We start from the raw sequence: 133,775 nt of genomic DNA, 5'->3' as shown, positions 1-133,775 counted from the left end.
CAGTTGTCCTCTAACCTCCACATGCATGTCAGTGGCATGTGTGACACACGCACAAATAGATCTGGCATCCACATGCATGTTGGCAGCACATGTGTGATGCATATACAGTAAGTGGATGTAAACACATGTGTGTCGGTGCACATGTGTGATGCATACACAGTAAGTGGATGTAAACACATGTGTGTCGGTGCACACGTGTGATGCATACACAGTAAGTGGATGTAAAACTGTTTTAGCGGCACGGCTGTTCTGCCCTTAACTTTCAGAGTTAGCGGACAGCACACAGGCTAAAGGCTCCTTCGCAAATAGCTGTTCCCGCCTCAGAGGTCATACTTAACCAGGGCAGGCAAGAGACTCACTTCTCTCTGTGCTGGTGTTCCTGTCAGCTTGACACAAATATATACACATCTGGAAAGAGAATATCTTACTAAGAAAATGCTTCCAGCAACCAGGCAGTGGTGGCACACACCTTTAATCCCAGCACTCTGGAAGCAGAGGCAGGTGGATCTCTGCGAGTTCAGGGCAGTCTAGTCTACAAAACGAGTTCCAGAACAGCCACGGCTGTTACACAGAGAAAAATAAAATAAGGAAAATGCCTCCAAAAGACTTGTCCTGTGGGCAAGTCTGTGGGACAGTGTCTTGAGTACTGATTGATGTGAGAGGACTCAGCTTACTGTGGGCAGAGCCACCACTGGCAGGTGGTGCTGGGGTGTATAAGAAGGCAAGGTGAGCCGGGCAGTGGTGTATTTCATCCCATCAATCGGGAGGCAGAGGCGGGTGGATCTCTGTGTGTTTGAGGGCAGCCTGGTCTACAAGAGCTAGTTCCAAGACAGGCTCCAAAGCTACAGGGAAACCCTGTCTCGAAAAGAAGAAGAAGAAGAAGAAGAAGAAGAAGAAGAAGAAGAAGAAGAAGAAGAAGAAGAAGAAGAAGAAGAAGAAGAAGAAGAAGAAGAAGAAAAGAGAGAGAAGGAGAAGGAGGAGAAGGAGAAGGAGGGGAAGGGGGAGAAGGAGGAGGAGGAAGAGGAAGAAGAAGAGACAAGGTGAGCAAGCTAAGAGGACAAAGCCAGTAAGCAGCGTTCCTCCATGGTCTTTATTTTAGTTTCTTCCTTTCAGATTATGATCAGGGCATGAAAACTAAAACAAACCCTTTCTTCTCCAAGTTTCTTTTGGTCACAGTGTTAGAAATCCTAACTGAGACACAAGGTGACTACAAATTTAGGGATTCCTGCAACCCCTGACCAGATTAGAGCATATGGCAGTAGACCTGCCCTCCCTACTGGCTCATTAAGAAGGAAACCGCTCAGAGACAACCAAACAGCAGAGCCACGCAGGGCAAGGCAAGGTGTGTGCGAGGGACAGAGCCACGCAGGACAAAGCAAGGTGTGTGCGAGGAGTCACGCAGGGCAAGGCAAGGTGTGTGCGAGGAGCCACACAGGGCAAAGTGTGTGCGAGGGACACAGCCACGCAGGGCAAGGCAAGGTGTGTGCGAGGGACAGAGCCACGCAGGGCAAGGTGTGTGTGAGGGACAGAACTGTGGTGATACTTTGTGCTCTAACAAATAAAGCTTGCCTGAAGATCAGAGGGCAGAGCTAGTCACTACTTAACCACAGAGCTCTAGAGGTCTATACAGACAGACAGGAAGTGATGTGACTGGACAGAGACATCTCCTCCAGGCAGGAGGAGCTGAGTCCTTTTCTGGTGAAGGAGATAGCAAGGTAATCATGGGCTGTGGCTTGCTCCTTTCTCTGTTCTCTCAGCATTTACCCCAATATATGGCTCTGGGCTTTTATTATGAAGGCCACGTAGAACTCATGCAGAAACTGGCATCCAACTTTATAGCACAAATTCACGAAAAAGTCGCTCTCCTGTGGCTTTGCAGCCACTGGCACTCGCTGGAGCGGCTTGCAGAGGCTCCCACTGGAGTCACCACCCCGCCAACTAGGTTTTCTTTTCTCCCCAACCCTTTGAGGGAGTTTGGGACTTTCCCTTTGTAGCCTCTCTACAACAGTCTCCAGCTGCCACCCTAACTCCAGAAGCACCTGGGCTCCAAACGCCACAGGACTCTCTGGCCCTAGACTGGCTGGCTCTGCCTATATATGTATTCAGATATATACATGCATACATACATACATATAAAACTGTATTTTCAGTCCCTGAGTGTTTCTCATGTATGTGTGATATGCATGTTTGCAAGCATATACATGTGTGTAAGTGTGTGTATATATATGTGTGTGTATGTATATGTGTGTGCATGTGTAGGCCAGAGATTGATATAAAGAATCATTCTCAATCTTCCATCTTGCCCACTGAGGCAACACCTCTCCATCAAGCCCAGAACTCACCAAGTGGTTGGATAGTCTTGCTAGGCAACTCACTTTGGGGATCCCACCCCTTGTTCCAAAGCTGGACTTACAAGCAAGCCAGCCTGCCTACTCACCATTTATATGGATTTTTGAAAACTTAAACTCTGGTCCTCACAATTTCTGGGCAACTGTGCATTAACTGCTGAGCTGTCTCTCCAGTTCCAGGTGGGTCTTTCTAATGAGGAGCCCTGACCCTGTCACCTTATTAGCATGAATTCCACATGCTTGCTTCCTTAATAATCCAAGGGCTTCTGTGAAGGACAAATTACATTACACAGCACATGTGTGAGTTTGAGGAGAACTGTGTGTGCAGATTTGAGCCTGAGGCCAATAGACTGCTGCGGGAATCCTCTGAACACTGTAAAGAGTTGTCCCTCATGCTGGTTGGATAAAATGCTGATTAGCCAGTAGTCAGGCAGGACGTATAGGTGGCAACCAGACCAAGGATAATGGAGAAGGGCAGAGTCAGGAGACGCCAGCCAGATGCCGTGGAAACTGGAAATGAACATGCCATGCTTGTAAAGGTACTGCCGTGTGGCAGAGTATAAATAAGGAATATGGGTTAACTCAAAATGTAAGAGCTAGTTAGTAATAAGCCTGAACTACTGGTTGAGCCTTTGTAATTACTATAAGACTCTGTGTGGTAATTTGGAAAGTAGCTGCTGGGTATTTGGGGCCAAGTGACTCCAAGACAGGAAGCTTCCACCTATATATGGCACTTCAATATGGGGTCGGAATTTCCACATAAGACCCACAAAACTTAAAAAAGGATTCTAAACACACAAAACCAGAGTCAAACTGGGCTCCTTGGCAACCACTTTTTCTCTAGTGGGCTCTATTTGCTGGCAGTGAGCAGAGGTGCGGCTCCTTTAAGAGATGGCTTCCTGACTCAGCATTACAACGCTTTTAAGAGGCTCTGCTACCAGATGGTGGCGTATGCCTTTAATCCCAGCACTCAGGAGGCAGAGGCAGATGGATCTCCATGAGTTTGAGGCCAACCTGGTCTATAAAGTGAGTTCCAGGACAGCCAGAGCTGTTCCACAGAGAAACCCTGTCTGGGGAGATAAGGAGGCTCTGCTGCCAACACTTTATGAGCAGCTGGTTGTATACTGCTCAGTGGTGGCATGAATCCAGAAACTTCACAGAGTTGGAGCTATAAACGTTGTTCCTAGAACTGGAAGTAAACTTACCTCTACCATAAGACAAGCCTCTCAAGGAACCAAGTAATGGAGCAGAGCCAGTCGCCAAAACTTGCTTTGGTCATAGCCACGCTGCTTAACAGTTTAAAGACTCAGTGGTTAGCAAAAGATAGAGGTGCAGTAAAGATAGATTTAGACAAAAAAATTAAAAAAAATAAAGCAAAAACTAAAAAAGAAAAAACCCACAACCTGAGGACCAGAGAGAACGATTTTACACACTTAGCATAGGCCAGTCAGGTGGCTCAGGTTTATGTCCCACAAGCCTGATGTTCACAGGACCTATAGGGTGGGAAGAGAGAAGCAACTCCTCGAAGATGGCCTCTGACCTTCACCCTTGCACTTTGGCAAATCCTTGCTCTGACTGCAATAAATAAATGGTATGTAATATTTAGTTCTTCACCTCCATGCCCTTGTGAGGCTGGGAATGGAATCCAGAGTCTTGTACTTGGTAAGTTAGTACTCTACCAATGAGGTACATCCCAAACCCCAAATACTTGGATTTAGAGCAAGCCAAGGGGCTTCCCCAGACATGCAAGCTGCTTTGCTAAGCCCTGCCCCATCCTCCGAGGGATGCACAGCCTAACCTCCTAATCACACAGATTGCCTAACCTCCTTCATCTCTGGAGCTTACTAGATAGATCCTTAACCTTCCCCTCTGGGGCCCAGGCTAGCACTTTTACATAGCCCTAGTGTGGCTCCACCTGCCTTTAGACCAATCAGGACCCTTCCAGAGGAAGGTGCAGGGGTGGGGGTGGGTGGGGATGGGGTTGAGGGAGAAGGCTTAACTGATATGCCTGATAACTTTGCCCCCTTACTAGGAGCCCAGTCACCTTCCTGTCTTACAGCTGACTAGGCAGGAGCTTCTCAAAACTTCCTGTTCCCTCCACTTACTTGAGATGGTCTTAGAAAAAGGACAACCAGCTGAGCATGGTGGCACACTTTTAATCCTAACACTTGGGAAGCAGAGGCAGGCAAATCCCTGAGTTCCAGGTCAGCCTGGTCTAATAATGAGTTCCAGGACAGGCAAGGCTATGTAGGGAGGTCCTGTCTTGAAAAAAAAACTTAATTAGTTAATTAATTATAATCATAAAAGCCTTCCAGGCTCATAAGAGAGGCTGAAGGCAGGCCAACCAGGGGAGTCCTTGAGCCTGAAATGCCTTTGGATTTGCAGGGGGCTGAGACCCCTTTTCTGGTGCAGTATTGAAACTGAGTTTCCTCATGAGGCCTGGCTTTGGCTGGTGGGTGTGTTTGGTTTACCAAGATGCCTTGGAACAGTCTTGAGCTCACTGGATCTTTGGGTTCCTCTGTCTCTGTGTCTGCACAGATTCTTCTGAGCTTCTGGGCCACCATGGGCCTTCCTGAATCTCTTGCTCCTGGTGCAATGAAGAAGCCTGAGTTGACTGCAGAGCCTCGGATAGCGTGCTAGGTAAATCGCTCTCTCACCCAGTCCTCTGTTTTAGTATTATTATTTTTATTTTACGTATATGAGTGTTTTGTACCATGTGTATGCTGTGCCTAGAAAAGGTGATGTCTGAGTTGCTGGCAGTGAAATTACAGATGATTGTGTGGGTCCTAGGAATCAAACTTGGGCCCCTGGAAGAGCAGCCAGTGCTTGCCCCACCCCCACCCCGTCCCTTTTTATACATTTTGAGTCAGGGTCCCAGTGTCCCAGACTGGCCTTGAACTCACTCAAGGCTTGTGCCCTGAGTGACAGAGCTCCCAGGCCTATGCTACACACTTGACATCTCAGAATTGACGGCTCAGGACCCTGGGTCTCTACCTTTCATGGCTTTCTCCTCTCGAGTCTTTAGGTGTCCCCGGGCCTTGGTGTCCGTGGTCCTCTTAGGTCCCTGAGGGGTATATGATGTCTTCTGCCTGTGCAACCCCAACTCCCTGTGCCACAAGGCCTTCCTCGACCAAGCGTTTTCTCAGTCATGGTTGATGATCCTCCCCTGCAGGCTTGCTGTCAGTCATCTCCAGAAAGGAAGCCCTGAGTCCCCGGCTCACGGTCTAAGCATCTAAGGGTGCTGGCTGAGGAAACCCCACAGAGTGGGCAATGTTGAACAGCCTCCTTTTACAAGAGAAAAAAACACCACTGAAAGAGAATTAGTTTTTTTCCCAATGTTTTCTTTATTCATTCACAATTACTTACACATATATCGCACCTTAATCATATCCTCCATTACCTGTCCCCACCCCCTGCTCTATCCCACAAGCCCCCTTGTTCACAGCAACCCCTGTTCCATCTTTCATGTCTTTAGTGTGTGGCCCATTTTACTTACCCCAGGTTGCTTGCATGAGGGTGGATGAGAAGTTATTTGCTGCACCACGGAGGCTTGTGGTCCCTTCCCCAGCAGTCACTAATTGTTGCTAACCATTGACAGTTTCACGGAGAGGAGTGGAGGCCTCACGAAACTCTCCCCCGTCCATGATGAAACTAAAATCTTTTTTTTTTTTTGCAGCTTTTCTTTTGTGTGTCTGAGTGTTTTTGTGCATGTGTGTGCACCACGTGCTAGCCTGGTGCCTGCGGGGGTCAGGAGGGAGAGGTTGGATCCCACAGAACTCGAGCTATGGATGTTTGTGAGCCCCATGTGGATGTTGAGAATTGATTCTGGATCTTCTGAAAGAGCAGCAAGTGCTTCTAACTGCTGAGCTGTCTCTTCAGGCCCCATGATGAAACATTAATGGGTCCAGTCTTGCACAAGCAACCACTGCTGCCTTGGGTTCCTGTGTAACAGTCATGCCATGTCCTGAACAGCGTTTCACCACACTCCCGTCCTTTGGATCCTGACATTCTTTCAATTCTCTCCTCCTCCACGTTCCCTTAGAAGGGGTTATATAGATGTCTCATTTAGGGCTGACCACTTAAGACTCACCTGTTCTCAATAGTATATATATCTATTAACCATAGAAGTTAAGTAACTTTCTGCTAACCACATAGCCAGTAAGCGGATAAGCGGAGAACCAACTGTCTATCTGGCTGGCAGGCCGAGCCTCTACAGAGGGGATCAACTGGTGATCCTGGCTGCGGTCTGGATGTTTCTAGACAAAGTTTTGTTGGTTGTGCTTTTACTCTTTTGGCTCTTTGAGGGCCTGCCACCTGGCTCCTAAATAAATACACACACGGAGGCTCATTCTTATTTAAGAATGTCCAGTCTTAGCTTGGCTTGTTTCTTGCCAGTTTTTCTTAGCTTGAATTATCTCATCTACCTTTTGCCCTTGGGTTTTTATCTTTCTCTCTTTCTGTATACCTTTTCTTTACTTCTTACTGTGTGACTTGCTGTGTAGCTGGGTGGCTGGTCCCTGATGTCCCCCTCTCCCCCTTTTCTCGCTCCCCGATTCTCTCTTCCCAGATTTCTCCTCCTATTTATTCTCTCTGCCTGCCAACCGCGTCTATCTTTTCTCCTGTATAACTATTGGTCAGTCAGCTCTTTATTAGACCTTTATTAGCTCTTTATTAGGTGTTTTAGGCAGGTAAACTAACATAGCTTAAGGAGTTAAACAAATGCAACATAAAAGAATGCAACACAACTTTGCAACATTAAACAAATGTTCCACAGCATAAACAAATGTAACACATCTTAAACTAATATTCCACAACAAAACTTGGTATAGGACCAACAGCTTTGGTTTCAGCAGGTAAAGGCACTTTCTGTCAAGTCTGACAACCTGAGTTCAATCCCCAGGACCCACACGGTAGGAGGAGAGAAGTGATTCCTGCAAGTTACCTTCTGACCTCCACATACATGCCATGGGTCATATGTGTTAGTGCACACACACACACGCGTGCACGCACGCACACACACACACACACACACACACACACACACACACACATTTAATAGAAGAGCCTGGCACAGAGAAGGTGCTGAGTCAAACTGAGTGAGCCCCCATCGTCTGTGTTCACCTGTGTCTTGTTCACCATAAATATGGAGGAATCAGCAAGCCTCTCCACAAGCCTAGCAGGCCACAGCACACACAACAACCTCGTTCTGTTGGTACAGGCCAATACCAAATCACTGTTAAATTACACATTTAAATTTGTCTAGCGGGGGTTGCTTCTCCCCACTATGTGGGCCCTGGGGATTGAACTCAGGTGGTCAGGCTCGACAGCAAGCCTTACCTGCTAAGCATGTTGGAAAGAATTTAGACTCAGACAACTGTTAACTTAAAAATGTAAAGAACAAGCTGGGCAGTGGTGGCATACACCTTTAATCCCAGCACTCGGGAGGCAGAGGAAGGTGGATCTCCGTGAGTTCAAGGCCAGTCTGGTCTACAGAATAAGTTCCAGGACAGGCTTCAAAGCTAAACAGAGAAACTGTCTAGAAAAAGACAATAAATAAATAAATAAAATGTAAAGAACATCTCCATATCCCTGTCTCCCAGCTTTCTCTGAGGTGACTTCTTCTATAACCACAGGACGCTAATGTGCACCATGGAGCCTGGGACATAGCTCAGACTCTGAGGTATTGTATACGCCCACTTCCATTTTGTCTTTGTGTATGATATGTATATTCTATAATTCTTTGTGGGTTTTAATGTATTTTTTATTCTATATCTACAAGTGTGTATGTGAGCGTGTGTGTGGTATCCTGCTCTCACTCTGTGTTTTATTCCCATGAGACAAGGTCCCTCACTGACGCTGGAGCTAGGCCATCGAAGCCATGGAAGTCCTCAGGATCCTCCCTCCACAGTGCTGGGCTTACAGGAGACAATATGGCCATGACAGTTTTGTACACGTGTGCTAGGGATTTCAGCTCAGGTTCTCATCACCTGTTGTGCCATCTGCCCTGACTTTTTGTTTAATACAGGGTCAGCTGGCATAGTGGTGCAGCCTTTGATGCACTCAGGAGCAGAGGAAGGTCTGTAACTAAGATCTGCCTGCCTCTGCATCCCAAGATCTGGGATAAAGGTGTGTGCCGTCCCTCCCAACTGGTTTTTCTGGGTTTTTTTTTCCTTCCCTGTGACAGAGTTTCTCTGTAGCTTTGGAGCCTGTCCTGGAACTAGCTCTTGTAGACCAGGCTAGCCTCAAACTCACAGAGATCCACCTGCCTCTGCTCCCAAGTGCTGGGATTAAAGGCATGTGCCACCACTGCCCGGCATCCAACTTGTTTTTGTTTTTGAGTAGGGTCTCACCATGTAGCTCAGGCTAGCCTCCAACTCTCAGTCCTCCTGCATCTTTCTCTCTAGCGCTGTGATTACAGGTATATGTCACCATGCCAGGCCTACTTCTGTGAGTTGCTTTATTGTTGTATAGATCCCTGTGACCAGCATTTCAATCAAGACAATCATCACCCCCAGAGAAGCTCCTGTAGAGACACATGGGCATCCACTCCTGCCTCAAACCATTCGTCTTCCCAGTCTTGTCATTTCAAGAAACTTAGCGGTAAATCAGGCAGTGGTGGTGTACGTCTTTGATCCCAGCACTTGGGAGGCAGAGGCAGGTAGATCTCTGAGAGTTTGAGACCAGCCTGGTATACAGAGAGAGGTCCAGGACAGCCAGGACTACACAGAGAAACCTTGTCTTGAAAAACAAAATGAACAAGCAAAAAAGAATCTTAGTGTTGAAAATTGAGGTAATGCCTGTAATCCTAGCACTTGGGAAACTGAGGCAGGAGAATTCTGATTTGAAGGTCAGCCTGAGCTACACAGTAAGATCTTGCCTAAACAAGCAAACAAAATAAATAAATAGGATAAGTTTACAGGTGCTGGGAATTGAACCCCTGCTCCCTGAAAGAGCAGCCAATGTTTTTCTTTTTTTCTTTCCTTTTCTTTCTTTCTTTCTTTCTTTCTTTCTTTCTTTCTTTCTTTCTTTTTTTTTTTTGTTTGTTTGTTTTTGGTTTTTCGAGATAGGGTTTCCCTGTAGCTTTGGAGCCTGTCCTAGAACTAGCTTTTAACCTGAGTCATCTCTCTATCCTCCTGGCTAATTATTTTTAAATCAAAGTAAAGAGCTTGGTTTTGATCATTGTCCTGCGTATATAAGATACAGCATTAGAAGACTTTGGAGAGGGGCTGGAGAGATGGCTCAGTGACTAAGAGCGCTGGCTGCCCCTACAGAGGATTCCCAGCACCTCATGGTGTCTCACAGCTCTGATTCAGTCCCAGGGGACCAAGATGCTGGATCTGCTCGGACAGGAATTACAGTTGTGAGCTCCCATGCAGGTGTTGGGAATCAAACCTGGGTTCTCTGGAAGAGCAGGCAGTGCTTGACTATTGATCCATCTTTCTACCCCCAAACAGATATGTTTATTAAAAAGAAAAAAAAATGCTCAGCAGGTAAGGGCGCCTGATACCAACCTGGCAACCTAAGTTTGTTACCTGGATCCCACTTGGGGGAAGAAGAGAACTGGCTCTTAGAAGCTGTCTGGAGGTGGACTTTCCTGTCCTGCCTGCCAGCTCCCAAATGACCATAAGAGACTTATTATAAACTACAAATGCCGGCCAATAGCTTAGGTTTGTTCCTAAATGGCTGTTACAACTTAAATTAGCCCATAATTTTTTATCTATGTAGTACCTCATGGCTGGGTACCTTTCGTCAGCATGGTAAATTAATCTTGTTTCTCCCTATGTCTCCCCACAACTCCGCCCTCCCTCATCCCACAGAGCTCCCTCCCTGTCCGCAAGTCCTGCCTAACCCCTTTCTGCCTAGCTATATGTCATTTAGCTCTCTATTAAGCAGATGAGAGAAACACATCTTCACAGTGCACGAAATGATTATTCTGCAAGAGTTGTCCTTTGACCCCTGAGCACCCCATACATACACATTACACAGTCTTTCAGCTTAACCAGGACTATTTATGTGATCAGTGGGTTGTAACTGCTCTTCCTCTGGGCCTGGTGTTTGTTTTGTTTTATATGTTGCTCAGATTAGCCTCAAACTTGCTATGTAGCCAAGGATGTCTCCTGAGTCTCCTGTGTCCATCTCCTAAGTGCATGTACCGCCACACCCAAATTGTGTAATGCTGAGGATTAACTCCTGGCTCCGTGCATGTCCCAAATGGGCTACATTCCCAACCCGGTACTCCTGCTTTCTGGGGTGAATGATCCCCAGTTCTCCTGCTCATCAAGCATCTCACCGGCTTTTCCCTGCCCCTGTGTTTACACACTATCTTCTGTCTTCCCTGCCGCTGAGATGGAAGTGCTTCCCTTCATTTGTTGGTTTGGTTTCTGAGACAGGATTTCCTGTCTGTCCTGGAACTCACTATGTAGACCAGGCTGGCCCAACTCACCGAGACCTCCCAAATGCTGGCACTGAGGGCCCACACCACTTTACCCAGCCCTGCTTTCCTTTCCTTGCTTCTGGTCCCTTCCAGCCTGGCCCAGCTTCTCTGCCCTTAGCATTTAGTCATTGCTTTTCTGTGTATTTCCCGGCTGATTTCTTTGTTTATCTTTTATAGACCATGAATTCCATGGAGGCCAGGTTTATGGTTATTACTTGATTTTATGTGTATGAGCTGGTCCGCTCATACACCTTTATATCACATGTGTGCAGTGCCTGCAGAGGTCAGAAGAGGGGTCAGCTCCCCTGGAACTGGAGTTATAACAGATGGATATGAGCCACCATATGGGTGCTGGGAGCCACACCTGGGTCCTCTGGAAGGGGAAGGAGTAAGTGCTTTGAACCTCCAAGCCACCTCTCCTGCTCTGAGGCAGATTTTTTGTTTGTTTTGTTTTTCTACTTACTAGCAAAGTCCAGGGTACTATGGGAACTTTGTGAATGACTGTTAGGTGAATGAACCAGAGAATGAATGAGAGGAGAGAAACTGCCCATCCAAAAAGAAGGAAGAATGAGAAGGCTGGGTCAGATGTATGAGGTCCTAGCTTTGGAGCCTGTCCTGGAACTCGCTCTGTAGACCAGGCTGGCCTCGAACTCACAGAGATCTGTCTGCCTCTGCTGCCCGAGTGCTAGGATTAAAGGCGTGCATCACTACAGCCCAGCAAGGTTCAAATATCGTATACAGGTAAGAATGTGCCATAAGAGGCCAACCTGGTCTAAAAATCGAATTCCAGTTCACTAGGAGCTACACAAAGAAACCCTGTCTTGAAAAACTAACCAAACAAACAAACAACCCCCCCCAAAAAAAAGTCTCATGTATGAGGCAGAAGGTATCTTCTTGCTCGGCCTTGTGTCATGCTCTTACTCCCCCCGCCCCCCCCCCCCCCCCCCCGCCATCTTCTGTGCCTTGTCTGGCACACCACAAGCCCTGTTACTGTGCATCCACTGTATTCTGCTTCCTGTCACAGAGGCCAGACCTGCTTGGCTAGCTGGGCTAATTGTCTGCTACACAGGGGAAACACATGAGCTTCCTGTCCCTGTCCTGCTGCCCAAGGGAACTCAGACCCGACAACCTCTAGCACAGGCAAACTGCTGGGTGCCTGAAAGGGCTGTCTCCTAGCTCTGCCCAGAAACTTCTGGGGATGGTTTAGCCCCAAGATTCTCCACAGGTCTGAAAGGAACTTGCAGGGGCCCTGACCGAGGTTCCTGAGGCACCAGAAACTAGACAGTCTCCAGCTCCACCGCTCTCCAGCACAAGCGAGAATGAGCTAAGCTTTTTAGTGTCTCTGAGTATCTGTTTTCTCATCAATAAAATGGCAGACTGTCTTTGGATGGAGAAAGCAGACACGTGGCTAAAGGCAGAGGTGAGAACGGGGCCACCCTGCTTGGATTTACTTATGTATGTGGTGCTGGAGGTTGAGCCCAGATTCTGTTGTACGCTAGGCAAGTCATCTCCCACCGAACTACACATAACCTATCTTTTTATTCTTTTTTACTGTCTTTTTTTCTTTTTCTGGCAGGAAGACAGGTTTTATGTAGCTAAGACTGTCCTCAAAATCATGGCTACGGATGACATAGAACTGACCCTCCCGCCTCTGCTGCCTGAGTGCTCAAACTACAGGGGTGTGACACCACACCCAGCTTATTATATTTTTATTTGCTTTGTTTTTATTACATTTTATCTATTTGTGTTTGCGTATATATATATATATATATATATATATATATATATATATATATATATATGCATGACTGGTGGGCCTGGGTGGGTGGACCGTGGAGTGGGTTTTCTCCTCCCACCACGAGTCGGCCTGGACAGCAAGCACCTACCCTGCTGAGCCATCTCAGTGGTACTACATTTTTATCTTCGTTATGTCTTTATCTTTTTGTTTATTTATAAAACTTATTACATTTATTTATTTAGTACGTGTGTCTCATGTGGAGGTCCGAGGATAACTTGTGGGAATTAGTTCTCTCCTTCTACCATGTGGGTCCCAAGAATCAAAAAGCCTGTAAGCCTTGGTGGCAAATGCCCTTTATTTGCTAAGCTATTTTTTAAATAGTTTTTAAAATTTATTTATTAATTATGTATATAGTGTTCTGTCTGCCTGTGTGCAGCAGGCCAGAAAGAGTGTACCATATCTCATTACAGATGGTTGTGAGCAACCATGTGTTTGCTGGGAATTGAACTCAGGACCTCTGAAAGATCAGTCAGTGTTTTTAACCTCTGAGTCATCTCTCCAGTCCCCTTTAAATAGTTTTTATTTGTATTTTATGTACAATGGTGTTCCACCATACATGCAATATGTTTGTGTGAGGGTGTCAGATCCTCTGGAACAGGAATTATAGACAGTTGTGAGCTCCCATGTGGGTGCTGGGACTTGAACCTGGGTCCTCTAGAACAACCAGTGGTTTTTTTTTTTTTTGGTTTTTTTTGTTTGTTTGTTTTTTGTTTTTGTTTTTGTTTTTGATTTTTCGAGACAGGTTTCTCTGCGGGACAGTCCTGACTTCCCTGGAACGCACTGTGCAGACCAGGTTGGCCTCAAATTCACAAAGATTCACCTGCTCCCGAGTCCTGGGATTGAAGGTGTGTGCCGCCGCCATGGCCTGGTCTATTTTTTTCAGGATCTCGATGAATACAGACTGGCATTGCCCTTTCTTTTTCTCTGAGGATGACTTTGAACTCTGACCCTCTTGGCTCCACTTCCTAAGTGCTGGCATTACTAGCATGTACTCTCACATTACAGCTGGTTTACGCTACACTGGAAATTAAACCCAGGCCTTTATGTATGCTAGGCAGGCACTCCATCAATTCAGCTATATCCACAACCTTATATTTTGAGGCTCTAAAATTTTTTAAATTCATTTATCTTGCTTGGGTATCAATGTTTTGCCCATCTATATGTCTGTGCACCATGGACGTGCCTGGTACCTTTGAAGGTCAGAAGTGGGCAGTTCTAGAACTGGAGTTATGGATGGTTGTGAGCCATTCTATGTGTGCAGGGAGTCAGGTCCTCTGGAAGAGCAGCTAAGTGCCCTTAGTGGAGGAGCCGTCTCTGCAGTCTCCACTCCCAGATTTATTGTCCCTATTGCCTTTGTGGTGCCGGGAATGGACCCAGGCTCTTGCACATGCTAGGCCAGTGCTGTGCCACTGAGTCTCACCCCTCCCTCTGTTAGCTGGGCAAACCTGGGCAAACTGCTTCATTTCCATGGCTTAGTTTCCTCACCTGTGAAACAGGCCTGAAAACAGCACCTGGCGCATGAGAGTGGCATGAGGAGTAACACTGTGCCTGGCCCGCAGTCTGACCACAACAGGCAGTCTGCAGTCCTCCTGTGCACAACAGGCAGTCTGCGGTCCTCCTGTGCACAACAGGCAGTCTGCGGTCCTCCTGTGCACAACAGGCAGTCTGCGGTCCTCCTGTGCACAACAGGCAGTCTGCGGTCCTCCTGTGCACAACAGGCAGTCTGCGGTCCTCCTGTGCACAACAGGCAGTCTGCAGTCCTGTGCACAACAGGCAGTCTGCGGTCCTCCTGTGCACAACAGGCAGTCTGCAGTCCTCCTGTGCACAACAGGCAGTCTGCGGTCCTCCTGTGCACAACAGGCAGTCTGCAGTCCTGTGCACAGCAGGCAGAAGTGTTTTTTTATTGTTCTGAGCTCTGCCCCTGGGAGGCCACACACAGAAGTGATTTTTCTGCTCATACAGGCCTGTATTTGCACTGGGTCAAATGCCAAGCGCATGGACTCACTCCGTTGCTGGAAATGCCCCAAGCTGTACAGGAAGGGTTTGCTGGGCCAGTGGAAGAAGGCAGGCAAGTTACTGTACTTTGGGTAGGGAGGAGCTAAGAAAAGACAACCAAACTGAAGGGGAAGTGAGGTTTGGGGATGTGGACAAGCTAGAGTTTGATACAGAGAGCATGCCTGCGGACAGGGGAAGCTGGGAGCAGGCCACGCAAGACGACTCCTCCTGGCCTGTCACAGAGGCCTCTGTTAGGGCAGCATGTGTCCCAGCCCCTCCCAGCTTCTGTCCTGAACCAGCTGGAGGAGTTAAAACCCTGATTCTACATCTTAGCCAGCCTCAGTTAGGTGAGACTCACACCTTCCACTGCTGTGGGCGGGGTTCTGGTGGCGCCAGCGTGGCTCTCTCTGGCAGCTCTGTACTGCCATGGAGGCTCCAGATTCTTGTACTGCCGAGAATGTTTGAGTGTGTGATTTTGCTCTGTAGCCCAGGCCAGCCTCAGACTCTGTTTCTTTCTGTCTCGGCCCCCTGAGTGTTGAGGTTACACCACACCCAGCTTAGTTCTTGTTTTCTCTAGGACAACGGGTGTGAGCAACCCCGAGCAACTCTAGCAGATCTGGTGAGACCTCTGCCCAGGAAACTCTAACAATCCTAGCAGACAGTCTCCTCATCCTCCAGAAAGATACTGACCTCTGCTTCCTGATTGTGTCAGACTCCAGGCAATTCATTACCCACTCTCTACCAAGTCAAATATCCACTCGCTCCACCCATCTGCCCACCCCCCAAACCAGGGAGAAAAGTCAGAGGATTGCCTGCCATAAGTCAAACTATCTTAAGCATGGTGGCTTATGTCAATAACAATATTTTCTTTTTTCTTTTTTTTTTCTTCCCAAGACAGGGTTTTTCTGTGTCGCTTTGACTGTCCTGAAATTTGCTTTGTAGATCAGGCTGGTCTCAAACTCACAAAGATTCACCTGCCTTTGCTTTCTGTGTGCTGGGATTAAAGGCATGCCCCACTATGGCCTGGCTAACAATCCTTTCTTTTTAAAACTTAAACATTTTCCCCTTTTTATTGTGCTGGAGAGATGGCTCTTCAGTTAAGAGCTCATACGGCTTTTCCAGAGGACCGGAGTTCCCAGCACCCACATCAGATGGCTCACAGCTGCCTGTAACTCCAGCTCCATGGGATCTAACGCCTCTGTTCTCCGAGGATGCGGCAACATATATGAATATCCGCACAGGCACACACATATGAATATCCGCACAGGCACACACATATGAATATCCGCACAGGCACACATATATGAATATCCGCACAGGCACACACATGAATATCCGCACAGGCACACACATATGAATATCCGCACAGGCACACATATATGAATATCCGCACAGGCACACACATATGAATATTCGCACAGGCACACACATATGAATATCCGCACAGGCACACACATATGAATATCCGCACAGGCACACACACAGGTGCTCTTGGGCCACAACAAACATGGATAACCTTGGAGAGTCAGGTTCCTCTTTCCACCTTATTAAATAGGTCTCTCTTGCTATTTCTGCCATGGTAAGTATTCTGATTAGCTGGCCCACAAACTTCGAGGCGATTTTCCCATCTCTGCCTCCCAGCTCACTGTAGGTTGGCTGGGATTACAGACAGATGCCACTGCATTCCCCGCCCCCAATTTAGCTAAACAGTATCCTGTTTCTGCAGGGCATGACTTCCCCTGCTATGGGGTTCTGATCATATTTACATAACAGGCATAGGCTGTCTCCTGTAGAGTGAACTTCAAATCCAATCAGAATGTGACTGGATGGGCTACCCCGTACCAGTAATGCCACTATTATACAACTGTGCACATCCTGCTTGGTTGATTGGTCCTGGAGTTCACAAGTTTACAGCCAGGTGATGCCTTTTCTCCCCAAGCAACATGCATCACGTTCTGAGACCGAGAGCCGGCCAGTGCGGAAGAAACTTCCAGCTCAGATGCAGCTTGATTTCTCCACGTCATGCAACCAAGGGACTCAGTATCTTTAGCAGTGCAGTCTTATTTAATTTGGTGGGCAATTTTTGTGGTGGTTAGATTTTTGTCAAAGGTCATTTGAGAAGAGGGAGCCTCAATTGAGAAAACGACTTCAAAGTCAACAAGAAGCTCAGCCAGTGAAGGAGCTCACAGCCAAGTCTGAAGACCTGAGCCAGATCCTACGACCTGAGCGACAGGAGACAGCTGACGTCTAATGGTTGTCTGTTGTTCTCTATCACACACACACACACACACACACACACACAATAACATAATGTGGGAAAATGGCCTCCATCATCTGAGCTGGGGAACATTTTCTTTCTCTTTTGCCTTTTATTTTGAGACAGGGTCTCACCATATGACTATCCTGGAACTCACTCTGCAGACCAGGTTGACCTTGAACCCAGAGAGATCCACCTTCCTTGGCCTCCCAAGTGCTGGATTTAAGATGCTCCCAGCTAGGGCGTTTTCATGGGTGATTATTGATTAGAGAGCCCACTATAAGCAGCGCCACCTTTGGGCCTGTGGCTCCGGAAGTTAGAAAAGTAGCTGAGCAGAAAGAAGCCTGGAGGAGTCTAAAGAACAGCATCCCTCTACGGTCACTGCCTCAGTTCTTGCTCTGACTTCCCTACGTTAAGGACTGTGATATAGACAGGTAAGTCAAATAAATTCTTTTGCTTTTGGTCATAGTATTTAATCACAATAAAAATTAAATGTAGCAGGCTTTTTTGGACCGCCAGCCCCCAAATCATAACACAGAGATTTATTAATTATGAAAGCTCAGCCTTTGCGTAGGCTTGTTTCTCACTAGCTCTTATAACTTAAACTAGCCCATTATTATTAATCCATGTGCTGTCATGTGGCTCATGACTTTCACCTCTTCTCTTGTATGTACTTCTCCCTCCATGTTTGGCTGACAGCTCTGACTTTCTTCTTCCTGGAGGTCTCTCTGTCCCCAGAAGTCCTGCCTAACCTCTTCCTGCCTAGCTATTGGCCCTTCAGCTCTTTATTAAACCAAACACAGTGACACATCTTCATACAGTGTAAAGGAATATTCCTCAATAATTAAACTAAAAAAGCAAGTAAGAGTAGGCCTGGCCGTGGCGGTGCACTCGGGAGGCAGAGGCAGGCAGATCTCTTGGAGTTCAAGGCCAGCCTGGTCTACAAAGTGAGGTAAAAGTAACTAAGAGAGAAGGTCTCATGTATCACAAGGCTGAGCACGGCCCTGAAGGTCTGATTCTCCGTGCCCGCCCCATGAAGGGACTACTAGTGTGCACCACCACACCTGATCTATGAAGTGCTAAGGATTGGACTCAGGGCCGCATGCTTGGTGAGCTCTCTACTGAGCCACAGCCATCACCAGCCTTTGTTTTGTTATTCGAGGCAGCATTTCAGGTAGCCCAGGCTGGCCCTAAACTCCTAGTCTTCCTACTCTTCCTACCCAGAGCTGTGATTACAGGCATACAGTTTCTTATGTACGAACTGGAGATCTGAACTCATACTGAACGATTGTGCCAAGTGCTTTCCTCACAGAGCTACCCTCCACCCTCTAGAATATTTTTTGAATAGCATAAAGGTTTATCAATTTTTATGGGTTTTTTGTGGGGGAGGGGAAGAAGGCAGTTAAAACAGGACTTCACACTGTATTTCAGGCTTACCAGAAGCTCACTATGTAGCCCAGGCTGGACTCGAACTCAGAAATTCTTCTGTCTCTGCCTTCCTAGTGCAGGAATTACATTGTCTTAATCTGATGCCTATTTGATGCTGGGCTACATATTAGTTACAGGTCAACCTTGGCTGTAAAATAAACACCTAGGCCGGTGTTTAATGCCTTTAATCCCAACACTCAGGAAGGCAGAGGCGACAGATCTTTGTGAGTTCAAGGTCAGCCTAGTCTACAAGAGCTAGTTCTAGGACAGGCTCCAAAGCTACAGAGAAACCCTGTCTCAAAAAACCAGCCAAACAAAATCATGTCTGCTGTTGGGTGGAGCATGGTATAAATGTCAGTTGTGCCTACCAGGTTGATCATGTTCCAGGGACCTAATAAAGCCTTGCTGATGTTCTATTTGCTTTCTCCATCATTGGGAAAGGACTATGGAGACATTTGACTATTGGAGTTTGGTTTGTTTTACCTGAAATTTCAGTCACATTTTGCTTTTGTGGAGTTTGAAGCTGTTTTTCAGTGAATATTTTGGATTGTTGTGTTAGTGATTACCTGACATTCTCACTTTTTAAATTTTGTTTTGTTTTTGTTTTTTCCAGACAGGGTTTCTCTATATAGCCCTGGGTGTCCTGGAACTAGCTCTGTAGATCAGACTGGCCTTAAACACACAGAGATCCACCTGCCTCTGCTTCCACCACCCAGCACATTTTTACCTTTTAAAAAAATATACTTCTGGGCTGGAGAGATGGCTCAGTGGTTAAGAGCATTGCCTGCTCTTCCAAAGGTCCTGAGTTCAATTCCCAGCAACCACATAGTGGCTCACAACCACCTGTAATGAGGTCTGGTGCCCTCTTCTGGCCTGCAGACATACACACAGACAGAATGTTGTATACATAATAAATAAATAAATCTATATATATATACTTCCACACACACACAAAAAAATAGCCAGGTGGTGGTGGCGCACGCCTTTAATCCCAGCACTTGGGAGGCAGAGGCAGGTGGATCTCAGTGAGCTGGAGGCCAGCCTGGTCTGCAGAGTGCGTTCCAGGACAGCCAGGGCTGTTACACAAAGAAACCCTGTCTAAAAACACCAAGAATAGATATATATATAGAGAGAGATAAAAATAAAAAATACACTTATTTTTTGCCAAGCAAGCTTTAGTCTCAGCATCTGAGAAGGAGAGGCAGGCAGATCTCTGAGTTTGAGGCCAGCTTGGTCTATAGATCAAGTTCTATGACAGTCAGAGCTACATAGTGAGACCTTGTCTTGGAAAAAAACAAACAAATACACACATATACATTCCCATTTTACCAGTATACATCCAGCTGCCCGTGTGAGCACAAGGAGGTCAGAAGAGAACACCGGGTATCTTGCTCTATGGCTCTCAACTCATTCTCTTGGGACCTGGCTTGAACCTGCAGCAAGGCTGGTAGCCAGTAAGCCCAGAGATCTCCTGTCTCTGTCTTCCCACAGTACAGGATTATAGGCTGAGGCCACGCCCCGCAGTTTACATCAGGTCTAAGGATCTGAACTCAGGTCCTCATGTGCATGGCAGGCACATTTACCTGCTGCGTCTTCTTCCCAGCTCTCCAGAAGCCTTTCTTTCGTTTTCTCTTCTTCCTTCCTTTTTTCTTTTTCTTTTTTTTTTTTAAACAGGGTTTCTCCGTGTAGCCCTGTCCTGGCACTACTTACTCAAGGCTGGCCTTGAACTCAGAGATGTGCCTGCCTCTGCCTCCCAAATGCTAGGTAACAGTATTTGCTGCCACTGCCCAGATGGTAGTATTTCTTACTTCCCAATGTTTAGGTAATTCACTAACGTTATGTTGCTCAGGCAGGTGTGGAACATTTGACTGTCCTGCTTCTGCTTCTAAGGGGAGCTGGAATTACAGGCTGGATGACTTGCCTGGCTCTGTTCTAGAATTACTTGTACGCGTATGTGTACGTGAGTTTGCTTATACACATGGAAAGAGCACCCCCTAGCGGAAAAACTTGAGTAGCAGCTGGTTTAAAAGGCTGTAGAGGTCAGAGAACAACGTCGGAAGTCCATTCTTTTATCATTATGGGTCCTGGGGATTGGGCTCCAGTTATTAGATTGAAATTTTAAAATTTATGCCCTGGCAATGCTGAAACATGCAGGAAACATGGGTGGCCCATATCCGGTGGTTCTGCTGAACCTGTCCATATTGGGTTCCATGGTCTAAGCTGATGAGGACAACTTGAAGTCCCTTCCTCAAGTCAGCGCAGCAAGTGCTTTAACCCTCCAGCCGTCTCGATGGCCTCATTTATTTCTGAGATAGGCTCTCACTCTATAGTTCCAGGCTGGCCTCAAACTTAGTGATCTTCCCACCTTAGCCCCAGCTTCTGGGATTACAAGAGTTGGCCACGATGCTGGAAATGATATAAGAAAAGAGGCCAACATGGACACAGCATTTAAATAAAAAGATGGGCAGAGGAAGTGAGATACATACATATATATATATATATATATATATATATATATATATATGGGGTAGTCAGGAGTAGGGGAGATAGATGCTGGGTGGTGGTGGGGCACGCCTTTAATCCCAGCACTCAGGAGGCAGAAGCAGATCTCTATGAATTTGAGACCAGCCTGGTCTACACAGTTAGTTCCAGGACAGTCAGAGCTACACAGAGGAACCTTGTCTCGAAAAACAAAACAAACAAACAAAACAAAAAAGAAAATTAAAAAGAATAGGGAAGGCTGAGTCTGTAGGATTGGAGGTAGCCAATAGAAGGTAATAGATAGGCTTAGAAGGGGTGAGCTAATTTAAGAATAGTTACAAATGGAATCGGTAAGCAAGAGGTTCTCAACCTGTTGCTCGAGACCTTAATGGGGCGTCACATATCAGATATTTACAATACGATTCATAATTATAGCAAAATTATAGCTATGAAGTAGTATCGAAATTTTATGGTTGGGGTCACCACAACATGAGGAGCTGTATTACAGGGCCATAGCATTAGGAAGGTTGAGAACACTGCGGTAAGACCAGCGGGTGGATAAGACCAAGAGGACAGGGACTCAGGGGCAGTCAGACCCTAAAGACTCCTAGAATCGGCTTTGTTAGGCCTCTGAGTCTAACAATGAGTACGCCTTAAAAACGGGAGGTACACACACACACACACACACACACACACACACACACACACACACACACACGATGATAAACTTGGGTGACGAGCGATTTTATGAGCTGGCAAAGAAAAAATTCAGAATACATGGTAGACACTTTAGGTCTCCATTCTGTTCGCGACTACAGTGATTGTCTGAGCCCTAAGTTGAGACTGAAACAGCGGACTGCTCAGAACCGAGGGTCGTGGCGTGTGCCCAGGAAGGAACACGCGTGCTGATTGAGCGCTTGGGGTGCTGAAGTCAACTTCTCCGCACAGAACTCTTCACCCAAGCCTCGGAAGAGCTGGAGCTCCGCTTCGTGTCAGTCCGGACACACCCGAGCTCTGCTCCCTTTGTGGGCGCGGCAAGCGTTCCCCCAGACAGGATAGGGATCCCCCTACCAACGAACAGGGCTTTCTCCGTCGGTAGCTGGCTGCAGTGGGACCGAGCCCAGAGCAAACCAGTCTACGGACCCTAGCAACCACTCACCTGCTGTTCTCTTTCTATAGGCCAGAATTTTTTCATTCTTATTCTCATTGGTCCGCGTAACTTTATCAAACCCAATCAGCGGTAGCCACGGGACCCAACTCCTACCCAAACTGCACTGGGGAGGTGACCTAGGAAGACACGTCTGTTTTCTGCACCCAGTTTTCCCAGGAAGCACTTTACTGTTCACCGTGTCGTACCTGTCCCTGGAGTGAGACGCTGACACATTTTATTTCTTTTATGCCTGACGTAAAGCCTGGCTCTTGCTCGCTCTCCTCCCCCCTCCAAATGACTCGGCCCGCAGAATGCCCAGCTTCCAGACACTTTGACAGCTGGAGTCTTGCCGGGGTTTAGGGTGGTGATCCTACTACCGTGACTAACAAGAGTGTGGGGGGCAGCCCATTCCCGCAGCGCTCTTGGTCGCGACCACGCGCCACATCTCTTGCTCGTCCCGGCTGCGTGCGCGCGGGCCCGGAAGCACCGGCGAGATCGCTACGCGCAAAGCGCACTTGGTACGGTCCACTCCGCCGCGCCCCGCGCCGCCGGAAGTGAGGTGTCTTACCCCCGAAGTTCCGGTTCGCAGGGGGTGGGGAGTGTTGTTAACCGGAGCGGCTGCCGCAGTCGCGGTGATTGAGCGGGCTCGCGGCGCTGAGCTCCTGGTGAGTGGGCCGAAGTCTGGTACAGGCTGTGGTTGGGGTGGGGGGTCGGGGACCAGGACCTTGCCCTTTGGGGTCACCGAGATCAGCCCGTCCCCCAGCGTTCCGCCGCTAGTTTTCGGCCTGTCAGATGGCTGTAGACCTCAGGCGGCGGCGCGGCCACCGTTCCGGAGGCCGGGCCCCGCCTGAGTCGTTTGCAACTCCTAGCGCTCACAGGTGCGCAGCTTCGAGGCGACCGGGTGGCTCTCGGTCCCGCCGCTGCACCCTGCTGGTCGGCCGTTTCTCCGGTGCTCGGAGTGGACACTGCTCGGGGGGCTGGGAGGAGGGGTGCCAGGGTTCCAGACTGACGTACCCCGCTGGGCGCGCGTCTACGCTGACCACCCTGACACAGCTGTCACCGGCGGTTCCGCCTCCCAGGCTGTGCCGTCTGCGTCTTGCCTTCTCCCAGCCAGGCCCAGCGTTCCCGCCTCTAAAGCTTATCATCCCAGCTCCCACAGAGGGTCAGCTGTAGGAGCCCCCCTCCTCCCAACATTACTGCTTTGCCTCTTTGACTCCCTAGAGGAGGCGGCTTGGCAGGCAGCGTGGAAAGAGCCCTAGATTTGAAACGAGACTGACCCAAGTTCCAGGCCTTGCATCAGTGCGAGCCTTTAACCCTTATGAGTCCCGATTTCTTGTTTGTGAAATGGGGAGTATATGCTGTTCTGAATCTAATGGTTGTCAGGGTGAAGTGAGAGTTTACCCCTACTTCTGACACTCGGCCAGGGACTGTGCTACGTTTGCACAGCATGGACATCACAAATGTCATTTTCCTTGTGCAGGTCTCTGGGCCAGGGCAATGTTCCGCACCGCAGTGATGATGGCGGCCAGCCTGGCGCTGACTGGGGCAGTGGTGGCTCATGCCTACTACCTCAAACACCAGTTCTACCCCACTGTGGTGTATTTGACCAAGTCCAGCCCCAGCATGGCAGTGAGTTCAGGGCTCAGTGAGGGAGGGTTGCCCAGGGTGGGAAGGCAATGTCTGTATGGGTCAGAGACAGGGCTATATGTCATAGTAGGGGAGACATAGCCATTGGCTGCCTAACTTGGAATAATCTATGACAAGCTTGGGAGCATATCAGAATGATGAGCCCCAGGCCGAAGAAAGCAGAAAATAACCTCAAACTATGGCTTTCCCCCACTCCTAGGTCCTGTACATCCAGGCCTTTGTCCTTGTCTTCCTCTTGGGCAAAGTGATGGGCAAGGTGTTCTTTGGGCAGCTGAGGGCAGCCGAGATGGAGGTAATATGTTGGTGGCCCCAAAGGACAGGGTCCAGAGCTGGGCAAAGAATGACTGGGTTCCATATCATCCCATGCTCAACCCACAGCACCTTTTGGAGCGGTCCTGGTACGCTGTCACTGAAACCTGTTTGGCCTTCACTGTTTTTCGGGATGACTTCAGTCCTCGTTTCGTGGCGCTCTTTACTCTCCTCCTCTTCCTCAAGTGTTTCCATTGGTTGGCTGAGGACCGTGTGGACTTTGTGAGTTGGGAGTGGCTGATGGCCATGCTGGTGGACTGGGGCATAGGGTGACCCCAAGCATCTTGATGGTGCCCCTCTCTGCTCTGCCACAGATGGAGCGCAGCCCCAACATCTCCTGGCTCTTCCACTGCCGCATTGTCTGTAAGTGAGACTCGTGAAGAGGAGGGGGCTGCTGGAGGGAATGGCACCACTGAGGAGTCCAAACCAGCACCCCAGAACCCTGGCGCCCTTTGGGACAGCTGGACAGGAAAGATAATTTAAGAAGTTAATTTGCATAGTCTCTACCCTGTTCCACTCCAGGGCTTCTAAACTGCTTGGGCCCTCAGCTCTCTGCCTTCTCCCCTGGGCCTGGGTTGCCCCAACACCCTGCCTGGGCAAAAGTAGCTCCCAGAGGGCTGATTCCACTTGGGTGTACACATCTCAGTAGATGGCTGGGTCTGTGGCCATGGTGGACATGAGGGTGGGGCTGTCCTAGAGCAGGAAGTACTAACCTCACTTCCCTCCATCTGGGGGTCTCCACAGCTCTTATGTTCCTCCTGGGTATCCTGGACTTCCTCTTCGTCAGCCACGCTTATCATAGCATCCTCACCCGGGGGGCTTCTGTGCAGCTGGTGTTTGGCTTTGAGGTAAAACTTGTTTGAGAGGTTGGGGTGGGGGTGACAAAGTTGAGGTGGGACCGCATGTGCTGTGAGCAGTCCTTCAAGGGCTTCCTGAGCGCCTGCGGTGTCCCCACCCCATACCGGCCACCAGAGAGCAGCCATCTTTTTCCTCCTGCCCTCATACACTCCTAAAATGATTGTAGAAGAGCACAAAAAAGGCTGTTATAGAGGTTTCCTGACCTGGGCACCTTAGCAAGCCTGCCCAGAGGCTGGTGCCACAGCTGGCTTTGGGTAGATAGATCACCCAGGAGATGCGTCCCAGCTCACATTTGCTGGGGATTTACCACATGCCAGACCTTGAACTATATGCATGAGTTCCGTCTCATAATCAACAGAACTGTGTTGTAGGTGACAGTTGATGTTTTGTTTTACAAATGAGCAAACAGAGGTTGAGCCAGTTGCTTTAGTCATAGGCTGGGAGGACCTCACCCGTGTCCAGAGCCTGTGTTGGCACCACTGGTACCTGCTGTACGCCTGGCTAGAGCAAAGGGATGCTGGTGCTTACATGCGCCTCGTGTCCCCCCTCCAGTATGCCATTCTGATGACCATGGTGCTCACCATCTTCATCAAGTATGTGCTGCATTCCGTGGACCTCCAGAGCGAGAACCCCTGGGACAATAAGGCTGTATACATGCTCTACACGGAGCTGTTCACAGGTGACAGGAGCCGGGGCCTCTTCCGATCCATGCCAGCATCCTGCATGCCTGCCAGCTCTGTGGCCAGCTGTGCTCTCCCTTTCCTCCCCAGGCTTCATCAAAGTCCTGCTGTACATGGCCTTCATGACCATCATGATCAAGGTGCACACCTTCCCACTCTTCGCCATTCGGCCCATGTATCTGGCTATGAGGTGGGTCCAGCCTGTCCCTTCCTTGTCCCTTCCCTGTCGCAGACTGCTCTCCCCACCCTCCTGCCTGCACTCACAGACTTGTCTCTGCAGGCAGTTCAAGAAAGCCGTGACCGATGCCATCATGTCTCGCCGAGCCATCCGCAACATGAACACACTGTAAGTGGGCTCATCCGGGCCACTCTCCCAAGCTCTGTCCTGATCACTTTGCAGCAGGTTCTGGTCCTGACATGTGCTCTGACATGTTGTCCAGGTACCCAGATGCCACCCCCGAGGAGCTGCAGGCAATGGACAATGTCTGCATCATCTGTCGAGAGGAAATGGTGACAGGCGCTAAGAGACTGCCCTGCAACCACATCTTCCATACCAGGTGGGACAGGGGCCAGGGCCTGCATATTGGGCACAGGCTCATGGGAACCTGCTCACCACTGCCTGATCTTGCTCCCAGCTGCCTGCGCTCCTGGTTCCAGCGGCAGCAGACCTGCCCGACCTGCCGTATGGATGTCCTGCGGGCATCTTTGCCTGCCCAGTCACCGCCACCCCCTGAGCCTGCTGATCAAGGAGCACCCCCTGCTCCTCATCCTCCGCCACTGCTGCCACAGCCTCCCAACTGTAAGTGGTCCTTCATTTGCTCTCAGATGACCTTCCTTGCCTTCAGGTACTTGCCTTGGGCTGGGTATTGACAAAGCTGGGGAATCCCAAATGTCTGCCCTCCAGAAGCCCATCCTGGGCAGGAAGGGGTAAGATGAGAAATAGATAAATGGCCAGTGGTAAGCTCGGGGGCCTGTAGGCGTGGAGGTCAGCTCCTAGCCACACATCATGCTTGGGAGGAGGAACTTCCACTTACCCCTCTTCTCACTGCCGTTTTCTCCGCAGTCCCCCAGGGCCTCCTGCCTCCTTTCCCTCCAGGCATGTTCCCACTGTGGCCCCCAATGGGTCCCTTTCCACCAGTCCCACCTCCCCCAAGCTCAGGAGAGGCTGCAGCTCCTCCGTCCACCAGTGCAGGTGAGTCTTTTGCATGCTAAGGTAGCTGGGAGTGGCAGAGTCACATCTGGAGACTGATTTTTGTTCTGTGCTTTGCCAGCTGTTTCTCGGCCCAGTGGAGCAGCCACCACCACAGCTGCTGGCACCAGTACTTCTGCCCCAGCATCTGGTGCTGTCCCTGGCCCAGAAGCTGCCGCTGCCCCTGGCTTCCCCTTCCCTCCTCCTTGGATGGGTATGCCCCTGCCCCCACCTTTTGGTAAGTTGGCTACTCTCTGGGATGTTCAGGGTAATGAGGTCAGGCCCAGGTAGCTCAGACTGACCTCTGCCTCCCGCCAGCCTTCCCCCCAATGCCTGTGCCCCCTGCGGGCTTTGCTGGCCTGACCCCAGAAGAGCTGCGGGCGCTGGAGGGCCATGAGCGGCAGCACCTGGAGGCCCGGCTGCAGAGTCTGCGCAACATACACACGCTACTGGATGCTGCCATGCTGCAAATCAACCAGTACCTCACTGTGCTGGCCTCCTTGGGGTATGCATGCCAGATTCTAGTAGAGCTCAAAAAAGGTCCCTTGTAGTTTGTGACATTTGTCTTCCCTGTACTGTGTAATGCATTCTGCTGCCTCAGACCACCTATCTACAGGCACGTCCGGGAGCTCTTGGTCATGCCTAGCTTTTAGCCTTCAACGTGCATCCACAGCTGTGTAGAGCCAGTGTTTATTAGTGAGCTGACTTTGGGATTTATTCCCATTTTTCTAAACTCCAGTTAATCCTGACATTGGCTACTACAGCTCATCATCACCTTATACATTCCTGACACTCAGGGAGCAGATAGTAGAAAATCACTTCAGGCTAGCCTCTTCCATGTTCAAGTGCTAATCTCATTGCTTCCTTGCTTTACATTGGAATAGGGATGGAAGAGAAACCGAATTCCCAGTCACAGGTGACATGTGCAAAGGGCTGGTCAGTAGCTGTAGTAGTCCAAGGCTTGAGCATTCAGACTTCCCTCTAAACTAACCTCACCTCTAAGGTGCCCAGCTCCCTAGGTGGAGACTGAGGAGAACATGACATGGGTCAGCTGTCTCTGCCTGCAAGTGATTTACAACCCATGGGGCTAAGTCATCTGAGACTCGAACCCACATGTGTGCACTTAGGTCTGCTTTTCACAAGAATTCAAAGACAGCTTGCCTTAGAGCTTGTCCTGCAAAGGCTCATGGTGGTGGTGGTGGTGTTTGGTGATGGGAAAACCTGTCTAACCCAGGATGCCGAGGTCAGGCCTCTTTTGTCCCTTCTCTTGCCAGGCCCCCCAGGCCAGCTACTTCTGTCAACCCCACTGAAGAGGCTGCCTCTGCAGTGGTAGCTGCTGCCCCCTCCACCAGCGTCCCCAGCTCTGAGGCCCCATCCCCATCCCCAGGAGTCTCCTCACCAGCCCCTGAAGCTGAGAAGCCTCCGGGTAGGTGTGATTAACCTTGAGAGGTGAGGATGAAGGACTCTCTGGGTTCTACTTGTGACCTCTCTGTCCAGCTCCTGAGTCGGTGGGCGCTGCAGAGGAGCTTCCTGAGGACGGAGAGCCTGATGCTGCAGAACTCCGCCGGCGTCGCCTGCAAAAACTGGAGTCCCCTGTTGCCCACTGACACTGCCCAGACCTGGCCCTGCTCTCGAGCGGCCCTCTCTGGAACACATCCTGCCACCAAGTGCCAGCTCCCTGTCTGTACCAGGGAGTAACCCCCAGCTGAGAAAGAAGTGGCAGGATCTCTGAGGCCAAGGCAAAGTGGCTGGGTTCATGGTTGATCCGTCCCGATGGCCCTGCAGCCAGGTGATGTTGGTCAGCTCTAACCTTCCTCTACCACTTGTGCTGTGTTCTGCTGGGGCCTTGGAAGTCGAGGCTCAACCTCTGGGAAGCCTCCCCTCTGCTTTCTGGAAGAAGGTGAAGCCCCTCCAGGCCCTGCTTGTGAGCGTGGGACCACGCTGCAGTGCCGAACAGTATTACTTCTGTTCCCAAGTGTGGAGACCCGAGGGGCTGAAGACAGACCAGGACCTTGCCCCCCCCCCCCCCCCCCCCGCCTGGACTGATACCGGTCTCCTTCCTCTACCCCAATCTCAGAAGCCCCTTTGTGATGGTGGCTGTGCCCCCTAAGCCCTGTGGCATTTCCATGTCTTACTGGCAACCACACAACTCAGGGAAAGGAGTGCCTGGGGGTGGGGGACAGGCGGGCAGCACTGAGGGACCCTGTCCTGCCCCTCCCCAGGCTCTTTCCCCCCCCCCCCCATCTCACCCAGCAGCCACTGCCTGGTGGGCCTGGCTGAGGGTGTGTGCTGTCTCTAACCACTGCTCCCCAGAATCCAAGGCAGGCCCCCTCCAACCCGCAGGACCGAGTTCAGGATTGGAACTGTTTCTGTACCTAGTGGATTTGGGCTTACTTTTGTCTTTTTGATTTGAATGCTTGGATCCAGGAAGGAGAAGCAGGTGTGAGGCTAGGTACCTGAACTTTCCCGTTTAGAATAGGCTCTGGGCCATGCAGAGACCATGGAGCCAAGGCCTAGCTGCTTCTGTCTTTCTTCCTTTTGGTTTTGTGTTACAGGAGTTTCTGGAGACAGTTTCAGATGATTATTTAATTTGTAAATATTGTACAAATTTTAATAGCTTAAATTGTATATACAGCCAAATAAAAACTTGCATTAATGATTGGTGGGGCTTGTAACTTAGGGTGAGGCTCCTTTTCCTCGCCCAGCCTGTAGACTCATGACTCATCTGTGGTCTCCTGGGATGAGGATGCCAAGGTCACTGAACAACTAGACATCCATCTTCCACATGGAGAACCTGAGCTCCGGGAGGCTGGCATCTCTTCTACCTTAGGTCTGAAGTCAAGCAGGGCAGTCAGGATCTGAACGCTACTTAACCAATTTAATGGTGAAGTTGGACAAGTGGCTGATACTGGATGAGACAGCAGGATGAAAAGACTTGATTTTCTTGTCGTCAAACTTCTATATAGCTGATTCCAGGACAGCAGGGTGATGTCCCCAACCCTATTATACACACTCAGAACCTAAGATATTCTTTTGTCTGTCTTGTCCATTTCAGTCTGTCATTGTCCTGTGTTGTCTGAGTATGTTTTCCACATTTGCTACCAAGACTAGTCTGGCTTACAGCAAAAGCTCCAGAAAAATCAAGAATGCATGTCCCTAATGGGGCTGTCCTGTGAAGTCCCCAGAACAGGGTTGGGTGGTTGTTTCCAGAATGGCTCACATAAGAAATGTACCACAGTGTTTAAAGATTTAAAGAGATAGCAGTTGAGTGTCTCCCTTGCTAGCTTGACTGTGTCTTGTGGCTCCCACATTGAATAGCTCTCCCCAATTGGACACTTAACACCAAGGTCTTTTTCCTCTTTATGAAAGCAAGGACTGATCTCAAAGCTCTTTAGGTACTTTTGAATCCCATTCCAGAGACTCCAAATCCACTTCCTCTCTGAATGCCAGTCTGTGGAGGAACTGCCGTGGGGCTGATCATCAGGTCAGAAGCCTTTCTCAAGAAGCCAGGCTTTAAGCTGCTCATCAAAGTAGCCCTTGATTCGAAGAGTCCCTGTCACCTCATTAACCTGGGTGATGGGTGTTCTTCCCAGCTGTGGGCTCAGAAACTCTTCCACGTCCTTCTGTAGAGCCTGGGGAAAGATAACTCCAATCAACAGTTTCCAATTCCAGGGCTCCTTCCCTCCAGCCTGGAAGGATCAGGACAGACCCAAGTCACTTACCCAGATGTTTCCCTCCACCTTACGGATCACAGTCATCTGTCGGTTGCCATGTGTAATGTCCTTGTAGACAGGGATGTTATGCATCCGGGATCGTCGAACAAAGTAGGGCAAGTTGGGAGGGGGATCTGTAAAGGGGTATGGTATAGGAAGCCAGCTTATCCTAGGCCTCAGCCACGGCCCTTTCCCTCACAAAAACTACTACAAAGGGTTACGGCAGGTGGGGGGTCTGCTTTGAGACAGACAAGGTCTACTGTACCTGGCTACGGAGGGTTGTTAAATCCTACTGGAGAAAACTACCTCCTTCAGGGCATCTCCTCTATCCTTCCTTCAATTTATAGCCAGGACTGAATTTTCCCCTTAGTGCTTTAAGATCCCACCCAGGTCTGCTACCATTTAAGTCTCAAGAAGAAATGAAGCGCTGGGCATGACTGTTCATGCCTAAAATATACAGGTAGTTCAAGGCTAGTCTGGGCCACATTAGACACTGTCTCCAGAAGCCAGGCAAAGTGGTGCACGCCTTTAATTCCAGCATTCAGGGGAGGCAGAAGTAGGCAGATCTCTGTAGTTCAAGGCCAGCCAGGTCAACAAATGGAGTTATAGGATGGCCAGGGCTGTTACACAGGGAAACCCTATCTCACGGGGGAAAAATCAGATATGGTGGTACATTTCTTTAATCCCAGCAGAGGGAAGCTGGTGGATCTCTGAGTTTGGGGCCCACACCTTTAATCCCAGCACTCAGGAGGCAGAGACAGATGAATCTATGTGAGTTTGAGACCAGCCTGGTCTACAGAGCAAGTTCCAGGTCAGCCAAGGCTACACAGAGAAATCCTGTCTCGAAAAAAGGAAAACAACAATAAAAAAGTGTTTATTAGAGTAGGTCCCCCTGATCCTAGGGGAAACTCCCTCTAGAGGACTACTCTCTTCCATTAACCCGGTGAGGTTGATAAATTTATGTAACAAAGAGATGGGAATTAAAGATTTTTTTTGTTTGGTTTGCTAGGGTTTTTTGAGACAGGGTTTCTCTAGATTGGGCTGGTCTCAAACTCACAGAGATCAGTATGTTTCCGACTCCCCTGAGTGCTGGGATTAAAGACTAAAGACATGCGCCACCTCCAGTTGGCTTGGTTTGCTATTTTTGAGGCTGAGCTCCAGCTGGCCTAAACCTTGTAGTGGCAGTGGGATTTTATAAGCATAATCACACACTGGAGTTTGTAGAAAAAAAGTTTTATATGCTGAGAAGATTATACTCATTTTGTTGAATTTGAGGTTAGAAGAAGCTAAATGACTAGTAAAGTCAAACTAACAATGAAGGGCAAAGCTGAATTCAAACACAGACTACCTTTTGCTAAACTGCATTCTCTATTGTACATGGTCAGTTGGCCTGGAAGAAGAGAAATCCAAACAGACGGGTCTCCTTTCTCTATGCTTTCTCATTACAAGGGAAGACTTCACCCCAGTAAAATAGAGTTCTACTCTTGGGCCCTTCCCTGGGGATGAGACAATACTAATCCGCCTACATCTGAATAGCACGCCTAAATCCACTGCAAAGTCCAAAGACTCAGCTGGGGCAAAGGACCTTCCTGGTCTACAGCCTTCAAACTTCCCCCATCATTCAGCTCACCTCTGGGAGGCTGCCAGCCACTGGGAGTGGGATAATGTTTATGCTTTGGTGGTTCTGGGATTTTGGTAGGGGGCAACAGGCGCTCCACAAACTGGTATTCATCCACAGACTCCACAAAGCTGGGGTTATCAGGAGGCCCCTGGGTTTGGCTCTAAAGCAAAACAAACCATCTTTCCATTAGTTCACACGACACGGAAGGTCTTTAGTAGGTAAAGAATCAGGCGGAAGGAACAGCGTAAGTAAAAGCGCTGGGAAAGCACCCGACATTTTTCCAGAGTGCAAGGTACCAGGAAGGACTGGAGAAACAGTTCAAACGTCTGATCCCAAGATTTCCCCAGGACTCAAATAGCAAACAGCATATTTAGAAAAGCTAATTAATCATAAGACCAGTCAATATAGTATTCTTCAGCAATTTCTTCTGAACATGGTGTTGGAACTCTCTAGCTCCGAATAAGGTGCTTGAGCCGATCGGGCACCGAGCCGGGACGGGCAGCTGCTCTCGGTCCTAACCAACACGAGGTATGCGGCAGCCATATACCAAAACCCGGACTACCCAGGCTCTGCCACCGGCCCTCTCCTCACTGCACATACCCTCGAGACAAGTGTCAACCCGAGTATACAGGAAAACCTAGACCTCGTAGGGCATGCGGAGATCAGGGTTGTCATGAGCAACAGGCTCACACACAGACTTTTCCCCTCCGCTCCGAACTCTCACCAGTTGCCGTAGCGCGTAGCTCCACCGGAGGTAGCACCCCCAGTCTCGCAGAGCGGGTCGGAAGACAGTCGCTGCCATCTTTGATTGACCCACTGCGCGTGCCATAGGCACGCTCAACCGGTTCGGCCCCGCCCCCTTCTGCGCGCTCCGCCCACAGAGCAAGACGCCTGCGTAATGCGTAAGGGGGCTGGCTAGAGCGGCGGTGGGCGGTACTAATGCTAGCAACAGCGCGGTCGCGCACCAGTGACGTGCCACGCAGCAGGCGGTGAGGACGTGCGCGCCCCCGCTTCTTCCTCTTTCTTGACTCCATCTTCGCGGCGGAAGCCTCGGCGTCCGCGGATTAGGTGAGACTCGGGGGGCAGCTGGCCCTGTTGCTCTCGAGACCGGACCGTCTGCGGGCTCAGAGGTGCGGGGAAGTGAGAGGACAAGGGCTGTTCCGCGGCCTTGTCTCCGATCGCGTTCAGGTCCCTGGCGAGCCCGGCCTAACGCATGTGAGACGGCGCGCTTGCCCGCGCCGCTTCCCATCCGCCTGCCTTCTGGGACGCTTCATCCCTTCTCTCAGAAACCTTTCTTTTTTCAGTCGCCAACATGCAGCTCTTTGTACGCGCCCAGGAACTACACACCCTCGAGGTGACCGGCCAAGAAACGGTCGCCCAGATCAAAGTAAGTGTGTAAAGCCCTTTGACTCCACCTAACTGTGCTCCTTTATCCCCAGGTCCTCAGGTAAAACTGGTCTACTTTTAAACTTTGGGTTTCTGTCTGTAGGCTCATGTGACTTCACTGGAAGGCATTGCCCCGGAGGATCAAGTCGTGCTTCTGGCTGGCTCGCCGCTGGAGGATGAAGCCACCCTAGTCCAGTGTGGCGTGGAAGCTCTGACCACTTTGGAAGTAGCTGGCCGCATGCTGGGAGGTAACTGCTTTTTCACTCTGAACTGATGGGATGTATGTAACTAAAGCATGGGACAGATCATTTCTGTTGCAGTACACTTGTGGCTTCTATGGTTTGGTTCTGAAAGGTACTTCAGTCTCTAACCAGACTGGTTATCAGTGTGCTCACTAAAATCAAAATACAGTTGTGTTGGTAGGCGTGTATGCCTTTAATCTTAGCTTTTGGGAGACAGAGACAGGCAGGTCTCTGAGTTTAAGGTCAGCCTGTTGTTGTACAGAGCAAGTTCCAGGACAGCCAAGGCTGTACAGAGAAACCGTGTCAGAAGGAAAGACAGTAATAATCAAAATAGGGATTACAAGGTTTTCAGAGTGCTCTAGTCTTTGTTTTGTATGTAGATGTTAGCTAAGGATATAGAGTCCTTGCTTTAGTATCAAACCCTCAGCACTGAATAAACTGGCCACAGTGACATTGAGACGGGAACCAACCTGGGATAGCTATTCTGTAACCTCATCTCCAGCCTCTGCAGCTTGGTTTCATTCCTTGTTGGGGATCCAGATTTGTCATTAGAAGCCTAAGATTAAGTAAGTTGTTCTGGGCAGGGCGTTGCTTCTTAACTACTGCCTTTCTCCCACCCCTACACAGGTAAAGTTCATGGTTCCCTGGCCCGTGCTGGAAAAGTGAGAGGTCAAACTCCCAAGGTGCGTGCCAGAGTTGGTATTTGGACTTTGTTTTTCCTGTTGCAGCAAAGTCAAGGCCTTTTTGTCTTTTTGCATTCTTTCATAGAGAGGAGCTGGTGGGAAGGGTGCCAGGCATGGGAGAGGTTAACCAGAGTCTTACAAGTCCTTCCCTTTCCCAGGTGGCCAAGCAGGAGAAGAAGAAGAAGAAGACAGGCCGGGCCAAGCGACGGATGCAGTACAACCGTCGCTTTGTCAATGTTGTGCCCACCTTTGGCAAGAAGAAGGGTCCCAATGCTAATTCCTAAGTCCTATTGTGATTCTGGCAGTCTAATAAAGCCCCTTTGTCCAAACATGTTACTGCTTTCTTCATTTGCGAGGCCTTAGGAAGAAATAGACCTCTTGGGCTAGTGAAGTGCGTCTTGGTTGTTAGGAAGGGTAAATGAGAACCAGCTTTCTGGAGCAGTACTAGTACACACCGCCCAAGTCCCAGCACTTGGGAGGCAGAGGCCACCTGATGTACACACAGACACTGTGTCAACCAACAAAACACATTTAGTGTTAAACTGTTGTTTTGTGGAGGCAGCAATGGAAGGGAGGGAAGGGCTTCCGGAGAAGGTGAATCGGTCTTCACTGAATTTGGGATCAGCAGTAGTATCAATAAAATCCAAAGCACAAGGAGCATGGGATCCCTCAGCTTTGCAAATTGGTATTGCCTGATTACACTGGCATCCTGGTCTTATCTGTCCTAGTTTAATCACAGCTGTGGCTGAGCTGCTGATTAATGGTTCCACCTGAGCAGTGAATGGGCTTTGGGTGCACCCAGACCCCATTCTCATGCTTTGGAACCTATTGTCTTGGAATGCACCATGGAGTAAGGTTGCCTTGCAGGACGCCCCATTCCATTTAAATTTTGTTGTTGGTGGTGGTTTTTTAAGATGGTTTCTCTGTAGCTTTGGGGCCTGTTCTGGAACTTGCTCTGTAGACCAGGCTGACCTTGAACTCAGAGCCCTGCCTGCCTCTGCCCCCGCCCCTGAGTGCTAAAATGGTCTAGTTCCAGGACAGCCAAGACTACACAAACTTTGTCTCAGGAAGAAAAAAAAAAAAAAAAAAAACAGGGTGATGGTATATGCCTTTAATCCCAGTACTTGGGAGACATCTGAGGCAGGCCCCTGAATTCGAGGCCACCCTGGTCTACAAAGTGACTTCCTAGACAGCCAAGGCTGTTACACAGAGAAAAAAAAAAAAAAGGAAGAAATTTCAACACATCTTGGGGGGCGGGTTGCCCATGCTTTTATTGTTTGTTGTTGAGACAGGGTCTCATGTAGTCCCAGACTGGCCTCAATTTGTATGTTGATGTGGTATGTATCTTACCTCCAGATTTGGTTTATGATTCAATTCTTGTGGAGATTTATTAATTAGTATTATTATTTTGGGGTTTTGTTCTCACTATGTAGCTCTGACTATCCCAGAACTCACTATGTAGTCCTCAAACGCACAGAAATCAGCCTGCCTCTAGTAACCTGATGCTGGGAGTAACAGCGTGTGTCCCTAGTCACTGCTAAAACCTTAGGTTGTTTTTTTGGTTTTGTTTTGTTTTGTTTCGAGACAGGGTTTTTCTGTGTAGCAGCCCTGAATGTCCTGGAACTAGCTCTTGTTGACCAGGCTGGCCTCGAACTCACAAAGATCCACCTCCCTCTGCCTCCAGAGTGCTGGAATTAAAGACGTGCACCACCACCACCGGGCGACCCTGAGGTTTTGTTGTTGGTTTTGTTTAAAAGGTAGTTTATTTTTGCACAATTTGGTAAAATCACGGGAAACAAGCTGGGATCAGCGACACAACGTTTAACGACACACTCTGTGAGCCACCGTGCTGTGAAGCGCTTGACCGGGTTCTGCACATGCCCAAAGGGCTACTCGGGAGCCGGAAGTTACTGAGAAGCCTCGGGAATGTACTGAAAGGCGGCTACGTCGCCCCACGCACAAAGGCGGAAATAACCGAAGAAGCGCCGGAAGTGGCGGGGCTGCGGCGGCTGTCTGACACGCGGCGCCAGTTGCCATGGAGCCCGCAGGGCTCTGTGGCTTCTGCCCAGGCGGAGAAGCGCTGCCGGCGCGCTACACCTGCCCGCGCTGCAACGCTCCCTACTGCTCGCTGCGCTGCTACCGGGCGCATGGCTCCTGCGCCGAGGACTTCTACCGCGACCAGGTGCTGCGGGAGCTTCGCGGCCGGAGCGCCTCCCCCAGCCGTCTGGCGGGCGCTCTGCGCCGGCTGCGCGAACAACGCGAGACCGAGGATGAGCCCGAGGAACTAGGCCTGAGGCCCGGCCCGCGGCCGAGCGGCCTTTCTGGACTCTGGGAAGGCTTGGCGCCGGCTGAGAAGGCGGCGTTTGAGCGACTGCTGAGCCGTGGCGAAGCTGGACGCCTTTTGCCTCCTTGGCGGCCCTGGTGGTGGGGCCGCGGGGCCGGCCCGCGTTTTCTGGAGGAGTTGGACCCTGCCCCAGGCAGGGATCTCTCAGAGCCGGAGCCCGCCCCTGCGAGCACCGCGCCCGAATCCGCGGATGATGCCGGCACCGCGGTACCACTTGCTGAAGACCCAGCGGCCGCTGGGCCGCCCTCGATGCCCGCCCATATCCCAGCACTGGCCAGCCTGAGCCGCAGCCCGGCCTCGCCGCTCGTGCGCTTCCAGCTGCCCAATGTGCTGTTCGCCTATGCTCACACTCTCGCCCTTTATCATGGAGGGGATGACGACGCTCTGCTCTCTGATTTCTGTGCCACGCTCCTCGATGTTTCTGGAGCCCTGGGCGCCCAGCAAGTCTTTGACTCTACGGAGGAAGCTCTGCAGGCTGCGGCCCACGTGCTGGAAGCGGGCGAGCACCCACCTGGGCCCCTGGGTACGCGGGGTGCTATGCAAGAGGTTGCTCGTATTCTTCTGGGCGAGGGTCCTGTCAACCAGAAAGGCTACACACTGAGAGCGCTGGGACACCTGGCGCAGACCCTGGGCCGAGCCCGAAAACAGGCTGTGGTTAGCGAAGAGCGAAATCGTCTTTATCGGGCTCGGAAGAAGTGCCAGTTCCTGCTGGCCTGGACCAACGAAAATGAAGCTGCCCTCACACCACTGGCTCTAGACTGTGCCAGGGCCCACCGAGATCATGCTGTCACAGCTGAGGAGATGGCAACCCTTACTGGGGAGCTGGAACGGCTTTGGGGAGGCTCTGTGCCTCCTGCTCCAAGGACTCTAATTGAGGAGCTCCCTGGCTGAGATGGATGTCTGTGTTATTAATAAAGATGTCACTGGTCTGCCCAAATGTTGGCAGTACCTTTCTTTTCTTCAAAGACAGCGCCCTATCCCAGGCTCCCTCGGAGTTACTGTGTAGCTGAGGGTGATCTTGAACTTCTGAGCTTGCCTCCACCGTGCATACTAAGCCAGCACTCTGAAACTGAGCTACATTCCCCTGAAGTGTCCACTTCAGAGAAACCAGTTGTTCCACCCGCTCAGGCTCTGGACCCACAAACCGCTTTTCAGCTTTCCCTTGTCAACTTGTCCTCCACCTCTGCCCGCCCCCACCAAAAAACTGACCCCAGGATAGAAGAAAAACACAGCAAAGTTGAAAACATTTATCCAATAAGTCAAAGTATTTACGTATGGAAGCAGTGGCTCCTTGCTTCAAACCTCTTCTGAGGCTGGTCATCCCTGTAGAGCAGAATGGGGGGCAGCCCTTCCCCTGAGGTGTGTTCAGGCCTGCCGCCTAGGTGGGTTTGCTTCAGTAGACATAGGGCAGGATTCGGTAAGGCACACGCTGGCAGTACTCCTGCCAGGCCCGGCCGTACTTGCGGAGGCATTGCTGCTCATCTCGAGCCTCGCGGTGCACAAGCAGCGCAGTAAAGTAGAGGAGGTAGAAGTAGGGCAGCAGGTGGGATACCCCTGTAGGGAAGGGGGCTTCACGATCAGACCCTGCACCCAGGTTGTACAGGCCTTCACATCTAATGGCGCACAGGGTGGCAGAGTTCATCAGTGTTCCTAGTGAGGCCCTGGGTACATCTCCAGTACACACCAGACAGAGCCTCTGTCACCACACCTGATCCAGTCTCAGACCTACTCACCACAGGGCAGGGACCAGGCGAGAGCCATGATGAGGTCTCCCAGGTAGTTGGGGTGACGAACCATACCCCACCATCCAGACACCAGCAGCTGTCGCCCTGTGGCAGTAGGAATGGTTTCCAGACCTGGAGAAAGACAGCTAGTAAAGCGGGGAGCCACAGAGCCCTGCCGCTTCATCTCACCCATCATCCCCAGGAGACCCAGCTTACCAGCCACACTGGGGTCAGAAGGATTCTTTCGGAATGTGTTCTTCTGGGAGTTAGCCCCACGGAAGATGTAGTAGCCAATAGCTGAGGGAAAGTATGATCAGGAAGTGAGGTGGAAGTCCAAGTCTTCTACCTAGCCCTGACCACAAGCCTGTCCAAATCCCAGGCCGTGTTATGACACCCAGGAGTTGGCTCCCAGCTTCAGAAGAATATCAGTGCCCAGACCTACCTAAGGGTAGTGAATAAAGTATGAGAGGGAGGGGAAGAAGGCCTCCTACTGACCCTTAATGAGGCAGATGAGCAAGGCCATGGGCATCCCCAGAGGCTGTGGATGGTAGAGCAGGAACTGGGCCTGCAGGCTGTAGGTGAAGGGTACCCAGGCTAGGTCTCCAAAGGCCAGCATGAAGCCAAATCCATCATGTATTATGTCCATGGTGGTGAGGACAGACTCCTGCAGGGACAGGACCCAGACACACAGGCTTAGTCCAGATGACATCCTCAGGATCCCGTTTGCCTCCCTTGCCCAATCCAGCCTCACCTCATACCAGAGAGCGTCACCCACATACAGCAACTGGAAGCCATTGACCAGCCACATGGCCAGTGAAGGACTCCCCCGCAGCTCTGCCTCCCGCATCAGCAGGGCCAGGTTAATGACGACCTGAGGGAGGTGGGGACAGGGCCATTGTCTCAGGTGGGCCCATCAGAGTGGAACAGTGTCAGCCTCTCCCCTTCTCAGTTGTCGCTCCAGGGAGCCAGGCCAAAACTCTGCCTGTACTGCACTTGGGCAGAGGACACATCCCTGCTAAAGCTCACTCTGCCACTGCCGTGTGAAAACGGGGATAGGCCTGCCGTGAGTTGCTTTTTAAAGAATAACACAATGCTTACAGAGCTAAGATTTGCCTCTCTTTCCCTGTACTTTGCACCCTCGTTTTAGTAGCTTCAGTGGACTGGGTACTGTAACTGTAACTTCTTCGGTAATACTGACGTGGTACTTTCATTAAGGGTACCTCTAATTTAAAAAAAAAGGGGGGGGAGCCTCAATAAGTAGTCTTGGTTGGCCTAGAACTATATGCACCAGGCTGATCTGGAAGTCACAGAGATCTGCCTGCTTCTGCCTCCTGAGTGCTGGGATTAAAGGTGTGAATCCCTCCTAGTCCTCACAGTAATTTTAGAAGAAAACTTCATTCCATCCTGGTTCTCCAGTGAGAAGATAACCTTAGATTCTGGTACGTGGGCAGGTTAATCTCCAGATCCATAGTGGACTAGGCCTGGTGTAATCCTAGTTACATGAGTAGCTGAGGGAAGCAGAGGACAGCCTGATTTTGAGACTAGCCTGGGCTATCCTAGTGAGACCTGTTTCAAAACCAGACCAAACCCAAATTTAGATTCATAGAGGGTACTTGGCACTCCTGCCTCTGTGTAAGATCTCCCAGGTGAAAGCAGGGCCTTGCCTGAGTCTCTTTGGGACTCTCCACCAACCGGCCAGGTATGTATGATCTTAATCCAAGAATAGCTGCTGTGTTGTCAAGGCCACCAGTAACAAGTTGTTAACTCCGACGAGCCCCTGGAGGCACCGAACTGCATTGGCCTTCAAGCAGCACTTGGTCATTGTCTTTGAAGTCAGTTTGTACTTGACTATGGCATCCAAAGCTCCACATGCTCTCCCAGACCCCCTCCTCCCCCCAGAATCTGTCATCGCTGTCATGCTGTATATATTTAGTTTTGTGGTTTAGGGACTTTGTGTGGTAGCCAAATGTTCTCTACCTAATTTTTTTTTTTTTAGATTTGATATTAAAACCCCTCTTGGTCTTAATACTAAAGCAAAACCGTGACTTCATGGCAGAGCAACATATTGTTGATTGCTGTCCACCCAACAATGCTAGCCTACCCTGCCCTTCTGGCCCAAGACCAGCGTAGTTAAACCCAGCATGCCAGCATACCCAGCCAATGAGGCCAGGTCTCAGCTCACAGAAATACTTGAAGTCAAAGGAACCAAGGCGAGGGTTCAGCTCCCGTCCCAGAAAGAAATCATAAATGTGATTTCCTGGAGAAATAACAGAGTGAAGAACTGGTCACAATCCCATCTGTCTCACCCCTACCTCACCAGAACCCCTCTCACCTGAGTTTCCTCCAGGGGCCAGGGCGGAGACAGGAGCTGTCAAAGCTTTAGCATAGAGAAGGAGGCTGAAGATGAAGCTGGTGAGAGTGGTCGCAAAGGCCAAGGGCAGGAGCATTCCAGGGAGTGCTTCCAGAGGCAGCCCGACTGACACCCCCAGCCCCACCAACATGGCCGTTAGCACCAGAGCCTGGAAGCCTGAACCACAGCAGAGTAAGTCCTGGGATTGCATACGTCCACAGCTACCACAGCACAGAGTAAACCCTGGAGTTGCATCCTTCCGCAGACCACACGCGCGCACACACAGAAATAGAGTAGCAGCATACTTCCACAGACAACACACACTGCACGCAGACGTGCCCTGGAACAGAGTAGCAGCATGAGATTCCCACAGGGGAGCGTGTCATCAGAGCACCTCCCGCTAGACTCGGAACCCACCCCAACCCGTGTAACTCAGACTCAGGGACGGGAATGGGGAAGCCCCAGGCACCATTAATAGGGTAGCGCAGACGATTCTTGTCCTTTAATTCCAGCCCTTCGGCCACCTACAGGTATAGGGAAGGTCGTGTAAGGGTTGGGAGGTCTTCCCCCTGGTAGAACCCTCCCTGTCCCCTCCTTCCTGGTGTTAGAGCGCACACCTTGCGCGCCGGGAGCAAGTAGAGCGCCACCTGCAGACCGAGCCAGATGAACAATAACAGCAGAACCCTTGGGCTCCACAACTCCTCCAGCCCAGGCAGGTAAGCAGGTGGGCCCAGGAGCCGCGCCGGGCCCGACCGGGCCGCCAGGAGCAGATGGAACATGGTGGCAGGTAGCAGGAGCAGCATCGCCGTGACGCCTGAGGAGAGGGCCACTGTGTCGCGTGATCGCTCCCCAGAGCACTCCCAAGTCCACAGGCGCTTTGGGTCTCCTGCCTGCTTAGCAGGTTCCCAGTGTCATACTCCAACCTTGATTTTCATCTTAGTCCTCCCAAAGACCATCCTGCTTTTTCTTCCAAATGTGTCCCATTCTACCAACTCCCTGCTATACGGCTGCCAGCACCGGTCCATCCTCTCCTGCAGACATTCTGCCACCTGCGCACCCCGCCCTTCTGCCTCCAGATTTCCCAAAAGCCTTCTAGCTCGTATCCTACCCAGCTCTCGTGAAATAGCATCGGTTCAGCCTCCACCCCCAACCTTCCCATTTACCCAAAGGCCCCCCGAATTCCAGTGGGGCCTGGGAGGCCTCACGAGGAGTCATGATCTCTGCTTTGTCGGGAAGCGATGGTTCACAAAAGATCAAGAGAACATATCCGGCCCCATCCTGATGACCTGGTTAAGCTTCTGTCAGGACACTGACGTGAGACAGCTGCAGCGCTTTTCCAGCAATATTTAAATGGACGCGCCCCCTGCCCATCCTGGGCCCAGCACAGCAGCCAATCAGCACTGGGAGGCGGGGCCCTGCTGTCGCCTCAGAAACTTCGGCGTAAAAACCCCACCCCTGGCAGGTCCCGCCCCTTCAGGCAAGAGGGAGGAGGAGGACACACGAGTTTATTAGACCAGTCCAGACACCCGCCAGCGGGGTGAGGACAGGGTACAGGCTGGGAGGACAGGATAGGACGATGGGGCTGCCTCGTGACGGCATCGGCAGGGCCTAGCCGCGCTCGCAGATGACCTCGACAACACTGGGTTCCATGGGCACTGGGTCCGGACAGCGCAGGGCAGCTGAGGCTACCACTTCGTCTAGCAGCAGGTGCACTAGCTCCTCATCAGCCACAAAGCGCCACAAGTAGAGCTGCAGGAAGTGGCAGTCCACCTGCACCTGCTGCAGCCCGAAGCGCCCAAAGGTGCGCAGCCGCACACACTCCAGGAGAGTTTTCAGGCTAATCTTAATGATGCCAGTCAACACCGACACCTGCAAGTGGGCACACAGGGATGTAGTTCAGTAACTGCAGGCTTTGGGGGAGGGCATACACCTAACTTCTAAGCAGAGACTAGGGAAATAACAAAGTAAGACAGAAATTTCCAGGGCCTAGGTGAAGAGGGAGGAATCCAATGTTGCCACCAGAAGGGGCAGGGGCAATAAGTCACAGTGGTCGGATCAGGAATGGGGGCAGCAGTCTCCACTGACTATAAAGTAAAATAGAGGAAGATAGCCCTGAGCTTGGGCCACAGTAGGGCAGAGATCAATATGTGATGGGGAACCCCTGAAGACTCAGGACTATTTTGGAGACAAGACAAAGAAGACTTGAACTCAGCATCCAGGCTGGAGCAGCAAGGTGGCTTTGCTTTGGAATGCCTAGAAGCCCTAGAGACAGAGACTAAATGGTCACGGTTGCAGTTTAGCTCAGATGAGGGCTCTCTGGACTGTTATGGGAGCCAAGCTACCCCCTGGGATCTAGGTGAGAAGGTAGTTCAGACCTTGTTGAATTCCACAGGGCTGAACACATCAATGCGTTCCGAGAACAGCTTCTGAATATTGCTCAGGAGGTTTGTGTCCATTGGAGCACTGGAAGATGAGGGAAGAAGTCAGAGCCCACTTTGCATACCCTCCCTCTTTTGTCTATCTCAGGGAGGAGTCCTCCCAGCCTGACCTGGGTGTGTAGCTAGGCGCGTAGCGACTCTGCTGCCGAGAGCTGCTATAAACAGAGAAGGTCCTTTTGCTGGAGTCGCTGCTCTGGGCTTTGCGGACACCCTCTTCATACAGGAGCCCCACCTGGTGGTGAAAAGAGGCGCTGCAAGGCGAGCATGGGGTTCTAGCAGCAGCAAATCCCCTTACCTACTTACTAGTTGAAGAATCATAGGTATGGTCACCACTTACACAATCAGGGGAGTGGAACAAGGGCAGAACAAAAATTAGTCTGAAACCCAATTTCAGCCCATCCCGGCTCCAACTTTCTGGGTGACTCTGGGCCTCCACAGTCCCATAGGTATGAAATTGGGGTTCTGGTGGCACAATATAGATACAGTCAGACCCCCTTTGCTTGGCCCTTAGAGAGCTGCTATCCAGGGCCCTGTACGCATGCGGGCTCCAGCAGCCAGCCGAAAGCAGCACCTGCACATCAATAGCTGTAGTGTCTTCTACCACACGCTTCATGACCGCGCGCACGTTCCGGGGCTCCAGAGTACTGAGCCAGTCACGTGTCTCCACACTCTTGCGTAGCATCTGTGATATGACAAGGCCTTGCACCTTCACGTAGTGTGTCAGCAGTCGCCGAGCTGTCTCTCTGGCCTCTGCACACAGGGTACTCACAGGGGTAACTGGAGACTGATCCTAAGCCAGGAAAGCAGAAGACAATGGTATAGGTGCTAGGGACAGTTAGGAGGTGAGTGAGCAAATACTGGGAAATATGCAAACTGCCAGCCTGGTTCTGGCAACAACAGACTATCCCGCCTCCTGTGTTCCCAGTGTTAGCTCCCGCGCCGTTTCACCTGCACCAGAAACTGCTCATCGGTGAGTGTGAGGATGTAGGAGATAGTGGCCGTCTCATAATCCAGGCAGAGGCGAGAGAGCAGCAGCAGCAGGGCAGGGGGTGTGGCACCTCCCTTTTCTCCAGGGCTGTCACAGAAGCTCTGGGCTGTCTGGCACATGGAGCGGATGAAACCCACGATGAGGCCCTCACGGACTCCCTGGCTGCAGAACTCACCCTGTGAAAGGAGTCCCAAATCCATAACCAGTCCTCTCCAGGCAGGAGAGATTCAGCAAGGCCAGAGCAAGGGGCTATTCCTGGCCCTTTGCCCTAACCCTTCTCCAAAGGATAGACTCATCTTGCTTCCCAGCCTTGCAGGTGGTGGGACTGGCAGGAGTCCACTCCCACTGGCACCCTTTTATCTTTAACCCAGCTGCATGGCATTTTCTCCACCAGACTGCCTCCTGCAGACCAACATCCATATCGAGTGCCCGGGAAAGGACTGTGTGGGGGCTGTGACTTGTCCTCAGTTCCCCAAGCACTAGTAAAAGGGTGCGGGAGGGCCAGAAAGCAGAAAGAATAACTAAAGATAAGAGAGAGACATACCCGGAAGTAGGGCTTGTTGGAGAAGGACACTTCCTTGGCGGTAAACAGATGCACAGAGGCCAAAGAGGCCTTGATGGGGCTCAGGATGGAGCTGGCCACATTGGCCAGCAACTCAGCCAGGCTGGGGCCCTCCTTCCCAGCCAGGCGAGGTGCTGCCAGGGCCTGGCGAACATCTGTCAGGCAGCTCAGGAAAGCAGCCCTCAGACCCTGCAGATGGTGGCTCAGGCGCTCTCGGGCCACTCGTTCCACAATCTCGGTGGCCGATTCTGAAAGGCCTGCAGCGGCTAGCAGGGCCCCCGGAGCTTGCAGGCGCCGGTGGAAGCGATCCAGTGCCCGGACCAGCAGTGAGTTGTCACTGCCACCCTGCTCCTGTGCCAGCCGCCGCTCCACCAGTACAAAATAGCGGCCACCCAACTCCCGTGCAAAGGCTGCCAGCTTCTCTGCACCGGTAGGGCCCTGAGCTGCAAACAGCTCCTGGTAGGTCGCTGCCACCTGGCAGAGGCCACCCACAAAGCCATTGCCACCCCGGTCGGTGAACTCTAACACGTCGGGCGCTGGAGGGGAGGGCCCCAGGTCAGCCTCCAGGCTCCTCAATTCTTCCTCCAGCCGTCCCCGAGCATGTGCCAGGAACTCCTCGCACAGCTCCTCAGCCGGCTCACCCAGGGCCAGCAGCAGCTCCACACACTCAGCCTGCTCCGGGGCACCCGAGCAACCTTCCCTGTAGGGACAGAGATGCAATGAAGACAGCTGGTGGGGTGCGAAGAAAACAAAATGTGGGGGAACTCTTGATGTGATTGGAGAACAAGAACCAGGCCTGGAAACCACACCTGAAACGCTGCCGCAGTTGCTGGGCCAAGCGGGCTGTGATGACCTGGCAGTCATCCTGGATGGCGCGGAAGGAGGGCAGGTGCTGGTACTGTTGCAGCACGGCCCTGGCACGACCCTGGTAACGCACAGCCTGCCCAAAGGCACCCAGCTCCACACACTTGGTGAGGCGCGATGGCAGCTCAAAAAGAAACTGAAGCTTCCGCAGCAGAGCATGCACCCCTAGGGGACAGGAAGTGCGTGTGAGCTGCAGAGCTCAGGGTAGCAAGCTGCAGTGTCGGCTGGTCCAGGGCCCACCTGCTAGCTTGGTGATGCGCTCATGGCGGTCCTGTAGCGTGGCGCTGATGCGTGCACTGAAGTTGGTGATCACTGCCATGTTGGTAGCCAGTCGGTCCATCTCGTCTTCCATCTTCCGGAAATCATTCTTCATCTTCCGAATGGTGTCTAGAAGGGCAAGTGCCGAGAGGGAAATATGGAAATGACCAAGGCAGAGAGATGTGGCTCTCACTGATACCAGAGATTTGCCTGAAATGGCTTGGGTCTTGGCCACAGCATGTATGGGCAAGAGAATTATGATGGTGCAGCAAGCTCTGCTTACCCCATCCCTGATGCAAAGGGGAGACCCCTTAAAATCAGAGGGAAAATGTTGAAAAATAAATAAATAAAAACACCCAATCACTACCCTGACTGACTCCATTTTTGTCCAAACTTGCTCTACATTTTTTCCTTTCGGTCTCATTTTGTTCTGGAAGGGAACTGGTCCCCGGCACCATCAGTACCCACCAGACCTGAACCTGCATGTGTGAACCTCAGGGATCCAGGACCCCCTTAACTGACAGAGGTTGCTGCATGCTCCTCTTGGCTCCCTACCTTTGTCCTTTCATATATAACCCCGGAGCTATTATTAACTAGGACTCCAAATGTGGAGAACCAGTTGTCACCCTAGCTTGGCCAAGTGAAGAAACTCCCACTTCACCTTACTATCCTGATCCCCTCAGGATGATGGATACACAGAACTACTCTTTGAAGACCCTTGGAAGTAAATCCAGGAATAGGATTCTGGCACCAATCTCTCCCATCCCAACAACAGCCAGAGACACTTCACATTGACTGGAACTTCTTATGATTCAATAGAACATAAGCTCTGAGCCAGGCGGTGGTAGTGCACATCTTTAATCCCAGCACTCAGGAGGCAGAGGCAGGTGCATCTCTGTGAGTCTGAGACCAACCTGGTCTATAGAGTGAGTTCTAGGACAGCCAGGGCAACACAGAGAGACCCTACCTTGAAAAATAAAATAAAAACAAAAGGCTCTGCAAAGGCAGGGAGCACCTGTCTGCTCCCTTCTGGGACACACTCTGCAGACAGCATGACAGGCAGGAAGCTTGCCCACTCAGACCTCCTTCCCAAATGGCCCAGATTTTCATTGGACCTCTAGAACATGGTATATCTTCTCCAGAGTTCTTTCCCTTTCCCCTTTATCCCCTTCATCTCAGCTGAAACCTTTCCTTCCAAATGCCTGAGGACCTGGTCCCTTAATGCTTCTAGATCGTCTGTGTCTCCCCTCTTCAAATTCCATCTTAGAAGACCATATCTCATCTTTCTGTTGCCAACCTTGCTGTCACACCGCTTGGTCTCCTCTTGCCCTCTTCCTAACACAGCCTGGACACTGACAATCAGATGTGCCTTTGGCCAATTGTGACTGGTCACTTACCTCCACCTATTCTTACCTCTGCCTCCTCTGGTCCACGTCTCTTGACCATCACCAGACACTGCTCTATCTAAAACCTCAGCCTCAAGTCTTACCTCCTTCTGAATCCATCCAGTCTATCCACAACCCTAACCCAAGCTTAACGTTTACTTCTATCCTGGCTTTTTGAGACATGGTTTCCCTATGTAGCCCTGGCTGGTCTGCAACTCGCTATGTAGACCAGGCAAGTCTACAATGTACTGTGATATGCCTGTGTTTGCCTCACAAGTGCCAGAATTATATTCAAGCACCACATCCAGTTTAACACCTATTCTTTTTGTTTGTTTGCTTTGAGACAGGACCTCAATATGTAGTTCTGACCTGGAATGCACTATGTAGACCAGGTTGGCTTCGAACTCAGAGATCCTCCTGCTGCTGGAATTAAAGGCATAAGTCACTATTGCTGGCCTTCACAGCTATTTTTTACTTTAAAAACATGAACAACATGGTGCTGTGGAATAATGTTCTTGTACCCTATAAAGATTTGTCACTCATTAGTTTAATATAACACTGATTGGCCAGTAGCCAGGCAGGAAGTATAGGTGGGACAACCAGACTAAGAGAATTCTGGGAAGAGAAAGGCAAAGAGTCAGTCTCCAGTCAGATGCAGAGGAAGCAAAATGAGAATGGTAAGAAAAGGTACCAAGCCACATGGCTAAACATAAATAAGAATTATGGGTGAATTTAAGCTGTAAGAGCTAATTAGTAATAAACCTGAGCAGTAAGTCAAACAGTTTATAACTAATATAAGCCTCTGTGTGTTTATTTGGGACTGAATGGCTGTGGGACTGGTTGGGACAGAAACTTCTGTCTACACATGGGGCCAGAGAGATGGTTCAGCAGATAAAAGCACCTGTGGCTCTTAAAAAGGACCTGGTTTTAATTTCCAGCACCCACTGGTAACTCACAACCAGCTGTAACTCCAGTACCAAGGAATCTGATGCCCTCCTCTGGCCCCTGCTGACACTACATGCATGTGGTGCATGGACATACACTCAGGCACTCAGGCACGCGCGCACGCGCACACACACACACACACACACACACACACACACACATTTTTTTAATAAACAAAAGAAAGAACAAAACCAAAACTCAGAAAGCTAACAATCATAATGCAATTAAGAGATTTTGTAATTTTTTGCACAAAGAAGTTGGCACCAATAGCAAAGGGAACTGTTTACATCAATTACACAATCCATCAAACCACAACATTCACACTTCCCTCCACATAGCCTCTCACATGCCAGGCTGGTGCTCTAGTCTGTTCCACCTTCCTAGTCCTTCCCATTCTTATTGAGTTCACGGTGCCATACCAAGGAAGGTAGTGGTAAAATAAAGATGCAAGATAGAAGTTACACATGAGGGGCTGGAGAGATGGCTCAGTGGTTAAGAGCACTGACTGCTCTTCCAGAGGACCCGGGTTCAATTCCTAGCAACCACATGGCAGCTTACAACTGACTGAAGATCCAGTTGCAGGGGATCTGACACCTTCACACCAATGCACATAAAATAAAGTTAAATAAACCATAAAAAAAATTTAAAAAAAGAGGAAGTTACACATGAGCAGCAGAGTGGGGAGCAGGGCTGTCCTAAGACAACCCAGTCCTGCAGCATCAGCCTGACAAATTACCAGTTAAAGTCTCAGACCAGTCAGGACTACATAGTAAAACAATGTGTAAATACAACAACACAGCCAGGCGGTGGTGGCACATGCCCTTAGTCCCAGCACTGGGGAGGCAGAGGCAGGCCAATCTCTGTGAATTTGAGCCCAGCCTGGTTTATAGAGCAAGTTTCAGGAAAGCCAAGGCTATAACAGAGAAACCCTGTCTCAAAAGACCAAAAGCTGGGGAGATGGCTCAGTGGTTAAGAGCACTGTCTACTCTTCCAGAGGACCCGGGTTCAATTCCCAACAACCACATGGCAGCTCACAACTGTCTGTAATTCTAGCTCCAGGAGACCCAACACTCACGGCAAAACACCAATGTATGTAAAAAAAAATATAAATAAATAAATATTAAAAAAAAAGACCAAAAAGAAAAAAGAAAAAAAGAAAGAGAAGGAAGGAAGGAAGACCAAATTGAGATACCATCATTGCTGTTGACTTCACCGACACAGAACTTTCAGACTGAAAACAAAAGCTGTCCCGTGTCCAAACAAACACAAAGTGTCCAGTGTTTGGTAAGAAAGACTCCTTTGGCTGGATGGTGGTGACCCACGCCTTTAATCCCAGCACCCAGGAGGCAGAGGCAGGTCTCTGTGAGTTCAAGGCCAGCCTGGTCTACAGAGCGAGTTCCAGGACAGGCTCTAACCCCTGTCTGTCTTGAAAAACAAAACAACAACAATAACAAAAAGACTCCTTTGGCAAGGCTGGATCTCACACATGCTAGACAAGTCTTCTACTACTGAGCTACATCCCAGTCATTGTCATGCTGCTTGCTTTCTGGCCTGGTTGCTAACTATGTGGATGTGTTCCCTTTGTGGCATCCATATTATGAGTATATTCCAAAAGCCTGTTAATCTTTTGCTTTTTGTTTTGTCTGTGAGACAGGGTTTCATTATGTAGCCCTGGTTGGCTTGGAAGTCTATTAATTGTCAATAGGATTTACAGCCGAAGATTGTTTTGTGTATGTGGACTTTTTGAGGACTGGCCAAGCTTTTTTACTAAGCTACATAGCAGTGGATTATGTAATGGGAGGAGCGTGCTGTGTGCATGTGAGCACCTGTGCACTCCACATTTCTCACGTGGAGGTCGAAGGACAACCTTTGGGAGTTGGTTCTCTTACTCTTACATGGGTCCCAAGGACTGAACTCAGGTTGTCAAGCATGGCAACAAGCATCTTTACCTGCTGAGCCATCCCCAGTGGGTACCTGAAACAGCAAAACCAGGGAGCCAAATGCAGGACCTTCTGCATATTAGGCAAACTCTGGAGGTACACCTCCAGATCATATTCTGGTACATATCCACACAGTTTGTTTTGTTATGAGACAGACTCAGACTGGCCTTAAACTTCTTGTTTCTACCTCTTCATTGTTTGAATTATGTGGGTGTTCTGGTATGCCCACTTTGTTCAACTTTCTTTTTTTTTTACTTATTTATTTATTCATTCATTCATTCATTCATTCATTCATTCATTCATTCATTATATATACAGTGTTCTGCCTACATGTATGTATGCCTGCTGGCCAGAAGAGACCAAATCTCATTATAGATTGCTGGGAATTTAACTCAGGACCTCTGGAAGAGCAGCCAGTGCTCTTAACCACTGAGCCATCTCTCCAGCCCTCAACTTTCTTTTTTTACTTCCTACCCTTCATACTAGATAATCTCAAATGACCTATCTTCAAGTTTGCTCATCCTTCTGGTTTCTTTTTCTTTCTTTCTTTCCTTCTTTTTTTTTGGGGGGTGGGGGTGGGGGCTTTTCTTAAACAGTTGTGTAACAGCTCTGGCTGTCCTCACAGTTAGAGGTAGACCAGGCTGGCCTCACATTCACAGAGACCCTTCTGTCTCTTTCACCACAGCTAGCTCTTCTGCTATTTCAAATCCACTGCTATGTAGCTTAGTTTGGCCTTGTACTCATGCTAACCCTCTCCCTCAGTTTCTGGAGTGCTGGGATTACAGACATCTGCCACCAGTGCCAGTGTATTTCTTGAGTAAATGTAAAACTTTGCAATCTTGCCAAGCCTAGTCTTTGTGGGTTAGCGATCTCAGCTCTCCTAATGCTCACTTTATGATTTTTCCCTTCCTTAGAAAAAAGTTAAAAAAAAAATACTCAAGCCATCTCTATTAAGCCACAGATAAATGTCAAACACTATACATACTCTAACAAATGAGAAAATGTAATACTGGCAAAATTCCTATGGAAAATTCCTCAGCACAGAAATCACCCTCTCTCTTCATCTTGAGGCTAGCATTAACAGACAAGCACCTACTCACTGAACCTGCTTGAAATCAGATAAAGGAGCAGTGAGGATGTGTTACTTAGCTGCCACTGTGACACTGGGAGAGTAGTACTACCTGTAAGGACACAAGTCCCCAGATGTGACATGCTCTATGGCCTTCCTCCAGGATGTGCGGTTTAGTGTTATTACACAAACCTCAAGTGTATCTCTAAAATTAAGCAAGAAGGCAATGCGATGAGACCTGAGCAGTCAGGCACTAGGGCTGGAGAGAGAGTTCAACGGCTGGGAGTGCATACTGCTCTTAGAGAGGACCTGAGTTCAGTGCTGAGCGCCCATGTCAATCAGCTCACAAGAGACTGGAACCCAGCTCCAGGGGACCTGACACCTCTGGTCTCTGGCCTCCAAGGACACCTGCCCTCACATGTACATATCCACACACATAATTAAACACTACTAAATCATAAGGAATGAAGACGGAGAAAGGATGGGAGCGACAAGTCCACCCTCGAGGCAGACTGACCAGACACAAAAGTTACTACTCATAAAATTAAAAAAAAAAAAACCATAATTGCCTGTGAGATGGCTCAGCAGCAGGTAAATGGCCTGTCATCAGCCTGATGATCTGAGTTCAATCCCCGGGACCCACATGCTGGAGAGAACAGACTCCCGAAAGCTGTCTTCTGACCTCTACACAGGCATGGATACACACATATCCAAAAGAAATAAATGTAAAAAATAAGATAAAGACTAAAGTTTACTGAAACTCCTCAGTGCTTCTTAAACACTTCAGATAAACTCACTTCATTTTATCCTTCCTCCCTTCCTCTGGTCATTAGGACAACCGTCCCATAGTAACTGTCGTTTCCATAAGAGTCTGACCACACAGACCAGGATAGAGGTGACAGCGGATTAACGTTGGGGCAGAATTATGATCTGAGTCTCTTTCCTTTGATCCGTTTTTCTCAGCACAGGGGAGAGGTAAGGCCGGGAGGAGTGTCTCCCAACGGGATCACCTGTAGCCGAGATGAACTTGTTGTAGTTCTCATAGACCAGGGTCTGCATGTCGCTGTCTAGAGCCCGGATCTGTCGCACCATGTCCGTCTCACTATCCATCAGCTGGGCCAGAGGACATTCTCTACGCAGCTAGAGAAGCAGTTAGGAGCAGTCAGTGTTAGTGCTCAGTCATGGCCCCCTGCCCTGCCTTAGCTTAGCTAGCTTTCCGAGTAAGACAACAGTGATTTCCCCCTTTATTAGGATTCCAGATATGGAACCTTTAAGTGACATACTTCAGGGGTTACTAGATTAGACCCAGTTTGGAATTTGTCAGCTTTCAAACTCTTCAGGCTCATCTTAAACTCAACCCAGGTCCAGTCTAGAGCCTGTCAGGACATGGCCACGCCCACTACCCGGGCCTATCAGAACGTCAGAGTCGAGACCACAGACCCTATATCCCCTCCCGTCAGTCCTGGTTCAAAGCTCGCTTAGCCTCCAGGTCTGCCCCTATTGCCGGTAAGGGCTGTCCTCCTTTTACGAACTCTCGCTCCCCTCACCACATCAACTAACTGCGGGGCATGACCTAGGGTCCAGTATATTGGGGGTCTGGACCCGCCCCACTTCGCACACACACCTTGTCCAGATAAACTTCCGGGTCGAAGTGCGCCCCATTGAGATCTGTCGGATCTAGAGAGTCAGGCCCCGCAGAATGCCCCGCCGCCTCCCCTTCCGAGAGGCCGTAGTAAAGCTTCAGCATCCCGTGAGTCTTCCGCCGACGTCCTGGAGCGTCCGCCTCGGGTCCTTCTGGAGAGTCCCCGGGCCCGGGCCCCACAGCTGCTGCTGCCGCCGCCATAGCTCCAACCGCAGCACAAGGAGATGAAGTTGGGGAGGGGAAGGGAAACACTTCCGGGAGCCATAACGTAGTTGAAACCAGGCGGTCCTTTAGGTGAAACGTTCCTCTACAGCTATAGGACGTGTGAGACTAAAGTTCCGCCTTGCGCTTCTGGAGTGAAGAGGTTTCGCTGGGCTTCTGGCTCCTGTGACTGTGTACTGCTACAAAGTGGGCGAGTCCTGGCGTCCCACTCCTGCATCCCGACAGGAAAGACTCATGGACTATGTGCCTAGATTGACTGAATGGGCATTACAAATAGGGAATATGCTTCACAGGAGGTCTACGAAGATCAAGTGTCCATTCAGTAGTCTATACTGTGGCTCTAGGGCACTGTTACCCAAAGTCCTGTGGGGTTTCTGCTCACATTCAATATGAGAACCTCTGTTCTATGGTGCTTATAGAACAGACCCTGTAAACCTGAAGTGGCTGGAGAGATGTGCTGAGTGAGGAGCTGGGATTGAGGATAATTCCTCAATTTCTGATTTAGACAAAAGACTCAGGCAATCACAGAGGCGAAGCTCTCACGAGAGGAGAGAACGAGGTCAGATTGAAATATGCTGAATTAAACAGAAGAAAGTGAGACTTTACCAGTGATGTATGTAAACTTTGCCGAGGATGGCTGCTAGGGTGGTGGTCTGCCGGGAGTCCTGTAGACCAAACACTGCCTACCATCTATTTCCATCTGTAAACCACGATTAAAAAAAATAATAGCCATGCCACACTATTAATTCCAGCACTTGGGAAGCAGAGGCAGGTAGATCTTTGAGTTGGGACCAACCTGGTCTATAGAGCAAGTTCAAGGACAGGCTCCAAAGCTAGAGAAACCCTGTCTTGAAAATAATAATAATAGCCGGGTGGTGGTGGCACACACCCTTAATTCCAGAACTTGGGAGGCAGCACTCTTGAGTTTGGGGCTAGACTGGTCTACAGATCAAGTTCCAGGAAGCCAGAGCTACACAGAGAAACCCTGTCTCCAAAAAACACAATTTTTAAATGATATTAAAATTTATGTGACATCTGATCTGTCCAGTCTCAATACATATTGTCTTTATGTGTATGTAGGTGCCTGAGGAGGCTAGAAGAGGGTGTGTCTGATACCTAAGAGCTGTAGTCACAGCTTGTGTAAGTTTCCCAACATGAATGCTGGGGCCAAACTGCGAGAGCAATACCTAGTCTTCACCACTTTCTTTTCCTTTTTGTTTGTTTGGTTTTTGAGACAGGGTTTCTCTGCTTTGGAGCCTGTTCTGGAACTCACTCTGTAGACCAAGCTGGCCTTAAACTTAGAGATCTGTCTGCCTCTGCCTCCCAAGTGTGCTGCCGTGCCCAGTGCCCATTTCTTTACCTATCGTTTATGGCTGCTCTTGTCACAGTCTAAATGGCCCACAAAACCTAAAGCATTTATTTGTTCACATGGTCTTGGACCAGAAGTATCTTGACTTCTTATTCATTGGGCTATTTAGAAACTGGATATATGAAGATTTCAGCCTATGAAGCTATAATTTAAGAAGGTGAATTTAAGCTGGAGTGATGGCTTAGCAATTAAAAGCACTTGCTCTATCTGATGACCCATGTTCCCAGGTTCACAACTGTCTGTAACTCCAATCCTGGGTGATCCAATGTCCTCTTCTGGCCTCCATGGGGAGCCAGGAACACATGTGTATGCAGACAAAATGGTCATACATACAGAAAAAATAAAATAAATTTAAAAATGAAGAAAACCACCAGGCTTTCATGGTGGTGTGTTCTTACCTAGAGTCCCAGCATCCAGGAGCAAAGGATTAGGAGGGGGTCAAAATCATCCTTAAAGTAATTTTGAGGCCAACCTAGGCTACATAATAGCTGTCTCAAAAACTAAATAAATAACAAAAAGAGCTGTCGAGATGGCTCAGCAGTCAAGACTGGATTCCTGAAAATTGTCCTATATGCACTATGCCATGTGAACACTCTAAACCCACCTACCATACACTGAAATAAATGAACTGGGCATAGGGCACACACCTGTGGACCAGGAAGGTGATTTGTGAGTTTGAGGCCAACCTGGTCTACACAATGAGTTCCAGGGTAAACCAGGGCTGCCTAGTGAGACCTTGTTTCAAACAAACAAAACCAACTCTAAGTTAATTAACATTAACTAAAGGTAATGAAATCTTTAGATTACTTGTAGTCATGCTATAAAAACACACAGGCCTTGGAAGGGCACAAACCAGCACTGCACAGAGACAAGGAGGGCAAAGCACAGGACACAGGTGACAAGAAAAGCAGCACAGACACTGTGGAACTTAGGGACAAGGCCAACTACCTAATCAGAGGGACAACTACATTTTACTGTTTTTGGTTCCCTATGAAATATGGTAGCCAGAACTGGGAGGGGTGAGGCAGATTTGTGGATCAGTTTGTAGCAATCCAGAATATCCTCTGAAGAATGGGCAGTTTAGATTCATTTCCTGTCTTTGCTCATTGAAATCTGTGGTGACAAGGGACATGAACTCCAGTGTTTCAGTTTAGTGAGCCAAAGCTTGGGATTCGGCCAATGCCTTCCCTCCATTGGGAAAGCCTTTGGCTACTCATCTACACACTAACCTGCCTAAAACCTGCTGTGGACTAGTTCGGCATGGTGGCTCGCACCTTTAAAACAGCACTCTCTATTTAAAGACACAAGGATCTCTGAGGCTAGTCTGGTCTACAGAGCAAAATCCTGGATAGCCAGGGATATGCAAAGAAATCCTGTGTTTCAAAACAAAACAAAACAAAACCCAAAACAATACAAAACAATCAAAGCCAAAAGCCTTGTTGTGGAGATAGAACATGCTCCTCCACCTTTCTGAGTCCTTGACTGTTCCCTGTACAATGTCCCCCTCTGTGGGAATACTGAGCTGCCAGGAAGTACAGAGAATAGATTGGTGTGAGCTGTTCAGCTCATTCTGCCTGCCACTCCATAATACTCAGAAACATTCTTCTGTTTGTTGGAATCAGGCTATGTTCTAGAACCTTGTCCTCTTCAATGCCTCCCTCACTCTGGAATACACTACTGTTTCTGCCAGAATACCCTAGAATGGCAGGATTTTACTGTCTCTGGACACTAACCACTTGCTCCAGTTCCTGAGCCTGATTTGAGTCCAGGCCGTGACCAGGATGAGATGGCGGGATCGAATAGCCGTATTCTTCTTCCCTCCAGGCATGATGCTCACCGTAGCTGCATTAATGCTCTTCTTCCTGCACATGGGTGTATTTGCTAGTGATGTTCACAACTTCTGTGTCAGCCACCACTACGACCGCATGAGCTTCCGATACACGGTTGTCCTGATTGTAGGTCTGGGGAGGGAGCTCAAGGGCTGGCTGGGGAAAGCAAAGGGGCTGATGAGAGTGTCTACATTAGGGGTCGCTCTCCCACTGGACCCCTCTCCCAGGTCTCCCAGGTGATCAGCATCTGCTGGGCTGCCATGGGGTCACTCTATGCAGAGATGACTAGTGACAAGTTTCTTCGCTGCTTTGCTCTGATCATCCTGAGTGAGTGGGGAGGTGTGCTTACAAGGAGGGGGAGTTTTGAAACCCTGAGAAGTGTCAAGGAGGGGACAAAACTGTTGAGCTGATGGGCTCTCTCCTCCACCCAGTACTCAATGGAGCCATGTTCTTCAACCGCATGTCCCTGGAGTTTCTGGCCATCAATTACCGAGAGGAGAACCACTGAGGCCTGGGGATTGGGGACAGGGCTGAGACGGGAGATGGAAAAAGCTGCTTCAGGTGTTTTAATAAAGTCTGTTGTTTATTTGCACCTGTCTGCTCTGTTGAGGGTTAAGTAGGAGGCTGGAGACCCAGGAACCAGCAAGTGAAGACCAAAACGACCAACAGGGCTACAGAACTGGCCTGCAGCCTCAGCCTCCAGCTGACTTGGTCCAGGGGATTGTAGTGTCTCAGGACTGAGGAAAAGGAGTAGAGAAAAGCCCCCAGGCCTCCCCGACCTTCTCTCCCCAGGACTTCGGGCCCTAAGCTGGCCCAGACAAGCATGGGCTCAGGAAGGACCTACACGGATGTGAGGGTTCATGAGTGGGTCCAGATTGGGATCACTGTCAGCTGCAGCCCGGCCGAGGCGAGACATAAGGGCAAGGAGTGCCAGGAAGCCCAGGAGCCCCAGCAGGAGCAGGAGCCCTGCCCGTTGGAGCAGAGTCAGTGGCCGCTTCCGGGACCCAGCCCTGCTCCTGAGAGGAATGAGCAAAAGTCAGACGAGGCCCTAGAACCCTGCCCTGGCACAGAGAGAAGTCTTAGCCACTATCTTTGGGCCTTAATTTCCTTATCTGTGCAGTGGGAATGATCACCCCTGTTCCCCATTGGCCATCATCTGGGGTTATTATGAAGCTTGAACCAGTAACACACAAATTGTCCTGGAAGTCTGAACATGAGGGAGACTAATAAAAATCAGGTGGCATCACAGCAGGAAGGGGTCTCAGAGCCCAAGTTCAAACCTCCTGTAAGAGGAAAGGGCACAACCCTGGAAAGGACATGCGTGGTAGGCCTGCCTGCCAGTCAGGACCTCATTATGGCCATGGCCCTGGATGCTGCCAGTGCCCAGAACAAGCCTACTGTCATCAAATTGTCCATCATGGGTCGTTTCCTTTCTGACACTTATCCTGCATGTCTCCATATACCTGAGAAGTTGGGCTAGCCAGCCCAGAGCAGGCCGACGGCGGTATTTGTCATCATCACAATCTCCATGGAGTCCTGCTGTTCGGTCGTCATCCCGGGTGTCATATACCTTCCTTGGGGCTATAGGGATAGAAACACCAGCATGAACAGGCTCAGAGAAACTGGCCCTGTGGCATGCGTGGAGGTGGGACAAAGACTCTCCTGCCCTCCCAACCTCGTGGAAGTGGGACAAAGACTCTCCTGCCCTCCCAACCTAACAGAGCATCTTGTGCTGTGGAACAATGGTCTTTTATCCTGTCACTTGTATTATTTTTAATAAAATGCTGATTGGCCAGTAGCCAGGCAGGAAGTATAGGTGGGGCAATGAGAATTCTGGGAAGAGGGAAGTTTCAGTCTGCAGTCGTCACCCAGACAAAGAGCAAGCAAGATGTGATTGCCTTGCCAAAAAAAGTACCAAGCCACATGGTTAACACAGACAAGTATTATGGACTAATATAAGTTATAAGAATTAATAAGAAGCCTGACCTAATAGGCCAATCAGTTTATAATTAATGCAGACCTCTGTGTGTTTCTTTGGAACTAAATAGATGTGGAACTTGGTGAGATGGAAAACCTTAGTCAACAATCCTGGAAATTGTGGGGAGGTAATATCTGTCCTTGGAGTGAGAAAGAGCCATTCCACACGGGGCTCTTGCCACACAAATCACCCATACTTTTCCATTCTCTTGACTGTGGAAATTCCCCAGCTCACCATGTGTCAGGGCCTCAGTACCACCCATGTGTATGACGGTGTGCTGCTCGGGATGGCTTGGGGAAGAAGTGGGGTGGGGAACCTGGCTGTAGAAAGCTGGAGCAACAGACGTGCTGTCTATCTCTTCTTGCACAGGGGGGTTGGTAGCTGTGGATAGAGAAAGAACTGTCAGTAGAGCAGGGAGGCAAGGCCCACCCAGACAGCAGATGGAGGCCACCACTTACCATTGAAGCTGGACCAGTCAGAGAAGTCTGAGGAATTGAGGGGCTCAGGCTCTGGGCTTACCACCTCATCGATCTGGAGAAAGGAATCTAAGTTAGCAACCTGGCTACTCCTGCTGCTCACCCATCCAATCTGGCTCAGGTGGGGGTCAGGGCAAACAGATGACCAGATAGGCTGAGGGACTCTCACCAGAGGAAGGCCCAGTCCTGCCCGGGCCCAGTTGACCGTGGCCAGCTTCTCTCTCAGTGCTGAAGCCACAGGGCCAGCTAGGTTGGCTGGGGGGAAGATGGGGCCATTACAGCTGGGGCACTGGTAACCAGCAGGAGCCGTGTTTCGTGGTAGCTGGGCAGCTCGTTCGTTGATGCAGGCCCAGTGGAAGAGATCTTAGGACCCATGAAATAAGAAGGAAAAGCATGATAAAGGCAACTCTGGGCTCTTAGCCTAGGCCTAGCAATGCCCCCCACCCTGCCCCTGCCAACTCATTGTAGGAATGAATGGGCATATGTGTGGATACCCAGGGCCATTCTTTTTTCTCTTCACCCCTGGTCTCTAAGGCTTCATTCAGCCTTCTTGTGAATACCATTGTACTAAATCACAGTAGATTAGACTTGGTAAGGAGAAGGTGTGGCTGGGAGGAAAATGCCATCTACCCTATCAAGAGTCTTCTCTGGGCCTGGAGGGATGGCTCAGCCGTTAAAGGCTAGGCTCACAACCAAAAATATAAGAGTTCGGTTCCCAGCACCCACGGCTGTCCCTCCAGGTACCTTTAAAAAAAAATAAAATAAATAAAAAAAAAGAGTCTTCTCTGGGCCTGAACTTATCACACTCCTTGGGCTCCCTAGCACTTGGGAGGTGGAGGCAGGAGGAACAAGAGGTCAAGGTCAGCCCCATGAGAGTCCAGACTCACAAAACAAAACAAAACACTACATACAAGAATACTTCCAGGAAAGCTTCCAGATATACACACACAGATTCATGCATATATCCAGCAGCTCAAATATACATGTACTTATAAAAATATAAGCAAATCGAAGAACCATTCCCTCAACCTACACTGGATGTCACTCATGTAAGATATACACATTTGTACATTCATGTCAGCTGATACTAAGAATCCATCACCCTCATGTCACCATGCATTCTACGGTACATGTGTTCATAAACATTCATGTCATCATGCATTCTACAGTACATGTGTTCACATACATTCATGTCATCATGCATTCTACGGTACATGTGTTTATATACATTCATGTCATCACGGTACATGTGTTCATATACATTCATTATTCACTAACTCTCCCATGAGAAAGTACGCCTTTTTATGAGTATACACACAGTTTCATAGGAAAACCATGTAAAGCTGCTCCCTCTGCACCAGCATCTTGAAGGACTTAAGCTGAGGCTTTTACACTAGGTTGTGGCTACTGACTCCCTCTAACTGTAACATGGGAGGCGCTTCCTCTCTGTTCAGTCTTGGAGTCAGTAACGTTCCTGAACAATGAATCTTGCTCACAGTCATCTCCAGCTCTTGAAGACTGGCAGACCAGCGAGGGAAGAAAGAAAAAGGCTTGCCTAGGCTTACAAAGCAGGGAAGCACCTAACAGAATCGGGATCTGAGGCTCCAGCCACCAGGTTTGAGGGGCTCACTGTCTTGCTGCTAGAAGGCTGCTGGCAGACCAGTCTCCAAGCTGGATCCCGGAGCTGCCCAGACCCCTTCCCAGTGCCCAAGCCTCACCATAGCAGACAAGACGGGTCGTCTCTCGACTGGCCAGGGGTGTGTTGCACAGGCGGCAATTGGGGTTGTAGTCACTATCTTGTAGCCACTGCAAGTAGGACTGCACGATGCACTGGAGTGGGACAGAGATGTCACAACTGGTGTCCAGGTTCCTGCCTTGTTTTTCTGTTTAGCCAGTGAGCATGAACTGAATACCTACTGAAGGCCCAGTAGAGAGAACTATAACCAAGTCCTTGTCCTTGGGTAGCTTACAATCTAGCTAGAGTACCTCATGGATTTGGAAGGAGCCCATCTTGTCTTCCCACCCAGTGCCCTGTTCAGCCACTGCTCCAAACGACCCACCTTGGCGTGATTGGCTACTAGACAGTGCTCGCAGACGTTGACTCGGTGTTCAAAACAAAACAGGTTTGTCACCTTCCTCTTGGGACACTTGCAAAGTCCCATGATCGATCCTAGGGAGACGGTCTGAGTTAGCAGGAAACCAGGTTCTGATGACTGCCACTTTGTTCTCACCAATCCAGTTCGTTTCTTTTTTTAAATCCCCCAGACCCGTTCCACACCAGTCCAAACGGCTTCAGTACGGGAAAGGCCACGCCCCCCTATACAGACCTTACTAAAGGCGACCCCTCATTCCGTCACGACCCAGCCCCTAGGCGGACTTCTCCATCAAGAACCCCAAAATCACCAACCCCGCCCCCAAAACCCCACCCCCTCTTGGCCCCGCCCCCATCAGGCAGACCCCATTCTGGGTCTCAGAGAACCTCCGCGATACCGGTCGCGACGAGTTGCGAAGGGTGGTGGGAAGCGCGGAAGATCGGAGACTGCGTTGACCCACTCCGGTAGCTGAAGCTCTGCTCCCTTCGGCTCCGGCCGCTCTGATTATCCCTCCGCTGCCACGTCTCTTCCGGGTGCGGCGCACACTGATGACGCCACAGCGCTCCCAGGCCACGCCTCGGCTTTACGCAAGACGTAAACCTTTGACTACAAAGAGGTTGTCCAAGGGCCGGCCTTCTTCTTGCGTCACTTCCGCTTCCTTCCTCTTTAGGCGGGTAATTTGAACGTTTGCGGACACAAGCTTCCCGGTTGGCGCGAGCGTAAGTTGGCAGCCGCGGCGGAGACTGAACCGGATCGTGGACATGTCGGAGCGGCGAACGCGGTCCGGAGGGGCCGCCCAGCGGCCGGGTGAGCGGAGGGCGCGCGAGAGCTACGGTAAGGCCACGTCGTTTGGGGAACGAAGCTTAGCTCCCCTTGGAAGACGCCCGCTTTTCCGAACTCGTCAAGCATCTTGTTTCGTTTGATTGTTGTCTTATTTTAACTCGAACCAAGTTTTGCTTATCCTTAAACATGTTTCCTTTCCAGGAGTCAGGACTCCACTTACTAAGTCTTCTAAGAGGTCCCAGCGGAAATCTGGCTCAGATCTTCCAAACATCCTTCCTGAAATTTGGCCGAAGGTACGATTCGAATTCCTCAGGTTCTGACCAAGAGGGCTTTGAATTAATGTAAAGCTTATGGTAATCTCTCGTCCCCTTTTCAGACACCTCATGCGGCTCCGGTCAGAAAGCCAATCGTCTTGAAGAAGATCGTGGCTCACGCAGTAGAGGTGAGGAACCGAGAGAGGGATTTGGGAGTGAGATGTCAAAACTGGGCTTAGCTGTTGATTGACGGGTTGATGTTATCCCTACAGGTCCCATCTGTCCACACGCTTCGAAGGAGTCCTAGGGTGAGTTCAGTTCCATCTCCTTATTTGTGTGGGATCCAGTTTACCTTAGAAATAAGGGTACAGCCAGGTGGTGGCGGTGCAGGCCATTATCACAGCACTTGGGAAGCAGAGTCCAGTCTGGTCTACAGAGTGAGTTCCAGGACAGGCTCCAAAGCTACACAGAGAAACCTTGTCTCGAAAAAAAAGAAAGAAAGAAAGAAGCGAGGGAGGAAGGAAGGAAGGTTAGAGGAAGGTTAGACATACTACATATTAAGCACTATTTGTACCCAGGCAGCTGAGAACAATTTGCCTCTTGCGACCTTCATGAATTTTCACCTTAGGTCTCACTGTGTAACCTGTTATCCTGAATTGGAAGTTGCTAAAGACCAGGCTGGTGTCAAACTTGAAGATCCAACTGCCTCAGTCTCCTTTCTTGTTTGTTTTGTTTTTGTTTTGTTTTGAGACAGGGTTTCTCTGTAGCCCTGGTTGTCCAGGAATTCACCCTATAGACCAGGCTTGGCCCTAAGAGTTCTGCCTGCCTCTGCCCCCCGAGTGCTAGAATTAAAGGCATCGGCCACCACCGCTGGACTATAATTCAACTTTTAAAGAAAATAGTGAAAATGCTCTAAAAATGAGCCAGGCAGTGGTGGTGCACACCTTTAATCCCAGCACTTGGGAAGCAGAGGCAGGTGGATCTCTATGAGTTCGAGGCAAACCTGGTCTACAGGGTGAGTTCCAGGACAGCCAGAGGCGAACCAAAAAACAAACCAAAAAAAAAAAACAAAAAACAAAAAACACTGAGTTATGCCCTAACCACAGGTCTTCTATAAACCATTTTGCATTGGTGGCACACATCTTTAAACCCAGAACTCTAGGTTTAAAGGTCTTTGGGTTCCAGGACAGCCAGGACTACATAAAAAATACTATCTTGAAAAACAAACAAAAAAATCTGTTTTGCTTTCATTGTTTATTAATGGTTATAGAATGAGTTATGTTTGGAGTCTGCAAAGATGGCTCTGGTTGCCAGGAAGTGGTAGCATGAGCCTTTAACTTCAGCACTCTGAAGGAAGAGGCAAGTGTATCTCTGAGTTCAAATATAAAAGATGAGTTATATGTATGTGCTTTTGTAATTTTGGCAGAACTTTTAAAGACTTTGGTTGTTTGCCCAAGAACACCTTTTGTTTTTGTTTTGAGATTGTGTTTCCTATAGCCAAGTCTGGCCTTGAACTTAGTATGTGGTTAAGGCTGGTTTTGAATTCCTGTTCCTCGAGTGCTGTAATTACAGGTGTGCACCAGTTACCAGTATACCCAATGATATTTTGCTCTTTGAGCAATGTTTTGTTTCTGTGTTTGTCTAGTTGACTTGGTACTCAAGGCTATCTTCCTTCCTAAGCCCCAGAGTGCTGGAATTATAGACGTGAGCCATAGTCCCCAGTTTGGATTTGTTATTCTTTTTGGTTTTTTGAGACAGGATTTCTCTGTAGCTTTGGGGCCTGTCCTGGAACTAGCTCTTGTAGACCAGGCTGGCCTCGAACTCACCTCCTGAGTGCTGAGATTTCTTATTCTGTTGTGTGGTGCTGGAGGTCAATCCCGGGATAGTGCACATGCTAAGCAGGTGCCCTGCTACCAAGACAACCCAGCCAGCTTTTAACTGAGGTACTGACAGAGTAAAACTGGAATGTAACAGAAAGATTTCTCTGGAGGTATGTGAGTGATTTCATTGGAGTCCTAGGACCAAGGGAGAGAGCCTTGAGTTAAGATGGTGAGGGCTCAACTAAGATATGACTGTATAAATGCCCTCTCACACTTCCCAGAGAGCTTCCTGACTACTAATTCACTGACACATTTCTCTGGAAATATCTATATCAACATCTGATAGGATACTCATTTACACATTTGATATCTTCCCCTCTCTAAACATAACTACCGTGAAAGTGGGTCTACATAGAGAGACTCTGTCTCAAAAAATAAAATCTGAGTGGCTTTGTGGATGCAGACAATGGGGATACAATAGTCCGGTGGTCCCACTTCTTTGTTTTCAAGTTAACTTTCTCTATGTAGCTATGGCTGTTCAGAAACTCGATCTAGACCAAACTGGTCTCAGTTCACAAAGATCGCCTGCCTCTGCTTTCAAGTGCTAATTGAAGGCATGTGCCACCACACCCAGCTGAAATGTTCCTTGGGGACTCTCCTTCCTTGTATTAGTGCATGAGTGTCATTGGATTTGTTCTTTTATTAGGTCTTGGCCTCCAGAAAACTAGGTACCAAGTTCATGTTCATTAGTTCAGTGACCCTCCAGTGTGCAAGGTTCTGCTGTACCTTGGGCGTTGACACAATCAGCTAGATAGCTGGTGACCCCGATCCTCAAGAAACTTCCCCCATCTGGGTGGCCTGACTGAGTTAACTAGTCACAGGCCAACTGTTACTATATAATAGAGATAGCTATATTGCTGTACTAGAAGTAAAAAGGGTATTGTAGCAGAATGGCTGCAAATGAAAGTCTGGGCTAATCTGAATCCCAGGTGAAGGACAGCCTTCCTGAGGAGGACCTGTTTAAACTGAAAGTGGGGGGGTATAGTAACCAACACATGAGCCTCAAGTACATGTCAGGTTAAGTTTTTTGCTGAACAGCTTTGCTGTGGCTCCATTGGCCTTGGGTCAAAGCCTTTATGGTAGCCTATGTGTACAGAGGTGGTATCGCAGTGTACCAAGTGTTAGGATTAAAGGTGTGCACCACCACTGCCCGTCTTGTTTTGCTTTTTAAACATGGCCACCCCCAGTTTTCCGTCTTGTGTTTTCAGTGCTGCAGTGGAGGCACTGATGCCAATGCTGCTTTCGTTTTCCCTGATAGATTCCCAGTGCCCAAAACATTCCCTGGTGTAGGGCAGGTCACCAGTATAGAGGTTTATTCGTCAAGTGAACATTTTAGAAAACTCTTTAGCAGCTATGTGGCGATGACTCATAGAGGGTGAGATTGGATGCGTGAATGCAGGCAAAACAGTGAGGAGGCCATCAAGCCAGTATTGTTATGCTGGGACTTACTGTCAGCTGGAGATGGTGGCGCTATGCCAGGTACGTTGACTGTGGCAGCAAGTATAGCAAATGTAATGAATCTTGTCATGTGTGCAGCTTCTCAGGAGCAACGATGCTTCTCTTCTCAGCAATGGGGTAGACCCCAGGGTTTGTGCATTATGAGCATGTGCTCCATGACTGTGTTCATTGCTCAAAATCTGTCCTGAGTTGGGTGGTGGTGGCGCACGCCTTTAATCCCAGCACTCGCTAGGCAGAGGCAGATGGATCTCTGTGTTTGAAGCCAGCCTGGTCTACAGAGTGAGTTCCAGGACAGCTAGGACTGTTTCACAGAGAAACCCTGTATTAGCAGGGGCGGGGCAGGAGGGAGACACGACACTATCCTAGACTAGGGGTAGAGCTCCTCAGCACAGCGGTTGCCTAACATACACAAGGCCCTGTGTCCCATCCCCAACACCGTAAAATACACAAGAAACAAAACTGTCTTCTGGGCAGTCTTTCCCTTCCTGAATCCCCTAGCTGACAAGGGTTCTCTCTCCTGTCCCGATACAGATCTCTTTTATCTTGGAAAAAGAAAACAGCCCTCCTCTCAAGGTCCCTACTAAGGAAGACCTCTTCAAGACTTGCAGTGTCCCTGGTACCCCCACCAGCACCCCAGTGCTGTACGCTCAGAACGTTGACTCTAACTCCGGGGAGGGAGACCTGGACACCAGAGACTTGCAAATGTCCCAGAAAGTCAGACGATCATACAGTCGGCTGGAGAGCCTCAGTTCTGCCTCAACCTCCACTCCTGGCCGCCGGTCCTTCTTTGGCTTTGAGGGACCTGAAGACTTGCCTGGAGTCTCACCTGTTGTGTGTTCAAAGTTAACTGAAGTCCCAAAAGTACCTGTGAAGCCCTGGGTTCCAGACACAACCCTTCCTGGTATCTCTCCTCCAGTGGTGAAAGAGAAGCGAAAGAAGAAGGTGCCAGAGATCCTGGTGAGTAAAGGGCAGGGTCTCTCCTACAGGTGCACTGTACAGGCAGGGAGTATGTGGGCCAGGAATCAGCTCTGGCTGACATGACTGCCTTCCCCGCTCATGTGCCCTCATTTCTTTCCACCAGAAATCGGAGCTGGATGAGTGGGCTATGGCCATGAATGCTGAGTTTGAAGCTGCTGAACAGTTTGATCTTCTGATTGAATGAGATAAAGTGGGGGTACCCCCAGCCAGGCTCTCACCTCTCTCTCGTGCATATTGCCCTTGAGTAGAATAGGACTTGTAAGGTCCTCTTTATTGGCCTTATTATCCAGAAAGGTGTTGCTGGCCCCTTGTTATATTGTGATTAGTTAACCTGGGCAGTCCACCTCCACAGTGTTGGAGATGAGAAGCCACTTCTGCTTTGAGTCCGTACTGTCAGAAACGGGTTCAGCCGTGTGCTCTCTCATGTTGCCCTCTGGTGACTTGGAGTCTGGCCACCAACCAGTAAAGGCGTTCTATAGAGTCTAATAGGGAACTCACGGGCTGGGGAGCTGGACATGGAGTCTGGGGTATGAAAAAGGCAAAAGGAGTCATAGTTGGGTTTTTGTTTTTAACACATATGACTATTACATAGGAACTGTTCGTGTCTGTGTTCTGCTGTTAGCACATTGGTGAACGAGGTACCGATGCTTAGGGCACAGTGGGCATACTTCATGGTGGGGGCTCCGGATGCCACCAACTCAAAGTTTCTGGTCTCTCTTTGATCATCCTTTCCTCACCCACATCTCTTTCTTTCAAATGAGCTGCAGTCTCAGCTCTAGGATGTGGTTTTCTGCAACTACGCTTAGAACTACACTCATGATCCAGACAGCTGCAACACTGAAGGCTGTGAGCTTAACTATTACACTCTCACATGAGACCATTCCGAGGGGGTTACTGGGAATTAAAATGCGAGTCTCGTGGTCTCTCTCTGCGGAAATGTCTCCTGCCTACCACTCCTCTCTGGTAGAAGATACGGTTTCAAAGGCCATTGGACTTTTGCAAGTTCATGGGAGGAGAAGCTGTGGGGAATGAGAACTGTAAGCAAGCACACTTACACCAGGATGGTTTTGGGTGGAGCACACCTGAAGAATTTGTCCTTGCTAGTTCTGCTGGACCCTGCTGATTGCTACCATTACTGCAAACCTGTCTGCCTTTGTGGAACTAATGTGCAACCCAAAGGGAAAGATTTAATGTAAATAAACTTTTCAATAGTTTTTACCTGTTTGTAAACTGTGTTCTTTCTATTTGCTCAAAAAGACAGAGCTGCTGGTGTGAGTCCTGAATGCCAGGGCTGCTCCTCCTCCAGCCTGACTTTCCTCTAATGACTGACTGATCCCTGTTCCTCTGAGCTTGGGCTTCTTGGAATGAAGGCCCAAGCCTCCCTATCCCAGGAGGGAAGACTTGGATCTGGTCGGGCTGCTAAGTCCTCTTTCCCAGGGAAGGTATATGAAATTGGCCACACTCCAGCCCTGTTCCTCTTTTCCAAAAGCTCCATCCAGCGTAGGAGCCTGTGGCTCGGGTATAACAGCCCCTCCAAGATGCTGCCCAGCAGCTGGGCTGTAATCACCCCTGAGCAGCAGACCAAAGATGTGATTGCTAAGACTGGTGTGTGCAGATGTGAGTATTCCAGCTCATCCTCTGGTGAAATCTAAGCCGTTACATTTTCTCTATACCATCTCAGCTAGACTGGCCAACAAGACCCCATCCGCCTCTCACCCCTTCCCTGGTTCTAGGGCTGCAGATACAGGGCATCACATCTAACCTTAAGGTGTGGGCGGGGTCTGAACTCAGGTCCCCGTGCTCACACAGCAAGCACTATGCACTGGGTCCTCTCCTTTGCCTACACCATCATGCTGCAGACTCGTAGTGCATCTAAATATCATTGCAATTTAAGACTGGCCACAACTTTGGGGTTGTAATTGGATTTACACCCTGCAGATGGCCTGGCCGTGGAATCCTGAGATGACTGTAGGTACAAACCTTTGTTAGATAAGGCTAACAACCCAGGCTTGTTCCTTGACATCAAAGGTAGAAGAACTGGCTCCTGAGAGCCATCTTCTGACCTCCAAATGAAGACCATGCACAGATGCACAGTGGCAATAAACTTTCCAAAAAACTGAAAGTTGTATGTATTGATCACTTTTCTCCTCGTGTGACAAGACACCTAACAAAAAAACGGCTCAAATAAGGAAGGGTCATCTTGACTCACAGCTTGAGGATGTGGTCCAACGCGGTGGGGAAGTCATGGCAACAGGAGTCTAAGGAGTCTGGTCACGGCCTTTGCATTCACGCTGCAGGGCCAGATGAACGCCAGTGCTCAGTTCTCTTTCTGTTTTTCATTCTGACTAGGACCCCAGAAGCCCCTGGAATGGTGGCAGCCATATCTAGGATGGGTCTTCCTCAATTTACCCAACGTAGGAATTTCTTCAGCAGTATACCAGGAGTTGTGTCTCCTAGGTGATTCTAGATCGTCAAGGTGACAGTATTAACCATCAACACTGGGCATCCTGTATTGTATTTGCTGAGGGCTTTACCATCTGGGCTGGACCATGGTCTGGCAACACTAGCTTGGGGGTTCTGGGGGAAGCGAGTCACCAAGCAGGTCTGTCTCCCTCAGTCTCCCACAGGCAAATTGAGTGCCCATCCCAAGCAGGCCTTGAGAGCAACAATGCAGCCTGCTAAGCCAGAGCCAGAGCCACAGCTAGAAGAAACTGGGGACTCCAGGGAGCCCAGCGTGGAGGTGACAGCAAGCCCTGGGAGCTCCCTCACTTACTGCTGATCCTAAGACAGAAGTCAAGGGAGAGAGGTGGGCTACAGAAATTCTTCCTTAGCCTGGGCCAAGACCTGTAGTCCCGATCCTCAAATTCCTCCCTCTTGCTGCAGCCTTTAGCTGCTGGACCATCTCGGGTTCTTCTCCAGCCGGGTCTCCTAGGAGAAAACTCTCATTGGCCTTGTCCTTTCCACTGCTTCCTCTCCATAAGCTGCGGGGGCGGGGGCACAGAGACCAAATCCCTGTAAAGCAGAGAGCTGGAAAGGGCCAGGAGGGGAGGGAGGACTAGACCTGTGGGTTGGAAGCCTCATGTCACTTCAGTCACCGAGGCACCTTCTCTGCAAAGCCATCTTCGGGGCCAAGGGTGGACCTGCAATCGGAGCCCACTGTCACATTCCTGTCCACACTCCTGAACACTCCTGAGCCCAAAGATGCTGAATCGTAAGGCTGCCTGCGTGGGTGTGTTTCTGTGAGTGGGTGGGTATTACCTGGGGGAGGGGGAGGACAACCCCCCCATCTATTCACACCTGTGCCAGGTTTAAGCTTTGGGCTGAACCACAGGAAGGCCCACACATGACTGATGGAGCTGGGTTTCAGTCTGGGAACTAACAACTGGCCTTCAGGCCCTGAGGGCTGCTCTCACCTCCCCAGGGACACTGAGACACTGGAGAACCGGTTCCTGGGTCAGGAAGACTGGGGCCCTAAGCGGGCTTCAAGGGAGATACAGAATTTGCAGAGGGACTGCCAGAGGTGAGCTTCAGGGACATGTGGGGTGAAGTTTGCAGGACAGGATTGTGAAGCTAGCTCTGGTTTTGGCTGGTACTGTGGCTTCGGGTACCTTGCCCTGAATCCCCTGCCTGTGTTCTCTTTTGTCTTTATTCTGTCCCACTTCAGATAACCTCCTTGCCAGCAGGGCCCTCACCTCCCAAGCAGAAGTGTCCTACAGGATCAGGAACTGTCCCACTGGTTAGTGACCACAGCCTTGGCTGAGTGGCAGGAGTCTAGTATGTTGAGGATTCTTACCTTTAGCTGTCAAGGAACGATATAGGTAGCTGGCTGTGAAGGGTTCCGTTCTGTGATGTCAGCCAGCGGAGCCTGGGGTTTGCTCAATTCTGCCTGGTAACAGAGATCCTGGGGTGGAAATGATGCCTCTCCTCCAGGGTTTCCTGCCTTTAACCATGGATCTGAGCAATCCAGGTTCCCACTCACACGCTGCTGGCACCGAGCTCTTAGGCAGAACTGATCCATAAACCAACCTGCTGGCATAAAGTCCTGAACTAGTCTGACACAGCTCAAAGAGATGGCCAGTCTTCTGCCCTGCTCCATAGAGACCTCAGAGGACTCTTGGCCCAGCCCAAGTGATGAGCAGCCTGCCTCTTGCTAAAGAAGAGTTGGGTGTGAGCACACAACTGCAACCCCAGCATTTGGAGGTGGAAGCAAGAAGACCAGGGGTTCAACAACATCCTCTCTAGAAGAATATTAGGCCAGCCTGGGCTACATGAGACCATGATATGAATAAATAACAAATAAGAGTTGAGGATGTAGCTAAGCTGGTTGACCTTTTGCCTTTCAGGAAGCTAGTATCATATAAACTAAGCAAGGTGGTGCAAGCCCTAATCTCAGCAGGTGGGGTGGAAGTAGAAGGTCAAGAGTTCAAGGTCATCCTTGTCTCTACAGTAAGCTAGAAGCTAGCCTGGTGATGTGAGAGTCTGGCAAAATTAATTAATTACTTAAAGTGAAACAAAAATCATTGCCGGCCAGTGGTGGCACACACCTTTAATCCTACCACTTAGGAGGCAGAAGCAGGTGGATCTCAGTGAGTTCAAGGCCAGCCTGGTCTACAAAGTGAGTTCCAGGGCAGCTACAACTGTTATACAGAGAAACCCTGTCAATAAATAAATAAATAAATAAATAAATAAATAAATAAATAACTAGAAGGACCTGGAGAGTAGCTCAGCAGTTAAGAACACACTGCTATTGCAGAGAACCCAGGTGTAGATTCCAGCATCCACACAGACGCTCACAACTGTATATAACTCTAGTCCCAGGGGGTCGTCGTGACAGCTTCTGGCCTCTGAGGGCCCCAGGCACAGGATCAGGCAAAGCATTCATAATATAAACTAGAAATGAGCAAAAGTAAAAATAAATTGGGGGGGGGAGTTTGAGACAGGGTTTCATTCTCTAGCCTTGGTTATCCTGGAACTCACAGAGATCCACCTGCCTCCACCTCCTGAGTGCTAGGATTAAAGGCCTGAGCCACCACCACCCAGTAGAAATAAATAGATCTTATAGAAAATGCTGGGTGGCTTAAGGGATGGCTCAGTGGTTAAGAGTACTACTGACTGCTCTTCCAGAGGACCTGGGCCCAATTGTCCGTAACTTCCAGGGCACGTAACACACTCAACACCAGTGCACATATTTTTTTTTAATTTTTTTAAAGATTTTTTAATTTATTATTTATGTACACAGTGTTCAGCCTCCATATATGCCTGCAGGTCAGAAGAGGTCACCAGATCTCATTACAGATGGTTGTGAGCCACCATGTGGGTTGCTGAGAAATTAACTCAGGATCTCTGGAGGAGCAGTCAGTGCTTTTAACCTCTGAGCCATCTCTCCAGCCCTGCACATAAATTTTTTAAAGTAAATAAATAAATAAATGAGAAAGCTGGGCGTGGTGGCCCATACCTTTCAATCCCAGCACCAGGAGGCTGAGGCAGGCAGTTCTCTGTGTGTTTGAATCCAGTCTTGTGAGTTCCAGGCCAGCCAGGGCTACATAATGAGACCCTGTCTCTACAACAACCAAAAAAAGATAAAAACAAAAACCAAAAAAGAAAGAAAAGGCAGCTGATGCAGGTTATATGAAAGGAACAGTTCCTTCTGCGATGGTGATGTGGGCAAGTTCAGCCTCCCGAGGAGGCTCCAGCTAACAGAGCTGATGCAGGAAGTCTGTGTATGGGAGGGGTGACTGGGAAGAGAACTTGGGCTCAGGTGCCTGTCCTTTACCCTAGGCTTCAGGAGGCGTTGAACGTTAACCAAAAGGACAACCTGGCCCTTGAAGAGAAGCTGCAAAACCTGGTGAGCCCCTCAGCCCCAGAGTCAAGCTTTTGCCTTGGCTCCTCCCTGCCCCCAGCCTCACCCCTTTGCTCCTGGGGCTGAAGGTAGTCCTGCTAGCCAGCCACTCACCTCAGGCCCTGCAACCCTTTGTCTCAGGCTACCTCAGTGTACGAGGACCTGGAGGGAACTCTGCTCACTCTAAAGGACTCTAGACTCACCCAGGAGACAGCTGAAGAGGAAGCAGAGGACACCCAGGAGAAAGCAGAGGACACCCAAGAGGAAGCAGAGGTCACTCAGGAGGAAGCAGGGGTCACCAGGGAGGAAGCAGAGAACACCCAGGACACCTTGGCTCTTGAACAACTGAAGAGGGCTTCTGCCCAGCGCTTCTCCCTTGAACCTCCCATATCGTTGCCAGCAGCTACCCTGTTCCCAGAAGATAGTGTTTCACAGGAACAGCAATCAGCCCTGGCCAGCCCTAAAGGCAGAGAATGGATACTTCCTCAGGAGTCTGTTGTCAACCCCTCTCTAAGCCCCAGCAATAAAGATCCCCACTGAGTTGCAGAACCAAGCATCCATGAGTCTGGCACTTGGGTGGGTAGAATCCAGCACTCCAAGGAGAGCCGGGTCCTGCCTTCAGACTCACTCAAGGAATGTTCTGGGGTAGGTTCAGGGAGGATAGGGTGTCTAAGGTCAGGAAGGGTTTCTTCCCACCTGTGACCTCTGACAAGCCACCACTCCTGTAGGTCATGGGGAGGAAGCAGAAAGACAGTGGAAACTCCCTAGCGCCTGGAGATGCATTTAGATCTGGGCTCTGGCTGCTAGAGGGCTTTGCCTCTCGGTATTTGTCCAGCCTGGGCGACCACTATCTCTGAAGGGAGAGACACAAAATGTGTGTCTGTGCGAGCGCGCGCGTGTGAAGTCCCAGACTCCAATGCTGGACTGGGGATGGGGTGTGACTTAATGAGTGACACTCTTTCACACAAGCGGGAGGACCCAAGTACGAATCCCCAGAATCCACAAAACAGTGGGATGCATATGAGTGGCTATACTCCCAGCACTGAGGAGAAACGGAAGGTGGAGACAGAAGAACCCAGAGCTCCCAGGCAGCTGACCTGGCCTGTATGGGGGAAAGAAAAGATAACCTTTATAAACTCACACCATGACTGCTCCATGGCGTGGTTAAGGGAGAAGGTTTTGTAGATTTTGTTTGTTTGGTTTTCTTTTTTCTTTTTTTTCCGAGACAGGATTTCTCTGAGTAAACAGCCCTAGCTTGTCCTGGAACTCACTTTGTAGACCAGGCTGGCCTCAAATTTACAGAGATCTACCTGCCTCTGCCTCCCGAGTACTGGGATTAAAGGGGTGCACCACCACTGCCCGGCTAAAGGAGAGGTTTTTACTGTGGAAATGAGAGAGAGAAAACAGTCAGAGACATTAACAAGAGTCCAGAGCAGAGAAAAAAGTTAACTGAACACGGTCAGTAGACTGGGCTTGATCAGGGCTTTCTTTCTTTTTTCTTTCTGGTTTTTTTGAGTTACCTCTTTTTTAAAATTTTATTGATATTTATTGAGCTCTACATTTTTCTCTGCTTCCCTCCTGCCTCTCCCCTCCCCCCTTTAATCATCCCCCAAGGTCCCCATAATCCCAATTTACTCAGGAGATCTTGTCTTTTTCTACTTTCTACTTCCCATGTAGATTATGTAAGTCTCTCTTAGTGTCCTCATTATTGTCTACTACTCTGAGATTGTGGTTTGTAGGCTGGCTTTCTTTGCTTTATGTTTAAAAACCACCTATGAGTGAGTACATGTGATAATTGTCTTTCTGTGTCTGGGTTACCTCACTCAAAATAATGTTTTCTAGCTTCATCCATTTTCCTGCAAAATTCAAGCTGTTGTTATTTTTTTCTGCTGTGTAGTACTCTGTGTGTAAATGTACCACATTTTCCTTATCCATTCTTCGGTCAAGGAGCATTTAGGTTGTTTCCAGGTTCTGGCTATGACAAACAATGCTGCTATGAACATAGTTGAGCACATGTCCTTGTGGCAAGATTGAGCATCCTTTGAATATATACCCAAAAGTGGTATTACTGGGTCTTGAGGAAGGTTGTTTCCTAATTTTCTGAGAGATCACCACACTGACATCCAAAGGGGTTGTACCAGCTTGCATTCCCACCAGCAATGCAGAAGTGTTCCCTTTTCCCCACAACCTCTCCAATATAACTGTCATCAGTGTTTTTTATCTTGGCCATTCTTACAGGTGTAAGATAGAATCTCAGAGTTGTTTTGATCTGCATTTCTCTGATGACTAAGGATGTTGAACATTTCCTTAAGTGTCTTTCAGCCATTTTAGATTCCTCTGTTGAGAGTTCTCTGTTTAGATCTGTACTCCATTTTTTTTACTGGATTATGTGATCTTTTGGTGTCCAATTTCTTGAGTTTTTTGTATATTTTGGAGATCAGACCTCTGCCTGATATGGGGTCAGTGAAGATCTTTTCCAATTCTGTAGACTGTCGTTTTGCCTTGTTGACCGTGTCCTTTGCTTTACAGAAGTTTTTCAGTTTCAGGAGGTCCCATTTATTAATTGTTTCTCTCAATGTCTGTGCTGCTGGGGTTATATTTAGGAAGTGGTTCCCTGTGTCAATGCATTCAAGTGTACTTCCAACTTTCTCTTCTATAAGGTTCAGTGTGGCTGGCTTTATGTTGAGGTCTTTGATCCATTTGGACTTGAGTTTTGTGCACGGTGGTAGATATGGCTCTATTTTCATTTTTCTACATGTTGATATCCAGTTATGCCAGCACCACTTGTTAAATATGCTTTCTTTTTTCCATTTGATATTTTTTGCTTCTTTATCAAAGATCAGGTGTTTGAAGATGTGTGGATTGATATTCGGATCTTCTATTCGGTTCCATTGGTCCTCCTGTCTGTTCTTATGCCAGTACCAGGCTGTTTTCAGTACTGTAGCTCTGTAGTAGAGTTTGAAGTCAGGGATTGTGATGCCTCCAGAAGTTCTTTTATTGCACAGGATTGTTTTGGCTATCCTGGGTTTTTTGCTTTTCCAAATGAAGTTGAGTACCTTTCTTTCGAGGTCTTTGAAGAATTTTGCTGGGATTTTGATGGGCATGATCAAGGCTTTCTGTAAGAGAAGGGGCAGTGGTGGAGCACAGTTTTAATCCCAGCACTCAGGAGGCAGAAGTGAAGCGACCATGCCACTACAGGTCAGTCCGCAAGTCAGGAAAAGGGCTGGAGACTTAAAAACAGAAAGACACACAGACCGAGACAGACACAGGGGACACGGGTCACCCTTGATACAAGAATGCCAACTTTGTTGTGCTCAGGGCAGCTTATATAGGGCTTAGGCCATGCCCCAGCTCTCAGATCTTTCAGCTGCAGACCTACCAGAATCCACTCCCCTGCCATCAGGGTCTCGTGCTCAAAGCAGAGAAAAACAAGTTGTTGACAGGAAATTCAGGGTCTGGGTCTGCAGCCCCCACCAGCTCCCAACATCTCCCTCTTTCTATATAATTAAACCAAGGGTTTGGACTGGCGTGGGCGTGGCACAAATATAAGGACAGGGAGCAGCCAACCGCATGCTCCAAGTGTTTTTATAAAAGGAGGTCAAACTGAAAAATGCCCTGGAGAAAAATTACAAACAGTGGTAGCCATAGCTGTCGTCCGACGGGTGGCAATTCAGTGGTGTAGCAGCCACCACAGCCATGGACGACTCAGCATTACTCACTGGAACAAGCACCAAGCAAGGAACATAGCCCACAGCGGTAGTCATCTCATTAGCCCAACAGCTGTTCAAAAGATAGAATACTTGAGAACAGTTAAGGGTAGAATCATAAATCATAGTACTGGGCCAACAGCTGGCCCAAAGAAAAAGAAAATTCAGCAAAACTAAAACTCAAACTGCTAGATACCCGGGGTGTACTATACTACTATATTCCCCCTATTTTGTTTTGTGAATATAGTCTTTGAGAGTTCCACGAGCCTGTTCCACTATGGCCTGTCCCTGGGAATTGTAAGGTATTCCTGTCTTACGAAGGATGTCATAACTGTCACAGAACAATCGAAAACCTTTACTGATATAAGCTGGTCTGGTCGGTGCACCCAGAGAATAGGTCCCTCCTGGTCTGGTCGGTGCACCCAGAGAATAGGTCCCTCCTGGTCTGGTCAGTGCACCCAGAGAATAGGTCCCTCCTGCTAAGAGACTGCAGTGGGCTGCAAGACTGTGCACAAGACCAGCAGAAGCAAAGGCTGGCAATAATCAATACAATTCAGATGGGTTTCTGCTAACAGCTTGTTCCACTAATCTAAGATGGCCTTCAGGTGTTAGTAGTCTGGGGATGTGGGGCTCGAATCACCTCTCAAGATTTTAAATAAGGGTTTTCTAATCTCCCAAAAGCTGTCAAAAGTCATTAAGAGTGCAGAGGTGATCTAGTCTTAAGAATGACCTTTGTGGTCGAACTCTAATCTGTAGGAGCCAACAGCCCAAACACCGAAAAGGGAACACAGTCACAGTCTGCATTTTTCGGGGGGCAACAACTAAACCAGACCGCTGCAGTTCCTCATAAAGTGCCTGCAGCCCTGCATGCAAATCACATCCCCCCCGCCCCCACCCCCCAGTCTACAACAAGAATACAATTTAACCAATGAATGACACATAGCTGGGGACGTTGCCCCCCCACTCCACTGCCCTGGCACAAAGCCAGACCATCGGGGGCAACACAACCCACCAATACCTTTGGTGCAGCTCTCTGAAATCAACAGAGGGAACACTGAAAGCAAATTTGGGTGAATCCTCAGGTTGTAAATGAACAGCAAAAAGCAATCCTTGAGGTCAACCACCACCACGTGATAATCATCATTAGGGATAGCCACAAGTTTTGGCAATCCTGGCTGTAATGATTTTATAATCTTAACCTGCCCAAAGTCCTGCCAAGTCGCCAACTACCAGATTTTTTTTTAATATAACAAATATGGAGGTATTCCAAGGGAAAGTGGATGAGACTATATGTCCAGCAGCTAACTGCCTTTGCATAAGGGCAGAAAAGCCAGCAGCTCTACCCACACTGGCCTAGCCTTTAATGGCTGAGTCATCTCCCCATTCCCTGCCCAGGGCTAAAGCCCTGGTCTCCTAACATACACTGTCTTGCAAAATATCTCTTCCCCACAAATTGAGGGGATGCTGGGGCTCCGGAGGTGCTTTGAGCCCGCAGTACTGGAGTGCAAACTGGTTCCTCAGTGTACACGCCCAGCTGCTGACCTGCTCCCAGGGACTGACCTCACTTTACTGCCTACCCCTGCAGGGATAGTCCGCGCATCCCTGAATCCTCCCAGGGGGCTCTCCAGAACGAGGCTGATAGGCGGCCGAGACTCGCAGGGGTCCGCAAGTACCACAGGTCACCTGAGCTGGGCCAGACCCCCATTCCCGCCCCCACCACCCAGGCCGTCGATCCCACAACCTGGCACCCCCGAAGTGTACCCCAGGCTGGGCACTGACTGCCTATTGTCAGTCACTTTTTTTCTGTGTCCTGAAGAATGTCTAGTAGACTCTTTTATGAAACAGGAACCCCGAAGGATGGTCTCACCTACAGGCAAGTTTAGCAGTCATTTCTCTGTGGGTTCATCAAGCAATCTAGGCAAGAGCAATTTCTTGCCCAAATGGCTAGCAAACTCCATAAGGAGCTTTTTTGGTGCCCATCTTCCTTTTGAAGTAATTGGTGCTGCCAGGAGCAGACATGTCTCATTGTCATTAAAACATTTTAAATGCCATATTCTGTGGTCTTTCAAAGATTTGAAGAACACCTATCTGAAATACATCTCTATATATCTAGAAAATAGATGATATCTATTAACCTGTATTTCTTAATTATATATTACATTTTTATTTTTTAAAAAATATTTATTTATTTATTATGTATACAATATTCTGTCTGCATGTATGCCTGTAGTCCAGAAGAGGGCACCAGACCTCATTACAGATGGCTGTGAGCCACCATGTGGTTGCTGGAAATTGAACTCAAGACCTTTGGAAGAGCAGGCAATGCTCTTAACTGCTGAGCCATCTCTCCAGCCCTATATTAAATTTTTAAATGAGCTGCACAAACACAATACCTTAATCAAGAGCAAAAATCAATATACACAGTATAACAAAATTGACCTTAAATTCGTATGCATAAAGCAAGAGCCATACCAATGCAAATCTCTATAGTATATCCCCCTTAAATGTAAACAATATTTGGGAATATATGGATTTAGTTGGCCATGCTGGCGTGCCAATTTGTTGAAGGAGAGTCGCTAGTTAGTTCTCAGCCACTTAGCCCCAAAATAAGTACACAGAAACCGTATTAATTAAATCACTGCTTGGCCCATTAGCTCTAGCTTCTTATTGGCTAACTCATACATATTAATTTAACCCATTTCTTTAATCTGTGTATCACCATGTGGTTGTCTTACCAGTTAAGTCCCGCCTGGCTCCCGTGGGGCTACATGGCTTCTCTCTGACTCCTCCTTCTTTCTCCCAGCATTCCGTTTAGTTTTCCCCACCTACTCTGTTACCCTATAGCTCTGCTATAGGCTCAAAGCAGTTCCTTTATTAACCAATGATATTCACAGCATACAGAGGGGGAATCCCATGTCATATAACGACAAGTTTATTTGAACAAAGCAACTACCAGGTATGTTTTCTAGTCCCAGAGATGGAGGCCAGAGAAGCTGCATCCCTGAACAAAAAAAGCAGGGAGACTTTATAGGTTGTAGGCGAGGGGTGACAAAGTGTCTTCCACCAGCTGAATTTGTGCACAAATATGGTCAGAAGCTAAGTAGTTAGGCAGGGAATCTGGGTTGCTGGTGGCATCAGGGGAGAGAATTGCAGAAGTCGCCAGGAATGTGGACATCTCTCCTTTATTTGGCGGCTCTCTGAGCAGGCAGGGTTTGGAGATAGAGAAAGAAGGAAGGGACTTTCTGGCCCATGCAGGGGTGAGCTGGAGGTTCCAATCAAACAATTATGGTAATGAAACCTATTCCCACTGTTATGCTTTCGGCCCTTTAAGGGGTAAGCCACGCCCATTCCTGGCGACCCCTGACCTCTCCCCACCATCTTGGATCGCACTCTTACTATCCTCTTGGGGTTGCGTGCATCTCCCCGTCTCTCTCTCTCTCCCCCCTCTCTGACGCTCCTTTCCCCTAACCCCTCCATAACCCCCTGAATAAATATTTCAATCTCACTCTACATGTTGTGTCTATCCGTGTCTCTGCCTGCCTGCCCCCGCTTGCTGCATGGCGGGACCACCACAAGCCGCTCTCCCAGGACGTGGGGATTTTTAAAGTATAAAATTGGTGCTGTGACTCGGATAGGTGCTCCTGTCTCAGGGTCAGGATCCTGAACTGGGTTCTTTTTCCACTCCCACCACCAGCTTCAATCAGGCTTCAATCGGTGAGTCTCCCCGTTCTGCTACAGTTGCTTTCCTCTATCAGAATTGTGTTTGGACTGATCCTGGGGGTCGGTCCACCTGTGCATTAGCACTGCACACTTCCCGTGCAGTGCATTTGACTGGGGACCCAGGGTTCCTCAGCTTCTTTATCTTTTTTTTTCATTTCTTCTCCTTCCTTTTTCTCTTCTCCCGTTGTTGTAAATGCCATTCGGAGTGGCCGATCTGCATCCCGTCTACCTCTAGAAGACGTTCTGCTATAGGCCTTGGATGCCGCTGTTTGCGTGGGTTTTCATGATTCTGGCTCTGGATAGCAACCGCCCATGGCGGATGGCCCCCTGGCTTTTAAAAATTCCAGCCAGCTTTTCAATTTCAGCCGTGGCATGGTACAGTTTTTTTCGGTTCTAGCCTTTTGCTCCCCTCTGTGGCTTGTGGTATGGCATGGCGGCTCAGCAACAGGGCAGATCATGCCTTTAGGTCCCTCTCATTAAGCTTAAAATCCTTACAGCTCAAAAAATTGTGACTTTTTCATACAACATGTGACTGCCACAATTTTAACCGGGGTCAGGTGACCAAATTCCACCATCTTTACTGAGGTATTACTGGTCCAGTTCCCCAGTGTTAACTTTATTACATGGGTGACCTTACCCCTCTTGGCTGAGAGCCAGGTCAGGTGATCGAGCTCTCTCACTTTTACTTAAGTATACCCTGCCTTGTCACCCAGTTTTCACTAAAATCCTCTCGTTAACTCTGTTACATATGCAACATGCCTTTGATAGGGCCCATCAAAAGCATCCACGTTGCCCAATTCCTGTTCACTGTTTCTGTGCATAATAATTGTTCATTGCATCTCATTTCAGACTACAAAATAAAGTCTCATATTTTAAACTGGTATGTACTTTCAAGTCTCTTACAAAAATGCCTTATATTTAATATTAAGCTGTTCTCCACCATTGTCAGTTCTGTCATTAACTTTATATTACAAGCAGTTTCTTCTCTCTGCCTTTTTATGAGTGTAAATCTTACCTGTTAAGAGCCAGTACAGTCAAGCTCAGACCCAACCTTCCAGACAGATTCTATACTGCAGCTACACCTAATATAAACAGCCCTCAACTGCTCAGAGATCTGGGGAATGTGATATTTAAATATTTAATTACTAAAAAACTTTTCATAACGAAAAGAGACAGGTTGGCTCCTAGCAGCAGCACTCTGTTTCCTCCAAGAAGACAAAAGACAAATGGGCACAGAACAACCTCCATCTGCAGCTGCAGAGCAACATCCATCTGCAGTTCACTTTGACTGCCAAACACTGACCATTGGGCAAAACTGCCTTTCACGTAAACTGAAGACCTCCAGACGTGGACAGAATCACTGGAATTGACAGCCTAGCTGCTCAGGTCAAGGTAGGCCTGTCTTCCTACAGATTTCTTAGCCCATAGGGTCTTCTGGGGCCTGACAGACCCTGCACTAAACAGCAAAGGTCAAGTGCAACCTTCAGCGACCATGGAGGACCCAAAAAAGAGTAGCTCTGGGTGGCAACCAAGTAAGTTCTCTGTCATGTTTTAATCAGTAACTCAAGTAAAATCTTATCCTTCTCAAAGATCTCTGACAGTTTGATAGCTGAGAGGTTTTGCCAGGTTACCTCACTAAATAAAAAAATACTTTTCATTGTACAAAAATATGTCACAGTCATTATACAATGTATGTGTCTAAAACTTCTGTTTTTACAAACCCAAGGAGTTCTTCTGAGTTCCAGGGAGCCGAATTAAAGGATTCACCTTAAACAGGTCAGATACATCCCCCTCAATTCCCTGGTCCTAAAGTTTTTTTTTTCTTAATTTAACTTTGTTCTTTGTTCTGCCAATACCTTAAACAGGATGAGAGACACCAGATATTTCCATGCCACAGACACTGGTCAGAAGCAAAAAGACTAGCTATGCCAGGATGTGGCCAGCACCCAGCCTTCTCTCAGGCTCCACCTCCCCAAAGACGACGCCCACAAATAAGCTGGAAGCAGTCTTGAGAATTCACCGCCCCAATTTCTTCAAACTGTGGTGTCTAATTTCCTGCTTTTTATTATAAGGAAGACCTGGAAATGTTATGGTTTTGGCCCTTTAAGGGGTAAGCCACGCCCACTCCTGGCGACCCCCTGACCTCTCCCTGCCATCTTGGATCGCACTCTTACTGTCCTCTTGGGGTTGCACACATCTCCTCGTCTCTCTCTCTGCTGCCCCTTTCCTCTTCCCCTCCATAACCCCCTCAAAAATATTTCAATCTCGTTCTACATGTTGTGTCTATCCGTGTCTCTGCCTGCCTGCACCCGCTTGCTGCATGGTGGGACCGCCACAAACCGCTCTCCCGGGACACAGGGATTTTTAAAGTATAAAACCCACCTCCTTTGTGTCCACAACATTTTTGAATTTAGATTATCTTAATCTTGAAGTGTAGCCCAATAGGACTGAAGACTAAACACTCCAGGTTCTGGGCAAGATAATAAAATGCTCCTACGCCTTCTGGACCCTTAGATTGACATTAATAAGGAAGCAAATTTTTAAATTATAGTTAATTGTAACACCCGATTCTGTGTTACACTCTCGGTATGTTGGGAGCCACCTGGAGGCACAGGTGGTCCTGCAGTTTGGAGGTATACCTGGCTTAGCCACGTGGGGCTGAGCACCCTTGCCTGCACCCTTGCTTGCACATGCTCAGACCAGCAGAATGGCATTAACCAATCAGGACAGCGTTCAAGCCTCTCCACCGTTTAAAAGCAGCTGCCTCGGGGCTCTACTTCCTCTCTCTAAGCTTTCTCTCGTCCCTGCTCTATCTTCCCTTTCCCCAATTTTCCTCAATCAAATGCTCCGAATAAAGACGTGACCAGGGAAGGAATTCTCGTTTTTAGTGGCGTTCATTCCTGCTGGTCAGGATGCGCGCCGCATCGGTACAATTCGCGCGCCACTGTACCCTACCCAAGCCAGGCAAGGGCCTGGAGATTGAAAGAACACACGAGAGACCTGGGTCATTCGAAAGGAGTTCAGCCAAATGCTGTTTATTCAAGTTTGTAGAAATCCTTATATACCTAGCTGCTGCTGCACAAGGATTTCCCCCCAGGCAGGTGGGAAATTACCATACCCAAGATGGAGTAAACAATGCCTTACAGCTAATGGGGGGGGGATATGGAGCACAAAAAACAGAATTTTTTAGCTGGCTGACCAGAAACTGTCCTCAAGTAACCCCAGGAGCAGATGTAGACCCGGGCCTACAGTTAATAACAAGGGGAAACACACAGGCTTGTGTGGCCTGGAACCAATTTCTGATATAAAAGAAATATGTTTCTCCAGTGGTGATTTCAAGTCCTTGCCAGGCTGGTCAGGAGGGGTCCACAGCGCACTTTCCTCAGGATTTCACTGTCAGCAGCGACTGAGTGTCCATCACACGTTTATGTAAACATGTAAACAAGCCTCTTTTTCTGACCAAAACTTCATTTTTGTAATAACTGTTATTAGCATAGCTCAATCTCCTGGGCGGGTACTAAACTCCAGAAATTCACAAGCAAACTGCCTTTCTTTCTTTTTTTTTAATATTTATTTAATTATTTATTATGTATACAATATTCTGTCTGTGTACATGTCTGCAGGCCAGAAGAGGGCACCAGACCCCATTACAGATGGTTGTGAGCCACCATGTGGTTGCTGGGAATTGAACTCAGGACCTTTGGAAGAGTAGGCAATGCTCTTAACCACTGAGCCATCTCTCCAGTCCCATTTTTTAAAAATATGTATGTATTTATTTATTATGTATACAATATTCTGTTTGTAGACTGCCTTTCTTGTTGTACAGACAAAAGTTCCTTTCCTGACTTAGTAAGGGACAGGAGGGAATTTAGGAGCAGACCAGCCTGGGACTGTGCCTGAATTTCTCTTTCAATGAGTGCATAGACTAAGGCAAACATTGGTAAGCTTGAGGGGTTCCAGGGAAGGAGTACTCCAAGGACTTCCATCAAGAGCAGACATCATTGTAACCTGACTTACCTGTTCCCTCTGACAGGCCTCAGGCCTGGGAATCCAGGAAAGCAGGCTCGTAGTTACTACCGAGGCTGCCAGGCTGGTAGGAATCAAGTCAATTACAGAACCTCCAGCTAGCTCTCAGTCATAGTATAGGTGTCCCTAGTCCTCCTGGCCCTAAGGTTCTTTGCTTCAGCTTGTGTTGTTCTAAACTATGTCCCTATGGCCACTCCTGTTGATACCATCAGGCACTACCATCTTAGTAGTCCCTTTCAAATCCAATTCCCCCAGAGAAGTCATGCTGGCCTTACAAGGGCCTCTCAGTTCCTTCTGGCTTCTCCAGATCAGAACACCATGTCCAGTCCTCCAAACTTCTTGGTCCTCAAGAAGACACTGAGCTGACAGAGCTCCCTCTGGTGCCATCTCCAGGACAGAGTAGAGCCAGTAACGCTTTCCTTCCCGGAGACCGCAGCTGTGGCGAGCATGGAGCCTCTGCTTTGAGCGGGGCAGCTGTGGTGAGTGTGGAGCTGCAGCCTCACCCCTGCTTTGAGCAGGGCAGCTGTGGTGAGTGTGGAGCTACAGCCTCACCCCTGCTTTGAGCAGGGCAGCTGTGGTGAGTGTGGAACTGCAGCCTCACCCCTGCTTTGAGCAGGGCAGTTGTGGTGAGTGTGGAGCTACAGCCTCATCCCTGCTTTGAGCAGGGCAGCTGTGGCGAGTATGGAGCTGCAGCCTCACCCCTGCTATCTGTTCCCATCACAGCTGAGGCTCCTACGGCTGTGGGACCATGACTGGACATCCTTCATCTGTAGCACAGCTGATGACAGTGCACACTTTAGAGGCTCCTCTTGGGGTCAGAGGATTCCGTGTGGAGTATCCTAGTGAATTCTGGGTGATTATCTGCCTCTGCTTGAGGCCTAGAGGAAGCAGGGCTTGTTGTTTTTCTGTGTGTAAGCATAGGGTGTGCATGTGATTTGCTTGATTACGTATATACGAATATGTATGCACAAATATGTGTGGGTGTTTGTGCACGGGTGTAGGAGGGAGTAAGCCTTGCTGAGTCACCCTTGAATTATGAGGGACTGGGGTTCAGGCCTAAGGGGGAAGGCTGAACTCAGATGGGGACATGGACTGCTGGTTCTGTCATGGTACTAGGAGGACAGGACAAGGGGATGGGCCAGGGCTAGGAGATTGAGTGGTAGAGCAGTGACCCGGAAGTGATATGTCCACATCCCAGGAAACCCCGCCCTACAGAGACCACCACAGAGACCAAATCTGTCTACAAAATTAAAGAGCTTTACCCAAGCTCCAGCTTGACTTTCCACCTGTCTGGCACAGCGGTTGAGAACAGAGTGCCCAGCCCCGGCAGGGTAGGGTTTATATCATAGGAGAGGTTGAAGGTGAGATTTTCAGGATTCAAAACCTTGATTGGCTGACATTTGTCTAGGGGTGTCTTGGAGAGAGGAGGGGGGGATAGGTGCCTGTTAGGGTCAAGGACATCTGATGATCTTATCTAATCTTATGTAATGATTGGGGTGTTCAGAATGCCAGGTACTTAGATGCTAGCCTGGGTGGTGCCAGTTTATAGCTTTTCTTGGTGATACCTGCCAATAAATTGAATCTCAGGCCTCTTTTTAGCTGGTTTCTATTCAGTGTCATGGCAGCAGTGTGACCAAGCTGCTCTGGGCCCCACAGGAAGTACGGTCGTCAGCTGAAAGCTGCGTGGGGAGATGGTATATGGGTTTAAGAGAAGAGAGAACTGTCAACAAGGCCCAGTGGGTAATGGACTCGTTACCAAACCATCCCCTGACCTCTGTTTCTCTGCTGTGATAGGGACACATGCATATAAATAGCTAGGCTTTTGTTGGTGGTGGTTTTGGTTTTGTCTTGATTTTTTGAGACAGGGTTTCTTTGTGTAAGAGACCTAGCTGTCCTAGAACTCACAGAGACCTGCCTGTCTCTGTGACCTGAGTGCTGGAAATAAAGGTGTACATCTGCACACCCCGTCCACATAACTAGTATTTCATTTTTAAAAACATGTTTATTTGCTTTTTAAAAAATTATTTTCATTGGGCTGGAGAGATGGCTCAGTGGTTAAGAGCACTGTCTGTTCTTCCAAAGGTCCTGAGTTCAATTCCCAGCAACCACATGGTGACTCACAACCATCTGTAATGAGATCTGGTGCCCTCTTCTGGCCTGCAGGCGTACATTCAGACAGAATACTGTATACATAATAAATAAAATCTTTAAAAAAATTTATTTTGGGCTGGAGAGATGGCTCAGTGGTTAAGAGCATAGCTTGCTCTTTCAAAGGTCCTGAGTTCAATTCCCAGCAACCACATGGTGGCTCATAACCATCTGAAATGAGGTCTGGTGCCCTCTTCTGGCCTGCAGGCATACATGTAGACAGAATATTGTATACATAATAAATAAATAAATATTTTTTAAAAAATTATTTTTATTTTATGTGCATTGGCCTTTTGCCTGCTTGTATGTTTGTGTTGTTATGCCCAGTCCATAGGGACCCAAGAAGACTACCAGGAAGACAGACTCACTGAAATACAAAAGCAAGGTTTATTTTAAGCACAATACAAGCTGGCAGGGACCTCGTCAAAGCAACTGATGCTGGCAAGAGGAGGTACCTGCCCTTCTAGAGGGCATTATTTAAAGGCAAAAACCAGAAAAGTTATTTTAGCAGGGAGTGTACTGGCAGGTGATCCTATCTACATTGGGTTGGAACGTTAGGAATTTCCTTTCGATGGTCTGTTCCTGGGTGAAAAGTGGGGAGTCTGTGGTCTTTGGGAACCAGGTATTGCCTCAAGGTAAACAACTGAGACTCAGACCTCTATTGAGCTTGTCGTGTGGCCTGGATCCTACAGTGTGAGGGTGCTCGGTCCCTGAAACTGGTGTTATAGACAGTTGTGAACTGCCATGTGGTTGCTGGGAATTGAACCCAGATCCTCTGGAAGAGCAGCCAGTGCTCTTAGCTGCTGATCCATTTCTCCAGCTCTATAACTATTTTATTTTTTTTAAGTTTTTAAAATATATATATATATTTATTTATTATGTATACAATATTCTGTCTGTGTGTATGTCTGCAGGCCAGAAGAGGACACCAGACCTCATTACAGATGGTTGTGAGCCACCATGTGGTTGCCAGGAATTGAACTCAGGACCTTTGGAAGAGCAGGCAATGCTCTTAACCGCTGAGCCATCTCTCCAGCCCTCTTTTTTGTTTTTTGAAGCAGGTTTCTCTGTAGCTTTGGAGCCTGTCCTGGAACTAGCTCTTGTAGACCAGGCTGGTCTCGAACTCACAGAGATCCACCTGCCTCTGCCTCCCAAATGCTGGGATTAAAGGCGTGGCCACTACTGCCCAGCAAGCGCTTTCTTACCTAGTGGCTAACTTTTCAACAAAGAAAGTAAACACCATGTGTATCGGGAGCTACTGAGTACCAGCCTCGGCACTCCCACGGGGTTCAGGACAGGACTTCTACGACAAATGAAAACTGGCTTGTGAATGAGATCTGAGGGGTAGAATGAACTGACAGACTTGGGCACAATTTCCTGCCTGTATCTTTATTCGTTGGGGGAAGATTAAAAAAAGGGTGGGAGAAGAAGAAGCATAGAAGCATAGGGTAAAGGCAAAGCATAGGCTAAAAATAGGCGTTCTCCACAAAGCTTTCAGTTTACATAGGCTACAGACAATCCCATAGGTGGTAACAATGTATCAAGCATGCATCTTCATGGTCACAAGGGCTTGATTTGCATTAGCATCTGACTGGTTGAATTAAAAGGAATCTCTTCTAGGGACCCTGTTCTTGATTCCAGCAAGGTGCCCAAGTGAGAATTTTTTTTTCTCCAAAGCTAGTTTTAGTGACTCAGCCTTTTTCCTGTATAAACAGTTAATTTCCTGGGTTATGAGCCTATGTTAGTAGAAATCAAGGTAAAGGGTTATACAGAATATTAGTAGCTAGTTACGTCAGAGCAGAAGACCAGTAGATTACATCTTCCTGAGTCTGCTGTTAGAGAGACATATTGCCTCTTGTATGAGGTTCCTTTCTTATCAGTGACTATCAATAAAGAAAGTTTGTGGGGGACTATTTTTAGTCATAGATTTTGGCTATGAGAACAAGAACTTGACTGAATCTTTTCCACATCATGGCTTCATGGTGTGTGTCAGGGGAGATATCCAGTTGCCCCACAGGAAAAGTCAGGTTTATACACTGCTGGAATACTCTAGAAGGGAGAAATGTCATTATTTCACAAGATTTCTACAGAACTGACAATGACCTATCTAAAGGATAGATGTCCTTGTAGCTCTAAGTGGGTTACTCCAAGTGGAGTGTTTGTATACACTTCCCATGGGTAGTCCAACAGCTCGGTCGTATATCTACTGTAAAATCCTTGTGAGCTCATCAGACATGTGGAGTTTCTTCAATACCCATCATCTTCTCTGAAGTAGATTAGTGCTGCCAGGAGCAGACATGTCTCATTGTCATTAAAAAAAAAAAGAACCTATGTTATTAAAACATTGTAAATACCACATTCTTTAGATTTCTGAAGTATTTAAAGACAACCTATCTAAAATATGTTTGACTTTGAAAACATACCTAATATGACTACAAGTTCGATTGTAATAGGTGACTAATTGCTAACCTGCATCTCCTTATTATTCTAAATAGTTGGTAATAACTTTTTTTCAAATATTCATTTATTTATTATGTATACAATATTCTGTCTCCGTGTATGCCTGTAGGCCAGAAGAGGGCACCAAACCCCATTACAGATGGTTGTGAACCACCATGTGGTTGCTGGGAATTGAACTAAGGACCTTAGGAAGAGTAGGCAATGCTCTTAACCTCTGAGCCATCTCTCCAGCCCCTAACATTTTTTTTTGTTTGTTTTTTTTTGAGACAGAGTTTCTCTGTAGCTTTTGGAGCCTGTCATGAAACTAGCTCTTGTAGACCAGGCTGGCCTTGAACTCACAGAGATCTGCCTGCCTCTCCAGTGCTGGGATTAAAGGCGTGTGTCACCACGGCCCAGCATAACTTTCTTTTTCATTGTTTTTAATTGAGTTATACGTTTTTTCCCTTCTTCCCTCCGTTGTGGAGGCTCAAAAATGTGAGCCTATTTCTACCTAGATTCAGATCAGAGAGTTGTGCTTTCTCAAGGTTATTGCCAACAGACCCGGCTAAAATCCAGACCTTGTATTTCAGGAATAAAGAGGTAGATGTGTTTCTACCCCAAACAAAAGCCTAAGGATCCAACTAAGGTTCCAGTTTCTTTAAGGAGATAAAATTGGATTCCACCCAGGGAGTGGCTTACCTACAGAACATTTTGGTCTAGGGTGTGAGTGTGACTTGCTTTGTCCTAGCAACAGAATGTGGAACTACTGACATAGCCTTCAGCTGGTCTACTCATTTCCTTTTATTATGTTAATGCAGTTTTTAAAAAATCTTATTCCTTCCTCTTGGGGTCGGGGTATTTTAATCAATTGGAAATTAAATGCTGGTGATTTCAGTACTCACTGGAACTCCCTCCTGGTACTAGTTTATGTTTCTGTTTTATTATTTTTGCATCTTTCTGCGCTCTACTTATATCCACGCCCCACCCTGGCCAGTGGTATTTTTGTCGAGGTTGGTCTCTCTTAGTAATAATAACTTTCTAAGGCACAAGTTCTAATAATAAAAGCCTAGAGTCAGATATAGGAGAAAATGCTGAGAGATCAGAGACGAAGGAGCAAAATCAGAGCACCCTTACCTACTCAACTTCCCAGCCAAAAGAGACTGAGTTCCTGTCTCCTCCCGCCTTATCACTTCCTCTCTCCACCCAGTCATATCACTTCCTGTCTGTCTGTACAGACCTCCAGACCTCTATGGTTACCTAGTAGCTAGTTCTACCCTCGGGTCTTCAGGCAAGCTTTACCTATACAAATAAGATCTCACCACTCAGCCCTGCTGCTTGCTAAGGTCTAAAAGGACATTTCCAAACTCGAGACTGTGTCATGCCTGCTGTGCCTGACCCTCACCCAGGTCACAGGACATTACAGCACAGACACTGAGTGTAACCAGGATGTTTTGTTGTTGTTGTTGTTTTCCACTGTTGGTGGCTGAAGCAGAGAGGATGAAGGATCCCTGGCTGGGCCAAGAGTGAGCACCATGGGTGAAAAGGTGCTCAGTGGTTCTCCTACCACAGTGATGAAGGGAGAGGGAGAAGCCAAATTCCACCAGTGCCCACAGTCTAGAATGCTCAGAGCCGGGTTTATGGTGCCAAGGTGTCTGAACGTCTATGGAAGTGTAGATGCTAAACAATTCCCACAGCCTGAGCTGGTTTCTTTCTTTTGTTTGCGTACGGTGACACATCAGTGGGTGTTTGTGTATATTTGTGCATGTGTATGCAGAGGTCAGAGGTCAATGTCAGTATTTTCCTTTATCCCTCACCACCTTGATTTACTTATTTATTTATTTGGTTTTTCAAGACAGGGTTTCTCTGTATAACTGCTCTGGCTGGCCTGGAACTCTCTCTGTAGACCAGGCTGAATTGGAACTCAAAGCTACTTGCTTCTACCTCCAAGTGCTGGGATTAATGGCATGCACCTTCACCACCCAACTCCACCTTTATTTTTAAAGACCTATTATTTATTTATTTTGGTTTTTTGAGACAGGGTTTCTCTGTGTAGCTTTGGTGCCTGTCCTGGAACTAGCTCTTGTATACCAGGCTGGGCTCAAACTCACAGAGATCCACCTGCCTCTCCCTCCCGAGTGCTGGGATTAAATCTGTGCACCACCACCGCCTGCCTGGCTAAGACCCATTTATTTTAAACTGGGCAGTGGTGGCCCACACCTTTAGTCCTGCACTCGGGAGGCAGGGGCAGGCAGGCATGGGGGTTGCTGAGTTTGAGGCCAGCCTGGTCTACAGAGGGAGTTCCAGGACAGCCAGAGTGAGACTCTGTCTTGAAAAACAAAACAAAACAGAAGGCTTATTTTATTTGTCTGTATGCATGTCTGTGCACTGTGTGATTGCTGGTGCCTGCAGAGACCAGAAGAGGGCACCAGATCCTCTGGAACTCGAGTTAGGATTGACTGCTTGTGAGCCACTTGGTTCTAGGAACAGAGCCTCAGTGGTCCTCTACAAGCTGAATCATCTCTTCAGCCCACCCCCATCTTATTTTTTGAGATAGGGTCTTTCACTGAAGCTGGAGCTCCATGATTTGGCTATATTGACTGGCCAGTAGACCCTGAAGATTCCTTCTCTGTTCCTCCAAACCTGCTGTTGGGGTTAGAGACAGAAGCCTCCATGCCAGCCTTGTCCAGAGACCCTGGGAATGAACTCAGGTTCTCATACTTGCGTGGAAGCATTTGATTGACTAAGCCTTCTTCCCGACACTTTTTGTAGGAGGAGGACCTGCTTGTTCATCATGGCTGCCTGGATAGCTTAACCCCAAAATAACCACACAAAACTGTATTAATTAAATCACGGCTTGGCTATTACCTCTAACTTCTTTTTTTTTAAAAATATTTATTTATTTATTATACAATATTCTGTCTGTGTGTATGTTTGCAGGCCAGAAGAGGGCACCAGACCTCATTACAGATGGTTATGAGCCACCATGTGGTTGCCGGGAATTGAACTCAGGACCTTTGGAAGAGCAGGCAATGCTCTTAACCACTGAGCCATCTCTCCAGCCCCTACCTCTAACTTCTTATTGGCTAACTCTTACATCTTAATTTAATCCATTTCTATTAATCTGTATATCACCACGAGGTCATGGCCTACCAACAAAGTTTCAGCACGTCTCCCTCTGACTGTGGATCCATGGCGTCTCCCTCCCAACATTCCATTTAGTTTTCTCTGCCTACCTCTGTTCCCCTACAGCTTTGTTATAGGCCTAAAGCGGTTCCTTTATTAACCAATAAAAGCAACATATAGACAGAAGTACCTCCTACACCATTTCCCCTTTTTTGATTAAACAAAATGGAAGACTTTAACTTTAACATAACAAAACTACATATAATAACAAGACAGGTATCGTCTCAAAAAACAAAAAAACAAAAAAACCACCAAACATGACAGGTATCAAGCAAGAACTGCAGTTACAATATTTATATCTACTTTATCTTTTATCATAAATAAGGAAAACTATAACTATAAATTCTTCAACTCCATCAAAGACTCCAGAAGGATATAATATTACCTAAGTAAACAGGAAGTGCATTGTAAGCAACTTTCAAAACTCTAGAATTGACAGAGATATCTCACTGCCTGGACAGTCACCCAAAGCTCTTCTGTACCATTGGAGCATCCATCTTCAGCCTACAGGCCCATAGTATCCAGAAGAATTTTCCATGAAACAGGAAATTTCTTTTTGTTGTTGTTGTTTGTTTGTTTGTTTTTTGAGACAGGGTTTCTCTGTAGCTTTGGTGCCTGTCCTGGAACCAGCTCTTGTAGACCAGGCTGGCCTCAAACTCACAGAAATCTGCCTGCCTCTGCCTCCCAAGTGCTGGGATTAAAGGCATTTGCCACCACCGCCTGGCTGAAACAGGAAATTTCAAAGACAGTTCAGTTACTTTCTTCTGTATCCTGCAGAATGTCTCGCAGACTCTTTCATGAAGCAGGAACCCTGAAGAATTATCTTATCTTTAGGCAAGTTCAACAGTCATTTCTCTGTGGATACTGCATGTTCAGCTAAGCAGTACAGGCAAGAGCAGTTTCTTGCCCAAATGGCTAACCAACTCTATAAGGAGCCTCTTCAATGCCTATCTTCCTCTTGAAGTAGCTTGGTGCTGCCAGGAGCAGATGTGTCTCATTGTCATGAAAAGTCCTAAATTTTCTGAAGGTCTCTGAAAGATTAGAAGAATACCTAACCTACTGAAATACATCTCTGTACATCTAGAAAACCTAACTAACATGACTACAAGCTTGACAATTATAGATGATTATCTATTAACTTATATTTCTTAATTATACATTATATTTTTAAATGAGCTACACAATCACAATACCTTAATAAAGAGCAGAAATACATATAACAAAATTGACCTTAAATTTGTATCAATAAACCAAGATCCATACCAAAGCAAATTATTCATTTCTATAGCATATCCCCTTTAAATGTAAACAAACATTTACAAACAATATTTGGGAATATGGGCGCAGTTCTGTCCAAACTTCTGCCTGCTGTTTATTGGGCGAAGTAATTTTTTGAGGGGTATATTTTTAAAGGTGTACAAGGCAACCTTTCAGGAGGTCTTGTCCATGAAACCATATTGGTCTAGAAGCAATCCACAGATTCTCCTCTTCTGTGAAAACAAGAGAATGACTTTTCCAAAACAACATACCCTTAGATGCAAATTTGAAAGTCATGATACCTTTATAATATACATGCTGGTTTAGCTTAGCAGCCCATACAGTAAAAAGCCTCTCTGTACTTAGCTCCTTCACAGTCAAAAAATTCAAAGAAAACACAATAATACACATAATCCAGACTCTCTGTGAATTTTCCATTTTTATGTGACTTATTTTTCTTTATTCCTTTTCATCTATGACTATCTGTACTCTGTCTCTTTAAAGATTTTACCCCACTTTTTTTAAAGCATTAACTTTATTTTATAACTCTATATTCTTTTTCTTCTCTCTTCCAAGCCTACGTACATTTATCTAACACTGTGACCCATTTAGAGTTTTTTCAAGTCTGAATCTGTCCTTATTGCATTATCTGTAATTCTCTACTCTCATGAAGGGCTTTTAAAATGGTAACCAGCTAGGTTGCCGTGGCTCTGGATGCTGGCTCCACCTCTCTCCGCTTTTAAAATGGTGGAAGCACCACTAGTGTTAGCTCTGGGGCCCGCTAGGTAGGAGCCACACCCAGCACTCCAACCCCGAGAATGAGCATGCAGCACAAAAACCCTTTTTATCTGAGTAACAGCCAAATCTGCCATGCAGAACACTGTGCAGCCTGGAAACATCTCTGTGTATGGATGCAGGAATCTGCCCTGTTCTCCTGCCTGTGCAAGCTTAGTAGACCTGATCCTGCCACCTGCCCAAGCAGAGAACGCTGAGCAGTCGGCATAGTCTCAGCTACTTTCCTGCCGACCCCGAGTGGGTACACAAACACCCGGGCCCACAAATGCCATTGAAGTGCTTCATAGCCAGAGTTGGCACTGGCGGCACAGCCCAGGAATCCATGTTTTAAAATGGCTGTGGCTTTTTCCTGCTATGACTGAATCAGGAAATCTCTCTTAACGGATCTGCGGCATGCTGCCAGCAAACAGCAAGAAGCTGTGTTAAACTCTGTTGTTGTTTTTTTTTTTTCTAGAATTCCTTTTCAAGCTTTCTCAGGTTTTATATGGATTTAGCTAGCACACGTTGGAGCGCCAATTTGTAGGAGGGCCCGCTTGTTCATCCCGGCCACCCAGAACCAAAATAATCACACAGAAATTGCATTCATTAAACCATTGCTTGGCCCATTAGTTCTAGCTTCTTATTGGCTAACTCTTATATTAATTTAACCCATTTTTATTAATTTGTATTAATTAATACATGGCAGTGGCTTACTGGCAAAGATTCTAACTGGTGTCTGTCTCAGGTGGAGGATCCATGGCTTCTCTCTCTGCCTCTTCTTCCCAGCATTCCGTTTAGTTTTCCCCACCTAACTCTGTTCCCCTATAGCTCTGCTATAGGCCCAAAGAAGTTCCTTTATTAACCAAATGAAAGCAACACATAGACAAAAGAACCTCCTTCACCAACTTTTTTTTTTTTTTTTTGGCAGGGTCTCATGGGGCTGGCCTCAAACTCACTATTTCCTAGGGTGGTCTTGAACTCCTGATCCTCCTGCTTCCACCCCAGAGGACTGTGATCCCATACCATCATGCCTGGCTTGAGTTGATTTCTCAAATGTTGCACAAAGAAATGTTGTTCACCATGCTTTGAGACTCAAACACAGCTGCATACTATGGACTAGGTGTCAAAAGTTCCAAGAACTTCAGGATAGGGTGTGGCTGTACCTTGGGAGTCATCTGAACCTCTGCAGTCAGTTTATCAGCTAATTTAGCAACTGTCCTCTAGTTCCTCCAAATTGACAATCTTCTGATAAGACCAAGGCCACAGTCTTGGTCCTGATAGTCATCTAGCCTGTCTGTCTCTCCGGCTGGACTTTGCTTCCTCAGGACCTGCCATGAAGCTGCCTTAGAGCTAAAAAAAAAAACCTAGGAGGGAATAGATAGGAAAACGGGCGTTGAGAGGTGGACGGGGGTCAGTGGGGAAGGAGAAGGTTGGAAGAGGAAGGCAAGTGGATGGGAGGAAGGATGGGCCAGTGGCAGGACTGTGGGGCGGTAAGAGAGGGAGTAGACGGAGGGTGGGAGGGGCAGATAGGATGAGTGAGGCCAGCGTGGTACTGCAGCCTCTAATCCCGTAGAGTGGGAGAGGCTGGCAGATGTCTGTGAATTTGAGAGTAGCCTGATCTAGAGAGTTGTAGGCCACCTAGGGCTATACAAAGAGATTCTGTCTTTGGGGAAAAAAAAAAGGATGATGGGTAAATTCCACATCTGTGGATGGAGAACTTTGTTTTGCTGTGGTGATATGGGCTTCATGGTTTAGGTCCTGCAACAGGGCTTGCCTTCAAGAGTCCCACTTCTTCCCACAAACTGGAACTTCTGAGAGGCAGAAACTGGAAATCCCACTGCCTTTCCCTGCATCCGTGCTCTGACGCTGGGCTGCTAACATCTCCCCAGATGGTGTCTGACGCTGGGCTGCTAACATCTCCCCAGTGCTCTGACGCTGGGCTGCTAACATCTCCCCAGTGCTCTGACGCTGGGCTGCTAACATCTCCCCAGTGCTCTGACGCTGGGCTGCTAACATCTCCCCAGTGCTCTGACGCTGGGCTGCTAACATCTCCCCAGTGCTCTGACGCTGGGCTGCTAACATCTCCCCAGTGCTCTGACGCTGGGCTGCTAACATCTCCCCAGTGCTCTGACGCTGGGCTGCTAACATCTCCCCAGTGCTCTGACGCTGGGCTGCTAACATCTCCCCAGTGCTCTGACGCTGGGCTGCTAACATCTCCCCAGTGCTCTGACGCTGGGCTGCTAACATCTCCCCAGTGCTCTGACGCTGGGCTGCTAACATCTCCCCAGTGCTCTGACGCTGGACTGCTAACATCTCCCCAGATGGTGTCTGACGCTGGGCTGCTAACATCTCTCCAGTGCTCTGACGCTGGGCTGCTAACATCTCCCCAGTGCTCTGACGCTGGGCTGCTAACATCTCCCCAGTGCTCTGACGCTGGGCTGCTAACATCTCTCCAGTGCTCTGACGCTGGGCTGCTAACATCTCTCCAGTGCTCTGACGCTGGGCTGCTAACATCTCTCCAGTGCTCTGACGCTGGGCTGCTAACATCTCCCCAGATGGTGTCTGGCTTCATGAAGACAAAGCACGTTTTTCTAGCGACGAAAACGGACTCGGGGAAGCTAAGTGAATGTCTAACATGTCGCAATTTGTTTAACAAAAAGACAGTTTAGCAAAAAGACATCATTTAAACTAAAAAGTCTGCTCAACCATCAAGGCACCAGTGTCAGAGACTGAATGCTTGTTAAGAGCACAAAGGTCACGGGGTTCACAGTGGGGCAGTCAGCAGGGCCCTGTGTGTCCCAGACCTGCTGCGCTGTGTCACAAGGAGACCCCAGAAGGATCATTCCCTTTGTCAGCTGTAGTGTTCCCGCATTGTCCTGACTCCTTCAGAGAGCCTTTACAGGTAAACAATTCAAAATGTGATTCGGGTGTCAGCTCCTGGCTGTCACTGCAGGACATTCCCTGGCTCTTCACAGGGGCAAAAGAACAGCACCACCCATGAGTAATGGTTAACCAGCCGGACACCCCATATATAAAAAGGCCTAGTCAGGGCTGCTGGGCTGTTTCCACAGGATGCACTGGGCAAAAATACTGGGGGCGGTCGTCGGGGCTGCTGCCCTTTTGGGGCTGGGGATCATTCTGGGCCACTTTGCTATCCCCAAAGCAACTGACCCCTCAGCCCCCGGCACTTCAGATTCCCAGGACTTGGACCTGGAGGTCCTTAACCTTGTAATGGAACAACTTGATGCCAGCAGGATCCAAGAGAACCTTCGGTGAGCAGTGGGCCCACCCAAACCCCTGTTAGCTGGAGGCCTCCCCTGACACACTCCACCCTCCCCTGCTCACCCTGCAGAGAACTCTCCAAGGAGCCACATGTGGCCTCCAGCCCTCGGGACGAGGCCCTGGTGCATCTGCTGCTGGAGCGCTGGCAGGATACCGCAACTGGCCTGGACTCGGCCAAGACCTATGAGTATAATGTCCTGCTCTCCTTCCCCAATGAGGAGCAGCCGAACGTCGTGGAAGTCGGTGAGGTCCTGTCCAGGAATGCCGGGGTGGAGAAGGCTGCTGCTGAGCCCAGCTATAACCAGGCCTTCTCACACAGTGGGCCAGGATGGAACGGTCTTCCACTCCTTCCAACCCCAAGAGAAAAATCTGACCAGGGAGCAGGAGCCCAAAGTGTTGCAACCATATGCTGCCTATGCACCAGCTGGCACCCCACAGGTGAGCCTGGAACCCCCCCCATATTCTAGCTCTCCTTGGTTCCCCCTCTTCCCACTCTGAAGCTGAGGCATCTGAGAAGCACTTCAAGCAGAGCCCAAACCCCTTCACTGACCTCACACCTGCTGCTGTTACTCCTACCCTCCATCCATCAGTCAGTCATTCAGCAAACACTAGTTAGTGGTCTCTGCTCAAAGCTTTGGACAGGATACCTAGATAGAGAAGGTAGCCATCTTTGGAGTACATATATTTTTTTGGTGATGAGGGGGGAGAACCAAAATTCTTGCTGTTGCTACTCAATCTCTGTCCCCCTGTGTACCCGACTTTGGCCAAGCCTGGCCCTACAGATCTTTCCTCTTGGGATTAGGGCCTCCTCGTCTATGCCAACCAAGGCTCTGAAGAGGACTTCAAGGAGCTAGAGGCTAGGGGAATCAAGCTGGAAGGCACCATCGCTCTGACTCGCTATGGGGGCGTGGGGCGTGGCGCCAAGGTAAGGAGCATTTGCCATGCAGAAGCCCGGGTGGAGAAGGGCCAGAGGCGGACAGAGCACCAAGGGGAAGAAGGCAGAGAGAGAAAGCAGTGCTGGGAGAGGAATTAGAGGCTGAGCTGGGAGCTTATGTGGACTGGTGTCCCCTGAACACCTGGGCTGTGCTGCCTGGCACCCCAAGGGCCAACAGGGTCAAAAACCTAAGCTCTTAAGTTATTTTTTGTCCCATTAAGACAGGGTTTCTCTGTGTAGCCCTGGCTGTCCTGGAACTCGCTCTGTAGAACAGGCTGGCCTCGAACTCAGAGATCTGCCTGCCTCTGCCTCTCAAGTGCTGGAATGAAAGATGTATACCACCACTGACCAGCCAATTGGCAAATTAAAAAAAAAACAGTCAAAAAATCTTTTTAAAACCTTTTTTAAACATTTATTTATTGAGGAGAAGAATGTTCCTGTGTGTGGGAACAGAGGACAGCTTGCTCCGTCAGCTCTCCTACACACTGTTTGCCCTGGGGCTTGAACTCAGGTCATCAGGCTTGGCAGCCAGCACCTTTTGCCTGCTGTGCCTTCTTCCCAGCCCAGAAATTGAATCTTTAAGTTGTGTTTTATTCAGAGACCTGGTGACCTGTGAAAGCAGCAGACAGACAAATTAAAAACTGGCATTTCCTCCTCAGCCAGAAGGGAGGAGAAACGAAGGCAGGCAGGTGTTCTGGAGCAGGGTCAGGCCGCTCTGCTCAGGACCAGCCACACCTCCAGGCTTGTAATGTTTGTGCCTCCCTCCTTTTCATCTATTACACTGCCTGCTCCTTCTCTGGGTGTTGAGCTCAGGCCGAGTCTAGTTAGTGTCTGCTGATACTAACTGTGTACTCTGGGGCCTGGGGGCGGGGCTAACTGAACAAGTGGACCTCTAACAACACATCCTAAGGCTCCTTTCTGCAGTACAGAGGATCCTGGGACTCGAAGAATGGCAGTTGTCAAGTCAAATTGGGGAGCTCTAGGTTTCAGGGACAGAGGCTGTCTCAAAAAATGAGGTGAAAGTGGAACACACCTGAACTCCCTGAGGAGGGAGGAAGAGGTAGAAAGACCTCTGAGAGTTCCAGGCCAGCCTGGACTACATAGTGTTTTCCAGGTTTAAAAAACAACAAAGACAGAGGATCTGTAGGACTTTGAGACACACCTAGTCTGTGTAGGAATTCCATGACAGCTAGGACTACATAAACAAAACAAAGCCAGCAACCTAAACAAACAAATAAGGTAGAAAGTGATCATATGTGTGTGTGCGCGCACACACACACACACACACACACACACACACACACACACCACAAACAAAAACAAAAAGGAAAGAAAGAAAAGGCTGGGTTAGCTGTTGTTTGTCCCCTTCCCCAGGTGTTCCAGGAAGGTGTCCTAATCTAGTCAGTCAGGGCTTCTTTTTTTTTTTTTTTTTTTTTTTAGACAAGGTTTCTCTGTAGCTTTGGAGTCTGTCCTGGAACTAGCTCTTGTAAATCAGGCTGGTCCCAAACTCACAGAGATTCACCTGCCTCTGCCCCTGGAGTGCTGGGATTAAAGGCATGCACCACCACTGCCCAGCTAGACAGGGCTTTCTCTGGCTGTCCTGGAACCCACTCTATAGACCAGGCTGGACTTGAACTCACAGAGATCCTCCTGCCTCTGTCTCCCAAGTGCTGGGATTAGTAGGCTTAGTAGAATTTCTGTTGTAATAAACACCAGGACTAAAGCACCTTGGGGAGGAAAGGAAAGGATTCCTTTCTTTTTCCGGCGTGGCAGAGGCTGGCCTTGAACCCTGAGCTTCTGACCCCACTGTCTCTACCTCCCACGGGCTAGTATCACCGGTGAAGCAGCAGGCCCGGTTTATAGCACTCTACCAACCAAGTTATCTCACTGTTAGTCTCTTTTTTGTTTGTTTGTTTGTCTTTTTCATTGTTTTGGAGTCTCACTACGTAGTCAAACCTAGTTTCAAACTCACTGTGTATCTCAGATTAATCTTGAATTCCCAATCCTCCTGGGGTTGCAAGTGTGCACCACCATGCTCACTTCGACGCTCACCCTTTTTTTTTAATGATGTGTGGGAAGATTGAGGAAAGGCCTTATGCTACAGCCCAGGCTAGCCTAGAACTCACTATGTAGCCAAGGCTTACCTCCAACTCAAGGTGATCCTCCTGCTTCAGCCTTCTGAGTGCTAAGGTTACAGTTGTGAGCTACCACGCCTGGTTTGGCTGTCACCGTTTTAAAGTCTATGGTATGTTAAGAGCATTGGCAATATGCACCATCATTGCTGTCCAGGTTTAGTGCCTTAACATTATTTGCAACCAACATTCCAGGGGCTGTAGAGCTGACTTGGCTACTAAAAGTACATACTGCTCTTGCAGAGGGTCTGAGTTCAGTTCCCAGATCCCATGTCAGGTGGTTCACAACTATCTGAAACTCCAGCTCCAGGGGGATCAGGCACCTCTGGCCTCCTCAGGTACTGGCTCTCGTGCACATACCCACTTACAGACATACAGACACATATGCACATGCGTACACACATGATTTAAACAAAGAATAAATCTTTCCTCTTGTTTTGTGGGGAGGGAGCAGGGTTTTTCTGTGTAACAGCCCTGGCTGTCCTGGAACCAGATTTGTAGACAGTCTGGCCTCAAACTCACAGAGATCTGAGTGCTGGGATTAAAGGCATGCGCCTTCACGCCTGTTTTGTTTTTGTTTATTGAAACTGAACTTCCATTTAATAATGACTTCTCCCACTGCTCCTCAGGTCTCTGATAGCCTCAACTCCAAGTTCTTTTCTAGTTTTAATTGATATGCATGAGTGTTATGCCCCCATGTAAATGCAGTGCCCACAGAGGCAGAGAGGGCATCAGATCCCCTGAAACTGGAGTTCTAGATGGTTATAAACCACCATGTGTGTGCTGGAAACTGAACCCAGGTCCTCTGGAAGAGCAATCAGTGGTCTTTTTTTAATTTTGTTTGGTTTTTGTTGTTTTTTGAGGTAGGATTTCTCTGTGTAGCCTTGGCTGCCCTGGAACTTGCTTTGTTTAGCAGGCTGGCCTTGAACTCAAGGAGATCCACATGCCTCTGTCTCCCAGGATTAAAGGTATTTGCCACCTTTGCCTGGTGCAGCTAGCACTCTCTCTAGCCCTGCCAACTTCTTTATTTATTTAATGAAAAAGGATTTCAGATGTTTCTTTGTTTATGTGTCTTTGTGCCTTTATGTGTTTATGTTGTGTGGGTGCCTTCTGTGGCCAGAAGAGGGCACCTGATCCCTTTGGGATGGAGTTACAAGTGGTGGTGGTGTCAACACAGGCCTTTAATCCCAGGCCTGGGGAGCAGAGGCAGAAGGAAGGGACTCTGTGAGTTTGAGATCAGCCTGGTCAACAGAGGAGTTCTGGGACAGCCAGGGCTACACAGAGAAACCTTATCTTGAAAAGACAAAAACAAACAAATGAATGAATAAATAAACACACACAAACAAATTTTAAAAAATTAAAAATCATACATTTTTTGAGGCAGGGTTTCTCTACATAGCCCTGACTGTCCTGGAACTCTATGTAGATGTGGCTGACCTTGAACTCACAGAGCCTCCTGAGTACTGTGAGGCACCATACTTGGCAATACGTAGCCTTTTGTATCGGACTTATTTCACCTTGCCTACCAGTTTGAAGGTTCCAAATAACATTGCACTGTTGGACTAGGGAGGCCGTTCAGTTGGTACGATTGGTTGTTGAGCATGCACAAGGCCCCACATCGGATTCCCAGCAACCCAGAGAACTGAGTGCTAGAGCAGAAGCCTGTAATATCAGCACTGGAGGGATGTGGGGGGTAAAGGAAGGAGGATCAGAAGTTCGAGGTCATCTTTGAATAGAGAGTTTGAGGTCAGCATGGGTTGCAAAAGACCTTGTCTCCAAGTACATATACCACCTCTTACTCATTTGTACGCTGGTGGACACTTTCCTTGGCTCACATTTTAGATGTTGAGAATAATGCTGCTAATGAAGGGTATACACTTTTTTTTTTATTTTGTTCTGCTTGAAACAGAGTTGCCCTCTGTGGTCCAGGCTAGCCTCACTGCACAACAATCCTGTTTATGCTTCTGGAGTGCGGGGATTGCAGGCATTTGCCACCATAAAATGACTTACATCTCATTCTTTCTTTTCTTTTTTCATTTTTTGATACAGGGTTTCTCTGTGTAACAGCCCTGGTTGTCCTGGAATGAACTCTTGTAGACCAGGCTGTCCTTAAACTTACAGAGATCATCTGCCTCTGCCTCCTGAGTGCTGCGATTAAAAGCGTGGGCCATCACCGCCCAGCTACATCTCATTCCTTTATAGTATTCCATCCAAGGATTGCTCCCATTTTCTCAGCCAGACATCACCAGTAGCCCAAGTAGTTCTACCATAAATGTCTTGGTCCAGCATTTTCTTGCTCATGGGAAGACAAAGCAATTCTGATTTCCATGTAGAGAATCGAGGAGGTGGTATAGGGCATGCCTGTCCCCATCCGTCACTCACACACAGCTTCCTCTGCCTTCTGCAGGCCATTAATGCTGCCAAACATGGAGTGGTTGGAGTACTGGTATACACAGACCCTGGGGACATCAATGATGGGAAGAGCTTGCCCAGCGAAACCTTTCCCAACTCCTGGGGACTGCCTCCCTCAGGTGTGGAGCGAGGCTCCTACTATGAGTATTTTGGGGACCCTCTGACTCCCTACCTTCCAGCTCACCCCTCTTCTTTCCGCCTGGATATTAACAACATCTCGGGAATTCCCCCAATTCCTGCCCAGCCCATTGGCTTTGAGGATGCAAGAGACCTGCTCTGGTGAGCCTGTGCCCAGTCCTCTGCCTGTGCCCAGACACCTGCAGATGCCAAACTTACCCTCATTGGCACTCTATCCTCCCCAGCAACCTCACTGGACCCCCTGCCACTGCCTCCTGGAAGGGAGCCTTAGGCTGTGACTACAATCTGGGGCCTGGCTTCAAGCAGGATGGGAGCTTCCCAGCAGGCAGGTAAGGCAGGGTTTCTCTCTTCCCTCCAGTACCCCAGCTCTCTTCTTCCCTGACTTTCTTTCCTCCCTCTTCATGACCAGCTCTCTCCAGAACAGCTTGGTCTTTGGGGGAAGCTCACTGAAAGGACTGTGGGGTCTCCCTGCCCCTCCCACCACTCCCCACTCCAGCCACTGCCCCCTTTGAACCAGGATGGGCCAGTTCACTCCAGGCCAACGTCCTCATCTGAGCATTCCTGCCACCAGGTGTCTGTCCCCTCTTCCCAAGCCAAGGAGACTTCTAACCAAAAGAGGGCCAGCTTTACTTACTGCTTTTCTGGGTCCCTACTGGGCAAGTGACTGGTGGTGTCTGTCATCTTTCTCTTGGCCTCACTTTCTCCTAAATTTGATAGGGGGACAAGAGAGTGCTTAAATTCTAATCATATCCTTTATCCCACCCCTAGTGAAGTGAAAATGAGAGTTCACAACAGGCTGGAGCTGAAAAACTCCTCCAATGTCCTGGGCATCATCCAGGGGGCAGTGGAGCCTGGTGAGCCTGTTTGCACCAAGCCCTGCCACTCCCCTGGGTCCTGCCCTGGTTGCAGCCCACCTTTGTCTGCCTGCCCTCTGCTGTCCCTTCTCCGCCCCTCCGACTCTGGTCCTCCCTTCAGATCGTTATGTGATCTATGGAAACCATCGGGACAGCTGGGTAGACGGAGCCGTGGACCCCAGCACTGGCACCGCCGTCCTCCTGGAGATCACTCGAGTCCTGGGGACCTTGCTAAAGAAGGGTGAGGCTATCCTTTCTCCTGGTAACTCCTCCAGAAGCCCCAGAGTCATTTCCAGCCCACTTCTGTTTCCTCCCAACTCCAGGCTCACCTGAGCCAGGCCATGAGCCCTGGAGGCATAAGTACCTGGGTACCAGCCCCTGGCCTTGGGAGCCCCAGGACTCAAGGAACAGATTACTGATATATGCAGCCATCTTCAGGAGGCTCCTAGTAGAGCCAGCCGCCCCCCTCTGCCCCCCAGGCTGTAAACATGGTCTATCCAGGCTCTGCCCGCGGAGGTGTCATGCCTTTTAAGGCAAGTCTAACTGTTCTGGTGACATTCCAGCACCAGCATCCCTCAGTAAGGGGGAAAGCTGAGTAGCCAGGGACAATGGCTATCAGAGGAGAGGGCAGGAAGAAGGTTGAGGGTGTCTGTGTCCAGGTTGGAAAAGGCACTTGTGACATAAACTGGGGAATTGTTAGCACTGCCAGTAGGTCAAGCAGAAGTGGCCGAGACCAGCTGGGGCCAGGTGAGCTGGAGACAGGTAGATTCATGGAGCTCTGTGGCCTAGCCAGTCTAGCCTACTTATGAGTCCCTGACCGTGGAGACCTCAGCTCAAAAAACTAAGGGGTTACTTCGGCATAGCTAATCTTTTCCTTATGCGCTGATTATAATTTAATACCTCAAAGTAGCAGAATCTAAATAATGGATTCACCTGTAGATTATCAGGGAATACTAATACATAGTATGGAGATGTGTGCTTTCTGGAAACGAGAAAATAGCACCACCAAAGCAATCAACACACCTAACTCTGGACTGCACACACATCCACTGGCACCCACAGGAGAACCTCGGGGGTCTGATCCAGGACCACACCGTGCCTGTCTCACTGGGTTCCTTCTGTTTCTAGCAGCCCCTTAGCTGCTCTTGTCTGGGCTAGCCTGATTAGTCAGGTTCTACATCTCTGGCAAGGAAAAGTGTGGGGATTTGTAGCCGCAAAATGTAATTATAGTGTATATAAACATTTTTTTCCCTTAAGCCAAAAGCTGAGTGTTAGGTGTGGTGTCTTATGTCTGTAAACTCAGATCTCTTAAGGCCTAGGCAGGAATGCCAGGAGCTTCAGGCCAGCCTGGTCTACAGAGTGAGTTTCAGACCATCCAGGGCCACAGAGTGAGACCCTACCTCAAAAGGAAATAAGTAAATTAATAAAAATGGGGGGGGGGGCTGGAGAGATGGCTCAGAGGTTAAGAGCACTGACTGCTCTTCTGGAGGTCCTGAGTTCAATTCCCAGCAACCACATGGTGGCTCACAACCATCTGTAATGAGATCTGGTGCCCTCTTCTGGCCTGCAGGCATGCATGCAGGCAGAACACTGTATACATAATAAATAAATAAATCTTAAAAAAAAATGGGTTGGGGTTGCAGGTCAGTTGCTAAACTCCTTGCCTAGCATCCAAGAGGCCCTGGATTTGATTCCAGTGGAGGCAGGAGAATTAGAAGTTCAAGGTCAACCTTAGCTACATAGTGAATTTGGAGCACACATCTGTGATCTTAACACTGGGGAGGCGGAGGCAGGAGGATGGTGCGTTTAACACCAACTTGTGCTCCATGAGTAGTTCTAGACCCACCTGAACTATATAGCATGACCCCGTTTCAGAAAATAACAAACAATAATGATCAAATAATCCAGTTGCAGCCAGAGGTGACAAGAAAACAAGGAGCACGTGGAGCTGCGGGAATTGAGTCCAAGAGGGGCAAGCATAGAGTCACTGGGTGGCTGGGGACCATGGGAGGCACACTGTGGGCAGGTAGCCTGGAGATGGAAGCCAGGCTGCAGGATGCTGTGAGAGGCAGGGTGTGGCATTGGAGAAACCACAGGGCTCTAGAGCCAGCTGTCTGGATTTGAACCTGGCTCTGCTGCCTACCAGCTATGACCTTGGGCAAGTCACCTAAGTCCTCTGTGCCTTCGTTTCTTCAACTGTGAAATGGAAAGATACCATTGTAAGGGTTGCTTTAGAATAAAGCCATTGGGCAAATATCAACGTATTATCAAAAGATATTTCCTGGGATGCTAGGATATTGAGGGTAGAGCTTCAGGTTTTCTCAAAGCAGGTGTACCGTGAACCAGAGAGGAGGTGGGGCATTTTGGCCAAATGTCCCTGACCCAGGGATTCCAGGGTAGGGTGTATTGGGAGGGGGAGGCTAGGAAGGGGACTGTCTCTTGGAAGGGTGACAGAAGGGTGCACACCTTTTCTAGCTCCTCCCTCCCTTCCATGTCCCCAGCTACTCCAGAAGTTACCCTGCCCTTTGACTCCTCCTGGCCTCTTCTCTCCAGGCACCTGGCGACCCCGTAGATCCATCATCTTCGCCAGCTGGGGGGCAGAGGAATTCGGACTCATTGGCTCTACAGAATTCACAGAGGTAAGTCCCACAAAGGAATGGGTGGAAGGGGTCTTTGGATGGGGCCGTGATGGACTGAGGTGTTCCCCCACCCTGTAGGAGTTCCTCAGCAAGCTGCAGGAGCGCACGGTGGCCTACATCAATGTGGATATCTCTGTGTTCGGTATGGGATGCTCTGCTAGCTGTGAGAGGCCTGGAGAAGGAAGGAGCTAGGTCTGAACAGATCTCCTTGCTTCTTCCCACAGCCAATGCTACCCTCCGGGCACAGGGGACACCCCCTGTACAAAGCGTCATCTTCTCTGCCACCAAAGAGGTACAAGGGGTGGTGTTGGATCTATGTGGGAGGGCAGGACTGGAGCCCAGAGATCACAGTCGATCTGGAGATTGGGGTCTGGCAGAGACCCCACCCAGTTGTTAAGGCTGGGTTTCCTGAGCCACCAGATGTTTCTCTCTGTACCAGATCAGTGCACCAGGTCGCAGCGGCCTTAGTATCTATGACAACTGGATCCGATATACCAACCGCAGTAGTACAGTGTATGGCCTGGTACCCAGGTGAGCCCAGAAACCAGAAAAGCAGGACCAGAGGCCCAGCATGCCCACCCAGCACCCTCCAAATGCTATTGCTATTCCCTTCCCTCCTCTAGTCTAGGTACACTGGGTGCAGGCAGCGACTATGCCTCATTCATCCACTTCCTGGGCATCTCTTCCATGGACCTGGCCTACACCTATGACCGGGTGAGCAGTCTGCAACGCCACTTCCCTTCCAGTATTGATGCGGAAGGTTTGGTACAGACCGGCTCATTTCTGTTTCCTGTTGCTATGACTGACACCCTGACAAAAGCAACTTTGGGGAGAAAGGGTTTTCATCCTACAACTATTTCAGCTCCCAGTCTGAGTCACAGTCATTTACAGCAGGAGGCCACAGCAGCAGGAGCTGCAGGGAGCGCATCGCATTCCCAGGGAAGGGCGGAAAGCAAGAGTGCGTGCAGAATTCCCGGGGCTCAGTTCAGTTCTCCACCCTGACCTAGGGAATGGGGTTACCGTTGAGGTAACCCACCTCGATGGGTTGTAATCCACTGAGGTCCTCCCACCTCAATGAATGCGATAAAGATAAGACTCCCACAGACATGCCCATAGGCCCTCCTGATCTAGACAATCCCTTGAGACTCTTCCCAGGTGATTCCGGATGGTGTCAAGTTGACCATTAAAACTAGTCATTAATACTAGGCAACAGAGTTAGTTCCTATTGCTGTGAAGAGACACCATGGCCACAACAACTCTTATAAAGGAAAATATCTGATTGGGGCGGCTTACAGTTTCAGGGTTTAGTCCATTGTCATCGTGGCGGGAAGCATGGTAGCACGTAAGCAGACATGGTGCTGGAGAAGGAGCTGAGAGTTCTACATCTTGATCTGCTGGCAACAGGAAGTGAACTGTGTCACTGTAGGTTGGGCATAGAAGACCTCAAGGCCCACCCCCACAGTGACACACTTCCTTCAGTGAGGCTACACCTACTCCAGCAAAGCCACACCTCCTAATAGTGCCACTCTCTATATGAGCTTGGGGGGGGGCAATTACATTCCATCAGTCACACCAGCTTTCTTGGGTTCTCTGAGCATGTTTACACCCATCAGATTGCACTGATGCAGACATGCTCCATTTTCTTCATTCTGCAAAGCCCTGCGTGGCATGGTATGTCTTCCTCAGGAGGAAGAAAGCGCTGCTGCTAGCTAGTTGTAGGATGGCAGTGACTAGCGGAATTGAGTTTAGAAAGCTTTCGTGAGTACTGGCACTACTCAGGTCATGTTAGGGAACTAAGAGGAATCACGTTGTGGGGACTGTGGTGGAGGCTGCAGTGCCTCTGGCCTGGCCTGCAGCTCTTGAGTAGATGCACTAAGACCCTTTCTCCCCCCTGGCTATGCTGTCCTTGGGTGGTGGAGCTGGGATCCCCATATCTGATTCACAGCCCCAAGCTACTCCTCTTTCCTATGTGGGAGCTACTAAGCGGGTTAGTTCCTCCTCTTAGTGGGAATTCTGAAGCTCACGTCCTGGATGTGATGAGGACTGAGGCTGTGCCAGCTCCACAGCGTGGGGCTGACCGTGGGTGCATCCCCAGCCTGGTCCCTCTTCCTTACTCCTCTAGAGCAAGACCTCAGCCAGGATCTACCCTACCTACCACACGGCTTTTGACACGTTTGATTACGTGGTGAAGTTTCTGGACCCTGGTGAGGAGTGGACGGGGACATTCTGAGGAAAGACAGACAGGCTAAAGATGCAGTCCTAGCCTTGTGTCTCCTCCGCAGATTTCAGCAGCCACCAAGCCGTGGGCAGGACTGCTGGGAGTGTGCTTCTTCGGCTCAGTGACAGCCTCTTCCTGCCCCTCAATGTCAGTGACTACAGTGAGACGCTGCACAGCTTCCTGAGGGCTGCTCAGACGGATCTCGGCACCCTACTAGAGCAGCACAATATCAGCCTGGGTAAGCACACCCCGACACGGAAGTTCAGGGAACCCTCTATCCTCAGACAGGACTAAACCACATGTTCCCCACACAGATCCCCTGGTGACCGCAGTGAAGGAGTTTGAGACTGCAGCTGCGGCCTTGGTCAGGCGCATCTCAGCACTGCAGAGCAGCAGCCCTGAGTGAGCATGCACAGGGGGCACGTGTCTGGGAGGGGGCATACGCACATCAAGCTAGCAGCTAGATTGCTGGCTTGCAGGGTGACCGACATGCCCTCCAGTCCCTTGCAGGTACGGATGGTCAATGACCAGCTAATGCTCTTGGAACGGGCGTTCCTGAACCCAAGGGCTTTCCCAGAGAAGCCGTACTATAGGTGAGTCTGTGCCAAAGCTCCTGGGAGGTGGGGTGGAGCAGTGATCCCACCCAAAGAGGCTTCCTGCTTCACTCACCAACAATCCACTCACTGATGCTGGGATGAGACCCTCCCTGCACTGCTCTAAGCCTCGCTTTTAGACAGCAGATGGAGGCTTTTATGGTTGCCTGCTGATAGTGTGGAATTCCAGGCCAGCCCCACTGACCGTCAGCTCGCTGTCTCTCCTCAGTCACGTGCTCTGGGCACCCAACACAGCCTCTGCTGCCACATTCCCGGGTCTGGCCAACGCCTGTGCTAGAGCCCAGGAAGCCAACTCCGGATCTGAAGCTTGGGCTGAAGTACAGAGGCAGCTTAGCATTGTAGTAACGGCACTGGAGGGAGCAGCAGCCACCCTGAAACCTGTGGAGGATCTCTGACCCTAGCCCTGTGTCTTGGGGCTCTTCTCATCTTGCATCTCTCACACCTGTTTATCTGGGTTATGTCCCAGTCTTTGATGAGGTCAGGAGTAGCTACAACCAGAAAACACTCTCAAACTTTTGAGGCAACAGCCATGGTTCTTGCAGTTAAACACACCTGCTCATGGTAGTGGGTGAAACTTCTGCCCAAAGCAAGAGTGTAGAGGCCATTGCCTAAGCTTTCTTTTTGCCCTGCTCTTCCATGTTCTATCTCCCCTCTCAACCCTCAAATAAAAGAAGTCGAAAAAGTTCCTGTAAAACGCAGTCCTTTTATTGTTTGGGAATCATGAAGAAGAGCCCCAGGTACTCTGGTCCAGTCCTTGTTGGAGATCCAACCCTCTCAAGCTGGAGGTTCAGGTCTCTGCACGTCCCTGTCTTCCTCTGCCATGACCACCTCCTCCAGGGTGCGCCCCTGTAGCTTGCTTCCCACTAATGTGTGGCAGGTACCAGGGGGTGGGAGTCCTTCCTCAGAGTATCGCCCCCTCAGGAACACAACTCTGTCCTTATCTAAGGTCAGTCCATGGGCCCGACACAGATCCTCGGCTTCGTGGAGTCCATCCAGGGCCAGAAGGTGTACTATGAAGTCCAAAGGCAAGGTCTGTCCTTTAGGAGTGCTCAGGGCACGGGACAGGCGGGCCAGCGCTTTGCGGCGGCAACAGCCAATGTGTCCCTGCACTGCACAGCTCTGTAGGTAGGGCAAGGTGCGAAGCAGGCGAAACAGCCGGGCATGGTTGCCTTCACGGAAGGCAGCGTCAACAGCCAGGGCAGTCTGAAGGGGTGGGCAGGCACGAAGGGTGGCAGGCAGCTGTAGAACCTGCTGCAGGGCTTCCACAGAGCCTGAGAGCAAGAAGAAAGGAACAAGAAGGCTTAGTATTTCCTAGATCAGGCCTACCTCACATCCCACCTCCTCCAGCTCGTTTCCAGATCGTGGTTCTGTCCACTTGCCAACTCCAGTCTCATCTCCCTAGAGATGTTAACCCATTTCCTCTCCTTCCAACAGAGATCCAGCCATCAGACCCTTCTCTGAAAGAACAGACCTCTTTTGGTTGCAATCCTTACAAAGGGGAAGTGGACAGTGTTTTACATTCTACAGGCTGTCTTCTGACTTCCTATTACTGAGACAAAACACAATGACCAATCACAAGCTGGGGAGGAGAGCGCTTATTTGGACTATACATCCAAATAGCTGTTCATCACTGAACAAAATCCAGGCCAGGAACTCAAGCAGGGCAGGATCTTGCAGGCAGGAGTGGATGCAGAGGCCATGTAGCGGTGCTCTTACTGGCCTGCTCAGCCCGCTTTCTTTTGTTCCCTGTTTTTCAAGACAGGGTTTCTCTGTGTGTAGCCCTGGCTGTCCTGAAACTCTCTTTGTAGACCAGCCCGGCCTCACAATCCCAGCGATCTAGCTACCTCTGCCTCCTGTGTGTGGCAGGAATTAAAGGGCCCCTGGCTGCTCAGCCTGCTTTCTTATAGAACCCAGGACCACCAGCCTAGGTATGGCATTGCCCACAACGAGTTGGGCCCTCCTACCCTGATCACTAACTGATAAAATGTCTTACAGCTGGTCTCATGGAGGCATTTCCTCAGCTGAGGCTCCTTCCTCTCTGATGACTCTAGCTTGTGTCAAGTTGACACACAAAACCAGTCAGTGCATGGGCCAAAATAAAGGCTTGAGTCTGTCCTAGAGCTCAGACTGATCCTGCTAGACTCAAACCTAAGTTTTCTGACTTGGTTTTCCACCGTCTAGGCTACAGTATCAAAAAGATTTTGAGTGCTGCTGTTACATTTCTCTATCTGGAAAGTTTTGTTTTTGTTTTGTTTGTTTTTAAGAAGACTCTGTTCATTTCCAGGAAATTATGGCCACTGGTACCTTGGGTCACTTTTGTAAATTAATGAGTTTAAGAGCCATCCTGGGGGCTGGAGAGATGGTTCAGTGGTTAAGAACATTGGCTGTTCTTCCAGAGGTCCTGAGTTCAATTCCCAGCAACCATATGATGGCTCACAACCATCTGTAATGAGATTTGGCCCCTCTTCTGGCCTGCAAGCAGAGCACTGTATACATACTGTTATGCATGATAAATAAATCTTTAAAAAGTCAGTCTGTGTGTGATCCAAGCATACTGTATTCACATATAAAATCAAAGAATCTGCCTGCCTCTAAGTTGGGAGCAAAGGCGCCTGCCACCAAGCCCATCCGATTTTCTTTTAATAAATAATTCACCCACAGAAAAGACTTTTAGCAACTTCTGTCAGATCCATTCATGGGCCAGTCCACTGAGTAGTTTTTATGTTTTCAAAGTGCTTTCTAGGCCAATTCTCTCGTTACTAGTCCACCTCCCTTCAGCTCTATCACGAAGAAAATAGCCCAATTTGGGACTGACAGGTCGGAGGTCCAAGTCGGGACTCGAGGGCTCTTCCGACCTGACTTTCCCAAGGAAGAGCTATTGCTGAGTGATGGAAGCCGCCACGGTCCTAAGCTACACTTCGCCACTGATGCTAGAACTGTTTCTCCCCCAAAATCCTCGGATCCCCGACTCACCCAAATTGTAGAGCAGAAAGAGGCCCTGGAAGGCGGCCTGGCGGGGGTGCGGGGCGTTGCCCCGCGCGTAGCAGCGCCGCAGCGAGCCGAAGCCCTCCTGCACCTGCGTCTGCAGCAGCACCGGGTCCGCGGCTCCGCTCGCCTCTTCGGGCCGCAGCCGCGCCACCACGGCCAGGAGCGTGGCCAGCGCGGCCTCCAGCACCGCCGCGGCTTCCGCGTCGCCCACTCCCTGCAGCGACAGATCCAGCCGCACAGCGCGCAGGCGGTCGGCCACGAAACCCACCACCTCCGCGCACGACGCGTCGGCGCGGCCGGCCACCTCGGCGGCCAGGTAGCGCACGGTGGCCAGGAGCACCGGGGGTGGCCGCAGCAGGCCGGGCGGGGGCCGGGGCTTGCCTGCCGCCGGCCGGCAGTACTCCTTCACGGCGCGCTGCGGATCGGCCCGGGGCGCTCTCCCACGGCTTCCCGGCTCCACCTCCAGCCAGTGCAGGCGGCGCTCGCGCTCGCGTCGGACGCGCTCGGAGGCCGGGCACATGTCCGGGCACAGGCCCCTTGGCAGCTCGCAGCCAGACATGGCAGGGCTGTGGGGAGACGACGCACGCTCAGCATCTCAGGGCCGGCGGACGCAGGGCGCGGCATGCTGCCGTGGGCTTAGGGAACACGCGCCGGGCAAAGTGGGGCTGGCCCGTCCCCGCTCACCCAAGTTTACCGGGCCCGGCAGCGGACGAACTCTCCCGCTTCGGCGGGCTTCAGTAATGCTTCCCATAATCCACCGCGCCTGGCCTCCGCATTTCCCCCTACTCCCCCTTAAACCGTCCCATGATGCACCAGTTTGTAGTCCAGTGATGAGGCCATACCTCCTCAGATGTGCAATTCAGTGAACTTCAGCTTTTGGGACTTGTGGCACTTGAAATAGGTAACCCTGCTTTGCGTATCTCTCCATTATCTCTTTAACACACCAATCTAGTGCCGTGGGCCTGTCATTGTTTATTGTTTCCCTGGAGATAGCCTCGCTAAGCGTTTTGTTTTATTCTGAGACTGGATCTCACTTTGTAGCCCTGGCTGACTGACTTTGATTGAATTCAAAAGAGATCTGCCTGACCCTGCTTTCTGAGTACCGGGATTAAAGGCGTGGACCACAACACTCAGACATGATTTGCTAGACACAATTTACTCAACTCAGTTGGTACAATGTAAACTCAACCATAGACAGTATAAGCAAACGGACCTGGCTATGTTCTGACTAGTTTTTATTCACACACATTTAAGTTTTATAAATTGGTCAAAGAATCCTTTTCCTTCCAACCAACAATTAACAAAACAAAAAACAAAACAAAAAAAGGAAAAACCCTTGTAGCTTGACAGCCTTACAAAAAAAGGCAGTGGGTCAGGTCTGGTGCAGACTACAGGCTGCAGACCCTGGCTCTAGGCGGGTGAACTGACTGACAGATTTGTAGCCCAGATGCCACTCACATAAATCTGAGACAGGCGGGACCAGAAGTTCAAGTCTGATTCCAAGGAGGCAGGCAGGTCAGAGCTGAGAAGTCTTTGCTTTTCTCATACTTGATCCAGTTAATACCGATAAGGTCCCTGGGTTACAAGAGCAGGGGAAACAAGACCGGGTCCCAAGGAAAGGAGCAGAGGAGGCTGGCAGTGCTGGAGCTGACATTCCAGGAAGGGTCCCCCTCAAGGCAAGTGCGCTTGGAGGGTCTCTGCCCGTCTCAGGTACTCAGCTGCCTTCTTCTTCACACCTTCCCGGCGGGCAGGGGACGGGTCACCTGGAGAGCAGAAGGCCCAGTCCCTTTAGGATCCCTGGCCAGAATGTGCCTTCCCCTGCCCTGGGTCTTTCCCATTTTATGAGGCTATTAAAAAGGGAAAGAAAATTCTGCCCAAGGTCTCTGTGAGAAATGAAGGCTCCTGGACCTTCTTTGTTTCCTTAAAATACTTTGTATATGTGTGAGGTCAGTGGTCAACCTCAGATGTAGGTCTCCTTCCATCAAGTCTGTTCTCTGCTGCACACGCCCGGCTCACCACCCCTGTTTCTGTCTTTGCCCTCCACCTTGCCATAGGAACACTTGGTCCCTGAGTGTCCTGTCACATGCCTCTGTGTGGGCGCTCTAATTCAGTCCCTCATGCCGGCACGACAAGCACTCTACCCACTGTGCCATCTTCCCAACCGTCCCCGTCTTCCTTACTGCCATACTCACCCGAGACGCCCTGGAGCAGAATGTGCACCCCGTCTTGGTAGTCTTGGAGTGCAGCGGCATAGGCGCCAGCCTTCTCTTTCCGCAGGGCTTGAGTGATGAGCTCTGTGGCCTGGCTCAGATAAGCTGGGGCAGGTTCTCCATCTTCAGCATCTTCCTTCTCCTGTCCTCCTGGCTCCCAGGGTTCCTGGTCCAGCCTTTTGGACTGTACCTCCATGGCTGCTAGCTCACTGGTGTGGGTGGGGCTGGTGCCTGTACTTTCTATAATAAAACAGGAAGGATTGAAGCCAGACTGGCCTTTCCCAGGGTACAGTCCAAGCTTATTTTGTTCCTTAGTTTACCAAACTGTTCCTACTGGAGGGGACCAGAGCCTGGAAATACAGAATTCACTTGAGTAGAGCAAACCAGTTGTGTTGTGTTTGCTTGATCTGGCTGAGGAGCTTTTTGAAAGACTTGGTTTATCATTGCTGTTGCACCCACGAGCAAGCGCAGGCATGGGTGTGCTGTGGCACCCGTGTAGAGGCCAGGAGACAAGTTTTGGGAGGGTTTTTTTATTTCACCCTAGGTGGATTCTGGGGATGGAACTCAGGTTGCCAGGCTCACGAGATAAGTGCTCTCAACCCCTGAGTCATCTTACTGACCCATGGCCTTGAGCTCCAGGTCTCTCTGCCTCTGCCTGTCTAGTGCTGGGATACAGCCATGTGCCACTTCACCGTTTTGTTTGTTTTATTAAAGACAGGGTCTCACTATGTGGGCCTGGCTTTTCTGTAATTTGCTATATAGACTAAGCTGATCTTGAATTCACATATCTGCCTGTCTTTAACTCCCTGAATGCTGGGATCAAAGGTGTGTGCCACCATAGCCAGCTTTTTCATTGAAAAAAAGTATTACATGGTGCTGGAGAGATAACTCAACAGTTAAGAGCACAGGCTGTTCTTCCAGAGGTCCTGAGTTTAATTCCCAGCAACCACATGGTGGCTCACAACCACCTATAATGGGATCTGGTCTCTTCTGGCATAAAGTCGATAGAACACTCACATGCATAAAATAAATAAATAAATGTAAAAAAGGAAATGTTTAAAGAAAGTATTACATTTGTGTGTGTGTGTGTGTGTGTGTGTGTGTGTGTGTGTCTGTGTGTGTAGGTTGGAGGGCAACTTACTGGAATCTGTTCTGTCCTTCCACCACGTGAGTCCAAGTCATTAGGCTTGTTGGCTAGTACCTTTATCCACAGAGCCATTTTAAAGGCCCTTGTTTGAAATAAAAGCTGGGTGGTGGTGGCACCTTTGGTCCCAGCACTCAAGAGGCAGAGGCAGGTGGATCTCTGAATTTGAGACCAGCCTGGTCTACAGAGTGAGTTCCAGGACAGCCAGGCTACACAGAGAAACCTGTAAAGTGCACTAGAAATTGAATCCAGGACTCCATGCCTGCCAGCCAAGCACTCTATCAGCTGAGCCGTGTCCCCACCCTGGTCAGCCATTCACACACCCCTCTGCGGTCACAGTGTGAAGTGGGTGAGTTTCAGGGTAAGGAAAGTTTCAGTGTCTCTTTGCTAGGTTTTGCGAGTAGGAGTTCAGTACCCTGACTCTGATGGTCCCCAGGTCACCATGGGAATTCTAGTATCTACTGCTCTTTAGGCCCTTACTGGGGCAAGGTCCCATTTTCTGTGTGTTTAGTTTGGTTATTGAGACTATGTAGCCCTCATTGATCTGAACTGTGATATGGACCATGCCAGCTTCCAATTCATAGAGATCCTCCTGCCTCTGCTTCTGTCTCTCGCGTGCTGGGATTCAGGGCATGTGCCATCACGGCCAGCCGCAGCAAGCCCATGAGCAAGGACACTATGATGCTGTGTTACCCAGATTCTGCTCAGAGAGGAGGGCTCAGCTCTTTTCTCTACAGCTGCTCAATACTTTTCATGGCCATGGAGGCTGCCACCTGGCTTCAGGGCAGCCATGCCAAGGGGCTTACAGAGATGGCATGTACTCCCTGCTCCTTAGTTTCTCATGCCCCACACCTGCTCCTTACCCTCTTTGGAGTAAGGGTCGAAAAGGGCAAGTTCGGCGTCAGAGAGGAAACCTCGGGCTGGGGAGCTGGATGCTTCCTCAGTGCTGCCACAGCTGAAGAGAAGATCCAAGGCCTCCTGGGCAGGACTAGACGGCAGGGGATCCACTGAGGAGAGACCAGGGGAACATCAATGCCTGCACCTACTGCTTCTCAGCTCTCAAAACAGAATCTCTGTCTTGAGTAATCCTTGTAGCAACCATGGGTACAGACAAGGCCACTATTAGGTTTGGGTGTATTTGACAGATTAGCAAACCGCAGTCCAAAAAGAAAAATGACCTGCCCAGAGGTGTCCCCCAGGAGAGTGGTAGAACTGCCCACCCCATACTTCTCCCTCATGGGGAGGAACCTGATGTATACCTGGCACATCCAACTCCTCCTGGCCCCTCCTTTCTGCAGGCAGTGGCTGGAGGAGCCGGGTCTCATCAGGAGGTGGTGTGGGGATGAGAGGGGGTGGCAGGATGCGCAGGTCCCTGGACACCTCAGAGGGCCTCGTTACTTCCCCACCCTGCAGGAGACAAAGTCCAGCAGAGGAGAGGAGTCAGGGGTGCAGCTGCCAGGGAGGGAAGCTGAACAGGCACTAGGGAAGTGGGGAGAGCAGATGGATTTACCCGGAAAAACTCCTTGAGCTGGGGGCTGTTGTTGAGCGCAGGGATGGGTACTGTGAAGCGCAGCAGGTCCTCCGCACCCTTGCGCCTCTCTTCAATCACAGAGGCTTCAAACCGCCCTGCAGATCCCGGGACAAGAGAGCAGCAGTGATCATGGGGGCTTCTGGGGAGAAGCCCAATGTCCTGGCTCTGCCTAAGAAGTGCTAAGCAGCCTGCTGGAGTCTCCATTCTCCCACTAATCTCTCGCTCCTCCTGCAGGCATCATCCTCCCTGTTCATTCTTTCTCCAGATGTGTAATGAGCACCTGCTTCCTGCTGGCTTCAAAAGGTTAGCGAGAGAAACGAGTTCCCTGTTCCCAAGGGTATCATACCACAGATAAGGAGGCAAGGCATGTGAGTTCGTCTGTTTTTAAAGACAATGTCTCATTATATAGCTCTGGCTTCTGGCTAGCCTGGAACTTGCTATGCAGACCTCAAATTCAGAAATCTATCTGAGTTTGTGCTATTATGTCTGGCAAGAAAGGCCTTTTGAGCCAGGTGGTGGTGGCACACGCCTTTAATCTCAGCACTCAGGAGGCAGGGACAGGTGGATCTCTGTGAGTCTGAGACCAGCCTGGTCTACAAAGCAAGTGCCAGGACAGGCTCCAAAACTACAGAGAAACCCAGTCTTTGAAAAACAAAAACAAAAACAAAAGCAAAAAACAAACAAAAATAGGTCATTTGAGGAGGCTTAGATGTAATCAGGAGAAAAGAAAAGTTCAAAGAAGGGAGGCAACTTGCCTAAGGTCACAAAGCAAAAGGCTGTTACACTGCTGGGCACAGTGACCACACACCTGTCATCCCTGTACTTGGGAGGCTGAGATGGGAGGACCATTAGAACGTCAAGGCTAGCCTGGGCAACATTTGAGAACTTGCTTCAAAAAAGCAGGAAAAAAAAAACTGGGTGTGGTGGGGCATACCTTTGATCCCAGTAGAAGTTCCACAACAGCCAGGGCTACAGAGAGAAACCCTGTCTCAAAAAACCAACCAACCAAGCAAACGAACAAACAAAACCCAAAAGCTACAGGCAGAATAATCTAACTCCCACAGTCAGTGTGCTGGGAGCATGACCTGCACCCACCTCAGTCTTCATGATGGTCTCCTCGGCCTGGTATGACCTGCCAACAACTCTTCACTTCATTGCATAGGAATACTCGCATGAGTCTGAGAACTCTGGTAATTAATGGGTTAAAGAACTCCTGGTTCTTTGCTATAAAAACTAGTTTGGTTCTAGCACTCATGTTCTCCCCTGACTCTCTCCATGTGATACACCCTGGGGCTGTGCCAGCCACAGAGCCATCAGCAGATGTGGCCTCTGAACCTTGGACCAGAGCCATAAATCAAAATAAGCCTCCATTCTGTATAACTAAGGCATCCAGTCTGCGGTATTGTTACTGCACAGAAAACAGGCTAAGGCTCAGACAAAAGCCCTCTACCGTGCTGAGCCTTGTCTTGATGGATTGTTAACAACCCAACACATAAAAGCGGGAGGTTGCTCTGACCTCAGTTTCCCCATATCTCAGTAAGATCATCTCAGTAAGCCCATCCAGTTTTCCAAAAGTCTGTTCAGGGTACAGGACCACATTCACCAGCCTCCTCCAGTCCAGGTCCCCTTTGCCTAAATCTACTTAGATACAATACTCACCAAACACCTGAGCACGGGGGAAAGCTGGAAACTCTTCTAGCCGTCGGAAGAGGTTGCGGTGAGTATAGGCCAAGTCCCCATGCAGCTTACGGAAGTCACTGTATCGCTTCCAGACTACAACCTGTAAGGTATGTGAGACTTGACCTGGGCCAGCATGGATGGAAAGTGACCTTTCCGTGCTCGGTGTGTCCTAGGGGCTGAGAAGGACAGCACACACCCTCTCCAGCACAGGCCAGGGAAGAAGGCAGGTCCTTGAATTTACCAACTGTCCCTGAGTGATGCTGGATCTGCAAACCCAGGAGCCTTACCTCTTTGATATCCTCTGGGTCCTTCTTTGAGATGAACTGAGAAAAGAAAGGAGAGAGCCAGGTGAGACTGGAGCCTGACACCTAGTCCTGCATTACCCCCAAAGCTGAGGAAGCCCTGAGGCCTCCTAGTATCCCTTATAAGGTTGAAATAAAAGGATCAGGGATTTAAGATTTTGAGTATGTTTTCTTTTTGGTTTCTGGACAGGGTCTCCTGCAGCTCAGGCTGGCCTCACATTGGCTATGTAGCAGAGGATGGCCTTGTATTCCTAACGCTTTTACCATTGCTTCCCGCGTGCTGGGACTATAGGTCTACACCACTAGATTCAGTTATTTTATTATTTATTTTTGGTACTAAGGATTGAACTCAGGATTTCTTGAGACCTAGGTTAGCACTCTTCCATTGAGTTACATGCTCAGCTTCCTGAGAAAAATTTCTGTTGTACACCTGTATCTTCATCTGGGAAATGTGAGGATACTAGATGTCTGTCTAGGAGCTGGACTATGGTGGCGCACACCTTTAATCCCAGCACATGTAAGAAAGGGTTATAAATGCTTTGGAATCCTTCTTCCCTCCAGCCATCTTCCTAGGGAAAATTACTTTGTACTTTTTTTTGGCATGGGAAAAAGAAGTTCTTAGGCAGAAGCACAATCCCCAGACACCCAGGATTCTGACTTAGATCGCCTTGGGGGCGACTTTTATGTGTTTGCCTCCTTCTAACGGCTGACCAGTGCAGTAACCAAACAGTTGCCTAGCTGGAAGGAGGCACAAGAAAGCGAACACCGTCTTTTCCTCTGGAGGCCTCCATGGTTACAGGCCCCCGTAAAATTCTAAAGGCGTTCTTTCATGATTTGTTTTTACAGTTTCCACCATGCCCCTCTCTATGTGCTCATTTTAAGTCTTAGTTACAAACATGAACTTCTGTTTTTATTTACTTCCTGAGACAGTCGTGGAGAAGGAGACTTTTTCAGACCTTTTGGATTGCGTCAGCTTTTTTAAACCACACAAATACATATTTTTTTAATGGGGAAAAAAAACGCTTGGAAAGGGCATAGCGGCTGAGCCTCTAAATCCCAGCACTCTCTGTGACTTTAGGCCACCCTGTTCTACATAGTGAGTTCCAGGACAGCCTGGGCTGTGTAGAGATTCCGTCTCAAAAAAAAAAAAAAAGAAAAGAAAAAAAAGAAAAAAAAAGAAAAGAAAAAAGAAAAGGTGTGTGGGGGGGCTTTTAATGTATCTAACAGAGCTAATAACCAAAAGTTACTCCAAGCGATTAGGGAAGAACCGCGTCTAGACAGCTTTAGCAGTAGGGTGGGGACGCAAGCCTGGCCCGGCAAAAGGGGGTGAGAGGGGAACATAGCCACTGGCTTTAAAAGTGACCTCAGCCCCGCCCCAGGTGGCGAGGAACCTTACGTCTCCTGCCTCAGGCTGCTCTTAAAGGGGAAACCCATTTTTGCAGGCCAAACTGCGACCTCCCTCCAGCTCTTTGCCTTTAAGACACCACACGGGTCTGGGCAGCTTAAAAGGGCGAGGTCTCCCGCTGAGTCCCACCTCACCTGCGCGGTTACTTTGTATTCCGTGTAGCCTTTGGGGTGGGTCCTGGGGTCCGAGACGGTGTAGTGCCGCAGGAAGTCATCCTTTGCCTGGCGCGACATGACAGCGAGCTGGCGGCAAGCTCCTCCTCCTGCGCGCCGTCCCGGCTCCGTGTGTTCGGCCAGCTGCCACCTCCGAGCTCGGGCCTGCGCTCTTCTTCTTCAGGTCCAGGGACTTAGTCGCAAGTGACACAGCTGTTCTTGGCCTGGGGGCGTGGCTAAGGGAGTGTCTGACAAGTTCTATGTCATTGGTAAAACGCAGATCTAGGTAGAGAATAATTGGCTGGTTGTTTGGGGAGGTTTTACCAGCAGACCTCATTTTGGTGTGTGATTGAACCCACCTCACCCCAACATAAACCCTGCTTACAAATCTCCGAAACTTCTGCCCCGTTCCTCTTCTTGACATTCACTTAGTCTTTTTTTTTTTTTTTCTTTCGAAACAGGGTTTCTCTTTGTAACCTTGGCTGTCCTGGAACTCACTCTGTGGACCAGGCTAGCCTTGAACTCACAGACGTCGGCCTGTTGCTGTTTCCTGCTCCCTATGTGCTGGGATTAAAGGTTTGAGCCACCTCCTAGCTATTTTATGAATTATTTTGAGCCACGGTCTCCACTGTGTTGCCTAGACTGAACATCTGGCCTGAAAACATCCTCCTGCCTCAGCCTCCTGAGTATCTGGAGCTACAGGTTCCAGCCATAGGGCCTAACTCACGCAATTTTCAGTGTGTTCAAAATGTACTCGAAGAGCCAAGTTAAATTCCCTGCATCCCTGTGAGTGATTGGCTGGGTGAATGACATTTTCTGATGCTGGAAGAGCTGGATCATGACAGAGGCACTGAAGTCACAATGTTTAGAGCTGTTTAGATTCCCCATAACTGCTTTATATTTGGGGGGGGGGTGGGAGGTACCCAGGTTGGCCTCAAACTCACTATGTAATTGAGGCTAACCTTGAATTTCTGATCCTCCTTCTTCCACCTCCCAAATGCTGAGATCACAGGCAAGCATCTGTTATAGGATATTTATAGATTGTGTGTAGGTGTATGCTGTGATTGGTGTAATAAAAAGCTGAATGTCCAATAGCTAGGCAGTTGGTATAGGTGGGATTCCTGGGGAGAAAAAGGAAGAGAAGGAAGAATCTAGGCACACATGCAGGAGATGCCAGGAGGCATGGAGAGGAAACAGGAGGTGAAGATGGAAGAGAGGGTAACACCACTTGATAGAATGTAGATTAATATAAATGGGTTAATTTAAGTTAGAAGAGCAAGTTAGAAGTTGGGTGGTGAGCCGGGGCGGTGGTGGCCCATGCCTTTAATCCCAGCACTTGGGAGGCAGAGGCAGGAGGATTTCTGTGAGTTCGAGGCCAGCCTGGGCTACAGAGTGAGTTCGAGCAAATTCCAGGACAACTAGGGCTGTTGCACAAAGAAACTCTTTCTCGGACAAAAAAAAAGCTAGTTAGGAATAAGTCTAAGCTATAGGTTGAGCTCTCATAATTAATAAGAAGTCTCTGTGTGGTTATTTGTGAGGTGGCTGACGGAAGGAAATCTGACTACTATATATCATGCCCAGTGTGGGGCTTGAATATCCACACAGGGCCTGAGACAGAGCAGAGGAGGCCCTGCTGTGAAGCAGAGCACTTGAGCTGGGGTGGTAAGGCAAGGCTGGAGGGGCAAACAGAGCAAGGCACCAGAGCTGCATGGCGGCTGGAGTAACCATTTGAGGTTTGTCTTGCAGTCAGAGAATGCTGCAGGCACACAGTAAAGTGGTCCAGACTTAGAAAACCTTTAATTTACTGTAAGAAATGGGTATAGACAGTCATAAAAAGAAATAGTTAAAAAATAATAGTTTTTAAAGAGAGAGTAAATTAATATAAAAAAAGCCACAGATGGGAAATACACAGGGTGCCCCAATCCTGTCAATTTTGTTGACTTTGAATTTTTTAAATGCTAGCATACAAAAACCAATAGCTGCTGAGAGACACTGGATTATGGAAACTGCTACGTTAAACCAACCTATATATTTTTAAAATGTCTTAATTTTAAAATGTAAGTCAGAAAATATGTTGCATTAGGGGAGAAGTTATGACTTTGTTTCCACAGGAAACAAAAAGTTGTGGTTCCTTTCAAAATTAATGAAGATCAGATTTGATTGGGGGAGACCTGAAAATCTTGACTACAGACATGAAAAAAAAAAAAACAAGAAAGACTACAGGATAGGTGATGTACATACTGATCCCTCTACGTGGGAACAGCTCTGAGACTTCATGAGACATGATAAATTTTGTTGGCTACAGAGTTCTCATGATTTATTATGGCATGACATCCTTTCATATTGCATGGACAGAGGTTTGGTTATCCAGTCCTAAACGACATATAAAGTTGACAGATGCCTTTTACCTGCTCAAACATAAAACAACAATCATTTTTCTCTGACTTGTGCACATTGCACATTCCATACTTGTGTAAATGCAAATGTTTATGTTACCTTTAAAAGTTTGTGTTTTCAGAAAAAAAGGACCAGACAGCAATAAAAACAAGTAGTCTAGGTGATCCAACCTCAGAATGACTCTCTTGCAATTTCCTAAAAATCCTGCAACCAGAACAACTTCAAAGCTTCTAGCTGAAATGGTCTAGCTTCATCCACTATTCCAGCCAGGACTTCAAATAGACTCTATAGTTTTCCATCACATAGAGACTAAACAAAAAAAAATACAGTTAGCTCTCCCAGGACTTGACCATTATGTCAATTTTCTCAGGGTCCCCTAAAGATGCTGTCATCCCCAGACAACAGGAAGCAGTCTAGATAACACAATGCCCACATTTCCAAGAGATGGAGTGGGTGGTTTTTGGTCATTTGATGGGTTATAGATGTTTGTCATCATTTAGGGGGGTTGGTTACAAGTTATTACTGGTCATGGTAAAGGAGGAAACTATGCAAGGGAGGTTGGCTTCAAGGATCTCTTTCTAAAAAGAAAAAGTGGTGTAGCAATGATAGACTAAAAGGGTAGATTATTGAATCTACTTTTAACTAAGAGGCAACTATTAATCTCAAATATTTTATTTACATTGGCATGCATTTTTGTATAATGATACAAGTTTAAGGTTGTTTTGTTATACTGTGTATGTTTCTATTCTTGTTTAAAATATTGTACCTATGCAGCTCATTAAAAAAATGTAATGTAAAATTCTAGTCCTTGGAAGCTATTATTATTAACCTTTTAAAATAATTAAGAAAATCAGGTTAATAGTTGTTCATCTATAACAAACTTATAGTAATATTAGGTATGTTTTCAAAGTTCATACAGAGATATATTTTAGATAAATAGTCTTCAAATACTTCAGAGACCTACTGAATGTGGCATTTATGATATTTTAATAACAAGGCTTTTGATGACAGTGAGATGCTTCTGTTCTTGGCAGCACCAATCTACTTCAAAATAGGAGGGTGGGGCCAGGCAGTATGCACACCTTTAATCCCAAAACTCAGGAGGCAGAGGCAGGCGAGTCTCTGTGAGTTTGAGGTCATCCTAGTCTACAAGAGCTAGTTCCAGGACAGCTAGGACTGTTACACAGAGAAACTCTGTCTTGGAAAAAAAAATGATGGACATCGAAGAACCTCTGTATGGAGTTTGCTTTTATTGTGGCAAAGCTAGGCTGTCCTAATTGGACAAGCAGGACACAAAAGACAGCAACTGCTGAACATTGCCAAGACAAGGTAGGAAATCCTTCAAAATCCCTGCTTCACAGAAAAGTCTGTCAGATATTCTAGGCCTGTAGACCAAAGATGGGTGCCCCAACGTTACAGAGGAACCTTGGGTGACTGACTGTCCAAGCAGTCCACTGTCTCTGTCATTTCTGTAGTTTTATAGTTCATAGCAGTTGCTTGCTCTGCATTCCTGTTTACTCAGGCAATATTATATCTTTCTTGGATCTCTGATGGGGAGTGAAGACTAGATGGTATTCCTTGTTACCAAATTCAGAAAAAAAACTTACGTAAGAGATATAAAGTTTATAAGGTTGAAAAACATAAAAGCTTAAGTTGTTTAAGATGTTTTTAGGTATAAAAGACATTTTTAGGATGGTAATACAAGTTATGACAGAAAATGGTTTAGGTATAAAACTTTGAACTCACTAAACAGTACTTTCTCTGAATTTGCCAAGTACATATGGACTAAATATTGTGAAAGTAATTATGTAATTATTATCCAATAATAATAATATAATAATCATGATTATATTATTATTGTTGTTATTATTATTTTTTTGAGACAGGGTTCCTCTGTAACAATACTGACTGTCCTGCAACTCTCTTTGTAGGTCAGTCTGGCCTCAAACTCACAGAAGTCTACCTGCCTCTGCCTCCCAAGTGCTGGGATCAAAGGCATGTGCCACACCACCTGGTTGAGACTTTATCTTCAAACTAACAAAAACCCAGAAACAACACCCCTGCCCTCAACCAAACCAAACAGAGTCAGGTGAGATGCCCCAGCAGTGAAAGCGCTTGCTACAAAGCCTGACTACCTGAATTGATCTCCAGGATTCACAGTGTGGGCCCAGTGGCTCCCACATTTTCTTGTTCTTTGTCTTTTCTTCTTCCTTCTTCTCTTCTTCCTCTTCTTTAATTGGTGATGGAAGATTTGTAGCTTAGCATGCACAAAGGCTGGTTTCTTAATTTCTTAATTAAGTTTCTTAATCCCAGAACTAGAGAGGATTATAAAACAGGAGACAGCTCTCAGTCTCACTCTGAGGTTTCCTGGAGGCAGGATCACCATTTTCGGACTGAGGTCAAGGTAAGAGACAGTGACCGGCTGCTTTGCCTTTCTGGTCTTCAGGTTGAACCCCAATATCTGTCTCTGAGTTTTTATTACTCGTGCTTCATGTGATTCCATTGCACCAGTGCCTAAATGCTTAAGTTCTCATTGCTTCCAATCACAGCCATACTTGAACCTTACCGAATGCTCATGATGCCCCATACCAGTTTATTTCTATTTTAGCAGGCGCACTGACGTTACCTCCCTCAGACAGACAGAGCCCAGATAGGTCAGGCAGTGCTGTCAGCATTATCGAGTGTGCAGCAGAGCCATGGGTGTCTCTGGGGCCTGAGTGTGTTTGTTCATGATGGGTTTTAGAACGTGCAGATCTCAGGTTATGGAGAAAAGGCCAGAGGCTGCCAGTTGATAAAGCTGAAGGCCTTATCTCAACGCCCAAGGTGCTAGGTGGCTGAGTTCAGGTCCCAGAAAGGAGGCTTTAAGCCAGCCACTTACCTTGCCAGAGGCTCAGCTTGCCTTGTGGAAGGGATGCGTAAGTCTCTTGAACAGGGCTGACCCTGCTCTGGGCAGGGCTGGGGGTGGTGGTGAATAGCTCTTGATAGAGAGAGTCATAGTGGCCGAAGACAGCCTGGCTAGGCGGTTGAGGCCCTGCTAGTTGTAGTCATCCCCGACTGATACAGCTACCTATCTACCGCTCCCTGAAGACCCCAGTCTATTAGGGATTTCTGCCGGACCCGTCCTCCTATAGCTGTGCAAGTTGCCCACTGTACATCTTTCTGGTTGCACTGGCAAACTAGACACTGAATTTAAACTATACATAAGCCTCAGGCTGGAGTGGGGAACAAGTCTTTTTTTGTAATTTATACTGAAGGCAGGTGTTCTTCTAGGGAACTGCCAACTCCTTCTTCTCAAACCTTTCTCTTCCTCCTTGATTCCCTGTTTTAATGTTACCTCCAGGAAGCTTGCTTGGTTTCTTGCAGATGGACCAGCTAGCCTGTCTTGAGCTTCCATGTCTGCACATTCCTTGATAAAACCAGTTATACCTCTGCTCTGATCTGTCCCTCAGGACTCAAGTATTCCAAGTGAGAGCTAAAGTTGGTGATACACAACAGCTCAGCCAAGAACTGGGAAAGGAGTGCTTTATTCTCACTGCTGGACAGAGGCGACACCAAGGACCTTGGTAGCAGCAAGTAGTCCCTCCCAGTCCAGCCTTTCCTTTTGGCATGGCAGCTGCAGGCCACTCTGGGAGCCAGGGTGACAGCCTTCACCTGGGGGTCGGGGGAGCAGCAGTAGCAGCAGCAGATCACGGCAGGGTTGGGAGTGTTAGTCTGGCCGGTTGGTGCCTGTCCCCCCAGGCTGGCATCTGATGAGGGTAGGGGCCTGGACAGTGAGCTGGGGACACTGGAGAAGCTCAGTCGGCAGTAAAGACACGACTGGAAATGTCATCAAGGAGCCAGTCGATACCAGGCAGCAGGTCCTCCCCGGTGACGGCACTGCAGCCCTGGATGCGCCAGTGGTGGCTGCGGATGGAGGCCAGGTCCAGGGCCTGGGGACAGAAGGGACTGGTGGAACCAGCAGGCCTTAGCCGGTCCTTTCCCAGTCACACAAGGGGTGACTCTAGCTGCACACCAGTGTCACCCCTCAGTGACAAATCAACATGGGCTGCTGAGTGTCTGCCAGGAGCCAGGCATTTTTGCAGGGACCAGAGGTCATCTGTCTCTTGCTAAGGCCTCCTGATCCAGGGATGATGTGGTCTATTTTACCAAGGAAGGAATCCAAACTCAGAGGCTCCATAGCCTTCCACATCAAACAGCTGGTTAAAAGGTGACAGAAAGATTCTAAAGCCAGGGATAGTTTAAGGTCCCAGGGCCAGGTCAGCATGAGGCGCAATCCTGGCTCGTTTACCTACTATGTGCCTTAACCTTTCTGTGTCTCCTGCATCCTTTGTGACAGGCATTTTCCCTCATGAGACTGTTGTAGAAACAAAGAATGACGGGCCTCCAGGCAGAGAGCACTGCAATGGGAGGCACTGGCGCAGGCTGCTGCTGGGACCCTGTGAACGGTCTATTCAGTCTGTCTTCTCCCAGACTGTGCACCACTCTAGCTTCTTACTCATCCAATTCTGGGTGCCCTGCCTTGGCCTCAGCCAGGCATGGAGGTGTCTGCTTGAAGTTCCAGCTATTGCGTTTGAGACCAGCCTGGGCTACATAATATGTTCTAGGCCAGCCTAGGCTACAGAAACCCTGTCTCAGAAGTAAATAAAAAACTAAGACTGGGCCTGGGGATGTGGTTCAGTTAGTAGAGTGCACGCCTAGCAGCACACGGCTCTGGAAACAATGACCAGCACTGCAGACATTGACACTGCTGTGCACACCTCAATCCTACATACTCTCCGTGTGGAGGCAGGAGACCAACAGTTCAGGGTGGCCTCGGCTTCCTGCTAGGGCTGCTGAAACTCAGTTTCAAAAAATCAAAACTAAATAAAATTAAAGATAATAAAGTACTAATAATCTTTCAGTTTTACTCAGTGAGCCTGCACCAGGGCCCGACTCACCTCCTGAATAGCATTAGAGGACAGTGCTCCAGGCAGGTCCTGCTTGTTTGCAAAGATGAGGAGGGTCGCTCCAGCCAGGCGCTGGGGAAAGAGAAGACAGGTTGGGGCTTGGGGAGGCTTAGAGTACAGTCTGATCCTTTCTCTACAAGCCGTGGGGTCAGTGGTCAGCATGCAGGGTCAGGAGCAGGGCTCCATGGTTGTTGGGGAGCCCCAGGTGGGGTAGGCAAAGTGGACAGAGCTGCTGATGCTAGCTACCACCCAGTGAGCATCTCTCCCCTCCATGTCTCAGTTTCCTCTTCTATAATCAGGGGGAGGGTGTTGTTTACAATGATCCAAGCCCTCTGTAGCTCTGGCCATGTGCAGAAAGCATAAGCATGCTGGAGGCTGCCCTGAGGATGTTGGGACATAACCACCTGCCCCTCCTCTCAGTTTACAGGATCCTTAAGTTGTACTCCCAGCAGACTGCCCTGTTGGCCCTTTTCTCTACTTCTTCTTGGTGTGCTTGCAAGTTGAAACTCTCCAGATGCAAAGAGAAATCTAACTTCTGGGACTAGTCCTGCTGGGCCTTCAACAACAGTGACCTCTCCAGACCTGTTTAATATTCCAGAAGGGGCTACATGCATACTGGTGGTGTCTGTCTCTCTTAGCCTGGCCTTCCTATGCATTCCTGTTGGTTTCTGCACAGGCATTAGCAGCTCCCTCTTACCCTCTCAAAAGTGCCTTGGCCTCAACTAACTGAAATGTGGCAACATGATTCAAGTTGGCAGTATCCAAATGGCAATTCCTGAGCATGGCTTAGTGGTGCCCAACTGTAATCTTCACACTCAGGAGGCTAAGGCAGAAGGATACAGAGTTTGGAGCCAGCATGGGCTACTAGGGAAACCTGACCCCAGCTCCCCCAAAATCAATCCTGCCAAAATAAATAGCTAATAATGGAGTGTGACAGCACACACCAGTAATCCCATTATTTGGGAAGTAGAGGCCAGTGGATCAGGAGTTCAAGGCCAGCCTCTGCCAGTTGAGGCCAGCCTGAGATACAGAGTAAAATCCTATGTCAACAAAACAAAAAAGGTATTTTGGTCCAGACAACAAATGTCAAGATTAGCCTAATTATGATCTGAGGAATGTGGCAGCTGAGGCTCAAAGAGGTTGTGTCTTCCCAAAGCCACACAGCAAGGTTAGATTCTATGCAAGTTTCACTGGTTCCCTGAGCTTCGCCCCTGCCCTGGTCTTGAGGCAGCTTCTGCAGTCATGGGACTGAAACTCAGGGTGATGAAGGGTAAAACCAAAGAGACAGGAGTCCAGTCTCTGCCCAGGGCCCAGTGAAGGATCACCCGCTTCACTATCCTGGCGAATCACTGCACACGCTGCAGGCAGAAGCCCAGGGCGCACCTCCTCCACCAGCAGGCTCTGCAGCTCACGCTGACAGTCCTGCATGCGCTGGCGGTCGGCACTGTCCACCACCCAGATGAGGCCATCTGTGCTCTCAAAGTAGTTCCGCCAGTAGGAGCGCAGAGACTTCTGGCCACCCACATCCCAGATGTTCAGTTTGAATCTGGGAAGGAAGGAGCAATGAAGGTCAGGCTGGTCCTATCCCCACTGCTTTCCCCCAGCCCCACATGGCCCTCAGTGACCCTACTCACCCCCGGTCTCTTCCCCCAGCCCCACATGGCCCTCAGCGACCCTACTCACCCCCGGTCTCTTCCCCCAGCCCCACATGGCCTTCAGCGACCCTACTCACCCCCAGTCTCTTCCCCCAGCCCCACGGGGCCCTCAGCGACCCTACTCACCCCCCCCCCCCCGTCTCTTCCCCCAGCCCCATGGGGCCCTCAGCGATCCTACTCACCCCCGGTGCTCTAGGGTTTTGATGTTGAAGCCCAGCGTTGGGGAGATGGTATCCACATCTTCCCCGTTGAACTTCTTAAGGATGGTTGTTTTGCCAGCATTGTCCAAGCCACTGGGGCACATAGGCTAAGGAGAAGTCCCTGAGTTCTGCTGGAGGGCATGTCATCACACTATCAACTTCTTAGGGACTAGTATTTTCCTACTGGATACTGAAGCAAGTTGAGCACATGTCTGGCCATACTTGGCTTGAGATAAATGTGGAAGTATCACAATTCCATTTTATCATCTCGGCCAACTCAAAGTAACATAATTTATGCAACAAATATTAAGTGCCTATTATGTGTCAGGCCCCTCAGGTGTTGATGGACAAAGTCTTTGCCCTGATGGTACTTAAACACTAGCAAAAGAAACCAAACAATGGGGCTGGAGAGACGGCTCATCAGTAAAGAGCACTAGCTGCTCTTGCAGAGGACCTGGGTCCAGTTCCCAACACCCACATGGTGGTTCACAACCAAACACTGACCTCTATGGGCACCAGGCACGCAACATGATGCACATACATACATACAGGTAAAATACTCAAAGAAAAAAGTCTAAAAAAACAAAAAAGACTAAATAAAGCAGGAGAGGAGAAAGTTGAGTACCTGGGGTCCCTGAAACCAGTGAGAGACATTCCTGAAAGGAGTGACTTTCCCCTTAGGTACCAGATAAGGCTATGTGTTGTCTTGAGGCCCAAAACAGACAGGCCCAGTCTTCTGCAGGACCAAGTAAAGTGGGAACCACCTTCTAGACAGGAACCACTACCTAGAGGTGGGAACCACCTTCATCTGCTTCTGGAATGAGTCACAGCCTCTGCTGCAGAGAACAAACCATTAGGTGAGCTCAACAGCAGGTGAGAAGTTGGTTTGACCACAATCTGAATCAAGGGGTGAGGGAAGGAACAGGCTTTGCGTTTGGAACCTCTCCCTGCTCACCTGACCCCATCTGTGAGAGCGGAGTAGAGTACTTCTCATCATCTGCGGCCCCACGTTAGCCTGGGAAGCTGGCTGCTGTCATCCTGTGCTTTCCCACGCCATTCCACCTCTTACGGGTCCCTCTCTCCGTGAATTCCTCATTGGCAAACTCCCATCTCTCCTGCGCGAGCACCCCGTGTCCACCCTCTGCCATCTAGTGTTTCAAGCGCGGCTTCCCTCTACAGTGCATCCTGGGAACCGGTGTTTACACTTGGCTGCACCAACCTCTATTCTCCTGCTTTTCTTTTCTTTTTTTTTAAATATTTATTTATTATTTATACAATATTCTGTCTGTGTGTATGCCTGCAGGCCAGAAGAGGGCACTAGACCTCATAACAGATGGTTGTGAGCCACCATGTGGTTGCCGGGAATTGAACTCAGGACCTTTGGAAGAGCAGGCAATGCTCTTAACCACTGAGCCATCTCTCCAGCCCTCTCCTGCTTTTCTTTAAAGACAGGGCCTTACTATCTCATCTGTAACTCTATGTAAAGAGATTGATATCAAACTTATGGCGATTCTCCAGACCCTGCCTCCTGAGTGCTAGAATTACAAGCGTGTAACATCATGTTGGCCCTTTCTTGCTGTTTTGTTTTTGAGACAAGGTCTCTCTCTGTGTAGCCCTGGCTGGCCTGGAACTCACTATGTAGACTAGGCTGGCCTCTCTTTTTGTTTTTTGCTTGTCTGTAGACAGTGTTCCTCTGTGTAGCCCTGGCTGTCCCAGAACATGTGCCATAGACCAGGCTGGCCTCTGCCTCCCAAGCACTGGGACTAAAGGTGTGTGGTACCACGCCTGTTTTTGTTTTGAGTATTTTATGAGTGTTCTGCCTGCATGCATATATATGCAACAAATGAATGCAGTGCCCACAGAAGCCAGAAGAGGACCCCTGGACTGGTCACCCACGGCTCCTAGGCACCAAGTGGATACTGGGAACTGAACCCCTGCTCTCTATGAGAGCAAGTGCTCTTAGCTACTGAGCCATTTACACTTACCCTCTTGCTTTCTTACATCTACTGTTCCCCTGACGCTTCCCAAGCCTCATCTCGCCAGGTGGGTCCCCGATCTTTAGTGCTCTCCAGTGGCTAGGTGGCCCGTCTTGCGCTCCACCCAAGCACTGCCACTTTTACGTCACCCGGATCCCTGCTACTCATCTGATCTCCCACAAGTGTCTGAACACCTGGTTCTCAGGGCTCCCCAGCTGGGTCATTCCAGAGTCGTTTCTATGCTGAAGATTGTCACCCACCTGCCCAAACAGAGCCCAGGCTGGTGTCCCAGGGACCTGCTCCCCTCCCCTTCTAGCTTAGCTAGTGACTCCTTGTTGATTACTCTGGCCAGAAACCAGAGACTGGGGCTTCAGCTCCTCCCTCATATTCTCCTCCAATCTAGCAGCAGGTCCTACCATTTCCTCCCACTTCCATGACCTCACTTCCTCCATCTTGCTCCTGGGCTCTGCCTCTTTCCAGCCACTCTTCCTTCTCTGGAACATGCCAGGCTCATCCTCTCCTAGAGCTTTTGCACTTGCAGGGCCTCTGTTCTCCAGACATCTCTACCCTCCTCAAGCCTCTGCCCAATAGCTACTATTTTGATGTGCTCTTTGACCATTCTGGACTGCGTTCTTCTCAACCCAAACTACACATTTTATTTATTTGCTTTATTGCTTTTTTTCTCCTCTTCTGTTATCCATAACGAAGGCTTTTTCGTTTCCCTAATCACAGAAGGTGATCAATAAATTGTAACCTAATGACTTGTCTTTCTCAGAACTGTCTAAAATGGACAAGAGTGGTAAAGTTCTAAGGGCACATTAATTTCCCTCTTCTCTCCCTGCCAGTTTGTGGATCACAGATGCTCAGGCAGACAGTCACAACGCAAAGTGGGTAATGCAGGTGCCAGTGAATGCAACACAAGGTCGGCAGGGGCCCTGAGTGACAGTTAGACCTGTGGCCGAGTCCACGCCTACCCGCAGGGCCTGGCCGGTCCACACGCCCCTGGGATTCCAACCCGAAGGGAACTGCCGGGCCTACATGAAGGGGAGGGGGGTTCAGCGTTGGGGAGGAGCGGGACCCACGTCGAGCCAGCCCGAGAGACGGTGACGTCCTAGTCACCACCACCACGCCGCGCCTCCCCATGACATTGGAGACCCCGGTCCAGGCCCAGCCTTCAGGCCCACACCGCGGGCATTAGTACGCAACCCCCCGCCCCGCAGAGTGGTACGGCCCGCCCCGGCCCCACGCAGAGCAGTGGTAGCGCCGCGTGCGTGACGCACCACCGGCAGTGGGTACCCACGGCGGCCGCGCCCCCGCGCCCGGCCCCGCCCACCTGGCGGGTCCCTCTACCCTCGCGGCTGCTGGGTCGCTTTGAGGATACAGCATGAGCAGCCGCAGCTCTCGTTCTTTCTGCTTCATCTTCTTCAGAATGGTCAGAAGCCCCATGATCTCGTAGCACCCTCCCGGCCGCCGTTTCTTCTAGTCCCGGGACCCCGCTCCCGGTTCCTATTGGCCAGTCTGGTGCTTGGTTCCGCCCTCGGCACCACGTGATCGCCGGAGTGCGGGGCGTCGCCCCCTAGCGGCGCGGCGGCGAGCTTGCTGCCTGCTGGATTAACTCTTCGCTTCCGGATGGCTGAGGGCTCGGGGGCAAAGTCCCCTAAGCCTCCGACTCCGAGGCCTCGGCCGGGCCGCGAAGCTGACATCTCGAGCTGTATCTCGTGTGGGTAAGGAGAACCCACGAAGGGATTCTGAGCCAGTTGTCCGAACCTTCTTCACAAGGGGCTGACGAATCATCCGCGGACCTTAATTAGCCAGCTTCCCGCGCTTCTTGTGACTTGCATTATCCTCCTCTGCCAGTGACGGAGAACGGATTGATCCTGGTCCGGGACTCTGTCGGAAATGGCCCTGTGCTGTCTGTCGAGGGTGATGATGCCCTCTAGGGGCCGTTTGGAAATGTGCGGGCTGTAAGGGCTCCTTTGGGTTTCAGTGACACAACAGTCACAGTCATTTAAAGCTCTAAGCTTCCTGCAATGCAGCGATCAGACCCGCACAAAGGATTGCCCGGCTAGGAAGCCATCAGGTTGAGAAACTATTCCAGCGTTCAGATAAAACTGGTCGGGCGAGCCGGGCGGTGATAGCATACGCTTTTAATCGCAGCACTAGGGAGACAGAGACAGGTGGATCTCTGAATTCAAGACCAGCCTGGTCTACATAAGTTGTTCCAGGATAGCCAGTGCTATGTAGAGAGAACCTGTCTCTAAATAAATAAATAAGTAAACAAGCAGATTCACAACAAACAAAAACAAGAACTTGAAGCCCCCTTAGGGACATGTAGCAGTTGGCTTTGCCGAAGAGTTAGGTTTTTTGTTTGCTTGTTTGTTTGTTTTGTATTCTGAGATAGTTCTATTGTGTATAATCTTTGCTGTCCTGAAACTCCCTCTGTAGATCAGGCTGGTCTCGAATTCACAAAAATACATCTGACTGCCTCCTGAGTGCTACCATTAAAGGCGTGCACCACCCCCTAGTTGGTGGCACACACTTTTAATCCTAGCACGTGGGAGACAGAGGCAAGTAGATGAGGCCAGCCTAGTCAATATATGGAGTTCCAGGACAGCAAGGGCTACATATAATGAGACTCTTGTCTCAAAAAAAAAATATTATTATTGTGTGTAAATTGTGTGTGTAGAGGGGGAGGGTGCACATGCAGCTGGAGGTCAGAGAACAACTTTATGGAGCTGACTTTTTTCTCTGGGCAGCAAACTCATCAGCAGTCTTTCTCAGCAAGTGCTTTTCCCAGCTGAACCGGCTTACTGACTCAAAGAGTC

The 133,775-nt window shown here is 49.1% G+C and overlaps 14 protein-coding genes and 1 long non-coding RNA gene across 24 annotated transcripts; 7 read left to right on the top strand and 8 right to left on the bottom strand.

The window, feature by feature from the left end:
- Positions 1-22,078: 22,078 nt before the first annotated feature.
- On the top strand, positions 22,079-29,233 carry Syvn1 (synoviolin 1). Its single transcript, XM_048457784.3, has 16 exons — positions 22,079-22,556; positions 23,372-23,520; positions 23,738-23,830; positions 23,917-24,069; positions 24,162-24,210; positions 24,592-24,695; positions 25,258-25,384; positions 25,476-25,575; positions 25,666-25,731; positions 25,826-25,942; positions 26,021-26,184; positions 26,449-26,577; positions 26,657-26,812; positions 26,893-27,079; positions 27,849-28,000; positions 28,072-29,233. The coding sequence occupies exons 2-16, from the start codon at positions 23,389-23,391 to the stop codon at positions 28,179-28,181; spliced, it is 1,839 nt and encodes a 612-aa protein (XP_048313741.1). The 5' UTR covers positions 22,079-22,556; positions 23,372-23,388; the 3' UTR covers positions 28,182-29,233.
- A 688-nt stretch (positions 29,234-29,921) lies between these two features.
- Positions 29,922-32,790, bottom strand: Mrpl49 (mitochondrial ribosomal protein L49). Its single transcript, XM_048457785.3, has 4 exons — positions 32,633-32,790; positions 31,918-32,068; positions 30,297-30,421; positions 29,922-30,206 (listed from the first exon to the last, which is right to left on the bottom strand). Exons 1-4 carry the CDS (start codon positions 32,735-32,737, stop codon positions 30,060-30,062), a joined length of 528 nt encoding a protein of 175 aa, XP_048313742.1. The 5' UTR covers positions 32,738-32,790; the 3' UTR covers positions 29,922-30,059.
- A 26-nt stretch (positions 32,791-32,816) lies between these two features.
- On the top strand, positions 32,817-34,552 carry Fau (FAU ubiquitin like and ribosomal protein S30 fusion). 2 transcript variants are annotated; one of them, XM_087908203.1, is made up of 5 exons: positions 32,817-32,976; positions 33,213-33,295; positions 33,398-33,542; positions 34,164-34,219; positions 34,378-34,552. In XM_087908203.1, the coding sequence occupies exons 2-5, from the start codon at positions 33,221-33,223 to the stop codon at positions 34,501-34,503; spliced, it is 402 nt and encodes a 133-aa protein (XP_087764329.1). In that variant the 5' UTR covers positions 32,817-32,976; positions 33,213-33,220; the 3' UTR covers positions 34,504-34,552. The 2 variants fall into 2 exon arrangements, with proteins under 2 accessions (XP_087764329.1, XP_087764330.1); XM_087908204.1 differs by lacking the exon at positions 32,817-32,976 and adding an exon at positions 33,015-33,038.
- A 1,576-nt stretch (positions 34,553-36,128) lies between these two features.
- Positions 36,129-37,500, top strand: Znhit2 (zinc finger HIT-type containing 2). The gene has a single exon (XM_048458151.3). The coding sequence runs from the start codon at positions 36,255-36,257 to the stop codon at positions 37,452-37,454; it is 1,200 nt and encodes a 399-aa protein (XP_048314108.3). The 5' UTR covers positions 36,129-36,254; the 3' UTR covers positions 37,455-37,500.
- Positions 37,501-37,796: 296 nt separating this feature from the next.
- Tm7sf2 (transmembrane 7 superfamily member 2) lies at positions 37,797-41,976 on the bottom strand. Of its 2 annotated transcripts, XM_048458149.3 has the most exons (10): positions 41,801-41,975; positions 41,255-41,451; positions 41,107-41,161; positions 40,620-40,814; positions 40,441-40,544; positions 39,039-39,158; positions 38,783-38,951; positions 38,504-38,584; positions 38,297-38,419; positions 37,797-38,117 (listed from the first exon to the last, which is right to left on the bottom strand). In XM_048458149.3, exons 1-10 carry the CDS (start codon positions 41,850-41,852, stop codon positions 37,957-37,959), a joined length of 1,257 nt encoding a protein of 418 aa, XP_048314106.1. In that variant the 5' UTR covers positions 41,853-41,975; the 3' UTR covers positions 37,797-37,956. The 2 variants fall into 2 exon arrangements, with proteins under 2 accessions (XP_048314106.1, XP_048314107.1); XM_048458150.3 differs by lacking the exon at positions 40,620-40,814 and having other exon boundaries at positions 41,801-41,976.
- Positions 41,977-42,124: 148 nt separating this feature from the next.
- Positions 42,125-52,981, bottom strand: Vps51 (VPS51 subunit of GARP complex). Its single transcript, XM_048458147.3, has 10 exons — positions 52,711-52,981; positions 52,097-52,226; positions 45,730-45,876; positions 45,435-45,654; positions 44,608-45,325; positions 44,024-44,239; positions 43,647-43,865; positions 43,186-43,307; positions 43,013-43,100; positions 42,125-42,506 (listed from the first exon to the last, which is right to left on the bottom strand). The coding sequence occupies exons 1-10, from the start codon at positions 52,927-52,929 to the stop codon at positions 42,246-42,248; spliced, it is 2,340 nt and encodes a 779-aa protein (XP_048314104.3). The 5' UTR covers positions 52,930-52,981; the 3' UTR covers positions 42,125-42,245.
- A 3,119-nt stretch (positions 52,982-56,100) lies between these two features.
- Positions 56,101-56,740, top strand: Catsperh (catsper channel auxiliary subunit eta). 3 transcript variants are annotated; one of them, XM_048458159.2, is made up of 3 exons: positions 56,101-56,274; positions 56,376-56,443; positions 56,580-56,740. In XM_048458159.2, the coding sequence occupies exons 1-3, from the start codon at positions 56,101-56,103 to the stop codon at positions 56,680-56,682; spliced, it is 345 nt and encodes a 114-aa protein (XP_048314116.1). In that variant the 3' UTR covers positions 56,683-56,740. The 3 variants fall into 3 exon arrangements, with proteins under 3 accessions (XP_048314116.1, XP_048314115.1, XP_048314114.1); XM_048458158.1 differs by having other exon boundaries at positions 56,376-56,475; XM_048458157.1 differs by having other exon boundaries at positions 56,376-56,740.
- On the bottom strand, positions 56,173-61,237 carry Zfpl1 (zinc finger protein like 1). 4 transcript variants are annotated; one of them, XM_048458156.3, is made up of 8 exons: positions 61,082-61,237; positions 60,663-60,772; positions 60,321-60,432; positions 58,772-58,965; positions 58,585-58,657; positions 58,361-58,507; positions 57,612-57,729; positions 56,173-56,304 (listed from the first exon to the last, which is right to left on the bottom strand). In XM_048458156.3, exons 2-8 carry the CDS (start codon positions 60,762-60,764, stop codon positions 56,235-56,237), a joined length of 816 nt encoding a protein of 271 aa, XP_048314113.2. In that variant the 5' UTR covers positions 60,765-60,772; positions 61,082-61,237; the 3' UTR covers positions 56,173-56,234. The 4 variants fall into 4 exon arrangements, with proteins under 4 accessions (XP_048314113.2, XP_048314112.2, XP_085549669.2 ...); XM_048458155.3 differs by lacking the exon at positions 56,173-56,304 and adding an exon at positions 56,711-57,164; XM_085693543.2 differs by lacking the exon at positions 56,173-56,304 and adding an exon at positions 56,711-57,164 and having other exon boundaries at positions 61,093-61,237.
- Positions 61,238-61,366: 129 nt separating this feature from the next.
- On the top strand, positions 61,367-67,266 carry LOC125415695 (sororin). Its single transcript, XM_085693545.2, has 6 exons — positions 61,367-61,529; positions 61,680-61,771; positions 61,855-61,920; positions 62,005-62,040; positions 65,602-66,027; positions 66,152-67,266. The coding sequence occupies exons 1-6, from the start codon at positions 61,457-61,459 to the stop codon at positions 66,230-66,232; spliced, it is 774 nt and encodes a 257-aa protein (XP_085549671.1). The 5' UTR covers positions 61,367-61,456; the 3' UTR covers positions 66,233-67,266.
- LOC148121425 (uncharacterized) lies at positions 67,261-69,842 on the bottom strand. The gene is made up of 3 exons (XR_015738383.1): positions 69,741-69,842; positions 68,822-69,188; positions 67,261-68,511 (listed from the first exon to the last, which is right to left on the bottom strand). It is a non-coding gene; the product is annotated as an uncharacterized LOC148121425 (long non-coding RNA).
- On the top strand, positions 68,666-72,436 carry LOC146893553 (uncharacterized). The gene is made up of 5 exons (XM_087908202.1): positions 68,666-68,788; positions 69,165-69,259; positions 69,470-69,568; positions 71,827-71,893; positions 72,029-72,436. The coding sequence occupies exons 1-5, from the start codon at positions 68,717-68,719 to the stop codon at positions 72,425-72,427; spliced, it is 732 nt and encodes a 243-aa protein (XP_087764328.1). The 5' UTR covers positions 68,666-68,716; the 3' UTR covers positions 72,428-72,436.
- A 23,749-nt stretch (positions 72,437-96,185) lies between these two features.
- Positions 96,186-109,058, top strand: Naaladl1 (N-acetylated alpha-linked acidic dipeptidase like 1). 2 transcript variants are annotated; one of them, XM_085693546.2, is made up of 18 exons: positions 96,186-96,413; positions 96,494-96,666; positions 96,743-96,861; positions 97,226-97,348; positions 101,897-102,180; positions 102,264-102,368; positions 102,808-102,893; positions 103,015-103,134; positions 105,447-105,532; positions 105,611-105,674; positions 105,757-105,824; positions 105,972-106,063; positions 106,156-106,246; positions 107,655-107,736; positions 107,815-107,988; positions 108,065-108,152; positions 108,230-108,343; positions 108,573-109,058. In XM_085693546.2, exons 1-18 carry the CDS (start codon positions 96,214-96,216, stop codon positions 108,757-108,759), a joined length of 2,256 nt encoding a protein of 751 aa, XP_085549672.1. In that variant the 5' UTR covers positions 96,186-96,213; the 3' UTR covers positions 108,760-109,058. The 2 variants fall into 2 exon arrangements, with proteins under 2 accessions (XP_085549672.1, XP_048313839.2); XM_048457882.3 differs by having other exon boundaries at positions 96,187-96,413; positions 108,251-108,343.
- Positions 109,048-112,121, bottom strand: Sac3d1 (SAC3 domain containing 1). The gene is made up of 2 exons (XM_085693547.2): positions 111,338-112,121; positions 109,048-109,635 (listed from the first exon to the last, which is right to left on the bottom strand). The coding sequence occupies exons 1-2, from the start codon at positions 111,909-111,911 to the stop codon at positions 109,139-109,141; spliced, it is 1,071 nt and encodes a 356-aa protein (XP_085549673.1). The 5' UTR covers positions 111,912-112,121; the 3' UTR covers positions 109,048-109,138.
- Positions 112,122-112,489: 368 nt separating this feature from the next.
- Positions 112,490-119,966, bottom strand: Snx15 (sorting nexin 15). The gene is made up of 8 exons (XM_048457884.3): positions 119,759-119,966; positions 118,205-118,240; positions 117,897-118,017; positions 116,217-116,332; positions 115,966-116,113; positions 115,570-115,713; positions 113,545-113,802; positions 112,490-113,115 (listed from the first exon to the last, which is right to left on the bottom strand). The coding sequence occupies exons 1-8, from the start codon at positions 119,855-119,857 to the stop codon at positions 113,024-113,026; spliced, it is 1,014 nt and encodes a 337-aa protein (XP_048313841.1). The 5' UTR covers positions 119,858-119,966; the 3' UTR covers positions 112,490-113,023.
- A 5,715-nt stretch (positions 119,967-125,681) lies between these two features.
- On the bottom strand, positions 125,682-132,844 carry Arl2 (ARF like GTPase 2). 2 transcript variants are annotated; one of them, XM_048457932.3, is made up of 5 exons: positions 132,332-132,840; positions 128,957-129,067; positions 128,503-128,665; positions 127,111-127,191; positions 125,682-126,102 (listed from the first exon to the last, which is right to left on the bottom strand). In XM_048457932.3, the coding sequence occupies exons 1-5, from the start codon at positions 132,394-132,396 to the stop codon at positions 125,968-125,970; spliced, it is 555 nt and encodes a 184-aa protein (XP_048313889.1). In that variant the 5' UTR covers positions 132,397-132,840; the 3' UTR covers positions 125,682-125,967. The 2 variants fall into 2 exon arrangements, with proteins under 2 accessions (XP_048313889.1, XP_048313890.1); XM_048457933.3 differs by having other exon boundaries at positions 125,964-126,102; positions 128,445-128,665; positions 132,332-132,844.
- Between the last annotated feature and the right edge of the window lie 931 nt (positions 132,845-133,775).

Source organism: Myodes glareolus, chromosome 7 (genome assembly GCF_982192425.1).
Source record: "Myodes glareolus chromosome 7, mMyoGla1.1, whole genome shotgun sequence".
Lineage (NCBI taxonomy): Eukaryota > Metazoa > Chordata > Mammalia > Rodentia > Cricetidae > Myodes > Myodes glareolus.
The sequence above is the reverse complement of the archived record's forward strand: the minus strand, read 5'-3'. Positions and strand labels throughout refer to the sequence as shown.

What these genes read in the sequence shown, in the direction of transcription:
- Syvn1 (XM_048457784.3), top strand. Translation starts at nt 23,389, where the DNA reads ATGTTCCGCACCGCAGTGATGATGGCGGCCAGCCTGGCGCTGACTGGG. An exon ending in ATCCGCAACATGAACACACT is followed by an intron (nt 25,732 to 25,825) that starts GTAAGTGGGCTC and finishes CATGTTGTCCAG; the next exon opens with GTACCCAGATGCCACCCCCG. An exon ending in AACCACATCTTCCATACCAG is followed by an intron (nt 25,943 to 26,020) that starts GTGGGACAGGGG and finishes TCTTGCTCCCAG; the next exon opens with CTGCCTGCGCTCCTGGTTCC.
- Mrpl49 (XM_048457785.3), bottom strand. Translation starts at nt 32,737, where the DNA reads ATGGCACGCGCAGTGGGTCAATCAAAGATGGCAGCGACTGTCTTCCGA. An exon ending in TGGCTGGCAGCCTCCCAGAG is followed by an intron (nt 30,422 to 31,917) that starts GTGAGCTGAATG and finishes ACCCCTTTACAG; the next exon opens with ATCCCCCTCCCAACTTGCCC. An exon ending in AGGTGGAGGGAAACATCTGG is followed by an intron (nt 30,207 to 30,296) that starts GTAAGTGACTTG and finishes ATCTTTCCCCAG; the next exon opens with GCTCTACAGAAGGACGTGGA.
- Fau (XM_087908203.1), top strand. Translation starts at nt 33,221, where the DNA reads ATGCAGCTCTTTGTACGCGCCCAGGAACTACACACCCTCGAGGTGACC. An exon ending in AAACGGTCGCCCAGATCAAA is followed by an intron (nt 33,296 to 33,397) that starts GTAAGTGTGTAA and finishes TTCTGTCTGTAG; the next exon opens with GCTCATGTGACTTCACTGGA. An exon ending in TGAGAGGTCAAACTCCCAAG is followed by an intron (nt 34,220 to 34,377) that starts GTGCGTGCCAGA and finishes TCCCTTTCCCAG; the next exon opens with GTGGCCAAGCAGGAGAAGAA.
- Znhit2 (XM_048458151.3), top strand. Translation starts at nt 36,255, where the DNA reads ATGGAGCCCGCAGGGCTCTGTGGCTTCTGCCCAGGCGGAGAAGCGCTG.
- Tm7sf2 (XM_048458149.3), bottom strand. Translation starts at nt 41,852, where the DNA reads ATGACTCCTCGTGAGGCCTCCCAGGCCCCACTGGAATTCGGGGGGCCT. An exon ending in TCTGCGCTACCCTATTAATG is followed by an intron (nt 40,815 to 41,106) that starts GTGCCTGGGGCT and finishes GCTGTGGTTCAG; the next exon opens with GCTTCCAGGCTCTGGTGCTA. An exon ending in GCTCATCTGCCTCATTAAGG is followed by an intron (nt 38,585 to 38,782) that starts GTCAGTAGGAGG and finishes ACTTTCCCTCAG; the next exon opens with CTATTGGCTACTACATCTTC.
- Vps51 (XM_048458147.3), bottom strand. Translation starts at nt 52,929, where the DNA reads ATGGCGGCGGCAGCAGCAGCTGTGGGGCCCGGGCCCGGGGACTCTCCA. An exon ending in GCGCATCACCAAGCTAGCAG is followed by an intron (nt 45,655 to 45,729) that starts GTGGGCCCTGGA and finishes CCTGTCCCCTAG; the next exon opens with GGGTGCATGCTCTGCTGCGG. An exon ending in CTACAGCTATTGATGTGCAG is followed by an intron (nt 43,308 to 43,646) that starts GTGCTGCTTTCG and finishes TTTCACCACCAG; the next exon opens with GTGGGGCTCCTGTATGAAGA.
- Catsperh (XM_048458157.1), top strand. Translation starts at nt 56,101, where the DNA reads ATGAGATGGCGGGATCGAATAGCCGTATTCTTCTTCCCTCCAGGCATG. An exon ending in GATACACGGTTGTCCTGATT is followed by an intron (nt 56,275 to 56,375) that starts GTAGGTCTGGGG and finishes CCCCTCTCCCAG; the next exon opens with GTCTCCCAGGTGATCAGCAT.
- Zfpl1 (XM_048458155.3), bottom strand. Translation starts at nt 60,764, where the DNA reads ATGGGACTTTGCAAGTGTCCCAAGAGGAAGGTGACAAACCTGTTTTGT. An exon ending in TAGTAGCCAATCACGCCAAG is followed by an intron (nt 60,433 to 60,662) that starts GTGGGTCGTTTG and finishes GTCCCACTCCAG; the next exon opens with TGCATCGTGCAGTCCTACTT. An exon ending in TACTGAGGCCCTGACACATG is followed by an intron (nt 57,730 to 58,360) that starts GTGAGCTGGGGA and finishes CTATCCCTATAG; the next exon opens with CCCCAAGGAAGGTATATGAC.
- LOC125415695 (XM_085693545.2), top strand. Translation starts at nt 61,457, where the DNA reads ATGTCGGAGCGGCGAACGCGGTCCGGAGGGGCCGCCCAGCGGCCGGGT. An exon ending in GAGGGCGCGCGAGAGCTACG is followed by an intron (nt 61,530 to 61,679) that starts GTAAGGCCACGT and finishes TTTCCTTTCCAG; the next exon opens with GAGTCAGGACTCCACTTACT. An exon ending in TTCCTGAAATTTGGCCGAAG is followed by an intron (nt 61,772 to 61,854) that starts GTACGATTCGAA and finishes TCCCCTTTTCAG; the next exon opens with ACACCTCATGCGGCTCCGGT.
- LOC146893553 (XM_087908202.1), top strand. Translation starts at nt 68,717, where the DNA reads ATGCAGCCTGCTAAGCCAGAGCCAGAGCCACAGCTAGAAGAAACTGGG. An exon ending in CCAGGGAGCCCAGCGTGGAG is followed by an intron (nt 68,789 to 69,164) that starts GTGACAGCAAGC and finishes TTCTCTGCAAAG; the next exon opens with CCATCTTCGGGGCCAAGGGT. An exon ending in GAGCCCAAAGATGCTGAATC is followed by an intron (nt 69,260 to 69,469) that starts GTAAGGCTGCCT and finishes TCACCTCCCCAG; the next exon opens with GGACACTGAGACACTGGAGA.
- Naaladl1 (XM_085693546.2), top strand. Translation starts at nt 96,214, where the DNA reads ATGCACTGGGCAAAAATACTGGGGGCGGTCGTCGGGGCTGCTGCCCTT. An exon ending in GCGTGGGGCGTGGCGCCAAG is followed by an intron (nt 97,349 to 101,896) that starts GTAAGGAGCATT and finishes TGCCTTCTGCAG; the next exon opens with GCCATTAATGCTGCCAAACA. An exon ending in CTGCAGAGCAGCAGCCCTGA is followed by an intron (nt 108,153 to 108,229) that starts GTGAGCATGCAC and finishes GCTGGCTTGCAG; the next exon opens with GGTGACCGACATGCCCTCCA.
- Sac3d1 (XM_085693547.2), bottom strand. Translation starts at nt 111,911, where the DNA reads ATGTCTGGCTGCGAGCTGCCAAGGGGCCTGTGCCCGGACATGTGCCCG. An exon ending in CTTTCTGCTCTACAATTTGG is followed by an intron (nt 109,636 to 111,337) that starts GTGAGTCGGGGA and finishes TCTTGCTCTCAG; the next exon opens with GCTCTGTGGAAGCCCTGCAG.
- Snx15 (XM_048457884.3), bottom strand. Translation starts at nt 119,857, where the DNA reads ATGTCGCGCCAGGCAAAGGATGACTTCCTGCGGCACTACACCGTCTCG. An exon ending in ACCCAGAGGATATCAAAGAG is followed by an intron (nt 118,018 to 118,204) that starts GTAAGGCTCCTG and finishes CATACCTTACAG; the next exon opens with GTTGTAGTCTGGAAGCGATA. An exon ending in TCTGCTCCAGGGCGTCTCGG is followed by an intron (nt 113,116 to 113,544) that starts GTGAGTATGGCA and finishes TCTGCTCTCCAG; the next exon opens with GTGACCCGTCCCCTGCCCGC.
- Arl2 (XM_048457932.3), bottom strand. Translation starts at nt 132,396, where the DNA reads ATGGGGCTTCTGACCATTCTGAAGAAGATGAAGCAGAAAGAACGAGAG. An exon ending in AGAGCCTGCTGGTGGAGGAG is followed by an intron (nt 127,192 to 128,502) that starts GTGCGCCCTGGG and finishes CTCTTTCCCCAG; the next exon opens with CGCCTGGCTGGAGCGACCCT. An exon ending in CCTCTAATGCTATTCAGGAG is followed by an intron (nt 126,103 to 127,110) that starts GTGAGTCGGGCC and finishes TTCTGTCCCCAG; the next exon opens with GCCCTGGACCTGGCCTCCAT.